The sequence below is a fragment of the Phaseolus vulgaris genome, chromosome 1, assembly GCF_051622355.1.
Source record: "Phaseolus vulgaris cultivar YP4 chromosome 1, ASM5162235v1, whole genome shotgun sequence".
Classification (NCBI taxonomy): Eukaryota; Viridiplantae; Streptophyta; class Magnoliopsida; order Fabales; family Fabaceae; genus Phaseolus; species Phaseolus vulgaris.
The window spans coordinates 45,950,435-46,065,855 of NC_143498.1; the positions used below are offsets into that span (position 1 = coordinate 45,950,435).

The following is a 115,421-nucleotide window of genomic DNA, read 5'->3' on the forward strand; positions in this document are numbered from 1 at the left end:
CCTCCATTCAACCGGACAAAATAACAAAACAAATAGAACTTTAAACCCTACTGTAGCCACCGCTAAAATCTTGTTACTGTTTCGCAGAAACAAAAAGCATTCTCAGTTTGTTTTGCCGATGTTTTCATGTGGTTGAAAGGATCCAATTATTTTCCCAGAATGGGACATGCAGGAAAAAGGAACTAAGAACATGCAGTTTTAGCAGAGTTAAATATGGTGGGAGGGTTTTGAAGTGGCAACATATGCATATCTGCGCACATAAGTGTAGCCACCACCTTCACCTGCTGAAGATGCAATAGTATGTTATTACTTTGCACGAGCCAAATATTGTATAAAAAAAAGGATTACCTGTGAGACATACGGGTAGTGGAAAGCCTATATTTTTGCTAGATATGTATCAAAATTGAGATGATTGACTTTTTTTTATTGAAGAGAAAGATTATATAAATAAAGAAGTATTTGAGGTGCTTCCCACTCATAAAGAAAGAAAGAAAAAATAGAATAAAGAATTGATTAGAAGTAGTGTGATCCCTACTCTCTCTTTTCCCATAAAACACTGCACTCAACACAGTACATGTCCCTTTCCATGAAAGCCCATGTTCAGATTAGTCTATATATTTTTAGTATATTTCTTGTTAACCTTACTTATCAATAAATATATTTTTATTTTTCAATTTGTAACGTAAGTAGTAGTATATTTTTTTTTTCTGTGCAAGAAAGACTGATTTTTTTTTATGGATGGACAACTGATACTTATCATATTTATGTTTAATAAATAGTATTTTTTATGGGCAGTAGAACCATACTTTTTCTTTTTATGTGAAAACTGATATGGCAGCAACAGCTTTTGGAGTGAGTAGTAAGAACTTTTGCCCTTCTCAGCTCTTGTGAATGGAACAAACACAGTTGGAAGGATATTTGGTCCTACACTTGATAGAGGACACTTACAAAAGAAAAAAAAATACACTACTCACAGATTTCGTTTTTCTAAAATCTTGGGATCACACTTCCGAATAATCAACTCTCAGCTCTTGGATTATTGTTTTTGTTCACTAAAATGGGTTGAGTTGTTTTGGAAATTAATAAAGTATTTTTCTTTCTAATATTTATTGAAATGGTGTTAGTAGGAGTGAAAGCCAACTTTTGTTTAATTTTCTACTTTTTTTATTTTACAACTTGTCAATTTTATTTTGGTTGAAATGAGTCAAATTTTGGTAAAAGAAGTTATGGATTGTTTAATGCTAGCTTAATCCACGCTCCTTGTCTAGTTTCTAGTTTCCAAATTTCAACCCATAATTTATTGTATTTCATTAAAGTATAAATGAAAATATAAATGCATTTTATGTCTTAAAACCATATAGCGGAAAACCTCTATTTTAGCTAGATATGTACCAAAATTGAGTTAACCTTACTTATTATAGATATATATTTATGTTTTTCAATTTGTAACCTAAAGATAGTTTTTTTTTCTGTGCAATAAAGGCTACATTTATGGATGGACCGCATAATTGCGTTAATTCTGCTGATAAAAAAAATGCTTCCAAGGGCATAATCAACTCTCAAGGGCATATTACTATATCTCAAGGGTACTGGAGAACAAGATTGCTACTAAGATTAATTTGACAAAACATGAGATTTTGGTGGATATTACTGTATGTTGCTTTTGTAAGGAGAAAGAGGAAACCACAAGTCATTTGTTCATTGAATGTAGAGTTGCTTGGTTAATATGGAATTTATGCTATGATTGGGTAGGGGTGAAGTTGGCTGATCCTCTTGAGCCCGCTTCACATTTCTTGCATTTTAACTTGATTGACGCTCCTGCTACTGTCAACTTAGCTTTTAGAAATATTTGGATTGCTTTTATTAGTGAAATTTGGAATCATAGGAATAAGCATATTTTCAAGGAAGGAGTGATTGATCATTCTGAAATCTTCTTTTTAGTTCAATTGAAGGTATATATGGTCTTGGGTTACTTCAAAAGTTCTTTTTGCTTGTTTTTCCTTTTCTTATTATTATCTTGATCCTCTAGTCTATATGTTTTCAATTAAAAACAAGTGATGACTGGTTGGTTGGGTTGGTTTTCCTTCTATAGTTTTGTGAGGGACAATTGTTCAGTTTTAGATTGATGTGGACTTTTGTCCAAAATGTATAAGGGTTGAACCACTCTTGAAGTGGTTCATATTTATTTATTTATTTATTTTTCTTGTTGATAAAAATAAACTAGATTCTACATATCATTTTTTATATGGGTTGGGGTCTTTTAACTATTATGCCATTTAATTTAATTATTATTTATTGATAAAAAAATATATTAAAGATGTATATTATGAAATTATTAAATAAAACTAATTTTAGAGAAAAAAAATAATTAGTCACGATATTGATTAAATTAGATAATTATTTGAGACAATAAATAATTAATATAAATTAATTTTTACTATTAATAAAATTTATAAACTAATTTCTAAATTGGTATTTAATTAGTTACTAAGGTTTTAACTATCAATTACTTTATATTTTAAAGTTGGTAGCTACTTAAATATCAATTTAGAAACTAATTCATAAATTTTATTAATAATAGAAACTATTTTAGATATCAATAATTTTTTATTTTAAAATAATATTTAATTTAGTCAATATAATGACTAATTATTTTTTGTCTCTAAAATTTGTTTATATTTCATGATTTTCTTGTAGTGATATATATAATTATTATTATTATTATATATATTTAATTTGGGGTGTAATCTTTATTTATTTATAGTTTTATAAAAAAACTTACAAAAGTTAGATGTAAGAGTAAAATTTATATTAAAATAAATTTTTATAGATTAAAATATGGATTACTTTTTTAATTTGTATTTCAGATTTTCTTAATTTATCATGAAGTTGTATAAATTAAAAAGTGTAAAGTAGTGTAGAAATAGTTGCACAATTAATTTTCATTAAATATGAAATATAGTTTTACCATAAAGTAAGAAAAAAATAAATAAATATGAACCACTTTACCCTTATACAAAGCACAATAAGTCTCTTCATCCCTTCTAAACAATCTAACCTTTTTAAACTTAGAACAACAAACAACCAAAAGAAGTAAACCTTACAAAAGTTTACTTAATTGAAAACATACAAGCCACAGGATCAATACAACACTCAGATTAAGTAAAACAAGCAGAAACCAAGGCCAAGCCTTTAATTGGGCCAAAAACACTTCCGAAAGATCGATCACCCTCCTTGGAAAATATGTTTATTATTGTGCTTCCATATTTCACTAACTACAATAATCCAAACACAATTCCAAACAACATTTACGTGGACAGGAGCATTTAACAAATTAAAATGCAAGAAGTGAGCAGTTTGATCAACATGATCAACCGACGCAATCCCTAACCATGCATAACACTTATTCCAGACTAACCAAGCAATCCTGCATTAAAAAAACATGTGTTTTGTCGACTCCACTGCCATCCTGTATTGTTTATCTCATGGTGTAAAAATGGGTTGAGTTGTTTTGGAAATTAATAAAGTATTTTTCTTTCTAATATTTATTGAAATTGTGTTAGTAGGAGTGAAAGCCAACTTTTGTTTAATTTTCTACTTTTCTGATTTTACAAATCAAAATTATTTTGGCTGAAATGAGACAAATTTTGGTAAGTTTTGGTAAAAGAAGTTATGGATTGTTTAATGCTGACTTAATCCACTCTCATTCTTATCTAGTTCCAAATTTCAATCCATAATTTATTGTATTTCATTAAAGTATAAATGAAAATATAAATGCATTTTATGCCTTAAAATATAGTGAAACCCTATATTTTAGTTAGATATATGTAACAAAATTGAGTTGACCTTACTTATTATAGATATATTTATGTTTTTCAATTTGTAACCTAAAGATAGTATTTTTTTTATTTTTTTTGCAAGAAAGGCTACATTTTTTATGGATGGAATGCAGATTTGCGTTTGCTGATAAAAAAACACTTGCAAGGCATAATCAACTCTCAACTCTTGGATTATTGTTTGTTTCACTAAATGGGTTGATTTGTTTGGGAAATTTATAAAAACACTTTTCTTTTCTAATGTCTATTGAAATGGTGTTATAGTGTAGGCCTGAAAAACAACTTTTCATATTTTTTTTATCAACAATGAATAACATGAATTGAAAGAAATATTTTAAGAATATTTCAATATGTATACAAAATTAAAAAAAAAAAGCTTAAAATACAACATAACACAATCTAGTAGTGCACGATCCAATACCAGCAAGAGTTGGATGTTCTACTTTGATTTAATGTTCTACTTTTCTGATTTTACAAAATCGTCAGTTTTATTTTGGCTGTTTTCTTCCATAAAATAGTTAAAATTTGGTAAGTTTTGGCAAAAGAAGTTATGGATTATTAATGCAAACCTAATTAATCCACACTCATTCTCAGTTCCCAAATTTCAACTCATAATTTATTTTATTTAATCAAATTATTAAATACAAATATAAATGCATTTTATATCTATAAATCACGTCCAATATTTACTATATTTATGGAGAACCCATAATATATATATATATATATAAAAGATGGAGATTCATGAATATTTTTTTTTTCATCAGAAATAGCAAATTAATATAATAAAAAATATTTCAACCTTTATAAAAGTACAAAAAGAAAAAAAAAACCACTGTCATCTACACCTAAACTACACAATCAAAAAACTCTGGCCTATACAAGCCTTCTGCTGCAGCATAGGAAAGTACCACTGCTCCACTACTCACAACTATATATAAATAGGATAACTATATATTGAGAATTCTATTTCTTTATACAAATATTATAACCTTCAATATTATTATTATAATATTTTTTTATAATATTTAATTATAAATTTACTTTTTATTATATATATTTATATTTAAATCAATCGTACCAAGAATTATATACAATATAAGAGTTGTCAAAGTAACGTATAAATAACACATGTTATCTATCAAAAACTAGAGAAAATATCCCAAAATTCAATGGATACATGCATTTCATAATCTCCAATCCTACACATTTATGACCTTACCCTAATGTTGCAAATAAATATAACCCAAAAAGTATATTTGTGACATAATACTTGGAATAATTCCCATCTTCGTAGATCGAATTCAAAGCAAGAAAACCTTATCCTTCCACTCTTCAACATCCTGTATCACCCCATCAAGTTTTTCCATACACTACAAAAAAAAAATCAGTATTATCTACGGATTTTTATCCATAAATCTGAGTCCGTAGGTAAATTCAGCATTACATACAGATATTACCTACGAACAATATTACCTACGAACATTACCCACAAATTCTGAATCCGTAGGTAAATTCAGCATTACCTACCAACTATTACCCACAGATCTTATTACCTACCAACTTTTACCTACAAATCTCTATTACCTACCAACTATTACCCACGAATCTCTATTACCTACTAATTATCACTCACGGATCTCTATTACTTACCAATTATTATCACAATAATTATATACATAATATTAATATAATATGAAGAATTATAAAATCATAATTCATAATATTAATAATATTAATAATATTTAATAATATTAATAATATTTAATAATATTAATAATATTTTATAATATTTAATAATATTAATAATATTAATACTATTTAATAATATTAATAATATTAATACTATTTAATAATATTAATAATATTTAATAATATTAATAATATTTAATAATATTAATAATATTTAATAATATTAATAATATTTTATAATATTAATAATATTTTATAATATTTTATAATATTAATACTATTTAATAATATTAATAATATTAATAATATTAATAATATTAATAATATTAATAATATTAATAATATTAATAATATTTAATAATATTAATAATATTTAATAATATTAATAATATTTAATAATATTAATAATATTTAATAATATTAATAATATTTAATAATATTAATAATATTTAATAATATTAATAATACGAAGAATTTTAATAATATTAAAAATATTTAACAATAATAATAATAATAATAATAATATTAAATATATGAAAAATATTATTAATTTTTATTTTATTAATTATATTAATATTGATAATTATATTCATAAGTATAATTGTTCTCGAACTAGGTTGGGGACTGGGAGAACTATTGCCTTCGAACGTCACTCGGTCGGTCGTGCTTCGCTTCCTCCTTCGGTCCTTCTTTCTGGATGACTCCTCAGGCGGGTGGTGTACCTGCAGATGGCACTCCAACGCTCAAGTCAGTGGGGTATCGTATTCGGCTGGCTGGAATACTGTAGATAATGACGTACCTGGTTCTTGGAATGCGTGATATTTATATTACCTTGATGGGCCCTCGCTGTTGGGCCGGATTAGGGGGTTGCTTAGCGATTAGGGTTGGATTAGGCCGTTTCCTAATCATAGGTTAACCTTCGTTAATTGGGTCAACCTTTGACTTAAGCTCTCTGTGTCGGTCGGCCACGTATGACACATGGTCGACCTCGTACCTTGGAGTATGATCTTGACAAATAAGTTGACCGGGTTTAGGGACCGGTCGGTCATCCCAGTACAGTTGCCTCCCAGGCTCGAGAGGTGGTACAGCCGAAGAGTCTGAAGAATGGGGCACGGGCGGATTGTGTAATGATGAATGAAGTGATGTTTGGGGGCGTCTGAGCGATTGACATGACGCGCATTAATGAGGGATTTTTCTGAGCGCGGAGCGATGCGAACCGTTGGATCAAACGAATCCAACGGTTGGGGTTATTGTGACGTTTGGAATTTCGAGGCCCTCCCGGGCTATAAATAGGGGCTGGGAATAGTAGCGTTTCACGCGTTATCTTTGCTTGAGCTCCGACACCTATTACCAATCCGACCGTCTTCTGTTGCTTTTCCTCGTCCGTCTTCAAGGTTAGTCATGTCTGTCCTTGCCGAGTCTCCCCCGGCTTGCTCGTCTTCTTCGTCTTCTTCCTCTTCTTCTTCTTCTTCTTCTTCTTCTTCTTCTTCTTCTTCTTCTTCTGGCCAGGCTTCCCCTGTCGGGGAAGTGGAGAGGGTTCCCTCTCCAGGCTTGGTGAGGGAGGACGCTGGTAATGCGTTCGACCGCTCGGCCCCTTTTGAGGGGCCGCGCCCCCATGTAGGGCCGGCCTGGGTAGATCCCCGGGTATGTGAGGTGTCGTCCTTCTTTCTTACCGACGCCTCTGTTGGCGCATTTTTGGATGAGGTTCCTGTTTTGAAGGCTTCGGCCGAGGAATCCTTGATGGCGTTCGGTCCTTGCTCTTTGGAGGACCGCGTGTATCGGGAGCGGTCATCTACCGAGCCTCCTTTTTTCTTCATGTATGCTTGTCTTTTTTCGGACTTGCACGTGTCTCTACCCTTCGATGCCTTCACGGCCGGGGTTCTGAAGGAGCTGAACGTGGCTCCGACTCAGCTCCACCCCAACTCGTGGGCGTCGATGCAAGCGTTCCGCATTGTTTGCCGGACGTTTGGGTTGCGCCCTCTTCCCTCCTGCTTTCTTCATTTCTATTCGTCACACCCGGCCAAGCTTGTCAGCTGGCAATCGCTGGTCAGCCGGGCGGGCAGTGTGTTGTTCAAGCCCTTCACGGCCTCTTATAAGAACTTCAAGGAGAAGTTTTTTAAAGTGTACGTGGAGCCGGCTGGGACACGTTATTTTTTTGATGAGGTTGGCCGGTCCCGCTTCCCTCTTTTTTGGTCGAGGAGTCCGACAAAGATAACGGATTGGCCAAGGCCGGCGCATCCGAGCGAGCATGAGCGGCTCGTTTTTTCTTTATTTGATAGTCTCCCCAGGAAGCTCCCCGCACGACCGCTCATGTCGTTGTACAATGCGACCGATCGCGCGGAGGCTTTCGAGGGTATGTTCTTTTTCATGCACTTGGCCTTGTTATATATATATATATATATATATATATATATATATATTTTTATTTTTATTTTTATTTTTATTTTTTATTTATTTATTTATTTATTTATTTTTTTTGCCATGTTCCGACTAACCGTTTCTCGTTTGGTTTGTAGAAATCACCAAGAGAGAAGTTCCCCAAGCCGTCGGGATGCTTCATTCTTTTAAAAACAAGTTGAACGAGAAGAGAGGGGCCACCAGTGCTAGGCCCCGGGCGGAGGAGGCTGGCCCCTCCAAGAAGCGTAACCGCGAGGGCGGCAACATTGCCCGGACAGTTAGGGCGGCGGGTCAGATGCCCACCCCCCCTCCCGCAAGGTCTGCTAGGCCGACTCCCCCTCCGACTGATGACTTTAACCGCCCCATTCCGACGGGGGTGGCGGTCCCCTTGGCCACCGCGGGCGGCTCGATGCTCGCGCTTGGGGATGACCGGTCCTTCTCCAGGGCCGTGAGCTTCAAACTGCCCTCCAACATTGAGGGTGAGATCCGGTCGGTCCCTAACGACGACCTCCTGGACGGCGGCATCGAGATGATCTGCCGGGGTCTATTCTTGGCACGCCGGGGCGCAGACGCTCGGAAGAGCCGGGTCGAGGACATATCGCGCCTCGAACACGAACTCCAGGAGGCCGGCCACAATCTGAAGCAGGCCATGGAGGCCAACACAACTTACGAAAAGAAGTTGTGTGCTCAGGGGGCCGAGCTGGAGCTGCGTCAGCAGAGGGTGGCCGAGCTGGAGAGGGCCGATGCCGAGAAGGCTGCGGAGGTTATTCTCCTTCGCAAGGCGTTGGAAGATGCCGACCGTAGGGCCCGCTTGAAGGAGGAGGAAACTGCGGCCGAAAGCGAGGCCAGGAGGGTGGCGGAGGCCGAAGTTCTGAAGACCATGGAGGACACCATGGTGCTCATTGGCCAGAGCTTCGATCTTGCCGTCCGACAGGCTGAGGTGCTGTATGGCGGTCCACCTCCATCTGGTCAATTTGACCAAGACATGGACGTTGTGGATGGCCGTATGGTCCCTGCAGCGGCCGGTCCTCCTCAAGTTGAAGAAGTTGAAGCTGACCCCTCTAATGAGGTGTTGAATATCGTAGACTAGGCGGTCAGCTTTACTTTTAGACCCCTGGGGCCGGGGTGTGGCCCCCACCTTTTTTCAATTTTAATATAAGTTCTTTTCTTTAATTGTTTCTTCATTTTCTGGACGATCGATCCTTTACTAGCCGATTGGACTTGAACCTGTAAACTTGACTCATAATATTAACGGAGTAAAAAGAACGGAGCAACCGGTCGGTGTGTGTAAGCAATTAACTTGAGAACTAAAATCAACCAAGTGATTGTAACGAAGTTCGGTAGGTGGACTTGTGTCGATCGTTGTGTATGTCCCGGGAGGGTATGCCGACTAAGGCTACATCCTGGCCGAGTGAGTTCGGGAGGGTATGCCGGTTAAGGCTACATCCTGGCCGAGTGGGTACGGGTTCGGGAGGGTATGCCGGTTAAGGCTTCGTCCTGGCCGAACCGTTATTGTCGTTCATTGTATACACTTATATATGAAACGCCTCGTTAAAACCTCTCCGACCGATAGACAGGCCGGGCGAGGAAAGAGTGCGTATATTTTATTCATGTTTAGCTGAAATAAAACTTTAGGTGCGTGGCATTCCACGTCCTAGGTACAATTTTTCCCGATAGGTGCTCTAAATGGTAAGCTCCCCCTTCTCCCACTTCCCGGATTCGGAATGGTCCCTCCCAATTTGATGAGAACTTGCCGTCCGACTTCCTAGCGTTGCTGCGCATTCTCCAGACGAGGTCACCTTGCTGAAAGCTTCTGGGCTGGACCTTCGAGTTGTATCTCCTTGCCGCTCGGAGCTTGCACGCCGCTTCTCGTATCTTGCTCTTATCTCGAAGCTCGTTCAAGAGGTCGAGGCCGACCGCCAGACTTTCCTTGTTGAGGGATAAGTCGAAGAGTTGGCGTCGGATGGATGGCTCCCCGACTTCTACTGGTATCATGGCCTCGGTGCCGTACGTGAGGCTGTAAGGGGTTTCTTGTGTGGTGGATTGTGGGGTGCAGCGGTATGCCCATAAGACCTCGGGCAGTTCCTCCGTCCATCTTCCCTTGGCCGTGCCGAGCCTCTTCCTTAGTTCGTTCAACAAGACCTTGTTGGCCGCTTCGGCTTGTTCGTTCGTCTGTGGGTGTTCGACTGAGCTTGTGAGGGATTTGATGCCGAGGTCGTCGTAGAAGGTCATGAGGCCTTGATCGATGAACTGCCGGCCGTTGTCGGAGACTATTGAGTGTGGTATGCCGAACCGGCATACTATGTTTTTCCATACGAAGTTTTGGACGTTTCGGGCGGTGATTGTGGCTAGTGGTTCGGCCTCTATCCACTTGGTGAAGTAATCCACCGCGACCAGCAGATGCTTTGTCTGGCCTTTGCCTGGGGAGAATGGGCCGATGATGTCCATTCCCCACATAGCGAACGGCCAGGGCGACGTCATACTATGCAGTTCCTCTGGTTTTCGGTGGTGGAGAGGGCCAAACTCTTGGCATTTTTGGCATTTCTTGACGTAGTCAGCACTATCTCCGTGGACGGTCGGCCAATAATACCCTGCGCGGATTATTTTGGCTGCCATCGTTCGGGCTCCGGAGTGGCTCCCGCATGCCCCTTCGTGGATCTCTTGCAGCACATACTGGGATTGCTCCTTGGTGAGGCACTTTAGGAGTGGCGTGGAGTACCCCCTTCGGTATAGATCCTGACCGATCATGGTGTACCGGGCGCACTGCCGTCTGATGTTCTTCTCTTCCCCCGGCTGGCATGTCCCATGCTCCAAGTACTGAGTGATTGGGGTCATCCATGTGTGGGTCTCGGTGACTGTCATGCACTCGGCGTCGCCCACACTCGGCTGTGCTAGTCGCACCTGGACGACCGATCGATGGTGGCTTTGTTTTTTCGTGGATGCCAGGCGAGAGAGTGCATCGGCGCGCTCGTTTTCCTCTCGTGGTATGTGTTGGACCGCCACCGCGTCGAATTTGGCCATGATGTTACGAACGGTGTGGTAATATCGTTGGAGGAGGGGCTCCTTGACTTCGAATTCTCCTTTGATTTGGCCGACGACCAGCTGGGAGTCGCTCTTGCATGCGACCTCTCGCGCGCCCAGGTCATTCGCCAAGTTGAGGCCGACCAGTATGGCCTCGTATTCCGCCTGGTTATTCGTTGCCTTGAAGGAGAACTGGAGGGCTTGCTCAATCAGTAAGTCCCCCGGCCCTTCGAGGATGACCCCGGCTCCGCAGGCTGTTTTATTGGAAGAGCCGTCCACGTAGAGGACCCATTTGGTTGAGACTTCTGTGTTCTTGGGGAGCTCGGCTGCGAAATCCGCTAGGCATTGGGATTTGATGGCGCCCCTCGGTTCGTACTTGATGTCGAACTCTGAAAGCTCGACCGACCACCCTATCATTCGTCCTGCAAGATCGGGTTTAGACAAAATTTTATATATGGGATAGTTGGTCTTTACCCTGATTTCGTGGTTCTGGAAGTATGGGCGCATTCTCCTTGCCGTCAGCACTAGGGCTAGTGCCACCTTCTCTATCATTTGGTACCTGGTCTCGGCTGCATGGAGCGTCCGGCTGACAAAGTATACAGGGTGTTCTTCGCGGTCTACCTCCTGGACAAGGGCGGCACTTACTGCCTCCTCCGATACCGCTAAGTAGACCACTATGGGTAGGTCTAGGCGGGGCTTCTGGATGACGGTCGGTAAGGACAGGAATTCTTTGAGCTGGCCGAAGATTTGCTCGCATTCCTCGTTCCAGCTGAATTTCGAAGTTTTGCGGAGCATAGCGGCTATCGGTCTGATCCGTTCGGCGAGGCGGGGTACGAATCTGGACAGTGCTGTCAGTCGGCCAAGCAGCTGTTGAATTTCCTTCAAGTTTTTTGGGCTCCTCATCTCCGTTATGGCCTTGCACTTGTCGGGGTTTGCTTCGATTCCTCTGTGGGTCAGCATAAAGCCGAGGAACTTGCCGCCTTCGACGCCGAACGCGCACTTCTCGGGGTTAAGGCGCATGTTGACCTTTCTTAAAGCGTCGAAGACTTCTTGTAGATCTTTGATGTGTTGGCCGCACGAGTCGGACTTCACCACGATGTCGTCCACGTAGACTTCTACGCTTCGGCCAATCATCCCCTTGAAAATTTTGTCCATGAGCCTCTGGTAGGTAGCTCCGACGTTTTTTAGGCCGAACGGCATCACCTTGTAGAAGTAGTTTGCACCGTCCGTCGTGAAGGCCGTTTTACTTCTATTGCTATGGTGCATGCTGATCTGGTTGTAGCCGGAGTAGTCGTCCAGGAAACTCAATATCTTGTGGCCGGCCGCTCCGTCTACGAGCCGGTCGATGTTAGGGAGGGGATATGAGTCCTTGGGGCACGCCTTGTTGAGGTCCTTGTAGTCTACGCACATCGCCATTTGTCGCTCGGCTTTTTAACCATCACGACGTTGGCTAGCCAAGTGGAGTATCGTGCCTCGGCTATGAAGCCGGCTTTCAAGAGCTTCTCGGCCAAACTTCTGGCTGCCAATCGCTTGTCTTCTCCATGGTTCCTCTTCTTTTGTGCGACCGGTCGGGCTTCTTTGTATACCACGAGGCGATGGGTGATGATGTCCGGGTGGACGCCTGGTACATCGGCCGTCGTCCACGCAAATAGGTCTACGTTCCTCTTGAGGGTTTGGTGAACGAATTCTGCATCGGCGGCGGCCATTGCCGTGCCTATGCTTATATACCGATCCTTCCCATCGAGTTCGGCTTGTCGCAGCTCGTCCTTGGCCTCAAGTCTCGGCTCAATCTCCCTGGGATCCAGGTCTGCCATGGTGATGCCCTTCTTGGGTTGGGGCGAGTGTCGGCGGGGGCTTCTACCACGGCCGGCTATCTTTCGCCTGGGCGAGCGGCTGTTGCTGGGCCCCTGTTGTGTGGGCTCGACCCGCAGGCTCTCGGCGTAACATTCTCGGGCGACCTTTTGATCTACATGTATGGTCAGGATGTCGCCCGAGAAGGAAGGGAACTTCATTGCCAGATGGGGTGTGGAGACGATCGCTCCAAGTCTGTTGAGGGATGACCTGCCGAGGAGGATGTTGTAAGACGTGTTGGCGTTTATGACCAGGTATCTAATTTTGAGGGTTTTGCTAGCCCCTTCCAGGCCGAACGTCGTGTACAACTCTATGTACCCCCTTGTCCCAACGCGCTCCCCTGAGAAGCCGACCACATGGTCGTTGTAGGGCATCATTTCCTCCTCTGGTATTCTCATGGCTTTGAAGGTCTTCCAGTATAGTATGTCGACCGAGCTCCCTTGGTCCACGAGGGTCTTTTTGATCGTGAAGTTATCGATGTCGACCGATATCACCATGGGGTCGTCCTGGGTTGGGTCTATCCCCTTGAAATCTTCATCTGTGAACGTGATTGGTGGCATCCTTGGTCGGACGAAGACAAGATTTACCTGGTGGACGGCGCGGAGGTGCTTCTTGCGTGCGCTGTTAGTACTGCCTCCGCCACCGAAGCCTCCGGCTATGGTGTTAATCACTTCTCGGCCTCTGCGGGTGTCGGTTTGTGGGGGGTCGTCTCTTCGTCCCCGTCGGTCTCCCCGCCTGTCGCCATCTCGTGGGCCTGGGGGGGTTCGGTCTCGTTGATAAGTGTCTAATTTCAGTAATATTTCATATTAAAATATAGGCACTTATGAGGATTTATTGCTAATTTACATATAAAATAATCCCTAATTTATGAATTTATACCTTTTTACATTTTTTATGATCTTTATTTGAATAAGAGTATTTTATTCCCAAATTTGGTGTTAATTGCAGATTTCTAAGGAAGATTGGAGATTTGGATTAAAGATTAATGATTTGAGCTAAAAAGATAAAGATAGAAGGTCCCAGAATGGAAAAGATGCAAAGAAAGATTGGGCCTTTTTTTTATGTTTTATCATTTAGCCCATTAGCGCGACACAATAAACAACCTAACCCTAGAAAACTAGGATAAATAGAGGGCTAGAGGCTCAAACTTAGTGTGCCAGATTGAGAGGAAAACACCATAGAGTGAATTGTAACCCAATTGGGAGAATGGAAGGTGATAGAAGTATGCGTGGCTAATTCTACCCTTTGGGATTAGGAGTAATCTGCTCAAACTCTTATGTATTGAGGTGATATTTTATATATTAATATTCAGTTCTTGATTGATTATTGGTATTGTTGTTTTACTTTTAATTCTCTGTGACAAATTGAGAATCTTAAATCTGACCGGGAGGTATTTTTAGGATTCGGACCTAAACAACAATACTTAACATATTTGAGTGCTAGGAATAGACTTGAAATGTTAATTGCTATTAAACGTCTGAGCTTCGTTCTAAGTTGTTCTTATAAGTATGCGAGGGATCGATAGTTGGGGAACATTCTTAAGGATTTTATATGCGAGGAATCGATATAAATGATTTTTATACGGGCATCAATTTCAATTAAAGAACTTAATATTAACATGCTAATCAAAATACATGAGAGTGAGAGAGATGAAACTTAATCCCAATTTTTCCAATTGAAGCAACTAATTCTTTGTTTGTTTTCTTATTGATCAGTGCCAACATAATCACTTCACACTCTTTTTTATTGTTCTGTTGTTATATTTAGCGAATATTGTACTCAATGATTCACTGTTCTTTGTGGGATCGATATCCGTCCTTAGGGACAATTATTACTTCTGACAAACGCGGTGCACTTGCCGTAAAAAGTCATCACTCGTCTCTTGACCGTTTGCTCCTTGCATGGGGAGCGGCGCGTTTCTCGGGTTCCGCGCACGAAACGCCTGAGGTGTCCGGCTTGGATAAGCTCCTCAATTTTGTCCTTCAGGGCTTGGCACTCCTCGGTAGAATGGCCAGTATTCTTATGGTATCGGCACCGTTTGTTGCGGTCGGCGTTTTCTGGGCTCAAGGCCCTTCGGGGCGGTGGTATTAACTCGGCGCTCAGGGCCTTTTGTAAAATGTTGCTCCTTTCGGCGTTCAAAGGTGTGTATCGGGAGAAACGGGGTCCCCGATTGTCCTTTTTCTGATCCCGACCGGTTCGGGATCTTCCTGACCGCTCTCTATCTTCTTTTTTTTCCCCGCTTGCCTCGGCTCGGGCGTTGTTTCTGAATTCACGAAGTTCCTCCAACTGCATGAACTTGGCCGCTCGACGTCTAAGGTCGTCCAGATTGGTAGCAGGCTGCATGCACAGGCTGTCAAAGAACGGGCCAGGTCTGAGGGCGGTCAGCATGTGGTGCATCGCCACCTCAGGGCTGAGGTTGCGAATGCTCATAGCGGTCTTGCTGAACCGGTCGATGAACGTTCGGAGGGATTCTCCCCTTTCTTGACGAATGCCAACCAGGGCTATGGACGTCAGATGGTGGGGGCGGCTGGTTGCGAACTGTATGTCGAACTTGGCTACCAGCGTTTCGAAGCAGTCTATTGAGTGTGCCGGGAGTATGGTGAACCAGCTCAGAGCGCTGCCCTTCAGTGAGGTTGGAAAGACCCGGCAGAATACTGCGTCGTCTGTGGTGTATAGGCTCATATGGGTCGTGTACGCGTCCACATGCTCATCTGGGTCGGTCGTCCCATCGTAACGGTCCCTGTTAAAGCCTTTCCACTTGTCTGGCAAGGGGGTTTCCATGACACGGTCGGTGAAGGGATGGCGTCGGTCCGGGCCCGCTGGAGCGGTGGTGTTGATGGTCTTGCTGGGGTGGGATTCCCCATCCATTTCCAGGGTGAAATCATTCTTGGTGTCTTTCTCGGCCTGGACGCCGGCCCCGGTGGCGTGGGACCTGCCGGCCTGATTAGTCATGGCGAGGGATGGCACCCCCTCGACCAATCTTTTCATCCGCTTGTTTTCTTCTTGGAGGTTTTTGATCTCCTCTTCATTCTTCTTAGCCGTCTCCTCATGTGCCTTCTTCATCTCTGCTAGCTCCTTCTGAAGGGCAATCATCATTGTTGTTTGGTTTGCTTCAGTCATGCTTGCCATGCTGCGGGTTGATACCATCTACTGCTGTGGTTGTTGCTGGCTCTCCTCGGCCCCACGGTGGGCGCCAATTGTTCTCGAACTAGGTTGGGGACTGGGAGAACTATTGCCTTCGAACGTCACTCGGTCGGTCGTGCTTCGCTTCCTCCTTCGGTCCTTCTTTCTGGATGACTCCTCAGGCGGGTGGTGTACCTGCAGATGGCACTCCAACGCTCAAGTCAGTGGGGTATCGTATTCGGCTGGCTGGAATACTGTAGATAATGACGTACCTTGTTCCTTGGAATGCGTGATATTTATATTACCTTGATGGGCCCTCGCTGTTGGGCCGGATTAGGGGGTTGCTTAGCGATTAGGGTTGGATTAGGCCGTTTCCTAATCATAGGTTAACCTTCGTTAATTGGGTCAACCTTTGACTTGAGCTCTCTGTGTCGGTCGGCCACGTATGACACATAGTCGACCTCGTACCTTGGAGTATGATCTTGACAAATAAGTTGACCGGGTTTAGGGACCGGTCGGTCATCGGTTTGAAAAATATTATTAATTTTTATTTTATTAATTATATTAATATTGATAATTATATTCATAAGTATAATAATAATCATAACATGACAACAAAACTTGATTGGTGTAATGGTTAAAGTTTCTATGGACATTCTTCAAGGGACTTGTAAACATTATCTATAAACGGGTTGGACTCTGAGCTAGATCTCTAATAAGATATCATTTACAAACTAAGTTTTTTTAGAAAGGGAAGAGGTGCCATATAGGTAGATATCATCCTCTTTATTTGTAAACATTATCTATAAACGGGTTGGACTCTGAGCTAGATCTCTAATGAGATACCATTTAGAAACTAAGTTCCCTTAGAAAGGGAAGAGGTGCCTTGGGATCCCTGTATAGTATCCATTTTAATTAATTTAATTCTTTGCTGATAAAAAAAAATTGATTTCTATTTGATGATTTTATTGTAGTGTAAGTTTCTACTTTCTTTTCTTTGTGTTTTGTGTTCTTTTTCAAAAAACAACAAGAAGAAAAAATGGAAAAGATAAGGCAAGGTTACACTGGTGCAATGGAAAAAAACAGAGAAAATTGTTTCAACATGGTTGGTGAGAGATGAATGGCACAACTTAGACCGAAAGAAAGGAAAGATGGATCATAACAACAACTTTACTGTGATATTAATGAAGTTTTTTTTTTCTTTTTCATTTTTGTTAGTATCATTTTAAGAGTGAGTTATCCTCTCTTTCGTCCTTTTCGGAATCAACTGTGATTTCTAGGAAACTATTTAAACTGTTTATGATACACTTAATTGATAAATAAAAAAATTACAGTAGTGAGCTATGAAGATATTTTCTTACAAATGTTACGATGAACATTTCTGTACGAAATACTTGAATGGTTTTCTAGCGCCGCTGGAAATTAAACATTTTCACTGATATAGCAAAGACCAATGCAAAAACTACTGTGAATGCAACCATCACAACTGCAACCACTCCAAGAAAATCATGCTTGAAACCAAAGTAACTTCTCACAAAGCCTTCCACTGTTGTTGTCCCATCACTGGATTCAAGGCTTTGCTTTATATCTCCATACTGTGAAGCCACCAATCCATACAAACTCCAAGAAACTGGATTTGCCCAACTGCACCACCTCCACCATACTGGGATCCTCTGGTAGACCATGCCAAAAAGGAATATGTTTAGAGAGTATGAATCTACTGAGCACTAAATATGAAAGGAAGACGAAACTTACTGGCCGTGGGACTATGAATCCTGAGAAGATATTCCACATTGCATAAAATCCTGAAGAAACTGTATTGGCGATGGGTAGGTTAGGGGTCACTGCCACTGCCATCATTCCATAGTAGGTGAAGTACAGGAAGGTAAAGTACATGAAGAATAGGCACCACAAAAATTTAGGCACAGTCCACTCATAACCAACCATTGCATAAATTATAATGCTATAGACTACAGCTTGTACAAGTACATATGGGAGCTCAATCAGAACCTGCAACAGCAATATAGATTAGAAAGAAGGAATGCAGAGGTAAATTATTCACTCTTAATGAAGTAAATAGAAGTAATAATTTCAAATCCTGATGATAATCACCTTAATTACTAAGACAGACAAGTTATCAATTAGCTTTGGATTTGACTCCTCTTAAGGAGTTACTTTCTTTAGAGTTTAGAGATTAACTAATCTTGGTTGTTGACGAAAAACTTAATGAATAAATTAATAACACATTCATGATTTTTATGCATGTATACATAATATTAACAGTTGGCTTTTCATCAGTGATTGAGATCTACATATTTTTCCTTCATTTTCTATATCAAGTGTTGTGAAGATTATGATTTAGGATCAAATAACACTCAAATAAAAGACATGTATTTAGAGAGTGGAATTGCTTACCTGGGCAAAAGCATATGGAAAAGCTGAATACATTCCAGCTGCTCTCTCCCTGTAAAAGACTGTCCGTTCAACAGTAACTACTGGCTGCACTGCACTAGAATTCTTCATACTAAGCAGGAGAACAGCAATATACATGGAGCCCGTGACATTGAAAAGATCTTGTTGCTTTTCACTGCAATAATTGATGGGGAAGTTTTATGTTTGATGAAATAGTCGCAACAAAACAAATGAGAATGTCAAAGTTTTTTGTTTGATCTTACATTTTGGAGCCAAGGTTCCAAAACATGCTTCCAAGAAAAACAGCTACGGTAGTGGAGAATAGAAATCTTAGAGCAGTGTATTGAGAATTGCGCCAATAAGACCAATGTTGTTTCCATAAGCAAGCCATGCATTGGGTGAAAAATGAAGTTGAGTACTGTGAAGGAAAATAAAGGTCTTTCGAACCAGAAGATGGAGTACTCAATTCTTTAACAAGTGCTTTAGTTCTTCTGAGGGAAATAACAAAGACCATATATCAGCAACCATTTTACTTCTGAACTGAAAATAATTCTAATAACAAACATAACATTATAGCACTTTTAGACCTTTTAAGTGCCTCTATCTGTTCGAGTCTGTAGTTATTATTACACTATACAACTGGAAATACCTGTATAACTCTGAATTTTTATACACCTCAGCAAAATCAATCCCCAATTCCATTTCTTTTGCTGAACTTGTGACTTCCAATATCCATGTTGCTGGATTATAGCCATCTTTAATCTTACCGATACCTTGGATTTCCTACAGAATAAAAGTGTGCATGAGTGAAACTTTAGCATGAAGATTGATTTGAAGCAAAACATGAGTTCAGAATTCCTAATTTTCATAGCATTTATATTTTCACCTCAAAGTAACTAATTAAATTGGAAGAACGACGTCCAAGTGGCCCCGCATATATCTCTTGTCCCCCTTGCTTCATTAGAAAAATCTGCATTTTGTCGTGACAAAAGGGTTAGAAACTTGGTACGGAAAGCAGAATAAAGTTGCTGTACTGATTTTGTTTCACCTCATCAAATGATTCAAATATGTCTATGCTAGGCTGATGGATGGTACAAACAACTGTTCTTCCAGTGTCTACCGTGTTCCTAACCGTTCTCATGACAATAGCAGCTGCTCTTGCATCTAGCCCAGAAGTTGGCTCATCCATGAATATTATGGAAGGATTTGCTACAAGTTCAACTGCAATTGTCAACCTTTTACGTTGCTCTATTGAGAGACCATTAACACCTGGCAACCCTACTAATGCATGCCTTAGTGGTTTCAGTTCCACAAGTTCCATGACTTCCTCAATGAACATCTGCAACCATTAATCAGCGTCAAACATCGAGGTATTTTTTTTGGTTTAAACACTTATAATTTTGTTTCCTTTGTTATTTAGGACTTAATAATTCCAATCATGAATGGTAATAGATTCTAATTTTGGTTTTGGCGGTTACAAATTACTGTGAAAATTTGCTTGCAAACTCTAAGCCACATTAGACAAGAATGCAGAATTACTGAAATGGTTACTTCATGGCAACCTCAAGTTTTCAAACTAGTTGGCAGCCTTTGTTAAACTACAATGAATTAGCATGAATGACTGTCAAAGACATAAAATTTAGATACCAACCTTTCTGGTTTCAGCATTGATGTCTGGGGACAATCTGAGCCATGCTGAATAAAGCAAGGATTCATACACAGTAACATGAGGAGAGTGGATGTCGTTTTGCTCACAGTATCCTGAAATTCTTGCAAATGTTTCTTGCTTTTTCTGATACCCAGAGATTGTGATATTCCCTACAACATATCCTGCGGTTTTTCTACCAGCAAGTACATCCATCAGAGTTGTTTTGCCTGCTCCGGTGACACCCATTAGAGCAGTGAGAACACCTGGCCTGAAGGATCCACTCACACCCTTCAAAAGAACCAAATTATTCTCAACAAGTCCTTGGTTCCTCATTTCCTGCAAGTATTTGATAATTTTTAATTCACAATATATGCATGTTTTTTCGAATGGTTTAATTTTGTTTCTACATTACCTGTGGCATGTCCACAGCATATGTTACGTCATCAAAGGTGATAGAATGTGGTTCAAAAGGAAGAACCATTCCTCTATAGCCAGACGGAAAAGCATGAGAAGATGTATTTCCACATATACTTTGTCTCACTATGAAGTAGTTCCAGCGTTATCAATTAAATGTAATGTGAATTGGTAATGAACTATTAGCAATATAGAGTTGACTATGTTATCTGTTGTTAAGAGAAGAAGTACCTTTATTACTACCACCATTTTTCTCATTGTTTTCAGGTTCTTCGGATATAAAAGCATGTCGCTTCCCAGGTGCTGCAAAATCAATTTTATCAAATTAATAGGTAGATTTACCTCATATGGTTTATTAAATATTTAAGCTGAAGACCCTCACTACTCAAATACATAAGAGCAAGGATGTAGCCAAAGTTGAAAAGTAATGTATATCCAATCAAAACCACAACGCCTATCCAAAACCAATATGATTGGATGAAGAATCCCCGTGATTTTAAAACTTCGACTCCAAGAGGCTCCGAAGAGTTAGTTAGAACCTATAATAAAAGATTATGTTCAGATATCATATTATTTATATAATAAAGAAGACATACAGGTATATATTATTTAAACTTACATGTCTCCATCTCTCCGCAAGGAACTCGTTATTTACCATAGCATTCTGTCCATACATCATAGGTGATGTCCAGAAGCTCCATAACCACCACTTTTTTATGTTGCCTGCAACCATAAAGAAGACAAAGGTGCATTGTTAGTGTAGAACATAATGGAAAGCATGGGGTTGGTCTATTTTGTATCTATGGTACCTTTTGATAGAATAAAACCACTCGTAGGAAAAAGGAAGGTCACTGTAAATGACCCAAGTGCTAAAGCTGCATTCAATTCCCTCCCTACTCCTGCAAGAAATCGGAATAATGCGGAAGCCATCTGGTTCACCACTAAAAGAACTAGGTATTGTCTAAAAAATCTGCATTAAGATAGAAAATGAGACTAGAAAGATCAACGAGCATGGTTGTTGAGTATGTGTCAACACAAAGTTGTTTTTACCTTCCAATATTTGTGTCAAATCCAATGACATAGTAGGTTGGGAATAGCCAAACGGCAACTTCTACAAAAGTCATAGGGATTTTTAGGATCCATGCAGGCAGAGCATATGCCCATGAAGGAAAAAACAGATTATCCCTTTGCTTGTAGAAAACAGGAAGTTTTAAAACAACCATGGGAATTTCAGCAAGTCCATTGAACATAATCACAATAAAGCCAAAGAACAATGCACCGACATATATCCCGCCATCAATCACTGAGTCTCTGCGCATCTCAGTCCGGAGGAAGATGGTCATGGTAATAAATGCCATTACAGCAACCTAAATGGAGGGAGAAGCTATGAGTAAAACAATAATAGCATTAGATGACACGACAATATAATGAACCGTTCTATTTTCCAATCCTACTTGGCTCAGCCTGAAGGTGTGAACAAATGAATTGCGCTTCATAAGTAAATATTCTCTAGATAAGCAAGCTTTTAACAGTTCCCATTTCCCCACTCCAAACTTTTTGGTTGTCAAAGCAGCTGGGTGACTCTTAGACTTGTCAAATTCACTATCAAGTTCTTCACGAAGGCTTCTCCCAACATGAAATGACTTTAGTGCCTCGGAGAATTCTTTCGCTCTGACAAATCTATAAGGTTGATCTTCGTGTGCCCAGTACTGTTCCTGGTCTTTCCTTGATGTTACCTATAGCATATTAATCAATGGTCACAACTAAATTTATAAAACTCTCTTATACCGGTGCAGACAGATTACATTGTTGAGACAATACTCAAGGACACTTACTTCTTGCAAAAAGTCTGCCACACCTTTCCTCTCGGGACATTGAAAACCCATTGATTCGAAAAATTGAAGCACATATTCGCGGGGACCCTGGTACACTATATGACTATCTGAGAGTAGAATAATGTCATCAAAAAGATTGTAAGTCTCGGGCGCTGGCTGCAGGAGTGAGATGACTGTGGTTCCTTTGAGAATGTGAACAAAATGCTTGAGTGAATTCACAATTTGGAAGGTTGTTGAGCTATCCAAACCAGTAGATATTTCATCCATGAATAGATCTTTAGCTGGTCCAACCAGCATCTCTCCTGCATTAATAAGTTTATAATGATTAAACTTCTCACATACATTCATTTAATTGAGTGATGTAAAGTTGTAGACTTCGTGATTGAAAGAAAAGAAGTTTTGGTTTACCTGCTGTAAGGCGTTTCTTTTGTCCACCAGAGATCCCTCTTAACATTGTATTTCCTACAACTGTATCAGCACATGTCTCCAGTCCTAAAATCTGCAAATACAAATTAGACATTAAAATAAAATATTGTAATGAGTGGATCACGATGATTGGAGAAGCTTTAGAAAGAATAGATTTTATACCCTTAGGACGTAATCTGTTATCAAATTTTCTTTCTGGCCTTCCGTTGCTACAGCCTGAGTATTAAGAGTCAAAAGGACAACCAGTTAATATCTGTAAGATTTGAATGGGAGATTCCTTTAGAAAATGAACTTGGTATAGTTATATCTAGTGCTTTTGTAAAAAGGGATAGAAAGGATGCCCGGGTGTGGAAAAGCGATGAATCGGAAGTTTTACGGTGAGGTCTGCATATGAATGCCTAGTTAAAGCTGATAGGAGCCCACAGATTGATGCTTTCAAGTATCTATGGAAGACTAAAACGTTCCCTAATGTGGTGATCACAGCATGGAGGGTGATGTTGGGTAGAGTACCCACTAGAGAGTGTTTGAGGAAAAGAGGGGTGATGCTGGACTCTATGGTATGCGCTATGTGTCAGTCCGAGGAAGAGTCGTGTCAACACCTCTTCCTGGACTGTAAACATGCCCAGAGTGTGTGGGCCTTGTGTTATAGATGGATTGGAATTTTTTCTGTCCAACACAATGACTGCTTAACCCACTTTGAGAGTTTCCACTTGATCCAAAGCAGTAATAAACAAAACCTGGTGTGGAAAGGGGTGTGGGCAAATATAGTCTGGTGTATATGGGAGCATAGGAACTCAGTTGTGTTCAACCAAGGTGTGGTAGATGCGGAAGAGGTGTTCCAGAACGCACAGCTTAAGTCGTGGTTATGGACGAAGCATAAAGCGCATAATGTTAATTACTGTTTTGCATATTGGGTTTTGAATCCAATGGTATGTATTACTAGTTTTAAATAAAAGGGTTGGTGTGCTGGTGCTGGGTGGGTTTCTGTTGTTATGTGGACTGGCTGCACGGGTGTTGGGTGGTTCTATGGGTGGGAGGTCATAGGTGGTGCAGTAGCTGGTGGGGTGGTTAAGTGTGATGGAGTGTAAAGGGTCTGTGTACCAACGGGGAGCAGGACTAAGGGGTCATTTGGGGTTCAGAATAGATGATCCCACGTTGTTGTCTTGGTCCAGGTAATTTTTGGAAGAAGAGGATGGAAAGTCAATCTCAAATTCTATCTTTAGGTAGTAAGTGATCTCCTTTCTATTGAGGAGTGCATCGGTGTTGTCCCTGGAGGAGCTGGCATGATCTTAGTACAAAGATTCAGGTACGAAAGCAATAAGTACAGATTGTGAGAGTTGAGAAATGTATTGAGGAAAGGTCCTTGTTATCAACACAATTCTCTATATCTGGGTCTGGTAGGCTGCGTTGTAATATATATGTTGAGTGGAGGCAGAGAGTGGTGAGTGGAATATGAGTCAAAAGAAGTAAAGATGATGAAAAGGAATCCTGAGTTTTGGAGGTCATCAAAAGAAGAGTGGCACCATAGATGACATGTGTTGTTGGGTTATTAACATGCTACTCATGGGTGGAATACCTGATAGCTCTGTAATTACAACTCTGTACTTAAATGAGGGATGTATGACTGGTGTTGTTATGCCCCACGAACGAGAGGTTGCTATGGCTGGAAGGTAAGAGAGAGCGGGTAGATAATGTGGACTTTGGATTGTATCAAGGCGAAGTTGAGGAGAAGGGCTTAGTAGTATGGAGAATCACAGTAGCTAAAATATCGTGGGAGTAGGTTCTGTTTGACGTGGACCGTGGTTTGAGGTAAGGTGAAGTGGAGTAGAAGGGGTAGACAGATGGAGGCTCCCAACATATCAACTTTGATGGTAATATGGAGCGGAGAGTAGATCTTTGCTGGGATATACGAAATCCTAGAGTTTCTTTGACGGGTCTTGCAAAGGAGTATCTTAGGAGTTGCTAATGTCAAACTGGAAAGTGCAGCTTGGACCAGTCTTGGGTGCAGGTTTTATGAGTCTCTTGCAGGTGCAGGTATAGGGGTGTCTCAGGGGCAAAATATAATTTAGATGGAATGTTGGGCTGATTCTTTGGAAGGTTCTGAGGCAACCATGGATCACAAATGTCAAGCTTATCCTGCCTAAATGAGTGTTATCAGGTGGTGGATGGTATGGAGGTAGGACTGATATAGGTGAAGCATAGGAGAGGTGATTGTGAAGTCTAGATGTCGGTAACAACCTTCTTGATGCAGCCATAATACCAACAGGTTATGCTGCTAGAATCTTGGATTGTGGGTGGTGAACTACTTTTATTTCATCCAGGTGTGGGGCAATCAGAATGTGACATACCGCTGGTTGTGGCCATGTTTTAGTTAATTGGCACTATATTGGAAAGTGCTCTTTTGCTTTTAATTTTGCTTCTACTAGCTTTTTTGGTTTGATTGTTTAGTAGATTCTGGGTGCTCTGAATGTGTTAGTTGAACTCAATTCATCCCGTTTAGGAGCACCTATCTGATGTATACGGGTTGGGACACCCCTGAAGTGTCCCATTTTACATTTATTCCTTCTTTGCTGATAAAAAAAAAGTTAATATCTGTATGGAAAAAAAGAAACTGATGATTCACCTATAACTAGTTGAGATGGCAACTTTTAGAGTTGGTGCCCTAATTTTTTTTGAGAACTTTTTTAGTATGCTCTTGTGCTAGGATCTTTATATGCAATAATATATTCAATTTTCAATATAATGAATTGTTTGTCCTCTGCCCGTGTTTTATTTCCTGTGAAGAGTTTTCTAAGTTAAATCTGTGATTATTCTTTCTACTTTCTTTATCTTCACATTATTTTTATTTAGTTACTTCTTTGTTTTGCTTTTCGTATATCTAATTTATCACTTATGTTTTTTTCAATAGTGTTGAATAAACTTTAAATGTTAGTTTGTGGGTTTTAAAATTAGATGTTATTAGAAAATAAAAGAATGGGAGTTTTGATATAAGAAAGGTCAAAAGTTGTGAGTGAGATTTTATTATGTTGTTAGTGGGGTTTTAAGGTCATAATGAAGATTTTTCTATAAGAGCTTCCTAAAGCCTATAAATAGGATGTCGTTGTAAGATATACCACAGAAAGAAAACAATACAAGAAGAAGAGTGTTTCTTTAGAGAAAATCCAAGTGAGTGGTTGTCTGTTTTTTTAATTTGGTATCAAAGCCAATGACAAATGTGACGGTCAAATATCGCTACCACGATTAACGAAGGTGACCAGATATGATAACTGGAGCATTCAAATGAAAGCTCTTCTCGGTTCTCAAGATGCATGGGAGGTGGTCGAAGAAGGTTTCGAAGAACCAACAGATACCACGAATTATACGGCGGCTCAAACCAAGATGTTGAAAGAGACGCGATCAAAGGATAAGGCGACATTTTACACGTTGTTTTGAGCCGTATGAGTCGGAAAGTGTATCTAATTGCATCACGCGTGTGCAAACTGTGGTGAATCAACTCAACCGAAATAGTGAAACGTTGACCGATGCACGAGTTATGGAGAAGATTTTGGAAATATTAACCGACAATTTTGAGAGTATTGTGTGCGCAATAGAAGAGTCAAAGGACCTAATGACGCTCACAATTGACGAGCTTGTCGGTTCTCTCGAGGCACACGAGCAACGAAAGAAGAAGAAGGAGGAGGAAACGCTCGAGAAAGCACTTCAAACCAAGGCGTCGATAAAAGACGAAAAGGTACTCTGTCATCAAAATTCTCAAAGTAGAGGGCGTGGCCATGGAAATCGTGAAAATGGTCGCGATGGTAAAGGAAATAGTCATGAAGGGTACTATAAGGAGAAAGAACAGTCGAGCCAACCAAATTGGCGTGGAAGAGGACGTGGTCGAGGAAGAGGCGGTCGATCAAATTACTCCAACATCAAGTGCTACAAATGTTACAAATATGGTCACTATGCAAAGGATTGCAACTCCGACAAATGTTATAATTGTGGTAAAGTGGGGCATTTTGCAAAAGACTATCGATACGATATAAAGATACAAGAGACAACGAACTTAGCCTTGGAAGACGAAATGAATGAAGGTATTCCCTTGATGGCTCAAAATGAAGTCAGCGTTAACAATGACACTCTGTGGTACCTCGACTCGGAAGCAAGCAACCATATGTGTGGTCACGAGTACCTATTCAAAGAGATGCAAAAGATTGAAGATGGTCATGTGTCATTTGGAGATGCATCAAAGTGAGGTCAAGGCCGAGGTACGGTTTGCTACTTACAAAAAGATAGCTTAATTGGGTCACTCCAAGATGTTTATTACGTACCAGACCTCAAGACCAACATTTTGAGTATGGGGCAACTCACGGAGAAAGGTTACTCAATATTTTTAAAAGATCGGCTACTACACTTGAAGAACAAGCAAGGGCGTTTGGTTGCTTGAATCGATATGGCAAGAAATCGAATGTACAAGCTGAATTTGAGAAGCATACGAGAAAAATGTTTGCAAGTCAACATAGAAGATAAGGCATCGTTGTGGCATCTCCATTTTGGTCACCTACATCATGGTGGCCTAAAAGAGTTAGCGAAGAAGAATATGGTGCACGGGCTACCCACATGGTATGAGGGAAAATTTTGTGAAGAATGTGTGCTCAACAAGCATGTGAGAACCTCATTTCCAAAGAAGGCTGAGTATTGGACTAAGCAACCTCTCGAATTGATTCATACTGATATATATGGACCAATTACTCTAGAATCCTTCAGCGGTAAAAGGTATTTCATTGCCTTTATCGATGATTTCCCACAAAAAACTTGGGTTTATTTTTTGAAAGAAAAATTTGAGGCATTCGATGTGTTCAAAAAGTTCAAAGTGATGGTCGAGAAGGCAAATGATAGATAGATAAAAGTTGTACGATCCGATAGAGATGGCAAGTATACTTCGACGACTTTCATGGAGTATTGCAAGGAGCAAGGCATAAGGCAATTTCTAATCGCGTCGTACACTCCTCAACAAAATGGTGTGGTGAGAGGAAGAACCGGACCATTCTCGACATGGTTCGATCAATACTTAAGAGCAAAAAGATGCCAAAGGAATTTTGGGCAGAAGCTATGCAATGCGCCATCTATGTGCAAAACTGATGTCCACATGTGAAGTTAGATGATCAAACACCTCAAGAAGCATGGAGCGGACAAAAGCCGACAATTTCTCATCTCAAAGTGTTTGGTACTGTGGCTTATGCACACATACCAAATCAACAAAGATTGAAGCTCGAAGACTAAAGCAAAAGGTATATTTTTATTGGGTATGATGAGAAGACAAAAGGATACAAGCTCATTGACCCGATAAGCAAGAAGGTGATGGTGAGTCATGACGTGCGAATAAATGAAGCAAGCAAGTGGGATTGGAACAATTCTTCAGAGGTTATGATTGAAGTTGGAGAATCATTCGTCGTTGCACCGACAAATAAAAATTCCAAAACTACCGATGATGAAGATGAACCACACGACAACCTAAAATGCGAAGTTTGCAAGATTTGTATGATTCGACAAATGAGGTACACCTTGTATGTCTTTTGGCAGATGCAGAAAACATCAGCTTTGAAGAGGCGGTGCGAGACAAAAAGTGGCAAACTGCCATGGATGAGGAGATTAAAGTGATTGACCGCAACAACACATGGGAGTTAACAAAATTTCCAGAGGGAAGTCAGCCCATTGGTGTGAAGTGGGTATTCAAGAAAAAGATGAATGCTCAAGGCGAGATAGAGAGGTACAAGGTGCGACTTGTTGTGAATGGATACATATAAAAGGAGAGAATCGACTACGATGAGGTGTTTGCTCCCGTTGTAAGAACGGAGACTATTTGATTGCTCATTTCCCAAGAAGCTCAATTTAAATGACCGATATTTTAAAAGGATGTCAAGTCGTCATTCTTGAATGGTGTGCTTGGAGAAGAAGCCTACATCGAACAACCACCCGAGTACATGAAAATCGGAGAAGAGAAGAAGGTGCTAAAATTGAAGAAGGAACTTTACGGGTTAAAGTAAGCACCGTGGGCATTGAATACTCGTATCTATACATACTTCAAAGAGAACGGGTTCAAGCAATGTCCTTACAAGCATGCTCTTTACGCAAAGAACAGTGGAGGTAACATGATATTTGTTGCTCTTTATGTTGATGATCTTATTTTTATGGGTAACAATAATGAGATGATAGAAGAGTTTAAGGGCACAATGAGACGAGAATTTGAGATGACAGATTTGGGATTGATGAAGTTTTTCCTTGGTTTGGAGGTTAGACAAGAAAAGATGAGTACTTTTGTATCACAAGAGACATATGCAAAAGAGATTTTGAAGAAGTACAAGATGGAAAATTGCAACCCAATATCAATACCAATGAAACCAGGTGCAAAACTCTCAAAGTTCGATGGAGGAGAATGTGTCGATGCAAGTAGATACCGGAGTTTGGTAGGAAGCCTTCGTTATCTCACATGCACGAGGTTGGATCTTTCATTAAGTGTCGGCATCATAAGTCGATTCATGGAGGAACCGATTTACTCACATTGGAAGGCGTTGAAGCGAGTTCTACGGTACATCCATGGTACTGTATCACTCGGATTGTTCTACTCAAAAGCAGAAGATTACAAGTTGGTGGGTTACTCTAAGAGCGATTGGTATGGAGACATAGATGATCGAAAAAGTACATCGGGATATGTATTCTTTATGGGCAACACAACATTTTCTTGGCTTTCAAAGAAGCAACCGATCGTGACGTTATCGACGGGTGAAGCTGAATATGTGACAGCATCTTGGTGTGTATGTCATGTGATATGGCTTAGAAACTTGTTGAGCAAGATGGGGCTAAAGCAACTAGATGCAACCGTGATTCAAGTTGACAACAAATCAGCAATTGAGTTGGCAAAGAACCCAGTGAACCATAAAATAAGCAAATACATTGATGTACGTTTTCACTTTATTTGTGATCATGTGAAGAAAGGAAGTGTGGAATTGGTGCATGTGGCAAGTCAGGATGAAGTTGCGGATATCTTCACAAAACCGCTACCGAAAGTACTTTTCGACAAATACAAGAAGAGGATTGGCATGATGGATGGTAGAAACATTTAAGTTTATGGGGGAGTTTTGTTGAATAAACTTTAAATGTTAGTTTATGGATTTTAAAATTAGAAGTTACTAGAAAATAAAAGAATGGGAGTTTTGATAGATGAAAAGTCAAAAGTTGTGAGTGAAATTTTATTATGTTGTTAGTGGGGCTTTAAGGCCATAATGAAGATTTTTCTAGAAAAGATTCCTAAACCTTAGGACTCTATCAGTTGTAAGATATACCACAAAAGAAATACAAGAAGTGTTTCTTTAGAGAGTTTGTTTTTATTTTTTCAATATGGTGAATTGTTTGTCCTCTTCCCGTATTTTATTTCCAGCGAAGAGTTTTCTAAGTTAAATCTGAGATTATTCTTTTCTACTTTCTTTATCTTCACATTATTTCTATTTCTTCTAATTTGTCACTTATGTTTTCTTCAAAAGAACCCTTCTGGAAGAAAAATTTTGCAATTAATAGCAAGAAGTTGAAGAGGAGAGGAATGTCCAAAATTGAACAGGGCATTATAGTAACATTGCTAAGCTGTCATACTTCTGTCTTTGGCTTGAATGGCTATCAGTAAACAACAATATAAAAAAGGCTTAGGGATGAAAGTCAAATGGGAAAAACACATTCCTTACAAGTGATGTACTCTTTGTTACCTTCATGTAGACATCAATATCTGGATCAGGCATGATATTTGCCTCTTTTTCTCTTCTCGACAATTCTGCAAGCAAATCTGCATAAAGCCAAAATGTATACACATAATCAAAACACGTATAATGTTAGCATGTGTTTTGAACATTGAACATGAACAAAAAATAATTATTCATGCTGCAGATTAACCATAACGAGGTCCAACTCCTTGCACTCTTGCTGAGAAGGCCAAGGTTTCTCTGACCGTCAACTCTGCAATATGAAGATCATTTTGATTGACATACGCTGCTGTTCTTTGGGGTACAAACTCATCCATCGCATGACCATTATAAGTCACCTTTCCAGAAAACTGATCAGGAAACCACACTAAATCACCTAGAGATCCAAGATTAAAAAAAATAGAGAAAAAACAAGAAATATTTTTCGAAAAAAAAAATTATTTTCTTTGATGCCCCAACCTTTAACTTTGGATCAAGTCTTGCTGCCAAGGCCAACAATAGTGTGGTTTTTCCAGAACTTGGAGGGCCCAAAAGTAATGTCATTCTGAACAGTAGGAAATGGAAACATTATATTGGTTCCGAAGGTGCTGGTTAATTACCACTTTATATATATAGAACACCACTTTCATTACCTGCCAGGCTTTATTATTCCACTGACATCCTGGAGAATATGTATATGTTGTTTTCTACTTTGTAGAATATGAAGAGAGTTCAACATACCCTTTTAACGAAAATAAGTGAAACCAAATATTCAACATGTTAGAACTCCTTCTGTAAGGTCAAGGTGCATGTTCTACTAAATATGAAAGCTGGTACCAATACTCACCTCCACAATATTCACCATGAAGTTAGCGAAGGTAGGCAAAGCTCTAGTTCCTACACTAGCTTCTGCTTCCACATTCAAGTCCTCAAACCGAACCTCTATTGTCGGAAGATCAATTCCAACTCTGATATCATCCAATCCAAGGAAGCAAAATAGGAGGAGGAGAAGCCACCATGAGTGCATTTCTATCAAACACAACTTCATTAGAATCAGGAACAAAAGAGAATGGGAGTCTTACCTATCAATTCGTTCCCTTAGCTTGAGCAAAAACTTCTCATTGTCCTCTTCAGCAGTTCTGATCAGTCTTTCAAGTAAAACTCTTCTTTCTTGCAACCCAAGTTTGTGCACATCAATCTCATTCACTTCCCCTTCGGATGAAGTGAACAAAGCTTTCCTCATACGCGAAACGGTGGGAAGTTTCTGAATGGCAGCCCATTTGAGAGCCTCTTCATCATCCTCTTTGTGCAATGAGTTTGAGAAGATATCTGCATTGTCCCTCGAAATGGATGAACTACCATTTCTGAAACTATCCCCACCCTCCATTCAACCGGACCCAATAACAAAACAAATAGAACTTTTAACCCTACTGCAGCCACCGCTAGAACCTAGTAACTATTTTCCAGAAACAAAAGCATTTTCAGTTTGTTTTGCCGATGTTTTCATGTGGTTGAAAAGATCCAATTATTTTCCCTGAATATGGGACACAAGATATATATGGAAATTGAGGAAGGAATTAAGAACATGCAGTTTTAGCAGAGTTAAATATGGTGGGAGGGTTTTTGAAGTGGCAACATATGCATATCTGCGCACATATTTGTAGCCACCACCTTTACGTGGTGAAGATGCAACAGTATTTTATTACTTCGCCCGAGCCAAATCTATGTATACTTAATAAACATAATTAGAAACTTTTGCCATGTGTCATCACCACAGTTTTTAAATAAATAAATTAAAATAATTATTTACTAAAAGAAGAAACCTAAAACGTGGCACACAAAGAAGACTATTTCGTGAATGATTGATTGTCTGCAAGACACGTGTACAAATGCATAAAGTGCTTTGAAGAAAGTGTTTTGAATACATCTGGCGCACTCAGAGACAATTGGCAAAGTCAGAAGGGGATTAACGTTTTCCTTTTTCTCTCAAGAAACCCTCAAGGTGTTCTGAACAAAGGAATTAGGGTTTCATATTGATGTTGATCTCTTTAAATTTTTTGCTGCTGTTATGTGCAATATTTTTCACTAAAAAAAATAGTATTATTTATGAATTTGTATCTAAATTTAACATTATTTACATATATTATCTTAATTCTCAATTTACTTGACTTTAATAAAAATATCCAACATAAGAATTAAATTAAATATTGATGCTAAATGTAAGAATGAAAAAACATTATCTATATATATTATTTTAATTCCGAATTTACTTGACACGTGCGACTTAATAAAAATATCCGACATAAAGACTAAATTAAATATTGATGCTAAAGGTAGGAATGAAAAAGGTAATTATATATATTATTTATGTTTATACATGGTTTATACTAGTTTTATAATGTTTAGTTTTTTATTTATTTTTTATATTTATTTCTTATATATTAATATTTTCTTTGTTATTTATTTATTTATTTTCTTCTTTACATATTATATATATTTAATTATATAAATTATAGTTTTATACAAAATAGTAAAAAAAAACATGTCTAATAAATCAACAAAACTTAGGAAGGGATGAAAACAAAATTATATGTTAAGGGACTTAAAAGGAGACAATAAAATTGTTTTTTTAAGTAGAAGCTAACCTACCAAATAATGAAATTCGAGTTATTCGTCTGGATAAAAAAAAATTTACATAAATTACTTTTTTTTTTATACTTGAACGATTTATTTATTTATGTATATATTATACTATGTTTTTATTAATTTTAATATGTTTAGTTTTTTTATTTATTCGTATATGTGATGTTTATTTCTTAAATATTAATATTTATTTTGTCATTTTTTATTTATTTCTTATTTACATTTATATATATCATTACAAGAAAATTATTAAATAGTAATCAAATTTATAGACAAAAAATAATTAGTCACTATATTGACTAAATTAGATATTAATTTAGAGACTAACAAAATATTGATACCTAATGTGGTTTCTATTATTAATAAAATAATTCAAAATAATTTTTAAATTGGTATCTAAATTAACTATCAAATTTTTTCTACTAGTATTTTAAATTCTAAATTAGTCTCTAAAAGATTAATAGTGACTAACATAATCCTCGCTCATTCTTATTCAGTTTCCGAATTCAACCCATAATTTATTTCATTTAATTAAGTATTAAATAAAATTATTATTTAATGCTAGTTTAAATGCTAGTTTAATGCTAGTTTAATCCACGCTCATTCTTATTCAGTTTCCGAATTCAACCCATAATTTATTTCATTTAATTAAGTATTAAATAAAATTATTAATGCACGTTATCTCTATAAATTCAATATTTACTATATATTTATAACAATATAAGATGGAGATTCGTGAATATCCTACACGTCATATTCCTATCTTACTGTTAATTATATTTTGTATGCAACACAACAATAATGAAAAAGAAAAAAGAATATTAGATATATAAATTATCCGTCAACTAAAAATAACTACAGATATTTCAACTACTTCAAAATATAATTATACTTATTTTTTTATTTATAACTAGTATTACTCTTCTATCATTATTTGTATTCAAATTATAAACTACACATCAAATGTAAAAAAATAATAACATACAAACATCGTGGATATTAATTTAATTAAAACAAGATATATGGAAAAAAAAATCGTGGATACACTAGTGTAGAAAAATTATTTACCGACAGTTTATACACACAAGATTCAATGTCAATGCAAAACCACTGATTAATTGCTAAAAAAGTCACTATTATTAACCTTTTTTCAAAAGTGATATATGGTGTATTCTAATACTCCAGAAATAGATCTAAATATTATAATATAAATCCTATATGTTTATATATAAACTTAAAGTTTTTTCAAAACATTCTTAATACATGATTAAAACTTATAAAATACAAATATTTACAATATAAGATTCAAACCAACATCTTAAGTCCTCCAAAACATTTGTCACCTGTATGATCATCATCTGCTCGTGTACATAGTCCTACCAGAGACTAACATCTGATCCAATACCCAAGACTTAGATTACCAGCTAATCCAATAGAAATGATTTCAATAGAACTCAAGTCGTGCATCTCATATGTGACGGTGTGCATGAATTTTCCCATCAGCTTCTCACCACCTGATACCTTAGTTTATGTGACTTAAATCATCTGTGAAACTCGGAGATCTCCGTTACCACATAGGCATCCATCAATACTTAATACACAAACAACATCAAAGATCTTCTACTCTAGGGTGCTATTAAAAATTAAAGTTAGTTTGTCTTACCTGAAATTCCTTATTTTGATGGAAATTCTACCTCAAATAAAGGAATCACTCCAAAATTTAGGAACCTAGAATAAGTTATAGAAACATTGCCAAAATTTAGTATGAACTTAATTAAATTGAAAGAAACACTTTTCTCAATTGCCTCCAGTAAGATTGATGACTAAATCATAAAGAAAAACAGATAATAAAATATCTTTAGAACAAATATGAATTTACTCGGTTTAAGAATATGTTCGAGTAAAAATGTAGTATGACTCCTCACCTATTGCATGGTGTTATTAGATCTAAAAATAGATTAATTATGGAAGAGAAATTGGAGAGAGAAGAAAGAGTGAAAGAGAGAAAAAAAAAATAAAAGAAAAGAAAGAAATGGGGAGGTGGGGAGGGGGGTAGAAATAAGGATTATTGAATGAGGTAGTGGGTGCCTATTTTCTTATGAATAGTGGGGAGAAAAAAGTTAGTTATAAAAAACAATGAGTTTGGACCCCCTTGGTTTCCTTTCTAGATCTCTTATCTGTCTTCTCATTTCTCTGTTTGCTGCTGTTGAGATAATAACTACTTCTCACTTTTTCCATAATACTAGTAGGATTACTTTAACATTTTAGTGTAACTTGTTGTTTAACATTCTTGTTACTTAGTTGATTTAGAAGAAAAAAAATGAAGTATAGTTCCATAAACTTAGAAAAGAGAAGAAAACAATATAGGGTTAATTTTAACGGAAATATGAAGTTATTACTTAAATCAAAATTGTAATTAATCTACTCTTTACTCTAAGATGAAACCTAATCTAAAAAGAATGACCGATGAATCGTAAATCTTAAAGAATGTGTAGAGAATTTAGAAGTTTAGGTAAATTAAATAAAATTTTAGAATAACTGAAGAATAAAATTATATATTATCATCATTTATATTTTTTATCCTTAATAAAATAAAGTTCAACCTAAATTGTTAATGTAAGGTTGGATATTTTTCATAGTGTGTGCCCACATGGGTGTGTTTTGTAACCCCTACTACTAGGATTCTACATGTCTTTTTTATGGGTTCGAGTCTCTGCACTATTTAATTTAATTATTTATTTATTGATATATATTATGATATTATTAAATAAAAATTAATTTTAAAATAATAATAATTAATCATTATATTAATTAAATTAAATATTTTTTAAGATAAATAATTATTGATATTTAAAATATTTTTTATTATTAATAAAATATATAAACTAATTTTTAGATCGATATATAATTAGTTAATTTTAACTATCAATTATTTTTTATTAAGTTGGTAGTTAATTAAATATCAATTTAAAAAATAATTTATAAATTTCATTAATAATAAAAATTACAATAAATATCAATAATTTTTTATTTTTAAAATAATATTTAATTTATTTAATAGTGATTAATTATTTTTTATCTTTAAAATATATTTTTATTTAATAATTTTATTGTACTGATATATATAAAATATTATTATTATTATTATGCATATTTAATTTGAGGTGTAATTTTATCTTTATTAATTTATAATATTATAAAAAACTTACAAAAGTTAGATATAGAGTAAAATTTATATTAAAATAATTTTTTATAGATTAAAATATAGATTACTTTTTTAATTTGTATTTCAGACTTTCTTAATTTATCATGAAGTTTATATAAATTAAAAAGTATAAAGTAGTGTAGAAATAGTTGCACAATTTCAATTTCATTAATATATTAAGTATAATTTGACCATAATAAAAAAGGATTGTGTCAAATTTGAATTTCTTGAACTTTAAGATTTTTCTTTATCAGAAAAAACAAATTAATAAAGTAGAGAGATTTTAAAGATACCTCAACCCTTATGCAAACATTTTATGTCTTAGCTCCAAGTCCAAACAAAAACATACAACCCAGACAAACAAAATTGACCCCCTAACAAATCCCCTACAAACTCCACCCCGCAAAAAATCACTTGACAATTTTTAATGGATTCATCTCATGCAGATCAGAGGCCCAAGACACCAATCGGAATACAAAAAACCTACACCACGGATTTTGGATAGCACCCATGATCATACCTTAAGCTACACCATTGTAAAAATTTCAATATGGTCTATCATGCTGCTTTTAAAGATCTTCTTGTTCCTGTGATTCTACAACTCAACTACCACGGCTACCCACACACAAACCCCACATCTGGTTAACACTTTTATCGTCCCACTAATCTTGAAAAATCTTGAAATTAAAAAAAAAAATGCGTTTTTGACTCCCAATGATCCGTCGAAGTCTGCACGTGCAAAAGAGGTGAGATGTGGTTTCCTCTTCCTCCCCACACAACAACAAATGCAACTATCTATCCTGATTCCTCTTCTTGCCAAATTCGCACTAGTTGAAATCTTGTCTTCTAAAATCTTCCAAACTGTAACAAGAGTTTACGATTGAGCCTTAATCTTCCAAAAACCCACATATAAATCCCTCTCTTCCTCCCTCCTGGACATCTTCTTTAAAGATTTTATATGCAGATTTGACTATGAACACCATTGCACTGCAAGAAATTTGCTATTTACATACTGATTATTACATACGGATTCAAATTCGTATGTAAAGTAAGCATTACATACGAATTTGAATCCGTATGTAAAGTGAAAGTTACATACGAATTTTGACATACAGATCTGCATTCATATGTAAAGTGAGCATTACATATGGATTTGGATCTGTATGTAAAGTCAGCGTTACATACGAATTTTTACATAAGGAACTGAATCCGTATGTAAAGTGAGCATTATATATGGATTTTTACATACGAATTTTGATCTGTATGTACAGTAAGCGTTACATACGGATTTTTACATACGGATCCAGATTTGTATGTAAAGTAAGCATTACATACAGATTTTTACATTCAGATTTGGATCTATATGTAAAGTGAGTGTTACATACATAGTTTTACATACGGATTTTTTCATACGAATCCAAATTCGTATGTAAAGTAAGTGTTACATATCAATTTTTACGTACGGATCCAAATCCTTATATAAAGTGAGCGTTACATACGGATTTGGATTCGTATAATTCTTGATGGGAATTAAAAACAATGAACAAACTAAAATAAATAAATAAATAAAATATAAAAAAAAGTTATAGAAAATTGAAATAATTTTAAGATTTATTACGTTGTTATAACTAAATTAGAAAAATAATTTGAGTTTAATTATTTCTTTTAATTTAATGAAAGAAAAAAATTATAATATAAAAATTATATAAAAAAATTTACATACAGATTGTATCCGTACATAAAGTATTACATACAAAATATTTTTAATAATTGTAATAATAATAATATTAATATTAGTGATAATATTTATATTAATATTTTTATTATTAATAATATTAATAATATAAATGATATTAATAATAAAAATGATATTAATAATATAAATGATATTAATAATATAAATGATATTAATAATATAAATTATATTAATATTATTAATATTTATGTTATTTATAATATTAACAATATTTATAATATTAACAATATTTATAATATTAACAATAATATTAAAAATATTTATAATATTAAAATATTAATAATATTTAATAATATTAAAAATATTTAATAATATTATTGATATTAATAATTTATATATTTTAATAATATTAATAATATAAATGATATTAATAATATTAATAATATAAATGATATTAATACTATTAATAATATAAATGATATTAATACTATTAATAATATTTATATTATGAATAACATTAATAATATAAATAATATTAATAATATAAATGATATTAATAATATTAATAATATAAATTATATAAATTATATTAATATTATTAATAATAATAATTATTATAATAAAAATCATGATAAAAGAATCTGTCGAGTCCTGTGTATTAGAATAAAAATAAAATATGCCGTATTATATACGGATTTATATTGTATTAAATTTTCACGTTCTTCCCTCCCAAAAATGCATCAATTCTCTCCTTTTATTTCTCTAAAACACTAAAACTCGATCTTCATAACTTACATATGATATTTGGAAATGTCAAATTTAATTTTTTCTACATAGACAGAATAACTAACTGTGTGATTTTTGGAATAGTTAAAATAAAGTTTGATAAATTTATTATACATGATATTTTATGATTTACTGAAAGTGTAAAATCATTTTTTTTCTTTAAACATATATTATATTACCATTTTAGCTTATCTTTTTTTTTTAAACCTGATTGGAAAATTATTTTTCAAGAAACAATTTGATATTTTATTGAGCTTTTAATTTATAGAGGTTCATAGTTTGACAGTAATACAATACTTAATAACTTAATTGATAATAATATTTAAATAATTACTACGTTTACTGCAAAATCCGGACATCTTATATATAGCGATTATTTTTAATTCAATCTAAAATATTTTTATATAAATAAAAGTATATATTAGATATTTCACATAAAGTACCAATTATTTTGTAAACTATTACTACTATTATTATTTTTTTATTTTGTAAACCATTAAATTTTTCTAAGCACATTGGTAAAATAATAATGTCCAATATTTAATTGAATTGAAATTAAAAAGAAATTTATAAGGTCAAAATAGATTCTATTTCATCTATGGTGGCTTTAAGCTTGAGTGGATTTTATGATGTAGAAACTTCTTTCCAAATAACAGTGGCATTTATTTTCTGAGAAAAGTGTTGACTAATTTTTTTAGTAAATTGATAATACACAAAAATAGATATGACAAAGCAAGTTAACCCCATCAAACACACCCAAATTTTTTGGAATTGTGAAGGGATTAAAAAAAGTATTATAAGACAAATGTATAATTAAAAACTAAAAGTGATACATGATGGTAATGATACAATTTTAAATTCCAAGACAAGATAACACAGAAAGACATGTTTTTTTCCTGCACAAATCACTATTATCCTAACCAAAATATGAATGCCTCATTCTTAACGTCTTTGGAAATTAAACAACTTTAGGGCAATGGCATAGATGCATGCAAAAGTTACTGCATATACTATAAGTACAGCTGAAACCACTCCCAAAAAATCATGCTTAAAACCAAAGTAGTTTCTCAAAAAGTCTTCCACTGTTGTACTTTTACCATTAAACTCAATAAGGTCTTGAACATCTCCATATTGTGATGTCACCAACCCATACAAAGTCCAAGCCACTGGATTTCCCCAATAGTACCATCTCCACCAGACAGGAATCCTCTGTTCACCCATGCCCCAAAGGATACAAATAAAGTTAATCATGTTTAGGAAACTTAGTAACAACTCAGAGACATAAAAACAACAAGACAAAGACATATAAGTATGACCCTTTTTTTTAAATCATAGGACATGAGACAAATCACTAGAGACAATTTTTGTCTCTGGTAAGAATTTTAAAAAATCTAAGATAGATACAAAAAGATTCATCTAGAACTAATTGAAGTGTTATGCAATGTCCTGACATGAATACATAATTGATACATCACAAAATGAGAAATATCAGTGATATCTCAAAGAACACTTTCTATCATAGTTGAGACTCACACTCTTTATTTAATGCGCAAAGTGATTTTTGTGATTTCAATCCGTAGTGTAGAGTGTGCTAGAAAGAGTATTAGAAAGTGTTTATTAGCACTCTTCATGTCTTAAGGTTATAAAGTAAATATAAAAAACTGCATCAGACATCAAAGGAAGTGAAAGCTTACTGGCCGTGGGATAATGAATCCTGCGAAGAGATTCCATACTTCATAGATTCCAGAAGAAAATATAACCGCAATGATGGGGTTTGGGGTCATGGCAGCAGACATCATGCCATAATAGGTAAAGTAGAGGAAGGTGAGGTACATGAAGAAAAGGTACCAGAAAAATTTAGCTATAGTCCACTCAAAACCGATCATTGCGTACACTATACTGCTATAAACCACACTTTGTAAAAGAACATGAGGTAGTTCGATCACAACCTGCTAGGAAATATAAGATCAGAATAGTTAGACCCTGAAATAAATTTGTACATCATTACATGCAAGGAAGTTAAAAAGTTAAATCTCTAAACAGCAAGTGTTTGCCTGAGCAAAAGCATATGCCAAAGCTGAATACATTCCAGCAGCTTTTTCCCTGTAAAACACTGTTCTTTCAACAGCCACCAACGGTTGTGCTGAATAAGCATTCTTAATACCAAGAAGGAGAACAGCAACATACATGGATCCCATGGCATTGAAAAGATCTTGTGGCTTTTTGCTGCAAAAGATATGGAAATACAACTTTAGAAAGAGATAGAGATATCTAACATGAGTTTGAGGCAAAAAAATATCCTGTTTTTCAGTTTGATGACTTCATCTCACATTTTGGAGCCAAGGTCCCAATACATGCTCCCAAACAACAAGGCCAAAGCAATTGTGAAGAGAAACCTTTGGGCAGTATATTGATTATTGCGCCAGTAAGACAAATGTTGTTTCCATAAGCAAGCCATGTATTGAGTAATGAAGGACCTTGAGTACTTTCTAGGAAAATGAAGGTCCTTTGAACCAGTGGCTGGAGTACACAATTCTTTGATAGTTTCCTTGTTTTTCCTGAAATATATGCCACATGACAGTTTACCTAAGTAACATTTCCATACTTTGAACAACTTAGACTTCAACGAATTGAATATACCTGTATAACTCTGAATTTTTGTACACTTCAGCAAAATCAATCCCCAATTCCATTTCTTTTGCTGAAGTTGTGACTTCCAACATCCACGTTGCTGGATTGTAGCCATCCTCAACCGTATTGACCCCTTTAATTTCCTTCATGAGAAATGTGTCCACCAAGTGAAATTTTTACTCAGTCAGGTCTGAAGCAAAACATGCAGTTTAATTTTCTTAACGTTTTACCTCAAAATAACTGATTAAATGAGAAGAATGATGCCCAAGTGGTCCCACATATATCTCTTGCCCTCCTCGTTTCATAAGAAAAAGCTGCATTTAGTTGGCAAAGAGTTAGAAACTTCTTAATAGAATAAATCAGTCAAATTGTTACTCTGCTTATTTTACCTCATCAAAAGATTCAAATATATCAATGCTAGGCTGATGGATTGTGCAGACAACTGTTCTTCCAGTGTCCACTATGTTTCTAACTGCTCTTATGACAATAGCAGCAGCTCTTGCATCTAGCCCAGAAGTTGGCTCATCCATGAATATGAGAGAGGGATTAGCCACTAGCTCAACAGCTATAGTCAATCTTTTGCGTTGCTCTGTTGATAGACCGTTAACACCTGGCAATCCAACAATTGAATGCTTTAGAGGGTTCAGCTCCACAAGTTCAATCACTTCCTCAATGAACATCTGCCACCAACCGTTAGTCATTTCAAACTTAGTAAACTCATAAGACATTTAAATGATGTTTTTATAACACTCCAAGTGACACAGTATGTGAAATGTACAAGAAATAGCTGAGAGGGAGACCGTGCATGGAATCAAGTAACTTATACTGGAATTTGAGTTCTAAAGTACCTTATACCTAAAGTTATAACTATTAATTGGTAAGTCAAATGTAGATGTCGTGATAATAAATTACTTGTCCTCGTTAGATGAACTAAAAAACAGTAAAATCTATTCTGTTGTAAAAAATTATAGTTTCATACTATATTTTTTAAGTAAATTTCTTACTGGAGAGAAGTCAAATCACTAATTCTGTAGAAGAAAATTGTGTAACAATGTAAGAAGTAATTTAACTAGGATATTTATACTCAACATGGGATTAAGGTACTAACCTTCCTGGTTTCAGAATTGATTTCTGCTGATAATCGAAGCCATGCTGAATAGAGCAAAGATTCATATACTGTGACATGGGGAGAGTGGATATCATTTTGTTCACAGTATCCAGAAATTCTTGCAAAGGTTTCTTGCTTCTTTGGATAGCCAGAAATTGTGATGTTCCCACCAATATACCCCCCGGTCTTTCTTCCAGCTAGTACATCCATCAGAGTTGTTTTGCCAGCACCAGTGGAACCCATTAAAGCAGTGAGAACTCCTGGTCTGAAAGTGCCACTGACACCCTTCAAAAGGTCCAACCTATCCTCAATAACACCCTGATTCTTCATTTCCTGCAAATTTAGTGCATGGACTCAGAAATCTTAATAATTCTCAGAAATCTTAATAATGCTCAGAAAGTTTGATACAAGTGTTCTTTTTTTTTTTCGTTTACTTATTTATCCCCTTTACCAGTGGCATGTCAACAGAATATGTTACATCTTCAAAGGTGATGGAATGTGATTCAAACGGAAGAACCATTCCTCTTCTCTCAGTTTCTTTTCTTCTGGATGAAGACCTAGTAGAACTGCTTCCACCATCCTGTGCATTGCTTTGAGATTGCTCTGATTTAACAGCTTGATGCTGCACTAATGCTGATAACCAATTTGTGATGGTATTAGTACACAAATTAAGCTCTCTTTTTTGGTTACAAAACATTTTTTAGGTGAAGAAGCTCACGGTTCAAGTAAGTGAGAGCGAGGATGTAAAAGATATTGAACACTATCGTATATCCAATCAGTGCCCCAACACCAATCCAATACCACTTTGACTGAGTGAAGAACCCGCGAGATTTCAGAACTTCAACTCCTAATGGTGTAGTTGAGTTGGGTAGAACCTTTCATATGAAATATGTCCATACATTAGATTATCTATACAAGGCAAGCACAAAATGTCTACAAAGATTAATATGGAAAAGCTTACATGTCTCCATCTCTTCCCTAGGAACTCATTATTTACTAGGGCATTTTGTCCATACATCATAGGTGATGACCAAAAGCCCCACAGCCACCATTTTTTCACATTGTCTATCGGCATGAAGCAAAGACAATTAAGTAGTAGTGTTATTGTAATGAAAGAAAGACTTCTTTTGTATTGATATTATGCTACCTTTTGACAAGACGAAACCACTCATAGCAATGAGGATGGACAATGTAAATGACCCAATTGTGAAACCAACTGTCAGTTCCCTACCAAGTGCTCCAATAAACCGGAATAAGGATGAAGCCATCTGGTTAACAAATAACAGAAGAAGGAATTGCCTGAATAATCTGCGATAAGTAGAGATATAGATACATGTCACTTCTCACCTCAGTAGTATTTTAACATGAGAAAGGGTGGGGGGGAGGTGGAGGGAAATAGTACATAAACAGCTCTTTTACCTTCCAACATATGGATCAAAACCAATAACATAGTAGGTGAGGAACACCCAGATTCCCACTAGCGCAAAAGTCATGGGGAGTTTCAGGATCCATCCAGGAAGAACATATATCCATGAAGGGAAGAAGAGAAAGTCCCTTTGCTTGTAAAAAACAGGAAGCTTAGAAATTGTCACGGTAAGATCAGCAAATCCATCCAAAAAAATTACAAGAAGGCCATAGAACAATGCCCCCACATATATACCACCATCAATCACTGAATCTCGGTGAATCTCGGTCCGAAAAAGAACAGTCATTGCAATAAAGGCCACTGTAGCAAGCTAAAAGATGTAGCAAAAGGCATTAGTAATGGAAATTATTAAATAATGTCCATGTACATGAAACATTGACATGAAAAGTTACAAAGATCAAACCTACCTGGCAAAGTTGGAAGATGTGAAGAAATGAATTACGCTTCATGAGTAAATATTCTCTTGCGAAGCAAGCTTTAAACAGTTCCCACTTTCCTAATCCATACATTTGGGTTGCCAAAGCTGCAGGGTGGCTTTTAGACTTGTCAAATTGAGTCTCAAGTTCATTATCAAGGCTTCGCCCAACATGGAATGATTGAAATGCCTCTACAAACTCTTTGGTTGTGACGAATCTGTAAGGCTGATCTCTGAGTACCCAATATTGCTCCTGATCTTTCCTTGATGTCACCTTTATTAACATAATAAATTTGTACATGTGATGATAAAATAAAATTGCTATTAGTCTATAACATTTAACATGTACTTTTATTTTTTACAGCGTAGAAAGAAGTTAAACCACACTTACTTCTTGCAAAAAGTCTGCAACACCTTTCCTCTCAGGACATTTGAAACCCACAGAAGCGAAAAATTCAAGAACATGTTCACGCGGACCCTCATACACAATTTGCCCATCAGAGAGTAGAATAATATCATCAAAAAGATTGTAAGTCTCTGGTGCTGGTTGTAAGAGTGAAACAACAGCAGTTCCTTTGAGAGAATGGATATAGTGCTTGAGTGAATTCACAACTTGAAAAGTTGTTGAACTATCCAAACCAGTAGATATTTCATCCATGAATAGAGCTTTAGGTCGTCCAACCAGAATCTCCCCTGTATTTACAGATATATATTTCGTGAAGACTTTTGCACCATGAATTGCTTGAGTTAATTAGATATGATACACTTCAAAATTTGAAGTCAATAGTTTTACCTGTTGTAACACGTTTTCTTTGTCCACCAGATATCCCTCTTAACATTTCATTTCCCACAACAGTATCAGCACAGACCTCCAGTCCAAGAATCTGCAAATATAAAGCAAATCAAACTGGAATTTAACAAAAAATGGCTTTAGAATTATTTTAGAACGCTTGAGTACAGAAATTTTACCCTTAGAATATAATCTGTAATAAAATTTGCTTTCTGACCTTCGGTTGCGACAGCCTGAGCATTACAAGTCAGAAGTTCAACCACTTAATTATCAAATCATTCTATTTAATTTTAAGAGATAGACATAAATAGATGGTTCACTCAAGTTCAACACAAATAAGAAAGAAAAGCAGATGTAACAGATTTGTTCATAGTATCTGTCTCCCCGAAAAGAAAATCCATTGCTTAATGTGTAGAAATAGAATTCCAAAGTTTTAATAGATATGTTATTACTATTAAAAACCACACATTGTTCTTCCATTGGTTTGAAAGCTTATCATTCCGTCTTTCAAAAAGTTTGCAAGGAAGTTCAAGGGAATCAAGCCAAATGGGTAAAACATATCTTTAATAGACAATTATCTGTGTGTTACCTTCATATAGACATCTATATCATGATCAGGTGTAATATTTGCTTCTTTTTCTCTTCTGGACACCTCTCTTAGCAAATCTGTATAAATGGGAAATAATTTTGGTTAAAACTTGATCTTCATATGAAATTTTTGCATATGACTTCCCGAAATTGCAATGTGGACTAACCATAACTAGGTCCAACTCCTTGGACTCTTGCTGAAAAGGCCATGGTTTCTCTGACTGTCATTTCTCCAATATGAAGATCATTTTGACTGACATAAGCAGCAGTTCGTTGGGGTACAAACTCGTTCATCTCATGGCCATTATAAGTCACTTTTCCATTGAACTGATCAAGAAGTTATAACTTATTAGCTACAAATGAAAAATGGAAAATACGAGCACAAGCATGACACCATCAATTAACAATTAAATACATGCTCAACCTTAAGTTTTGAATCAAGTCTTCCAGCCAAGGCCAACAGGAGAGTAGTCTTCCCAGAACTTGGAGGGCCCAAAAGCAATGTCATTCTGGAGAAAACCAAACAGTGACATGTTGTTTAAGATTGTTTGTTCCAAATGGTTAGAGAGATTTAGAAATATGCTTCGATACATTAAATAGAAAGACACGATATAGATTTGTTACAAATATATTTTTCATCATTAGATATCAACTTTTGTTTCTTATCATTGTATTTTTTTTCTTCATTACAAAAAAATGTCTATGAGTGTATACAATACACCGAATTTAGCAAATATTATATTGGTTTTCTTTTTATAAATAAAAGTATTCATTTGTATTAACAACATACAGAACTTATAATCCTTTTCCAATTATCTCTTCTAAATATGGTACCAGGACAGTACTATCCCTTGTGACCTGTTTTTGTCAGTGATCAATTCAACCCAAATGAAATATAATATAAGTACTTTCTGGGTTAACTGTTACCTGGCAGGCCTTATTATTCCACTAGCATCCTGGAGAATATTTATATGCTGTTTTCTACTTGGGAGTAGATGTAGGAAGTTCAATAGCCCCTTTAAAAGCCAGCAAAAGTAAAAGACATATCAAAATCTACTTCAAAGAGGTAAATATTATTTCTTAAGGTTGGTATTGGTACACTCACCTCAACTTTATTAACCATGTAGTTAGTGAAAGTAGGCAGAGCTCTACTTCCAACATGAACTTCTGCTCCAACGCTCATGTGCTCAAATCGAACCTCTATTGTAGGAATGGCAATTCCAACTCTGACACCATCCATTCCAAAAATGAAGTCATGAACAGTGCATTGTAAAAGCATTCAGCTAAACTTTTTTCATTGTATAATGATGACAATGAGATTTGAACTAAGACCTGATGCAACAATCCAATACAGACTCTAGTGTGTTTCATGCAGCTTACTTAAAAGGAAGAGAAATGACACTAAGACATGCACTCACCTATCAATGCGGTCCCTGAGCTTGAGCATGAACTTCTCATTGTCCTCTTCAACAACTCTGACAAGTCTCTCAAGCAAACCTCTCCTTTCTTGCAACCCCAGTTGATGAACATCAATCTCATTGGCAACCCCTTCAGGTGAAGTCAGCAAACCTGTCCTCAAACGTGCCATCGTAGGAAGTTTCTGAATGGAAGCCCATTTCAGAGCCTCTTCATCATCTTCCTGGTGGAAAGAGTTGGCAAAGATTTCCACACCACTGTTCCTCCAAACTGATACACTCCCAATCCTCAAACTACTCATAGTACTGCCTGCTCGGAGACTACTTCCTGCTTTGACACTACCCTCCTCCTCCATTTTCAAGAAACAATCAAAAAGTTTTCAAGAATCAAAGAGTAGAGAAAAAAGTTCTATCAAAGTTGAACTTATGGTAACTGGACAAGATGCTGATAAAAAAAAAAAGAATGTAAGACAAGAGAGGACGAAGATGATGATGTGATATTTATAGATATATATGAAGGATGGTGAACGACCACATGGGCGGCTTATGAGCAAAGTTGTCACCCATGACGGGCATAGAGGAATTTCAAGTTCGCCATTATATCATTTGCTTCCTGTAACTCGGCATTTCAATAACACTTCGAATAAACAAAACAATGTATCATATCAAAACGTTAAACAAATCAGCACAGGTGATATCATCAAGTACGAGTCTCTTTCGCAAAATATATATTTTTTGTAGCCTATGTTGTATAACTAGAGAAAAGGAACCAAAATTAACATAAAGAAAGAAGAAACTTATTGTCTTCAATTTTTTTTTGGATTAGAGATAATATATTATAATCTCTTATATCTGGTTTCTGTTGATCATGCACTAAGAAAAATAGGTACTACGTTATAAAATAGTTACCATTACGTCATCACTTTAAAAATAAAATTTTATGTAAATTATGTACGTAAAAAATAATTATCAAAAGTTGTATTTTCTTTATAATATGAATTACAACCTTCCATCGTCAAGTTCTTTGAATTTGTTGTGTTCTTTGATATATTACAATTTCATCATCCGAATCCTGCAAAACCAACACTACTCAAGTTAACTTAAGTTAAAGAAAGCAAGCAATTCAAAGGATATAAAACCCAGTGAGAAAAAGATAAACTAAAGTTTATTATTTTCCTCTTCATCAAATAACATGCCTGTAGTTGTATAATTCATAAACAATGATAATTAAATCGGTAGGTAATTAAAATAATATGTTATTTAGTGATCTTACATACGAATTATAATAATATTAATATTAGTATTAATATTAATATTAATAACAATATTAATAATATTAATATGAATAATAATATTAATAATGCTAATATGAATATTATTAAAAGTAATATTAATACTATTAATCATGATAAAAAAATTATTTAATGTAGTGGTCAAAAGTTTTATCTATATCCATGAAATTGGATTCTCTCTTCAAAAAAATATTAATAAAATCCCTAACTTCATTGATGCGTAATTGGGGATTGGAGAAGGGTACTTTAGCTAGGAAATGATGTCAGGTTTGAAGACTAAAATCCCCCAACACTTTCATGATTCATCTGCTTAAATCTTACTGTTATTTTTGTGATAATTGGTCGATTAACTAGGTATGCTCACGTTTTACCTTTGTCTCATCCTTTTGGAGCTGCAAAAGCTGTACAACTCTTGATGGATAATGTCGTCAAACTGCATGGATGACCAACAAAGATAATTTCATCTCACCACTCAATCTTCCTGACTCAACTTTGGACTGAACTGATGCAAAGGCATGAAATAAAGTTGCTGTGGTCTACGGTTTTTCATCCTCAAACCAATGGCCAAATTGTGACCTTAAACAAGTCTGTAAAAGGCCATCTTATATGTATTTTAGGCGATATGCCTAAAAAAGGTTAATTATTTGCCATTAGCAGAATTATGATAGAATACCAAGTTTCACACAACCACTCAATTAACTCCATTTGAAGTTTTATATGATTACCCACCTTCACCCCCAACTATGATAATGATTGTAGATTCTATGGTGGAAGCAGTAAATTACACAGCGAGGACTAGGAAAGAAATCCCTCAACTACTACAAGCTAATTTAGTCAATGCTCAAACAAGGATGAAGTGCTATGCTAAATATAAAGAGAGTGAATAAACAACATCATTTGTTCATATTCAGTGTTGGGAGTACGAATAGTATCGTTTGCAAATTGTTTTTGATCGATATTATTTTTTTTGGATAAAATTGTCAACGTTCGTAATTAGAAAAAAACATTGATAATAATTCCAAAAGTAAGAACATAAATGAATCCAATATTATTGAAGCCATGCGTCAACCTTTGGTAAATTAAAATTGGAATATTATAAAAGAAGTTGCACTTAAGTACAAGAGTAAAACATGGTTGTTGAATTGTACGAATGGATGGTGGTCTTGTCATTATGCCTAGGTTTTACTCTTTTTCAGTGTATGCATTTTTCTTCCCCACTTACAACCTCCCTCAATCGCCATCAATTCTCCATTAAACAAATGGCCAAGGTGACTTCATTGCTTAGCCTTACTCCCACCAAAAAAATTTGATATCAGATACGCAGCCACCAAATTACTATTTTTTGTTTCAGTACTACATTCAAATTTCAAGAATCAAATACTATAACTTTCTTATACCTTCTACGCACCTTTCCTTTGTTACTGGGGGAAAAGACAAAAACAAAAACATGATCATATCTTTATTACTAATATCTAATTTGAGTCTATATATAGAATGCTAAATTTTATACAAGTTTAATAAGAATTAACGTCGTTACCCAATTCAAAATTTAATTTTATCCTATTGAGATCCATTATCTTCTTTCTTCAATACAGGAAAAAAATAATTCAAACTGATTAAAGAAGTTAGTTAGTTAATAATACTTAATTATAATAACTTTTTTAAGAAATAAATATTTTTCCGAATTATTATTTTTGAAAATTAAAAATGTTGTGAACTGGATATAGGCTTGATTCTCAAATAAGAATTGGGCTGAGAGGTACTGGGCCGAAGAAGACAAATTCGGCCCGATTGAGAAATAGAAGGAAGAATAATAAAATAGATATAAAAAAAGAGAATGAAATAGTAGAATTTTGTGTTGCGTTTTGTAGTGTGGAGAAAATGGAGGAGGAGGGTGACATATACGACGGTGCTAGAGCTCAGTTTCCTCTGTCGTTCGGGAAGCAATCGAAACCTCAAACGCCTCTTGAAGCCATCCACAATGCGACACGTCGTTCCACTTCCACTTCCAATCCCAATCCCAATTCCTCCAACCCACTTCCTTCTCTCTCCTCCTCTTCCAGGGAATGGCTCAATGCCCTCCGTCCTTCCAAAAACCCGATTCCACCGCCGCCTCCCGATCACGACGATGCCCCCATCGTCGGACCTCCTCCGCCTCCGCCCTCAGCTTCTGATGACGAGGCCGAGGACGGCGACATGATTGGCCCGCCCCCGCCGCCACCGAACGCGTCGGAGTCCGAAGATGAATCGGATGAAGACGAGGTAGGGACCCGCTTCCGGATTCCTCTTACCAACGAGATTGTTCTCAAGGGCCACACCAAGGTATTCCTTCCTGAAATTAATGAAAAATAATATATATTTTTAATTCTGATCACCACACTCTAGGGTTTTGAATTCTAGCTTTATTAGTCTCTAGAATTTCAATTGGTGGGGGGTTTACACTTTTTTTAAGTCTTACGGTAATCCATTGATCCCCCAAGGGTGCGCGAATATCGTAAATTACTTCAGCTTAGGTATAAGTTCTGGGCTGTCTGCAATTAATTATTCTATTTTTAATGAGTGGGGTCATGATGTGAAGTAAAAAAGCTACAGCTACTGTAAACTATAAAGATTCTATGAAGAAAATCAAATTGCTACTAGAAATAATTCACATTTTTTCATTGGTTCATTACACATCGTAGAACCCTAAATTAAATAGCCAGGGATTGGATGGCAACCCTGTCCGTGTCATTATCTACTTTTTAGGGATTTATAATTAAAATTTAAATACATAATACCCTAAGCCCATCCAATTTAATTTTTTAACCATTGAGGTTTATCGGCAGGTTTGCGCCTTCCTAGACCAATCTTATCAGGTTACAATACAACAACTAAGTACTTACTGAACTAGAACTAAGGTTTTAAATCACGGTTTGCACTGTGTTTGACGTATGTGGCCAATGTGGCCTTAATTGCAATCATAGAGACTTGAAAAACCCTTAACCTTCACTATGCAACTGAAATTCTAGTCGTGTATCATTTTTCACAATTTTGACTAAAACACAACAAGACAGGTCCCAGCTACTTTAATGAGCACCTGCTGTCAAAATCTGAAAGTAATAGGAAAGGAAACCAGTTATATTTGGGGCAATTTGTTAATGACCTGGGAAACTTTTAACAGGTTGTGTCAGCTCTTGCTGTGGATCATACGGGATCAAGAGTGCTTTCTGGAAGCTATGACTATACGGTACGAATGTATGACTTCCAAGGAATGAATGCTCGATTGGAATCGTTTCGGCAGCTGGAGCCATTTGAAGGTCATCAAGTTCGCAATTTAAGCTGGAGTCCAACTGCAGATCGCTTTTTGTGCGTGACTGGATCAGCTCAAGCAAAGGTAGTGCAAGGCATCATTTTCTGCTAGTTTTTTTTCTGCTAATGTGTGATTTTTGCGTTAACTGTGTTTTTCATCCTTCTACCACAGATTTATGATCGAGACGGGCTTACTTTGGGAGAGTTTGTAAAGGGAGACATGTATATTCGTGATCTAAAGAATACCAAGGGCCATATATCTGGGCTGACATGTGGAGAGTGGCATCCAAAAACTAAAGAGACCATTTTAACATCATCAGAAGATGGCTCGCTACGCATATGGGATGTTAATGACTTCAAAAGTCAGAAGCAGGTTTGGAAAATTTATCTTAGTCTTCCGTTGTAAAGGTTTTTTCATTGGAGTAGTTCCATCCACAGTGATTTTGTTTGTACTTTTAATCTCTTTATGGGATAAAGATTTCAAACAGATATGGAGGAGGGTACTTGGATTTTCTTAAAATAAAACTTTAGCCTTCATACAGAAAAGTGGCTGAAAGAATATCTTGTTTGTGGCATTACTTTTACTATTATTGGCTGCTATTTTGCTTTTAGGTTATGAGGAAATCATCAGCATTGTCTTTTTAAAATCCTTTCTTCTGCTCTGTTTTTGGTACAGATGGGAAAATATTATTGAAAATTTTGATAAACTTGTGGTCATTTCTTTTTTACAATTTTCTAATGTTATTTAAGTTATGGTTATGATTCAATGGTTAGGTCATTAAACCAAAGCTTGCAAGACCTGGAAGAGTTCCTGTCACCACATGTGCATGGGATCGTGATGGTAAGTGCATTGCTGGTGGTATAGGAGATGGTTCGATCCAGGTATCTTTCTATTGCTCTGATATTACCAAGCAATAAAGTCAATAGAGAGTGATTGTAAGCATAGGCTGAAACAGTGGTAGCTTTTAGCTTTCTCCTTATATTTATTGGAACTGTCATTAATTTTAACAGATTTGGAACATTAAGCCTGGTTGGGGGAGTAGACCAGATCTACACATTGAAAAAGGTCATGAAGATGATATTAGTGGTCTTAAATTTTCTAGTGATGGGAGAATCTTATTGTCAAGGAGTTTTGATGGTTCACTGAAGGTAAATAAATGTTCACATATCTGAAATCTTCTTATAGCTTGTTGCTATTTTCTGTTAGACGTGCATTATGTCTATCAAACCTTCCTGACTGTTGATTGACCAATGAATTATGCCTCAGGTTTGGGATCTACGCAAAATAAAAGAACCATTGAAGGTATTTGAGGATCTGCCAAATCACTATGGACAAACAAATATCGCCTTCAGTCCCGATGAGCAACTCTTTTTGACTGGAACATCTGTGGAAAGGGAGAGCACGACAGGAGGTTTATTGTGCTTCTTCGATAGAGTAAACCTTGAGCTTGTTTCAAGAGTTGGCATATCATCCACTTGCAGTGTTGTTCAGTGTCATTGGCATCCTAAACTGAATCAGGTAATAACTCAATATCATAGTTATTTTACCAATTTTCTGGTATGATCTTGCATTCTCTGTACTATATTTTTTGTCGTGCTTATAATTCTTTCTGAACTTGCTTTTATTTGTATAGATTCTTGCAACTACTGGTGATAAAAGCCAAGGAGGGACTCACATACTATATGATCCAACCCTAAGTGAGAGAGGAGCTCTAGTATGTGTTGCACGTGCACCAAGGAAAAAATCAATTGATGACTTTGAGGCAAAACCTGTCATTCACAATCCTCACGCATTACCATTATTTAGAGATCAACCAAGCCGAAAGCGTCAGCGAGAGAAAGTACTAAAGGATCCATTTAAGTCCCATAAACCTGAATTACCAATTACAGGTCCTGGATTTGGTGGACGAGTTGGTACTAGTCAAGGAAGCTTACTGACCCAGTATCTTCTAAAGGTTTGTCTGTTTTTTGAACATTTTTGTCTAATTTTTCTTGACTTCCCAGTTTTTTCATGGTTTAGATGAGAAAGTGGAAGATACTTACATTTAGGGTAATTGCAGAAAGGGGGCCTGATCAAGGAGACATGGATGGAGGAAGATCCAAGGGAAGCTATTCTGAAATATGCTGATGTTGCAGAAAAGGAACCAAAATTTATTGCTCCAGCATATGCAGAAACCCAACCTAAGCCAGTTTTTGCAAAGTCAGATTCTGAGGATGAAGAGAAATGATTAGTTATGTAGTTATTGTATCAGAAGAAGACGGTAGGCAAGAGTGTACTTTATTTCGTGAAGTGGAGAGCCATCATCTCAACGTGCAACTGCCTACCCTTCTCGGATAGTTTCATTAAAGCGCCTAGAATGATTCTGCTGAAATCGTTAGCTCTCCAATGTTTTTAGTAATCTTATTGGGGAAATGGGTTTTCATGTTTGTACATTAGTCATATGTAAAATTCAATTTTGCTAACTATTAATATGCTGCACTTACAAAATATAGATAATGAGTTTTGTCTTCGCGTGATACATCAGAAACAATCTTTAATCGGGAGGTTATATTGGTGTGACCAATTCGATTTATTGACCAGCTTGTTAACTCTAAAATGTGAGATGATTGATTTTATAATTGGTCCAAAATTTATGGGAAATAAGTAATAAGAAAAAAAAATGCAGCAGACTAACTAATAAATTATGTACCGACACTCTAAAACAGGTGTAAACTGTTATGTAAAAAACTGTTTTAGACCATTAAATTTGTGTATTAACACTACAAGAAAAACCTGTTTTACCCATGGATTATTACCTATGGATTTTTTTCCATGGATTATTACCTATGGATTTTTTTCCGTATGTAAATTGGATTTATTTACCGAAAAGTTGGTAGGTAATGTACTACCGTTAAAAAAGCAAGAAAGGAGAGAAGCAATAAGCATTGGCCAACCTTATGGAGGTAGGTATTGCAACAAGTGAAGTTAAGGAGGGGGAAGGATTATGTGGTTTGTGGTGCAGGTAGGAAGGAGGAAGAAAATGAGGTGTAGGAATCTAGAATCTCCTATGTAGACAATGTAGTTTTTATATAGCTTTGTTTAGAGCACTAGCAGCAGAGTAGGCTATGCTAATACACTATGAATCAATGCCAAGATGTTAAGAAGGGCAAACTGCAAAAATTATGCAAGTGAAGGAGCTGTTCATTGGATTTGCTAGGTATGATATGCCAGTTTCTTTGTAGTGTATCTGCTGTAGAATTCTCCAGCACCTACATCTGCCAAATGTGCCAAGGTTGTGGAGTGCTACACTATTTGCAACACCTCAGTTTTGCTCTGATAGTTCGTGTCAATGTTGGTGGGTTTTGAGTTTTTTTTTTACGGTTAAAAAGCAGCTATAGTAGGTTGCATTTTTGTGAAGACTACACAGTTGTTTAGGCAGTCAAGACTACAAAAAAAATGCCTAATTTAAATTTAAAGTATCATACATTTATATAATAATACCTCAAAAATTCTTTATTGTTGTATTTGTTTCAATGCAATAATGTTTTGCTATAGATATTAAATTGACTATCTCCTTATACTAGTACTTCTTATTATAGTTGTCATTGTTTTTTATAACATAAGATTGTGTTCTAAGAATACTGATATTGGGGTTTCTAAAGTCCCTTTGCCTCACAAAGTTGTCATATTGATTATGGTGCAAACAAAAAGTTGAAGTTAATATTTTGAATGATGTTTACAGGTAGCTTAAGTATGAGCAGAAAGTGGTAAAGGATAATCCTCATCCAAAGTTATCGCAAGTATGAGCAGAAAGTGGTAAACCTCATCCAAGGTGATCTATCAATCTATTTTTCTAAAGTATTGTGTGAATTTTTATAAAAAAGTTTCATATATTTCTGATACACTGAAAGATAAGTATGCTTATTAAAGGCCATCATTTTCATTTGTTGGACCTAGACATTCCTTACGTTTAGGGACCCTTTGTATCATTGTTTTGATGCATTATTTATTCTCTCCAACCCATGCCCACCCCCTAACCCTCCTCTTTCATCTAAATGTGGTAATGTATTTCTTCCCTCCCTTTCTTAAACATATTAGACTAGTTATATCATCTTATTAAATCTTCTTTAACAAGTATTTTAAGAAGTTTTTAATTGTAAAAGTTATAAGTTTAAAATCTTCTTTAACAAGTATTTTAAGAAGTTTTTAATTGTAGAAGTTATAAGTTTAAGCTTTAACTTTTATATATTCTTGGTAAGGTTAGATTGTTTGCAAGTATTTACTATTAATAAAAAAAAACATTTTAATCCTAAAAAAGTCTTACAAAAAACTTTCATTAAAGATAGTGTAAATTTATATTATAAGTCAAATTAATTAATCACGTTACATGTTGATTATGTCGAACTTGGTCTTTTATCTGATAGTGTTTACTTTATATGGAACCTTGAAGGTTATTATTGGAGAAAGCAGGTAACAAGTCCAAGTACAACTATCCAACCAACAACAAGCATCGATATCAAGACATTGATTATGTACATTATTAGGAGTTTTAAGTTTTTTATTTTGGATTATGTTTTGAATTAGGATTATAAGTTGACTTACTTTTTTATTTATATTATCTTTGACTTATTTTATATGATGAGACTACATAAGTGGATTTGAAATTAATTGTATTTTATTTTATGTTAGATGTATTGGAAGATGATTAATTGTTGTATTGAATATTATAGGTTCAATACAATTGGTAATAGATGGTTTAATTTGGAAAATTTTGATATGTTGGATGTTTTGGATAGTTGAATGTTTCATTATGCAGGAGTAAACGATTTAAAAAAACAATTCAATTAATGCTTGAATAAACATTTTGATGCATGCAGATTTACCTATGGGTTTACCCACTGAATGTAGGTGTGAATTACCTACGGACTGTTGTCTTAGGTATTACCTACGGACGGCTGCTCCTGGGTATTACCTACGGATTGTTGCTCCTGGGTATTACCTACGGATTGCTGTTTGTAGGTATTACCTACGGACTGCTGTTACCTACGGACTCATATTTCATAGATAAATTACCGACGCCAACATTACATACGAATTTTTTTTCGTGGGAAATCCGTAGATAATGCTGATTTACCTACGGATTTCTGCTGTTACATACGGATTTGGTTCGTAGATAAATCAGTTTTTTTTGTAGTGTAATTTATTATATTCATTTTTATTCTATATGTAAATTTGTTATTGTTGAAAAGAATGTTGAAGACGTAATGGCTGGACAAAACGAATCAAATCCTTTTTAATTGTCTAATTTTGTAACCACTATTATTTGTTACTTTAAATGCTTAAAATACATTCAAAATGGATTGATAGTGATTAGGCACACTGATAAAACAAATGTCCAATAAATCCGGCATGTATTCATTTTATTTTTACTAAATGTGCAGCACAATCTCTCTTCTCTTCTTTTTATCTCTAGTCTATTGAAGATAGTAAAATGCATGTAGCTAAAAGTTTGTTCAGCAAAACTAAATATGCTTATACCATTTTTTCTTAACAATATATTGATTTATAATAATAATAATAATTATTATTATTATTATTATAATTAAATAAATGTGTTCACCCTTATATAATAAAATAAAATTACAATGAAGCACGTCTAATAGGTATATACATTAATTAAATAATGCTCTTATGTATTTAAAAACAAAAACAAAAGTTAACTTATCAATAAAAAAATTAAGGTTAATGCATGACATCATTATCAACTTATGCTCAAAATCTTCCGTAGTTAATATTATTTATTAATAATAATAATTAACTATAATATTTTATCCATTGTAAAATTCTTTGATGATAAGAGCATTTTAGAAGGTTATTTAAAAATAAGAATATCCAATGTTATCAAACTAAAAATCCAACTTTAGATAGCTATTTTATATTAAAATAATTTAAATGGTTTCCATATTGTCACATCGTATTTAAAGTAATTGGATTTTTTTAATAGTGAAAAAATTAAGCAAATCGTATTTTTATATTTTCCAATTTAATTTGTTTTTTCTTCCAATAAAATATTCCTTTAATTTTTAACTATAAATAATAAAAAGAAGATCTCAGTTGTAAACAATTGTAGTTTATAGAACTTGTTTTTAAGAAATCTTCCATGTCATATATATATCTTCCAATGAAAAAAATAATTAAGACCTTAGTATCTTAAAATAAGGTACCTATAAATGACTTTTCCATTAAAGATGTTGTAACAATATAATTCATATAAAATATAAAGTGATAAAAGTGCAGATGAATAATAAGTAATTATTCAGTCAAGATGTCAGTTTGTAAAAAATTAAGAAGGGGAAAAGGGGAACATGTGCAACTAAGAATAAATAAGGGTAGTTTAAGAAAAAAGAAGATAAATAAAAAAAACAGTCATTAAAAAATACCAAAAGAAAAATTTATGAATACAAATATATTTGGTGTTGTTTTGACATGTTAAGTTCTTTCACCTATATTCTGTCCCTTCATTTAGAGGACATGTTGTTCTCCCTTATTTAGTTAGGCACACACCACTCAGTTTGAGAATCTATCATTATCAAGCCTTCATTGAACTTAGTCTCTCTCTATAATATCAAATACGATTAATTTTTACTACATATTTATCTTTAAGGACCGAATATAAGTATATACTTGTAATTCTGAAAAATAAATCAAATAATTATTGAATAGTTGCATTCTTATGAAACTTTAACTAACAAACGAAAAGTAAATGTTTTCAGTTACGATTAGATTATACAAAAGGTTGAGAAGTTAATATTTCACTAATTAGTTTATCTATACAATTTTATTGTTTTCCATTTCATAAATACTTACAGAAAAAAAAATCATCTTAAATAAAGATCAAAGAACTGGTGCAAGTTGACGATTTTGATTAAAGAATAAAATATGATTTTGAACTTTTCTCCATATCTATAAATATAATATTTGAAATAGCACGAATCGAATTTAATGTGTGTCATTACCATAACATTTCTCAACAAATACAAAACAAAATTTACCAATAACTAAGGAAATAAGACATGGCAATCATTTAATAAAGACACGTGGTTGGTTCTATTTATGCATGTGATGACAAGTTTCTTTCTCTCATAAGTTCCCTGCGTATATCTGGCTCATACCTTGCACTTCTTTTGTCTCATTTATTAGGATTCTAACATTAGAAACCTTCTAACACAACACTTTCATGTTTTTTAGGACTTCAACAATCACCAAAGAAAACAACATCTGCACTTTGACCAAGAGAGTTTATAGGATCTCACCACACATTCATTCCAATTTCAAAATTTAAAATTTAAAATTTCAATTTTAAAATCAATTTTTAATCATATTTTACTATTTATGTATCTTTATTGATATATTCATTATTCTATTTTGTTTATAAAGACTAGTTGAAATTTGTCTGACTCGACAAGTCAACTTAGAGCATGAAAAGGCATTACCCAAAATGTGATAACGACAAAAGCAATCATTAACTGTTTTGAGGTAGTATCTGGGTTGAAAATTAAATACTCAAAAAATAAGATTGGAGAGTGGGGAATCGATCAAAGGTTGTTATAGCTACGTCTCAATTCTTAATTGTGATATGATTAAGGTCTCGTTCGTTTATCTAGAAATGCCTATTGGAGTAATCACAAAATAAGTAATTTTTAGAAAGGTGTGGTAGATAAGATAAGGAAAAGATTGGCTAGATAGAAAGGTAAATTCTTGCCCATGGCAGGGAGGATCTATATTATAAAGTGTTGAACTTAAAGTTAGATTTCTAAGATTATTTTCTTTATCTCTATCTAAAAGTAACACGGTGAACCAGTCAGTTGAGTGGGTCAACAATAGGTGGATTTGGAAGATGGGTTGGAGAAGGAACTTATTCGTGTGGGAGGAGAATCAAGTAGCCCATTTATTACGTCTCTTGGAGAAGAAATCTTTCGTTGAAGATGTTGAGGATATAGGTGGCTTTGGGGGGAAGATGACCCTATGATATATACAATTAAGTCAGCATATGAGATACTAAGAAAAGAGTTAGTTGATAAGGACAAAATTATGTTTAAATACTTTTGAAAGGTTAAGACCCTCCCCTCGACACAGGTGACGGTTTGGAGGGTGCTACAAAATAAGCTAGCCACGAAGGAAAATATTAAGAGAAGAGATATATCTTTAGATAATGATTTTATGCGTAATGTGTGGGGAGATTGAGGAAACAACAAATCACCTTTTTTCCAGTTGTAAGATTGCTTGGCTGGTGTGGTGTTTACGTTTCTCATTGCTAGGAAATTATCATTGTTTGGCATTATGAACCCGAATCTCATTTCCTTCATTTTAGGTCTTTTAATGTATCTGAATCTAATAGTAAATTAAGGGAAAGTATGAGAAATTTGGAAACATAGGAACAATGTCATTTTCAAAAATGGTCGAGATCTTTACTCTAGCATAATTAAAGACGTGATCTTGAATTTCGTACAAAGAAAGACATGTTGATTTTCAATATTTTGAATGGTGTATAAATTTCATTACTTGCTTGGATTTTGTAAAAAGTGTGATATGTTTGATTAGTGTGATATGTTTGATTAGTGGATCTTGTTGGTGATATATATACTAATTAGATAACTTCTCGTATGATATGAATTTTAGGTGATATAGTTAAAGATGTTACAAATACTCTTTAGATAAACTAATTTAGATTAAATTACTTGCAAATGTATTTCTTAATCTGAATATTTATGAACCTTAAATCGAAACAATTTTAATAAATTCAAAATCTCAACTACTTTGTTTAATATCTATTTGGAACAAAATGATCTTATATTTATATTTTGATTTGTTTCCACTAATTCATGTTGCAATTTATGTTTTTATTTATATTTATTCGATGTAGAATTTTCAACACTCTCACGCCGAGACCCTCCAACCTGTGCGTAGAACTATATATTTATGGATGGTCTGATAAGTCCAACAAATTTCATTAGGATAAACTATAAATGGCTTGATACCATATTAAAAAATGGAATTTAAGCATAACTTAACCTTACAAAATTGTAAGATTTATACTCACTTATATAATATAAAATGTGTTTATCCACTTACATCGTCTAATGTTTTTCGTAGCAACTACTAGTTACATAATCTCTACCATCCAAACAACTTCTAACACTATGCGTCTATAGCACTCATTTGTCTCATTATCATACAAGTTTATTTTCCTGGTAACAAAATTAATATATTCAATTTTATGATGTCCTTTTTATTAATTACTTTATGGTTTTATTATTATTGTAATTCAAATATAATAGGTGAAATTAGTCATTTTTCCTATAATATAACTTTTTTAATTAATAAATATAAAACTGGCTATCTAAATAAAACTAGTTTTTTTTACATATGTATGTCCATTCTATTGCCTAACATGGTAAACTGGTACTGCATCCATGCATATGGTTGGATTTTCATGACTTGATCTTATCAAGAATTGCTTTGAGCGTATCAACCGTCAAGGGCTTTGTGTAGTAGTCATCTAGTCCTGCTTCCATGAATGCTTCTACATTCTCTGCACCATGTGATGATGACACACCAACAATCATGTCACGAATGCCCATTGAACGAAGTTGCTTTGTTGCCTGAATAAGAACATGCAACAACAAAATCTCAGTATAACTTACACATGCATGCATGCACGTGCTTTGAATTTCCTAGCACCAACGTTATGAAATTAATTAATTGCGTACCTCAATTCCATTCATGACAGGCATGTCTTTATCCATGAGAATTAGGTCAAAACTTTCACCATTGCAATGAAGGTCCACGGCTTTTTTGCCATTTTCCACCGAAGCAAGATTTTCCACCCCAACTTTTTTCAACAGCGCTTGATGAGTCATTCGATTTACTCTATCATCATCTACAACAAGTGCTTTCAATTGGGAACTTGAGTTCTTTGGTTTCATTATATATGTCTTGCCTTTGTTTTTGCAGATGTCACTCTCTCCCTGAACAACAAATAACAGCTAAATATGCATTTCAATTCAAATTATTCATTGTCCATAAAAAAAATTGTTCTTCACCTTATGAAAACAGTTGTCCTTTTTGTCAGCAAAGAATGTGGTTAACATTAAAGGAGGTACAAAGTACAAACCAATAAAAATACCTTAAAGCTAGTACTACAGAATACCCTATGCAGCACACGTAACCCGCAGACTAAACACCAGAAGAATGTAAGAACCCTTTGGTGAAACATAGAACTATGTCAATCATCCCAACATGTTACTAATATCCCACCTGATGTATACCAGTGATTTGGTTTCAGATTATAAATATTTCAAGTATCATATATGAAAACTGCGAAATATATTTGTGTATGAATGAAAGATGCATCTGCTAAATACGTATTATGAAGATATCATGATGATGTGGGTGTAAATTCACCTGCACCAGAAGTATCTTCTCAAGATCTTGGTACTAGAGCAACAATGAGTAGAAGAGGAAGAATGACGAATAACTTGGAGCAAAGATATGAGTTTCAAGGAAGATATGGCAGAGCAAGAATGAGGGCGAAGAAACTATCGATGTGTGAATATAAAGGAAGTTTGTTTAAGTGCTATGCCTATTTATGTCTTTCCCATGTAGTTAATATTCACACGTACACAAGATTCGGATTTTGTTCAGATTCTGAAAATCTGAGGATGTTTTAAGAAATAAAAGGAGACAATAAGTGAAATATACACAACAAGGTTTAAACAAAGACAATTTTCACTAATAGAACCAAGTTGTTTGAAACATATGCTTGACTAAATTGATTAAACATGCATTCAGCAGGAAGATTTGTTTTAGTCGGCAATTAGTAAAGAGACATTAATGCAAACACCAATCATGGAAATTGAAATACCTTTTCAACAGAATAGGATTTTCAAACTGACAAAAAGAAGAGTTGTCGATTGGAGTTTGATGATGAAGGAAACAAGAATAATAATGACATGTTTAGACTGCATCACTACTACACGTATATGAATCAGTCAGGCTCATCTTATTCCATGCTCCCAAATACGGTCCAAGAGAAACCCTCTGTAAGACACAAATACAAGGTCCATTGTACCGAATATAGACCTTTTCATACACTCTATGAGGAATAATCTAAATCTTCGTACGTCATCGACAAAGAGGATATTCTCCAAAGTGTGCACGACCCATTTTTTCTTTTGGGGATGTCCAACTACCACTTTCATAGGGTGCACCTCATGCTTTTTCAGCATATCCTGTCACTTAGCCAGGGACTAATCTCTTCATCATGTCACAAAAAGAGGTTTATCTTTTTCGAGAAGCACAAATTAACACTTTGATTTTATAGGTTGCACCTAAAGCTATCAAATTCGGACACTGACTTGTTCAAATACTTGGTAAAATAATTGTGTTTAGACTGCGACACCATGAATAGGATTTCAGGATGACTGGTTTCTAAAATTATAATTTTAAAATAGAACTTGTATATAAAAAGTTGATACTGATCTTATTTATTTATTTATTTTTAAAATTTTAGAATTATTTTTTGAAGTAGGTCATTGGTCAAACTAAGCTTAAAAATTGCATTATGCATTGGAAACATGGACCCTACTGGTCCCTAACATCTAGCATATCAGTACAACTTTGAGGGTGCTATTTACAGCTCACAAAGGATGTATCACATTGAGTGAAAAATCATATATTAGATTATTTAATGTGCAGATATATGGAATGGGTCAACTACAATTATAAGTAACATGTGCAAAGGTGTTTAGTTAGGCGCATATTGACCCAGTTTTAGAATCTATATCATTATCGAACCTGCATTGAACTTAGACCCTCTACATACAGAATAATTAGGTTATACCCTTGAAATCTTATCCATGTAAAAAGGGGAAAAGAACCTATCATATTAACTTTGATACTATACTTATGTTTAAGGACCGTATAGCTGTGTGATTATTAAATTATCACCGTATTATTATGGAAATTGTGAAACTTGAGCCAATACGCTAGATCAAACATAAAAAAACTGTACAAACATAAAAAAATCAGTTACATCTCGATCTAAAAGTTAGTTGGAAATTAACTTCGAAACAGAAATCAGAATTGAATAAGGACCCTTTGCAAGATTCACAATAACAAGTCATTTTGGAATTTTCTGCTTATTTTGTAACAGTACCTAAAAGAGAGTAGAACAGTTCTCCGTTGTTCACATACTAACTAAAACTGACCATTTTTACTTGCACTGCATCCATTTTTTTCATGACTTGATCTTCTCAAGAATTTCACCAAGCATTTTAACAGTCAAGGGTTTTGTGTAGAAGCCATTTAGCCCTGCTTCAACAAATTCTTGTACATATAGCTGATTGCAGGTTGATGACGACACACCAATGATCTTGCAACTGATACCCATTGAACGAAGTGTCCTTGTTGCCTGTGGAAAAGTTTCATTACACACACATGCACGTGCATCTTACTAAATAAATGTTCTTTACCACACAACAAACATTGAAAAACCAAAACCTAATCATGATAGTGTTTTGAATTCCCTACCCAGCAAGCTGTTATTAAATTAGTGTTTACGTACCTCAATTCCATTCATGACAGGCATGTCCTTATCCATGAGAATCAGATCAAAACTTTGACCATTGTTATGAAGTTCAACTGCTTCTTTGCCATTTTCCACAGCAACGTGATCTTTTACCCCAACTCTGTCCAACAGCATTTTATGAGTCATTCGAATAACCCTAACGTCATCCACAATAAGTACTTTCAATTGGGTCCTCGAGTAGTCAGAGTTTGTTACGTGTTTCTCTTTGTCTTTGCGTTCATCTTCCATAACTTGCACGTCCTTTTCACCTCTTGATATCCACAAAAATATTTCTTCAAAAAGAAAAGAAGAAAAAGACAAGTATTTTAGTCTCTCACTCGAACAAGAAAGATTCATTACAACTGCTAATTAAACATGTGAACATTTGAGTTCATGATTAAGTATCAGAAACACTAGTCAGATGGAAACTCTATTAATTCTAAACATTTGCAATGGATGAAAGATTTGTGATGACATTGGAGTAACACTGACCTGCACCTTAGATCTTGATCGAGATCTTGAGACTAGAGCAACACTTGGTAGGAGAAGAAAAATGATGAATTACATGAAGTGCTAAGACACATTTTCAGGATAAATGGGACATATATAACAAGAATGAGTTCTAATTAAACTGTATATGTAAAGGTCTATTAAAAGCTACCAGAAATGATAAATCAACGGATATAACCTTATTCTTACAATATATAACTAATGTAACCTTATTAAATCCAAATATTTAAAATGCATTTTAAGTCTTTACAAAGAGACTTATAAGATATATTAAAAACAAGTGTTACAAAGAGACTCACTAAAAAATATTAACCTCTAATAAGATAGATATAACTTTTTTTTTATCAACAAAAAATAAATCAATAAATAAGAGGTATTTCAGGGATCCCACAACTCTTATACATCAAACCGTAACAATTCATCTACTCATCAACTATACCTCCTAATAATTCCTAACAGACTTCATAGAGTCTAGACTCAAAACATCAATCAAAATAGGAAAAACACACCTCCGAGCTTTGGACTTAAACCAAGACCAAACTTTCATCTGCACTATAAAAAAGATTTCAATATGAACTATCCTACCACCATTAAAAATCCTCTTATTTTTGTACTTACACAACTCTCCTACAACTGCTATCCACACCAAACCCCAGATTTGATTCACTCTTTTATTGTCACCGCTCATCCTAAAGCTTAAAAAATGTTGTTTTGGTTCCCGGTAATCCGTCGATGTCAACCTCATCCACTCATAACACTTAGACCACACAAGCCAAGTAACTCTACACGACTCTACACGTACAGAAAATGTGAGACGAAGTTTCATCTTCCTCTCCGCACATACGGTAAATATTGTTAATCATAACCAGATTGGTTTTAGAAATTTTTTTGTCTTTTAAGACCTTCCAAAATCGATATAATTGTGAATAACTTGTGAATAACCTACTTAATGATATTAAAATTGTCGAGAAACGTTAAATATAATTTTAATTCAAAATATCTTTTTTTTAGTAAATATAGAATATGCAAATTAAGTTTTACAATATATTATATAAGATTAAATAAATATGACTAAATCAAGAAGTACAATGTTTTTAGAACGTGTTTGAATAAGTTAAGTTAATTATTATTTAAATAACTTCAGCTAATTTGATCAATATAAAATTATTTTATAACATACGTAGCACAGACACGGACACTGATACGACACAGACACGAAGATACGTATAATCTCTAAAATGTAGGACACGGGAACACTGATCTATATATTATATAATTATGAATTATATAAATTGACAATAAAGATTTATATACACAAGTATGTTCCAGATTATTTTTTAGAGAAAACGATGTTTTTCATAACTGGTTTAAAAGAATTTGTTTCTTATTTTTATAATCATAATAAAAATTCATATAATAAGTTTGAGTTTTTAAAAAATTAATGTATTTTTTCTTTATAAAATTATGTTGGAACTGTACTAAAATTGTCAAAAATCAAACAAATACTTTTTTAATTAGACACTTCACGGATACGTGTCCTACAAGTATCATACGAGTGTCGGTATCCGATACGAGTATCCAACACCGACACGCCATTTAAGAGAAGTATGTGAGCTTCATAGTTTATAACGCTCATTAAAGTAGTTTACTTTAGAAATTTTTAACTTAATTCACCTTGTTTCAAGTTGTAACTAGTAGTATATTTAATTTTCTTTCATTATTATATCTAATATTTTATACATTTCCTTATTATTCTTAATTTAGTTTTACCTATTATTTATTATCTATCTCAATTTTATAGAGAGAATTTATTATTACACTATTTTTTTATTAGTTGGGTTACTTTTTAAATTTCTATGCAGTTCAAACTAAAAAAATTAGCATTACAAATTTAAGTAATATATAATTCATTAGATGAGGTTATGTGAAAATTACACAGTAGAAATTAAAAAGAAAAAAAGAAACTCGGTGCAACAGTAGTTTAAATTGAGAAATCAAAACTTTTAAACTTCTAAAAAATAAATTTAATTAATATTTATTAGTTAAAATCATTTAAATTAAATAACTTTGTTCAAATAATAAAAACATATATATACAACTCTTAAAAATAAATAGAAGTGCTAAAAAGTTTAATAAGAATTTCATTTTTTAAAAATCAAAAATTATAATTACATAATAATAATCTTTGTTTATAAACACAAATTTTATTTATATAATAAAACTTATATAGTTATATGCTTTTATCTCATTCTACATTTATCAAGTAGTTTATCACTTATTAAATATTTCTAATTCAACAATCTAGTCAGTTAGAATGATAAACAAGGGTGTGCAAAATGGAACTGCAGGATTACTTTTTTTTCAATAGGTAAAGAAAAAAAAAAAAATATATATATATATATATATATATATGTGTGTGTGGAGTACTTGAGAAACTCTAGTCCGTATACATGTTTATAATAAAAATGTTGATGAAGAAAATGAGTGAGAGAACTTGAATGTGAATGAAAGATATGAAATAAAAGTATAAAAAAATCTACCCTTCTTATTCCTTGTCACATATAGGCTTTAGTATAAAAAAAATCTACCCTTCTTATTCCTTGTCACATATGTACGAATCCATCGTAAATAAATTAGTGTCAACTTGTAAAAACTACAAGAAAATCATGAAATAAAAATCAATTTTAAACATAAAAAATAATTAGTTGCAATAGTGACTAAATTAGAGACTATTTTAGAAACTAAAAAAAACTTTTAGTTTCTAAATTAGTTTCTATTGTTAAATAGTTTCTAAATTGGTATCTAAATAGTGACTAAATTAGAGACTATTTTAGAAACTAAAAAAACTTTTAGTTTCTAAATTAGTTTCTATTGTTAAATAGTTTCTAAATTGGTATCTAATTAGGTACCAAGGGTTTTTGCTACCAAATTTAAAATCTAAATAATTGGTAGTTAAAATCTTGGTAGCTAATTAAATATCAATTTAGAAACTATTTAAAAATAATAAAAACTAATTTAGAAATAAAAAAAAAATTTAGTCTCTAAAATTATCTTTAATTTAATCATTATAGCAACTAATTATTTTTTATCTCTAAAATGGATTTCTATTTCATGTTTTTCTTGTAGTAAAATACAAAAAAAATAAAGATATTTAGCATCACCATAGTTGGCTAAACCGGCTCTACTAGCATCCAACATTAGATGGACTCTAACACAAATATTTATTTTAAAATTTATTTAATTTAACATCGATTTGATTCGTGTTAATGATTTTTATTTTAAAATTTATTTAATTTACATTTTCTTATAGTCTTTGCTAATATTCTTTTATTTTAAAATTTATTTAATTTTTCATTTATATTGATATTCTTTTATTTTAAAATTTATTTAATTTTAATGTCAGTTTAATTCATTTTAATATTTATTATTTCAAAATTTATTTAATTTACTATTATAAAACATTTTGTGTCGTATTAGGGCAGGATTAATATGAGATAAACCAACGTTAACACAAATATTTATTTAATTAAAAAGATAAAAATAATTTATTTATTTATTGTGTATAAGTTAATAACGTCGTAATTTGATCAATACTAACATTTGAAAATTAAATTAATATTATTTTTTTTATTTTGTGAATCCAGGCATTGTTTTGATGCCAATCCATGATTTTGTAGGCATTTGCATATGCATCAAAAGAATTTATTTATTTTTCTTAAGTTACCATGTTCTGACAAATATAAACAATAATTATGCGCTTAATGATGCAAACCTCTATACAACACAAACATATGTACCCGAAACTATATATCATTGTCTTCGACAAGGGTATCTCTGATTCAGATAGTAGCTATGTAGCACTAGTATTTTTACAGTTTGTATAGTTAGCAAGCAAATAAGGTGTTTCTTAGGCACTCACTAAAGAGAATATTGTTCTTTACTATTTACAAACAGATCAAACAAGTTAGGTGTGAGGAGGAAGAGAATCTGCAGAACTGCATTTCTACCAGAGTTGGTCTGTGTGATGGCAGTAATCATGATTCAATGCAATGCTATTAACTACGTCTGTGTTGTCTGGTTTTTTCTGGGTTTTTTCTGAAACAGAGTTGACAATGGCCTAGCTAAAGGCTAGGGAGGTTGTTTTTTTTATGTCACAGGTTGTGAAGGCTCTGGATGAGGTTAATATGAAGAATCCTCTATAAAACATGAGGTAATTATAGGCAAGGGTTGATGAGCAGAAGTACAGCAGGTTTAAGAGGAAGGAACTCCAGAAAGTCTCTGGAAAAGTTAAAGGTGAAGACTAGAACATGGTTTTTGGGGAGAAGGCTTGGACAGGAGTGTAGATGGCACGGCTGGTCAATGTTCTTTTCTGCAATGAAGAGGTTTCTAAAAGGATTGGAGTAAGTGATTTGGTGACTAGTAGTAGTTTTAATCTTGAATAAAAGGTATGTCTGCTGCAGCAAAAGGCAATCTTTAGGAAGCTCTAAGCATAGCAGGTTTTGTGGTGCTGCAACTCTTTAAGCACTTTTATCTCTAAGTGTAATCTGTTTATATGTTTAGAAAGAGATATTTCTATGTGTTTGTAATCTCCATGACAGTACTTGGTGTGTAAGGTTTCAAATCGTGTAAGAGTTGGAGTGTCTCTGAGAGACTCCACTTTAATTTATTTTATTCTGATAAAAAAACAAACAGATCAAACAGTTACTTCAAATACCGGTTTCCTTTCATCCTTTTCGTGATACTCATATGCCATTCCTCCATGGCTGGTTAAATCCAACCCCGCCATCTCCTCATCGTGTGATGTCCTCAGCAATTCCAGTTTAAACAGCATAAAGAACACTGCTCCTATTGTGACGCTCACCCAACCAATGATGGACAAAATCTGAACAACATGTGCAGCCAACAACCTTCCACCCCCTCCCATGAACAACCCATAAGGCCTATTTGCTAGCCCTGGATAAACCTCATTTACATACTCCTTCTTAGCAAACAAAGCAGTGAAGATAATCCCCCATGTGCCACACCCACCATGAAGTTGCGCAGCCTCAAGAGGATCATCATACTTCAACTTCTCAGCAAGCAAGTTGAAACCAATGAGCACCCAAGCAGCCACAAACCCACATATGATTGCAGCCCAAGGATCCACCACTGCACACCCTCCAGTAATAGCAGCAAACCCTCCAAGCAAACCATTGCACACATCAGTGACATTCCAATGCCCCGTTTGAAGACGTTTCGCAAAGAGTGTTGTCAGTGCTGCTGAACATCCAGCAAGAGTTGTGGTCACTGCAGTCCTCCCAACAGCACTCCATTGCCCATAATAAGAACCACTCTCTCCATAAGCCTTCAAAATATTCAGAAACGAACCAGGGTTGAAACCATACCAACCAAACCACAACAAAAACGTCCCCAAAACAACCAACGTTCCACTGTGTCCTTTCATTGGCACAGCCTTCCCATTATGATCAAACCTTCCAATTCTAGGGCCTTCAATCAAAGCACCCCAAAAGCCAGCAACAGCACCAACCAAATGAACGACACCAGAGCCAGCAAAATCAATAACCCCAGATCCAAACAACAAACCCTCCCCTCTAGCAGCACTGCCCCACCCATCAGAACACCAAAACCAATGCGCCACAACAGGGTACACCAAACCAGTCAGAACCGACGAGTAAATCAAATAAGCCACAAACTGTGTTCTCTCCGCGATGGAACCACTTGTAATCCCCGCAGCAGCAATGGCAAAAGCCCATTGAAAGAGAAAGTAACCATAGTCAAAACTCGACGACGGAAACTTCTCAAGGCCAAAGAAGTGTTTCCCAATGAAGCCATTGGAAGGGGTGCCAAAAGCAAAGGCAAAGCCAAACACGTAGAAGAAGATGCCACCGGTGGCGGCATCCAGGACATTCGTCAGCATGATGTTCATGGTGTTCTTGGCACGTACAGAACCAGCACAAAGCATGGCAAAGCCAAGTTGCATGGCGAATACAAGATAAGCAGAGAAGAGAAGAAAAGTGCTGTCAACAGCATAAGTGGTGTCCACAAGCTTGTTTGAAATAGCCTCAAAACGGCCGCAGATGTATTCTGCGGCGGCGGTGGCGTTGGCGCCGCCGCCAAGAAGAGGGTGGAGCTCGGTGGCAGAACAAGTGTAAGCAGCCATGATGGTGGTGACGGCGATGTTGGAAACTCACTCCGATGTAATAATGAAAAGAACAATAGGGTTTGTTGATGAGGTGGTTGTTTTACGTGGAGCGAGTCGTAGGTGATGTTGTTTTGTGGTTTTACAAGAAACGTCGTTATATTGTGGCCTTAATTTCTCTTGCGCATTAGGGTTACCATTTCACACGTGTAGATTTCAACTGCTCAAGTTTATTTTCGGGTTCCCTTACCTGGGAAATGGTATCTTTTTCTCACAACATTCCTTCTTCGTAACAACAATTCCTATATAAATCTTTAGTATGTTGTTTTAAGTTTCAAGTTTTAAATATTTTCAAAACTAATTTCTGTTTTCTGTTTGAGTTCAGTTTTTTCTTTGTTTTTAAAGAATGGTTGTGACAAAATTTAATAAAATGAGTTAACCACCCAACAAAAATTAATTCAGTTTTCATATTCTAACTTTTAGTTTCAAAATAAACTTCTTCAAGAAGAATCTATCATATTAAAATTAGTTTAGAGATATATTTATATGGTAGTGATTAGTTATAATACAAGTCTAAACTCTATATTTCAATATTTTTTAAGTGATCAATATTAAAGGTTTTCTAAATTCAAAAATGTTTTTAAGACTATATAATTTGAATATATTTTTGGATTACATAATCTAAAATACATCTTCATCAAAATTTATTATAAATTATGTAATTTGTAATATATTTTCAAATTATGCAATTCTTCTTAATTATTATCAATTTAGACTTTTCCAACATTTTATGGAGGTGTGTGAATAAACCATCGGGGTGTAGGAAAAAAAGAACCTTAAAAAATAGGTTGGGATGAGTACACTTGTTACATTGAGTTGAAAATTTTAAGCTAATTTCAAGTTGGATTGGATTCAATAGGCTAATGTAATCCATTACAAAATAAATAAATAAATAAAAAGATCTTAAAAAATTAATAATTCTTTTTATCTCCGGAAGATACAATTAAAAAATATACTATATAAAACCAGTAATAAAAAATATACTTAATTGTTATTTTTATCTTTTGTTGCATTGGAAGGTAAAAAAAACTTATATTTGAAGCACATGCAGTGGCCACAAAACTTGGTCCGATGAATTAATTAAAGTTGGCTTGCGTGCTTGGAATCAAATGGAACAGTGTCCGATCATGCATCGTCAATGCAAGTTGAGGACCATGTTTGTAAATATATTCTCCTATGTTGTTGTGTTATGTGTTTTTATGACATGACACGAATAGTAGTGTTTTAGTTTCCATTCTCTCTTTTTTGTTTGTTCAAACTCCAAACAAAGGTTCATCCTCCACTCACTTAACCATCTCCTTCCTTTCTCTTCCATTTCTATATTTGGCAACTCTTCTCTCTCTCCCCTCTCTCTCGCTTTGTTCCGTCAAGGACAAGGACACCGAGCCTCAGGAGCCACGAAAACACAGGTACATCATCATCTGTCTTTGCCACACCAAAACAATCTGCAATCTTTTGAATTTCCCTGCATTTACTCACTCTTGTTTCCGTTACAACTAATATATGCCTTGGAGGGTTATTCCTTCTGATTTCCCTCTTTCCTTCTCCGCATTCTCTTGCCATTAATGAGAATATTGTTAATTCGCTCATTAATGAGAATATTGTTCTTTGGCTTAGAACCAGGTTGGTGCCCATTATTATTCGGGTGGAAAACTTTGAAACTTTGAGATTTTGAAAAGGAAAAAAAGGTGGAATCTACCTGCCCAGAAGAATTATATGATCTTTGATCATTAAATGCGTAAAAAGACGTTTTTTTTTGGAGAAAGGAGGATCCCTGGAGTAGTTTTGGTGATAATTTCCATCTGGGATCTTCACATCGGAATGAATATGTGGTAGAATCGTCAAATTCGGTGGAATGATTCAAAAGGGTGGAGGTAGAGCAATGGAGTGGAGGGTGCAATTGATTGGTGAACTGAAAATTGAGATCATGAGGTAGGTGGATATGAAGATGGACTCAAAAGGAGAGGCTGAACCTCAGGAGGAGAGGCCTTCATCACCAATGCGGGTCCTGCAGCATTTTTCGGGGGGCGCATTCAGAGTTGCTGGGGAAGCATTTCAGAATATGTATTCTAGTGGTGGGTCAAGCATGCCACAAACGGGGCTTGGTGGGCATAGACGTTGTCAAAGTGAGCTTGTTAGTAGAGGAGTTCAGCGTACTAATAGCTTACAGAAATTAAGATCTCACGTGCACAGGGCATGGCGCTGGGGTGGCAAATCCCGTGAAGAAGATTCCCTGACCAATTTCAACCCTGAGGTCATGGCAAACCAGAAACGGCAGTGGTATCGGCTTCATCCTAAAAGTCTGGTATTCATTTTTTAGAATCCCTTCATGTGCTATATTTATTTTTCAAAGTAATCCTTGCTTGACTCATCTGTAAATGGTATGGAATTTAATATACTTATGCTCTACATCGTATACAGTACAGTACTACATTTGCCTCAGTAGAAATCATTTTCCTCCTTCAATTACTTGTTCTTTATTGTTTTATCAACAAAATTTACTATATTTAGATCACTTCTTTGTCATCTATGAAGTTTAACAATTCTTTTAATTCTCTAGTCAGTTTTCAAAATTTTAATTTTTCTGCATGCAATAATGTATCGTTGGTAGCAGTTGTTTCTGTATCTTAGTCTCGGAAGGAACTTAGAGCATTAGTGTTGAGGTTTTTGATATTTCTTATATATGTATAATTACTCATGCCTATACTGGTATTTGAGTAATCGGTATACTACTCTAAAAGTTATTTTGAAGGCTCTTCATGTAGACTCGGAACATTAACAATGATACATTATTGCACTAACTTTTAGGAGGTGACTTTTGTGTACCATGCACATATTTATCAGAAATGTAAGCTTATCATTTTGTTGAAGTAAGTCAATGTGAATATTACTGTAGGACTGTGTACATAATAAGGAGCCGACATCGCTCTTTGAACATTTTATGATTGTGGGGCTGCATCCAGATTCTAATTTGGAAGCCGTGGAGCACTCGTTTGCAAGAAAGAAGAAGTGGGAAAAGGAGAAGGGGAAACCTGAATTTCGAGATTGCAGAAAGCCTGAGCAACAAAAACTACCAGAACCAACTTTGGAACCTCAGGTTTGGTAGACATCAGTATTTTTTTAATACATTATTTGATACAGCATTAACAATATTAGCTTTTTATCCTCCTAGATGGGATCAACTACATGGGTCACTCAATGGCATTAAGCTTGATAAAAAAACCTACGAGTATTATTTATCATGAGATCCCTTTTAACAAGTACATTTGATTGAAAAGGAAGTTTTATCAGAGGGAAAAAGAAAGAAAGTAAAAAGTAAGGGAGGATAAGTTATCTTCCAAAACAGAGAAAATTTAAGGAAACATAAAATAAAAGAGATAATTGGCTGTCCAGTCTCTGCTTATAAGAAACAGAATATTTCAATCGCAATTTCTCTGTTTTTCTCCTTTGATAAATTTTAAAAGTTAAATTCTTGAATGTTATAGGCTAATACACCTTGGGAATATCTGGTGTCTAGATCTCCTAGGAATATAAAAGGAACTTCACAACATTTATGAAAGATGTCAATATTATATCTGTATTTTGACAGTGAATGAGAATTGCTTGAGTCTACAATGTGTTGCTACCATACAAATAATTGATCATAAAACTTCCCAACAAGCAAGCTTCTGCCGATTCATCCTGATTTATATTTGCAATTGAGTCTATTGTTATGGACCTATGCTTTCGTTGTAGCTCTGATACCTTTTTGCAAACATGCAGTTACTGTTCAAATATCCTCCTGCAAAGAAGCTAGCAATGCGTATGAAGGATTTAGCTCCCTTTTGCTTTCCTGAAGGTGTTAAGGTCTGTTTGATGCTATATTACGTACTCAGAGTTATCAAATTCTTTTTTCATTTTAACTGCTACCTTACCAATTGTTTGCATTTGGAGCCATAGAATTGGTTCTACCATCATTGCATGTTGCTCTTTCCCTTTCCTTGATGTGTAAATTATTTGATTTTTTTCTCAATGAATAAATATTTTGATTTATCTTAGAGTAAGAAATTTCTGTTATCTTCTTTATCATTACATTGCAGAATATATGAACATAGTTTTTATCACTCTGGCAGCTGACACAGTAAGAGCAACTTAAACAGTAGTTGCTTATCCAATGTTATGATAATATGACAAGAGACAAGAATTTTTTAGATGCAGTTGCCTTCACAATCAACATTAACCAACGAGTTAAACGTTGAAAAGTGAGGTTAGCAGGAGACAGAAACTAAGAAACAGTATGTGCAATAAAGTTGCAAGTTTATGGAATCTCGAGAAATCTTACTATACATTTTAGCTTATTCAGATTAACTGATATTCTTGCCTTTAATTTTTTGGATTTCTTAATTACAAATTATAATTTTTCCACCCTTTATTATTGGTAGAATTTGACACTTTGTTACGAGGATAAAAGTAACAGTTTTTTATAAACAATAGGTCTAGTTAAGTAATAAAATCTGCTTTTCGGCAAAACTGTTTCATTTGTGAAGTGTTGATTTACAGGCAAGGTTGTTGGAGAGGACTCCATCTCTTAGTGAACTAAATGAACTTGTCTATGGACAGGTACGAATGCCACATCAATCTTGTAGTTCTTTTTTCTTGAAAAAACATGTTTTTCCTTTCTTGACAAGCTAGTTAAATTAATATATCATCTAGTGTGTTAGATAATATAATTCATTCTAAGCATAACTTAATACTTGGTATATTTGACATGCATGTGTAGAGTAATATCGGGAAGGTCTACATTTCATTATCTTTCCATTTTGTTGCAAAGAAGCATGGTCTCAATCCAATTTTCATTGTATTATTAACCTTCCACTGAGCCCTTATCACCTCTGCAACCAAAGATAATATAATTTTCCTTTTGCTTTTATTCTCTACAGGAACATTTAGGAAAAGATGATCTTTCATTTGTCTTTACAGTAAAGGTAATTTTTGTATTGATATCTATGGTTAATGATTGTTCTATTGAACTCTTATTTGACTTACCTGTACCCTGGCTAACTTGTGCTAGATGAGATTATGCAAGATTCTGTGTATGTACAGTTTCAGCATATTATTATTTTCAATTTCTTTTTTGAGAATTGTTGAGTGAGACACAAGGGGAGGGGGTAAAATATCTTACAGTATATATTTTTTCTTAGCTACTCAGTATTTCCTTCTTTAGAAAAAAACTTCAGATGTGTCTATCAATTATCTCAACTCGACAGTTCAAAACATTTGTTGTTAAAGGGCATCCTAATGTTATAGCGCAAGATGCAAGTGAGAACAGTATAACCAAAAATAAACTTTTAATTTGTAGCCTGGTCCCTTATGAACAAACAAATAGAGCTTAAAGCCTGGATTATACATAAACATACTGCATACCTTACGCTACAGTACGATATAATTATGAAGATAGGGACATTCAATGTGTGTGTGTGTGTTTGGTTTAATTTTATTTATTTGCTTCTCATTTATTTCTTACTGTAATGATTTCTGAAAGCACGTTTTGTGTACCTTGATCTATTGATCAGGCAGCAGACAATACAACACTTTATGGAGTTTGCTTACATGTGCCCGAAATTGTTCAAAGCCCCCCTGGTATCTTAGGCATATCATCGCCTTTTTCTCATTCCTCTGGGGCACTCAGCCGTTTTCTGGTTTCTGCACCCCGCTGCTATTGTCTTCTGACTAGAGTTCCCTTCTTTGAGTTACACTTTGAGATGTTAAACAGGTTAGGATTATGTGGCTTATTGGCATATACTAACATACTTTTCCGGGCAAATATGTTCATTTTTCCTAGACCCTGTAGAATTTATTACGCCTTACTTGGATGCAGTCTCATTGCACAGGAGCGCCTGAATCGGATAACACAGTTTATAAATGAGGTGACTCTCACTGGCAGCGGTCCATCATCGCCCAAACAAGATTATCAAATAAGGTCCAAGGCTGCAAACTCTCCAGAGATGGAGTCATCTAGTGAATGGATGGATTCTGCAATTCCTCTTGATGGTGCAACTGTTATTACTGCTGCAGCTGCTGGGATTATATCAGATGATGAAAGCCAACAGTTATCACCTAAATTACGGGATTGTCGCTGTCAATCTCCTGTAAGTGGGACTAGTAGTGATGCTTCAGATTTTGTTCATGTCAGGGATATAGATAAGGAGGACAAGAAGAATCTTCAAGTTCTTGATAATTGTGCGTTTAAGGCACCAGAAACTCTTGCTTCTATACAAAGAATGCATGGAAATTGTGAAAATGACCATGTTTCTCCGAAAGCTGGAACACCTTTGTCTCCTCGAAATCGTGGTTTGGAGCGTCTTGGAAGTTTTGAATCACTTTTCAGGTAATAAATTTATAATTATAATATTTATTTCAGTTTTACTTTTGGGTGGACTATCATTGTTTCCCTTGTATTTCCAGTGTTACATTTCTAGCAATCATGGTGCATAACTTATGGTGTGTTTGTGTGTCTATTTTTGACATTTATTGTCTACTTCCAATTCAATTTCAATCCATATTGTTTTCATTGGCAGTCCAGTTAGAAGCATGACATCAGAAGATGAGGACGATTTTTTCTCAAACACCGAAAGAGATTATGGGGATGAATTGTTAATGGAATGGGCCATGGTCAGTGTAAAATGGTTTTCCATTTGTTTTTCATTGATTAAACTGAAGTCATATTTGATTGCCAATTTACATATTTTTTTGTGAATGCATTTGATAGGAGAATAAGAATGATTTGCTACAAATAGTGTGTAGATACCATGCTCAACCTATTCCACCTCGAGGAAGTGATTTTGTCTTCCACCCTCTCGAACATCTACAAGCTATTCAATACATACGACACTCAGTTGCTGCTCTTGGCTTCGATGATTGTCCAAACTGTTCTGAACCAGCTCAGGTAATTCTTAAGTGATTTTTAACACAATACTTATCCAAAAGTATGTATACTCCTTACACATATACTTGGTAAAAGGACAATATGAAGCTGGCAGCGGCTGAGGAAGCCCTATCATTATCAGTATGGACAATGGCGACTACATGTCGAGTTCTGTCCCTTGATAGTGTAAGCACATATTCCAGTTGACATACAACAATGCTAATGTCTGTCTAACTCAGAAGTTCTCTACAGAAACTATTCTAAGAATCCATTACTTGTATTGTATGCATAAAATCTTTTTAAACTGTACTTTTTCGTGTAATTTAATTTTTTATATGCAGCAAAATATTTTCAGTTTGATTTTTGTCCTCAATCATGTTTCCTGTTCCAGTTGCTCTGTTTTTCAGTTTAATTATTCTAGTTCTTAATCTAGATAACATTATTTATTAACTATTATAGTTTAGGAGTGTACTTTAGTTTAACCAAACCCAACCCAGCTACTATTTTATATCCTTTAACCAAAATGAGCTTAAATATTTCGTGAGAAAAGATTAAAAACATAAGGTTAGAAGAATATATCACATGTATCCCCCCTAACATCTTCATTTTCCTATGTTTTTATTTACATAAATAAGCAGAGTCTTTGTGATTCTATAATGTCACTACAATTTAGCTTGTCAAAGAATGATTTATTATGCCTTAATTGCATCATCTGGAGTGCACTGCCTCTCCAATACCTATTGAAGATTTTGACTCATTCCATTTATTTACTAAATTGGATGCTAATATCTCGCTAATTCCTTCATTGACTAAAAGAAATTATTTTTTATCCACAATGTTACTGGCAGGTGATGACATTGATTACAGGAGTGTTGTTGGAAAAACAGGTGGTAATAGTGTGCCCAAATCTGGTAAGTCTTTAAAACCAACATACTAATTGATGGTCATTGACTTTCCTTACAGTATTGTACGGTTAGAACCTAGTTGCTGCTGCTGATTAATTTGGATTGATGTAGAGTGGAATTGTAACCTGCCTTTGATTTTGGCATTTTTTGACACAATGTAGGGTGTTCTATCTGCCACAGTGCTTTCTCTTATTCCCATGATTCGTCCTTTTCAGTGGCAGAGTTTATTGCTCCCAGTAAGTCTGTGGATTCAACAAGCCCTGGTTTCAGATTTCCATGTGAGATTGTCACAAAGATCTAACAATATATTAGCCTTGCTTTTCAGGTTTTACCTGGGAAAATGATTGATTTTCTTGATGCCCCAGTTCCATATATTGTGAGTATCATTTTCTTGAATGTTTATAAAATATGTTGTTTCATATTATATTTGTTTAGTTGACTAGTACTTTAGCATTCATTGTTGCTTAGCATTATAGAAGAAGAAATTAGTTTATGCATAAGTTAAAATTAATTTTAACTTGCACAGAAACCAATTTTAATGTATGGCAAAAACCTTTATTTTATTTTTTTTAATATCAATATCTTTGTTGCCTTTTAGGGTATGTACTATACTTCCAATTTCATTTTGGATCGATAAAGCCTGTGTGTTTCATTGAGGATTAGCATGTTCATTTAAAATGCTACTGTTCTTTCATTGTATGAGAATGATACCCTATTCTGATATACAGTTTATGCATAAGTTAAAATTAATTTTAACTTGCACAGAAACCAATTTTAATGTATGGCAAAAACCTTTATTTTATTTTTTTTAATATCAATATCTTTGTTGCCTTTTAGGGTATGTACTATACTTCCAATTTCATTTTGGATCGATAAAGCCTGTGTGTTTCATTGAGGATTAGCATGTTCATTTAAAATGCTACTGTTCTTTCATTGTATGAGAATGATACCCTATTCTGATATACAGTTTTATTTCATGTTAAAACTAGGCTTCCTCTTTTTCCATTTTCCATATCTTTTCTGAAACTTAAAAGAAAAAAATGAGACCAAAAATAGGATGGTAAAGAGAACAAACAGATTAGAATTTTTGTTCTTTTTCTAAATGTTCATACATGGATTACAAGTAACTTCAAAATCAAATTTATATTCCAACATGGTTATCAATCTAATGAGAATTTATTTATCTTTTTCTTTATAAGCATTTGAATTTTAAAGAATGGTTCATCTCAATTGTTCATCCAATTATCTATTATTCATGCAGGTTGGCATACAACATAAACCAGTTGACTTGAATATGAGAACTACTAATCTTGTTCTTGTTAATATACTGAAGGACCAGGTTTGTAATGACATTTTAAAGATACTCACATGATATTCCGCAAGAAATGTGGGAGTCTGTTGGAAACTTGTTACTCTTAATTTACAGTCGTCATGTTTCTTGACTATTTCCAAATTTTGGGCTTGTATTTATGTGTGTGTGACAATTATTTGGCTATTTTTGCTATTCCAAGCAGAATTTTTCTCGTGTTTCTCTCCCATTTAATATTTCTTTTGTAGGTTGCAATGTGTCCATTACCAAAACTTCCACAGCATAAAGAGCTTCTCTCTCGGTTGAGTCCAATTCATGCTAGACTTTCAAATGAACGATCAATTGCTAGAAAGCATCCTGTACATAGGTGCAACGAAGTCCAGGTTTTCTTAGTTCCCATACTAAAAGATCTCTCTCCACACACACGTTATTTTGGAAAAATAAATTTTAGTATTTTTTATGTATAAAGAATTCATGCTTCACAAAGCAGCAGTTTTTCAGCTTCTAGCTGATGCTCTAACCATTATTAGCATCTGCTAATTTTGACTTGTTTACAGGCCGAAGCTTCAACTCAGTTTTTGAATATAATGTGGCACTATTTGGAGTCTCTTTGTTCGGATCTGAAATCCCACACGATAACTAGTGTACAATCAAATAACGATAGGGTAAGATAACTAAGTTAATGTGATACTTATTTCTGGAAGTTCTTGCAATACTAAGAATGAGTTATCTGCCCTAGCTCATCCTGGATTACTTTTTCAGGTTTCTTTACTTCTTAAAGATAGCTTCATTGATTCCTTTCCTGCTAGGGATCAACCATTCATTAAGGTAGCAGCATCCTATCATTTCAACAAAAAACGTAGGCATTTGAAAATTTGATTGGTGTCATCCTAGTTTAGAACAAAATTTGAGGGTTTTTGACGAAACTGGAATAATTTTGCCCCTTATTATCAAAATGGGTTCACTTTTTTTTAAGTTTGGAAAGTTGTGCCAAAAAGTGGCCCACTACTTCTAGCATGACTTTAGGTACCTCCCCAAAGTTAAAAAGCTATCCCATTCTAGTAACAAGGGGAAAAAATTGCTCCACTTTTTTTCAAAAACCCAAAATTTGATTGTTTTATATATTACATTTGGCTTAAGCTACAGAAAAATAGTTGGAATTAACATCACTGAGGTAGGGTGGAACATTAAATATTACTTCATGAATAGGCCTAGTGGGATTTTGTTTTATTTATTTTCATTTATTTTATGAAGCAACATAGATCCTGGAGTGACTGTTGTTTGAATAAACTTTTCAGGAGAGAAAAAATAGGAAGGTAAATTAATTTAATTTCTCATTAGTCAAAATCAATTTGTGCACATAACGTTAATAAAAGTTCTCTGATTTAACTTGTTCAGTGACTGAAAGGCACAAGTTAATTTTAATTAATGAAAGAATCTCAATTCATTTTATTCTCATATTTTCTTCTCTTACAGACGTTTATGGAAAAAATTATCTATAGGAGGCCAATCTCTTCACTAATTACTGTTTCAAACCTATTGATCTTGAATCCTTGGCTATGCAGCTTTTTGTAGATACACAGCTCTTCACTGTTTTATCCGACACTCGTTTGTCAAGCTTTGAGAGTGGCGAATCATAGTCCCGTGCCACACTATTTTTAGACCAAATGGTGTTATACATGTATTAGACATGTTTGATGGCACTGTTGAAGATATAGCTCTGGATTTCATAGGGGGAACACCTCCAGTTCAGTCCAGGTTTGGAAAGACACAGAAAGTTATGTGGGTCAAAAAATTTTGTATAATGTTCATAGTAATAGACTACAAATGTCATGTACTAAATCATTGTGCTAACCCAGGGGAAAGAATCTGTCCCTATTTTTTATTGAGGGGTGTGTTCTTGGGTTCAGCAGTTCATGTTTTGTAATTGAGTAACTGTGAGTACTATGTCCACTCTCCCTGTAGCATATATGTCATAATTTTCTTATTGAGTAAAGGACAGTTTTGGCTCCTAAAAGTGTAATGTAATGTCATATTAAAATCAAGAAAATTCTAAATAAGTTAATGAATTTTTTTATTATTTGGTCCAAACCTTTAAAGTGAACTAGTTGGTATCATTTTGGTATTTAAAGATATGATAATATCATCATTGAAGTTACATTTGTTCGAATTTTGAACTGATATAACAGATGAAATACATATTCAAAGACCTATTTAATAGTGTTTTTAGTTTCAAGGACTATTATAATCAATATCATCCTTTCCTCTAGTTAAACAAAGTTTATCATAATTATATATGTTGTGGGAGAAAACTACACACAAGAGTTGTCAATTTTAATGTTTGGAAGTTTGGTAATAGGCTGTTATTGCTGGGAGATGAATGGATATGGGAAATTTGTGGCAGATGTGGGTGATTGAGTTGCATTTGTTGGTTTCGATGTGCTCGAATTAAGAAGTAATATCATGGTATGTAGGTGATTGAGAAAGAAAGCTGCAACTTTGTTAAAGTTCACTGTAGAAAGATTAAAAAGGTATGACACATTTTACAAACATGGTTAATTGATACATTAAGTGGTAGTGATAAAATATTTTTAGATTAAAAGTAATAGTTAGGCTGCAATCAATCATTAAAAACAAGTTAAATGATAAATAAAGCAATTTCGAGACTATGTTCAAGACCATATTTAAAGGGGTCTAACATAAAAAAAAAAACACTCTGCATAAGTTCTTCCATCTAGCTTTTTCTAAATGTTCCTTAATTTTATTATATATATTCTAAAAAAGATACTTATTTTCTTAGAGCAGAATTCAAACTCACTAACTATCACTTTTTTTCCATGTTATATCTCCTTAACTTTACTAAAGGTGTTAAGAATGATTAAGAATAGAAAGATTAATTCATTTGATCACAGTTTTCTGTAGATTCCAAAGCCATAAATTCTAACAGCCAAAAAACTGTAAATTGCTCAGGACATTTCAATGTACAAGGCCAACTTCTTGTTTTTCATTTTGTCCCCATTGTTCTTTTTATTGGTTTGTGTACTCTGCTTTGGTGTGTACAGATATTACTGCAGAGGTTTTTTTGTATAAAGTTAAAATGAAAAAACATGTTCTGAACAAAAATTTAAAAACAAATGCAAAGCTTTCTTACACGTTAGAAGGGGCATCAGAAGTAAATGTCCACGTCAAAATTCATCCTACGAACGTTACAACGTGAAATACAGCAACCATCATTGGAAGTGTTTTTCTTGATAGATGTCTATGAAAAAAAGTCATACAAAACTATCAAATAAAAATCTCAAAGGTATTTAAACCTTGAAAACAGTATTTAACGAAAATAAATTGAAAAGATTTAAACGAATTATTATATAAGCACAAAGGTACTACAATTGGTTTGATCAACCCATGCCCCAGCCAAAGAATCAATAATTAAATCCACAGTTTTACTCTGTCGAGAAAAGAAAAATAAAGTTTTCCACTTTATTTATCCAAGTGGATGTCAATGTACTACACAATCAGCGACACTTAGCCACATCTAATCTGAAAAAAAGTGTATTGTTTGAATAAAAGTAAGAAGAGAAATTGAAAAAAAAATGTTTGAAAAAAAAATTAAACCATTTACCATATTATGTTTTACATATAATTATTTGGATGTTGCAAGGGAAATTATTTATTTTTTTATAAAGTAACATAAAAATCAGATGTAATAAACATGTCGTCCAAATAACTTTCTGCTTATTTATCTTTTCAAATAAATAGGAAAAAATGGAGATTTTCATCCTGTCTCACTTCTCTCTGTTTCTTCTTTCTATTTGATTGGCGGAATGTTATTTGATTAGCATTGTCATTTTCAAAAACAACTTTATTTGAGACAGGTACCTAAAAAATCCTTCTGCAGAATAGAAAGTTAAAGCATCTTATCCCCTTTGATAATTATCTGCAAGCAAACATGATTAAAAATATCAGTTTCTAGCCACATATATGTATTTGTTATACTTTTTTAAAGTTAATACACAAATAATAATAATAATTACAATGGTTATCATTAAATTGTAGTTACTACAAGTTACCTTTTGTGCAGAAACATTAATTTTGACTTCTTTTTATTCATTTATTTCGTGTGTAAATGTTTAGTTGGTCTCTTGAGCATTTGTTCCAGACTGGCTAGACGTGTCCAACTTTGTTCAAATTCTTAAAAGGATTTTCCGATTCTAACGTTCAGGTTCGACATAAGTGCCTACGAAATAAATTATTAGTGAAAGATAAAAACTTTTAGTAGTTTTCGAAATGAAGTATATTACTTGAAACAAGGTAACATGACAGATTTGTTGAAAATTTTAACTTCTTGACGCCTCACAATAATATAGCAGAAGTAAAACACTTTGGTGTCTGCCACCCAGAGGATGGAGAGGTAAAAGAGAGATTATTCTTGACAGGTAAAATAGGATAATACCATAGCCATAACTCAAAAAGGATTGTCAAGTATTCGCTGTAAAGCCCTTCTCGCCACAAATTTGACTAACATGATCTTACTCAAAAGCTATAGCCACTCCAGATTTATTTGAAGTTTAAACTACAAGCACAACGACAAAGAAATGCAACCCAACACATCCATTCCTCACGAAACTAGCCCGGCTGACATATATCACCTCATTCTTGAGTTGAAAGCACACAACGAAGGCATCCCCCGTCATGCAAAAGATCAAAAGCCTTGTTGATCTCAGAGAGAGTCAAAGTATGGGTAATGTATTCATCAACCTTGATTTCCTGCAAAACAAGTAGAGCAGACAAGGACACAATGTAGCCTCGAAACTATCCATGCTTTACAAAAATATTGAATTAATGAACAAAACACTCTGAAAAACATTTTTACCTTCTTCAGGTACTTGTCTACGAGCCAAGGAACCTGTGACCTGCTCTTGAAGCCACCGAAAGCAGTTCCTTTCCAGACACGTCCACTCACCAACTGGAAAGGTCGGGTTGATATTTCCTGACCTGATGCTGCAACACCAACGATAACTGATGTCCCCCAGCCCTGGGAATTTTCAAAGAATATTTCATGTGTACAACCATCACAGTGTAATATTTGAAAATGGAGTCAATGTGACAGCAGAAGCATATTCACCTTGTGGCAGCATTCCAAAGCAGCTCTCATCACAGAAACATTTCCAATACACTCAAAGCTATAATCAACTCCACCATCTGTACGATCAATTATGACCTGCTGAATTGGTTTATCAAGTTCATTTGGATTTATGAACTCGGTGACTCCAAAGTTCTTCGCTGCAAGGAAAAAAAAAACAAAAGAAGACAAATCAATAAATGAAAAGGTAATTATTATTATTATTGTAGTGAAGAATGTCTTCTGTGGTGTACTAATGCTACACCAGCACTATAAAACCAAAACTCAAAAAACCACAAACAGAAAATAGCTCATGTAGTAAGTAAGACACAACGCATGGACCTATATTATACATAGGTCACAGCATTTAAGGCACAACAAAAACGATGGAGCAAGAAATGAAATAAATACAAATATATACCACAAGAACATACATATTAAGATCCCATTAAAACAGTATCATTCTTCCACTAGTATAATTCTTTAAAAGGATGATACTCAATACCTAGAGAAATTAGTTCTACAACACCAAAAAATGAGAAACATGGCAACGAATCACTTCACAATATTAAAGACATTCTGGTTGGTTTAGGAAAACCCAGTTCATTTCGTACCAGTATCAAACTTCTTGCTGTCAATATCTATGCCAATAATCCGGGATGCACCAGCAGTTTTTGCACCCTCTGCAACCTGTGAAGTACAAATTACAAATCAAAATGTCAAACCCAAAAGGGAAAAAACATAAACACCTACAATTGTAACTTCATAAACTTACAGCAAGCCCAACAGTCCCAAGGCCAAAAATAGCAACAATTGTCCCTGGCTCAACCTTTGCAGTGTTCCACACAGCTCCAAGGCCTAAAAAGAGGGGAAAGATAGATATCACAATTTAATAATAATAACTGAACTAGGTACGGAAGGACACAAGACCGCACATTTCATAGCATTAAGAAAGAAAGAATGAAAGAAGGAAAACATTTTCATTTTTCACAAAGCATGTTCATTTTTAGACTATCAACACAAGAGCGGGAATTTGTAACTGTGATCAGAAACAGTCTAATATGATATACATTGGTAAGGCAAAGGCAGCAATAATATACATCTCCATAGGCAAATGTAAGCATGTAACATTATTGTCCAACTCCAAACACATTTCATGAATCACAAGACCCATACCATACAACTTGAAAAATCTCAATATAGTTTTTGTAAATGAGAATATTTACCAGTTGAAACACCACATCCGAGAAGACAAACTTTGTCCAGAGGAGCTATGGGGTCAATCTTAGCTACACTAACATCATGGACAACAGTGTATTGACTAAAAGTGGAAGTTCCCATGAAATGATAAATGGGCTTTCCATTAATCGAGAACCGACTCTTGCCATCATTGAGCATGACCCCAACTCCAGTGGCAGAGCGAACCTTGGCGCAAAGGTTGGTCTTCCCTGATTTGCAAGTCTTGCACTCCCCACACTCAGCCTGGTAACAGGGAATGACATGATCCCCAGGCTTAACATCAGTAACACCTTCTCCAACACTCTCCACGATCCTGCAACAAAAATGAACAAACCCCTAAAACCCCGATCCATGCCAGTAAATGCATATGCTCACATCAAATAGCACATGCAGCAGCAATCGTATCTTAAAAATGAACCTTTTAACATTCAAATTCACATTCGCATTCATATACTATACATGCATACATACCCAGCAGCTTCATGACCGAGAATACAGGGGAAGAGGCCTTCAGGATCCTGCAACATTAACAATTTTCTCACAATGCAAATCCAAACAAGGGAAACACAAATTAATGGATTCGGAAACAGTTAACAAATAGAAAGAGAAGAAAATAGAAACCTTGCCGCCCCAAGTGTAAGCATCGGTGTGACAGAGAGCGGTGTAGAGGATTTGAACTCGAACCTCGCCGGCCTGAGGCGGAGCCACCTGGACGTCTTCAATTGTCAAGGGCTTATTGGGTTCCCAGGCCACCGCAGCTACATCAAAACGACGTCACATCACAGTTAGATTATTGGGATTTGTTTAATGTTAATTAGATCTGAAAGAAAGAAGAATGAAGAAGAGATTGGGTACCTTTGCAGGTGATGACTTGACCTTGAGTTGCCATTGAAAGGAATGAGATGAGACCCACACAAACCAATACCTGTTTATCTCAAAACTCTACCTTCTACTTATTTATAGACCAAGACATTCACACTCTTAACATGCTCATATTAAATTACAAAAACTAATAATCTCTCAATTACTCTCAAATTCACATTCATTGAGTTATAAAACTTCAAACATCTTTTGAAAATTATACATGTCAATACAAACTAACAAAAAATTAATATTTGTTTTTCTTTGTCTTGATTCTAAGAGAAAGTTTCTTTTTTCATTTTTGTCTTTTTTTTCAATTTCAATAACATATTTTTATTTGTTTTTTATTGTATACTTAGTCCTTGTAATAATTTTAAAATATTTTACACATGCATTTTCGGCTTTATAACTAAAATAAAAAAATTATATAATTATTTACTATATTGTTTGTTATATTTGCTAGTTCATGTAAAATAATATTAGAATAAAAAGGAAATTATTAAGTATTATAAAACATTTCATCCATTTCTTTCTAGGCAAAAAATATTTTTATTTAACTATTATCTTCAAATTTTAAGTTAATATTTTTTTCATTTATTCACTTGACTATTACTTAATTTTTAATTAATTTATATATTAATATATATATATATATATATATATTGTAATATAGAAATAAAATAAAAAAATCAATTTATAAATATTTTATTGAAATTAATAAAATTCATTTCATTGTTTTTTCGAAAAATAAACATTGAAGTGTACTTAAAAAAAGGAGAAAGTATATTAAATTAAACTTAATAATTTAACACAACTTTAAATTTACAAAAATGCAAGGCAACGTGTATTTTGATTAGTACCAATAATAGTAGTAAAAGAAACATCACTTTATGTATTTAATAATGATAATGATAAAATTCTGTTTCAAATTGGGAAATAAAATAACTTTTTATTTTAATAAAATATTAATAATATTTTTAGTTTACCCTTTTTTTTCTAGATCAGAGAAAATATATCTATACGTCTAAATAAAATATAAAAAATGTATGATAATTAAAAATAGATTTAAATAAATAAAATTCTAATATATCGTACTTGGAAAAAAGAAAAAAGAGGGAATACATTTTATTGCGACCTAATAAAGGTAATTCCAATAAACTCTTTATTGTCTCTTTCTTCGGCATTTTACAATTTCTTAGTGTACTTTTGGAAAAGTTCTAATTCTTTGGTTAGGAATAGATTTTAGTCCATAGCATTTGATCCCTCAGGATTAAAAAAAAGAGTCAAAGGACTAAAAAAAAAATTTAAATAGCAACAAAAGCCTTACTAGTTAGGTTAAATCCATGGATATTTTTAAAAGTAAGAAAATGAAAAAAAAAATTAAAAATTGTTGAACGTACACAAACCTACATTGTCTTAAGTTGCTCAATATGGACCCTAAGTCAGGTTGAGTCTGGGTGAGTTAGGTCTCATCTAAGTCGTGTTGAGTCAAATTAGATACAAGTTAGGATAAGTTAGGTTGAATTAAGTTCACGTGAAGTCGAGTTTAGTTTTTGGATAAATCGAATTAGGCTAAGATGGCTCATGTCGAGCTAATTTAGGCTAGATTTATATTAGCCGAGTTGAGTCATGATTAGGTTAAATCGAGTTGGGAAGAGATCAGTATGTCCAAGTTGATATCAGGTTAAGATGGACAGGGTTGGGTCAGGCTTAAGTAAAATAGGCCGATTGAGTTGGTCCCAACTCTAGTTGGATTCAAGTTAAGTTAAGGTTGATGTTTCTATTCGTGTTGAATTCAATCGAGCCCACATTACATAAGGTTGAGTCGGTCCCACATCAGGCCAAGTTGAGTCTGACCAATGTCAAGTCGAGTCAAGTCAAGCGCACCTTAGGTTGAGTTGAGTAGGGCTCACATCGAATCAAGTCAAGTCGGACTCATGTCGAGCCAAGGCAAGTCATGCGCACGTTAAGTTGAGTCAAGTCAAGCCCACATTAGTTGAGTCAAGTCGGACCCACATCAAGCTCAGTCAAATTGGGCCCATATTTAGCCAAGTTGAGTTGGGTTTATGTCAAGTCAAGTATAGTCAAACTCACATTGGATCGAGTTGAGTTAGACCCACATTGGGTCCATGTCAAGTTGAGTAAGTCTAACCCACCTCAAGTCAAGTCATTTCATACTTATCTCTGATTGAGTTGAGTTGGGTGCACCTCGAATTGAGTCAATTCGACCCCACTTCCAACTCAATCGAGTCAGGCCAAATCGAGTTGAGTACACCTCGACTTGAGTCAAGTTAGATCCACATTAGGCCGAGTCGAGTCGAACCTGGGTTAGGCCGAGTTAGACCAACATCAATCCAAGTCAGTCAAATCTTGGGTCGAGTCATACCAATCATGTTGGGCTCACACCAGGCCAACTAAAGTCAACTCCACATCGTGTTAAGTAGAGTTGAACTCATGTCATTCCGAGTAGAGTTGTGTCCATGTTAAGTCAAGAAGACTTTGTCTACGTTGGATTGTGTCAAGTCAAACCAATATTGGACAGAGTAGAGTCGAATCCACCTTAAAAGAATGAAGTTGGAGTCACCTTAGACAAAGTTAAATCAATTCACCTCAGATCGAGATCAGACCCACTTTAAATTAATATAAATTAGACTGATCTCCAACAAAATAAAATTACTTAAAATCTAATTAAATTAAATGATAGTGAAATCAAATTGTATAAAATTTGCTTTGATATCAATAGGTCTATCTTGTAAAAGTAAAATCAAGCAATATATCGATAAATTGAAAAAAAAGTGTTATTTTGTTTGTGTTCTTTTACTTTAATATAAATATGAAGTAAAATTATAAACACTTTAACTTATTTGTCATGATAATTATCAGCACCTCTCTCAAAATATGAACATATTAAAATGATGAAAAGTTTATATGAGAGAGGATTTACCGTTTAATAAAACTACTTATTTTTAAATAATTAAATTTTTATTTATATTATTATATCTCTAAACATTAATAAAAGAGAATAAATAATAGTTTATTTTAAAATATTTGAAGGCAAAAATCTCTTTATGTAAAATTACTAAAGTAAATTGTGTCTCTCTCTCATGCTACCAATTAAAAGTTTGTAATTTGTAAATATATCTAAAATATAATATTAAAAATTCACCTATGATATAATTTTGGGAGAGTGTAATTTTAGTTCCGTAAAAGCTCAATTAGACATTTGTTTATATCTTTTCAATTAAATTACTATGGTTATCAGTAATATATTTTCCAAATTCTAATATTTGTATCAATATTAATAATTAATAATTATAGTTAATTATTTAAGCCGAATATGAACTATATTTAATAATAATTTGTTAAATAAGAAATAATTTTAAGTGTTAAATTTAAGAATTAAATTTTGTAAAAAAATCTATTAAAACATCATCATGATGATAATCTTAAATTGTGAATTGTGAAAAATATAGAATGCACGAAAATGAAAAGAAGTGAAACGTTGAAAGCCGAAAGCCGGAAGATATAAAAGGCGGGAGCACAAGTGAAAGACTGAGTTACTAGCTTCTTCAATACTGTCTGTGGTGCTGCGTTTGGTTTTGGTTTAGGGTTGCAGCTCTCTCAATACACTTCATTCTCCACTTTCTCTCTCACGACGCCGTATCATCCAAACATACTCTGCAATTTTCCTTTTCTTTCACTGTAAGTTCTCTCTTATCCCTCTCCCAATTCAATCCCTGGTTTTATGAACAATAATTTTGTCACATTGCTTCGCTTTTTTCTTTTTATTCTTTGTTCGAATCATTACTACGGATGACCCTGTTCTCCAGTGTTCTTTGACTTTCGTTGTTGAATTTCAATGTTTTATTTCCAGATGATTAGAGGTTGCATGCTGAGTTGTTCACTGAATGATAGTTACTGACTCAGTGTAGATACCTCACACAGCGTATAAGGTTTCGTAAAGTGGTCGATTCTAGTTACGATGTTAATTAGGTCACCATGACGGCAATGCAATGTAACTCTGGTTGCATCAACTTTGTTTATCTTTAATTTTCTGCTGTGTCAGGAATTTTGGTGAAACTGTAATCACCAATGCGGCCGGCCGCAGTTTAAAAGCTTGATTGTGGGAAATTGAGGATAAATGTGTTGCTCTGTGGTCCTAAACATCCCAAAAATCATTATGTTTTGGACTGGTTGTTTTAGAACCTTGGTGAATGGTTATTTGCTTGCCAACTTTATGGTTTCAAATTTCGATTTGGAGATGATGTGCATGAACACTTTAAATCTGTATACATTAGATGTTTTTGTGTTAAGGTTGATGCTTTCATCAACTTTTGTTGTATGGATTGGATTGTTGATTGTGTATTTGTTGTGTTATGTGAGCAGGATATATTTGGATTCAAGGCTGAAGTGAAACGGAGTTATGGCGGATTTAGAAAATTTGCTCTTGGAGGCAGCAGGTAGAACCCGACACTCTCGTCCAACATCAAGAAGAGGACATGGTGATGGTGAGAGTGTCTTCAGTTCGGATGATGAACATGAGTATCCAGGTCCAAATCACCCTGGCTCACGTGTTATCCTAAAGAAGAGATTTGATCCAAAGGAAAGAGATGATGGCAAGGGAAGTCAGGAAGAAGGGGATGACGATGTTGGTGGCCGATCTGATCACAAGGGTGATAGCAGCGATGACTATGATTTTGGTGATGATCTTTATAAGAATGAAGATGACAGGCGTAAGCTTTCTGAGATGACTGAACTTCAGAGAGAGATGATATTATCTGATAGGGCTACCAAGAAGTATGATAAAGATTTATTGGGGAAGATATCGTCAAAGCGGGAGAAGGGAAAGACAACTATACCTGGGACACATAGTTCACCTCTTCCACCATCTCGTGTGCGGTCATCAGTCAGATCAGTTGACAGGTCAGCTGCCAAGGATGGTGCTTTAAATGAATTGCGTGCGAAAAGATTAAAGCAGCAAGATTCAGAAGCAAACCGCAAAGTAAGTGAGGCATCTAAAAGTTCAGGGCCTGAACATGTTTCACCAAAGCACAAACCTTTCTCTTCAACAAGTCTCACAAGCTCAAGTGATAGTGAAAGTGAAAACAGGTCCCTGAGTTATGATGCAGGGTTGAGTGATGATGAAATGATCATTGACAGTGATGATGACCGGATAATTTTAGGATCTGAAGGACTTTTATTTGAGGATATAAAAGAAATCACCGTTTGCAGATCGAAACTAACAAAATGGTTTATGGAGCCCTTTTTTGAGGAATTAATTGCTGGTTGCTTTGTAAGAGTTGGTATTGGTAGATCAAAGGCAGGACCTATCTACAGGCTCTGCATGGTAAAAAATGTTGATGCCACAGACTGTGATCGGGAGTATAAATTAGAAAATAAAATCACACACAAGTACTTAAATCTTGTCTGGGGAAATGAAACTTCTGCTGCGAGGTGGCAAATGACTATGGTTAGCGACTCTCTTCCCCTTGAGGAGGAGTTCATCCAGTGGAATAAGGAAGTAGAGCGAAGAGGCGGTCGGAGGCCAACAAAGCAAGAAGTGGAAGAAAAAAAACAAGCTATACAAAATATCAACTTGTTTGTTTACTCAGCTGCTACGGTGAAGCAGATGTTACAAGAGAAAAAAACTGCCAAAATAAGACCACTAAATATTGCAGCTGAGAAGGATCGGTTAAGAACGCAATTAGAAATAGCACACAGTAAGCAAAATAATACTGAAGTGAACAAGATCATGACAAGGTTGCAAGAATTGGAGGAATCTCAGCACTCTAAGGAGAAGGATGTCAGAGCTTTGAAGCTTTCTGAGATGAATAAAAAGAACAGGTTTGAGAACTTCAAAAATGCTTCTGAATTGAAGCCAAGAAATACAGATTTGAAAGCAGGGGAGGCGGGTTATGATCCATTTTCAAGGAGATGGACTCGATCAAGAAATTACTATGCCGCAAAACCAGCTGAAGAGGTTGCAGCTGAAAATAATAGTTCCATTGATATGGTGGCCGATGAAGGCAGCTATCAGACGACAACAGCTGTGACAGGGGTGGCTGGCATGGCGGCTACGGCTGCAGCATTGAAAGCTGCTGCCGGTGCTGGGAAGTTAGTTGATACAAGTGCTCCGGTGGATCAAGGGACAGTGTCAAATGTGCTGCACGATTTTGAGCTGCCAATATCATTATCCATACTCCAAAACTTTGGTGAAGGCCAAGGAATTCAGGCAGGGTTTATGGCAAGAAAACAGAGAATAGAAGCAACTGTTGGATTTCAAGTCCCGGAGGAAAAAGGTAAGAGGGATGCGCGGACATTAACAGTTAGTGATTACAAGAGAAGAATAGGGCTTTTCTGAATTCTGTTGAAGTAGCAACTTTCATCAGGTATACACTTTTACACGATGAAGTTGGTTTGCATTATCTATAGTACTGTTTTGGCCGTTAATAACTATATATATCAACTTTTCAGGTGATCATGGAGTTTTCATTTTCTTTTACCTTCTCTTAAAAAAGAAAATTGTTGGATAGTCGGGTGCCGGGACAAAGAATTGTTAAAAGTATGTTGTTTGTTTAAATCTTCTTTACTTTTTTAAATACACTTGATATGCATTGTCGTAAGGATGATATCGAAGGTGCTCATTGGCTTTGATGTTTATTTGTTTTTTCATAAAAGATATTATTATCATCTAAATATGTGTTGCCCCTTTACTATGTTGTGAATGTGATCATTAGACATTTATCATTGTTGGTAACATTAAAGTTTACAACAACACGTCGATTATTATTTCGAAATATTGGAATTTTTAGTTCAAATTGTATGCAATTCACTAAAGCGCACTACTTAATCGTACAGGAAATCAAATAGTAGAGTTTGTGTCATTTTGCACTACTGTTGATAAAATTGATTTTGATGTAATATGAATCAAGATATAATATTTTTTAATAAACCTAGAATCTTAGGTTATCTATAGTTATTTATGCTCCTGGTCGATTTTTAATATAATATCAGTTTTACAATGTTGAACCAATAATGTAAAATCATCTTAATTGGTATTTCAAAGTGATATGAAGAATCCAATATAAATCATATGGCTTAGTGCTTGTTTTACAAATGCTCAATTTTTCTCTCACTCTATTACACGTTAGAAAGTATAATTAAATTTAAGTTAAGGATAAATTTGAATTGTGAATTGTATCCAACTTTCTGACCAAGCTTCTCTTATTGGCACCAAAACTTAGTAATTGCTGCACATCATGTGATAATTTGAAACCCATGCTACTCACATTTCACCTGTTTTTTTACTCATTATTAACACTCCTTACTTTTTTTTATATTTTCAAAATACTCCTTATCTTTCTCATTTTCACACATCTTTCATAAACTAATTTCTATTGCATAATTTGTGTATACAGTACGGAAATTAGTTTCTATAATGTGTTAGAGTATATCTACTTGCGAAAAAATTCCAATCAAATATTTTTTGCCAAAAGAATTTTAAAAATAGAAAGGTGGTGCAAATAGTAAAATGGGGTATAATAGCTTGCACCTATAGAAAATGTCAACTATAGTTTGGCAAATTCTTCCTACACCCAATATTTTTCAACTACACCCAACACAATTTTAAAATTCCAAAAATACCCTTTATTTTCGAAATGAAAATCTGAAATTAAATTAATACATTATGAAAAAATAGATCCACAAGAACTTTTTGGGTTCCAGAAATAAAAATCTGGAAACAAAAATCAAAAGCCTATTATGGATAAGAAAATCCAAATGTGAAAAATTTGTTCCCAAAAAAAAAATCCAGAAACATATTTCAGAAAAAGGGATCCAAAATGTATTTTTATATGTACCCAATTTCTTTAAAGGCATTTTTGTCTTTTTCACTGGAATTGGGTGCAGTTATATAGTGTAGAAAGCAATTGCCCTATAGTTTCTGAGCTAGGATTGGGAAATCACGGTTGGATTGGACCGAAATTTGTACGAATCAGTACATGAATTTAAGCAAATGCTTCTTACACCCAATCATTTTTAACCTGCACCCAACATATTTTTTTAATTTCCAAAAATGCCCTTAATTTCAGAAATAAAAATCTGGAATTGAAAATAATATATTCTGGAAAAATAAATCCGGAAGTGATTATTGAGTTCTGGAAATAAAAATTCAAAAACAAAAATTAAAATTCTATTTCGGAAAAAAAATCCAGAACACATATTTTGGAAATTTATTTTTAAGGACAGTTTCGTCTTTTCCGTGAGATCGGGTGCAGTGATATGTTTCAGGAAGCAATTGCCATGAATTTATAATATAATACTTATTGAATTCAAAGATTAAATTGTTTGTGAATGTTATTCTTAACGAGTAACCCCCATGTTCGGTTTCGCAATATATGTGGAAGCAATGAGAATATTGCTTTTACGTTCTTTACATGAATTTTAATCTAAATGTTAATAATGCATCTAAACACTGAGTAACTACTTTTTTTCATTATTCATTTCTATTTGAATTTAACTTAATCAATATGCATTTTCAATATAAAAATAGTATGTTATTTAACAACAAGTAAGTAGTATTAATATAATTTTGAAATAAATTATCATATATAATCATTTATGGTTATAGTGGTACAAATAAATACATAGTTCATTTTCTTTATATGTAATCAAAAAATTGAAAATAACACGATTTGACTTCTTAAACCATAAAATAAAACATTTTTTTATTTTCAAAACGCGATTTAGCTTGCTATAATTTATAACAGTCTGTAAATTGCTAATGAATGCTAATATTAAATCTGGTGTAGAATTGTACTTTAGCATCTATTGCATGATACAGTGTATTTTTAATATAAAAAAAAACCACGATTATTCTTAGGTAAAGAAAGAAAAAACAATTAACTTTAGCTTTCTCCTTTAAATATTATGAATAGTTATTATGTGATATTTTAAATATTTTTTATAATATTATTTAAACAATCTACAAACATTAATATTTAGTTAAAAAGTTTATAATATATTTATTGTATACTAGCGGTAAAAATAACATCGATAACAAATATAGACAATACTAATAAATTAAAAGTATACTGTTAATAAAAATAAAAAATTATTTTGACTGAAAAATAAAATATTACATAATATATATATATATAACCTCAGTAATAATATAATTGTATAAAATAAAATAAAAAAGTACAAAACATTATAAAAATATATCTACTTTGCTGAATAATACTTGAAAAATTACATTTAAGAAATTAAATTTAAATGAAGAAAAATAATGATCTCTTAATAATAAAAGAATGAAATATAATACAAATACTACAAAAATATCATAAAAACTAAAGTTTAAGATATACTATCAAAATAAATACTATAAAATATTTCATATAATATTTTTTTATTATAAGTATGAAAAATAATATTAGGAAATAAAACCTTAAAAATATTATAAAATATAAAAGTTATTGTACCAGATCAGAACAGGCCTGGTTTTTCTTTAAAACGAATTGCATAAGAAAGAAAAAGAAAAGGTAAATGGGATTATATGATGTATTTTTTTTAGGATTTAAGAATCTAATGTAACATAACTTTGATGTATTTGAAATCTTTTTTTTATTTCCTTTCAAGTTTTAAAGTGTGTAAATTGTATGTTTTTGGTGTACAATATAGAGTACAAAAGGTTTGAATCTTATGTATTACAATTACAATTGATGTAAAGGAAGAAAAATATAGTGAAGGGTACATAGTTTAATTTTTTAAATCTTTTAATAAAAATTATTTTGTAGGTGTTAACAAATCAAAATGACTTGGTTACTATAGTATCATTCTCATTAAATATTTGAAGAGAATTTTATTGTTTTCGAAAAAACTTACATTTAAATATGAATCTTTATAAAAAAAATAAGAAAACTTTTAGTTTTAGTTTTATTAAAAAAAAAGTCATTGTATCTCTCTAAATTATAGTATAATTCTTTTAGTCCTTTAAAATAAGTTTTAGTTTTAGTTTTAAAATAAATATTTTTCATTTATTTATACATACACTTTTTTTTCTAAAGATGTTAGGTATCCACATAGTAAAACAAATATTAATGGATGACATTCAAAATAATCATTTGACATTCTCATAATCCATTAACAAAAAATTAATAACACTACGAATAAAAAATTAATAATTTCAAAATTTTAAAAAATTTTAACTGTTTTTTTTTTTACAATTACTAGTAAAGTCCCTTCTTTTACATACACTAAAAAATATAAAAAAAAAATTTAATATGATTATATTTGAAGTTTTTTTCAAAAGTTATTTTTAGATTTTAAAACAAAAAAAACCACTAAAATTAATTAGAGATAAAGACATTTTATCGTATATAAATAAGTTCAAACCTCACTTTATAAAACAGTTATTGTAAGATTAAGTTAAACTTAAAAATTCACTTATTAATATGATATAAGAACAATTTAGATATATTCTAATAAAAGTTTGTTGGTCTTATTAGGTTATCTATTATCAGATGGATCTCACGTACGAGTTGATAGGTCTCAGTGTGAGGAAGTATGTTAGAATCACACATCGACTAACGATTAAAGAGAATAACATTTGATAGTATATAAATAGGAGTGCAAACCTCTCTCAATAATAACAAATTTTGTAAGGTTGAATTAGACTTAAAAATTACATTTTAATAATATCTCTAAATCATTTTGATTTTCCAACCTTTTACATCTTCACATATAGAAAATCATTTTTAAAAAATATGATTTATAAAATACTACCTCTGATATTTTATATAATTACTTAAAAAATTCTGGAGGTGTGGGGCTCTTTTATTGGTATTACACATATTTTTTTTATTATTTCAATGAAGATAAACAATTTTTAACGCGTAAGATTACCTTTGAATAATTATATAATAGTCATATAATTTGTATTAGTTTTATATCAACTTTGAATGATCAAACTTTAAAAATATTGTTATTACGGGTAAAATTGCCCCACTTATTTTAATTAAATAACAATCAAATTTCTTTAATAACTTAATTACTCATTCTTAATTTTTTTCTGAAAAGGTTATATTGACCATCTGTTAAATACATAACCATATTGTTTAATAGCTGTCAAAATATTATTTAACAGTAATATATATTCGTATACAATTAATGACTTCTTTAAAAAGAAACTAAAAGAAAGTATCTATATTTGACTGTTGACTTGATTTGATAAGTTAAGTATGTTTTACTTAATGGTAATTACCTTTTCTAAAAAAACATAATAATAAAAATTGAAATTTTAATATCTCTAATAAATTTAACAAGGAAATAGTTATTTTAGATATTTTGCCTAATTTATTTGTAGAATCATTCAAAAATTCAATCTTAATAATGTGATTAATTTATTTTGAAAAAAAAAAAACATGTTTTCAGCAACTTAGGGAGAGAATAAAGAAAACCAGCAGTAACATATTTCCAACATTAATTTGAATTGTCACATTCATCATTTGAGTCAAAATTCTCATACAAATTCAGAACACTTTTCCTTTTGTCATTTTCAAATTACTTTATCCTGAAAAGGATATTACGTAGTTCTTTAACGTATAAATTTGCGTAATTATACCACTTTAAATTTTGAAGAAGATATTTTTCAAAAAAGGTATTTCTAATTCAAATTAGGAACTAATTTGAAAAGTTCCTTCCATATTAATGCATGTAGAATTATCTCCATAGAAAATTAAAATAAAACAAAGTAAATTAGCAAATTCAGTAGTTAGAGAATTAAAGTGTTACTGTTTTTCTTTGAGGCAGTGAAGTAATTAGAAAACCCTCTTAATTACTATATATATTACGTGAATTAATTATGTTTGACTAAGTAATCACTCGTTCTTAGTTTTAATCTCTATTTATGGTTATAATAATGGTAACGTATTATAACATTAGTAATTTTAATAGTAACACTGCACATGCCACGTGTCAAACGTGTTAGCGTAGTCTAAATAAATTGAACAACATTTATTTAATTATTTTATGAGAAGGTAGAAATATTTTGTTATAGTTCTAAAAACTAAAAAAAGAATCTAAAAACCTTATATAAATATAAATAATAATAATATAATGTGACAGAAAAGAAATATGACACGAGGTGTAGCGGCATTAATGAGTAGGTTTACGTGGCATGATGTGATAGGTAAAAATAACTTTTTGAAATTACAAGTACGAACCATAAATCGTGATTATTATTTATTGTGAAAAAGTCTTATATAAATATAAAGTCTTCTTATTATCCTCTTATAAAACACTGCTATGTTCCCTTCCCTTTCATTCTCTCCAAAGCCACACAAGAGTGCATGTACCAACTTCTGACACTTTCTTCACATTCATCTCAGTTCTCATCCATGGCTGCAGAATCCAACTCAAACCTCAGAATCACCATTGAAAGAAACCCTCCCCAGCCACGCCTAGCTGAGTTGAACATCAAGTGCTGGCCCAAGTACATGCCCTTCCTTCTCTGCTTCTCTTTTGCTATGTATTGTGAAAAAGAATAAGCTTGTGTGTGAGTGTTATTCTCTAATCAGAATTGAGTTTCAGTGTAAAACATTTACTGTAGTGATGTCAAGGCACTATAAATATATTGCATCTGTGTTTTTGGCTTATGAAAAATTAGAATGATGATGGAATGCAGTGACACTGTGTAATCTGTGAATTAACTTTTGTTTTGATGGGGTGAAAAAATGAAAGGTGGGGTTGTTCTCCAGGGAAGTACCAGTTGAAATTTGATGCAGAAGAGACGTGCTACTTGGTGAAAGGGAAGGTGAAGGCATACCTAAAAGGGTCATCAGAGTTTGTGGAGTTTGGAGCTGGGGACCTTGTGACAATTCCAAAAGGACTGAGTTGCACTTGGGATGTGTCTGTTGCAGTGGATAAGTACTACAAATTTGAATCAAATTCTTCTTCTACATCATCATCATCATCTTGTTAACTATTGGTGTGGTGTGGACCTATGATTATGATTAATTAGCTTAATTTTAGCCTGTATGATTCATCAAGTTGTTATTATTCATTGAAAAAAGAAGATGGAAAATGGTTGTCTGATTGCTGTTGTTTGATTGTGGGGGGAATTGAATTGAGATGATATGGCTGACAGAAAGAGAGAGAAATGAATGATAATAATTATTTTGAGTCAAAGAAGGAGAAAACATATCAGTCAATGCATGCTATGTTCAAAGCAACCCCTGCATCTACGTGTAAAAATATAAAAGACAGCTTTTATTGTTCCTTTGACTGGTCAATGATTTTGGACGGTGTTTTAATTGAATAATAAGAAGAAGAATAATAATGAAAGAGAGTAAGATGAAGGGAAAATGTTGAATTTGGTAAAGAAAAGAAGGTATAAGAATGATTTGGACACGACCATCGATACACTTTCTCATCTGATGACTACGACCGATTCCACTTTCTTCTTTTTCTCTTCATTTCACTTCTCTTCTCATATCTAATTATCTCCACCCATGCTCATACTTTCTTCTTTCTTCTTTCATTTTTTATTTTATCTGTTATCTGTTGGGCTGGCTAAACCTCCATTTTCCATGCATCCACCATTCATCATTTTAGTCTCATCAACTTATTGCCTTTCTGCTGTCACTGTTCTAAAAATGTGTGTACGTTTGAATTAGTTTTTTTATTCAAAAAATATTAATATAATATATCAAGGATCCATTTACGTTACAGTTGAAGATTAAGTTTTGTTAATCTTATTTTCGCTAAATTTTTATGAATGTTGATTTTTCAATACTTAAGATAATATTTTTCAAACATTACTTAGTTTATTAACTGACCGTTGCGAAAAATAAATCTTATTATCACTTAATGTCACACTATAATTCCTATTCTGTAAAATATAATTTTTTTTCATTAAAGCTTAAAAAACTAAAAAGTGACAATCAACAGGGTAAAAGACAAGCATCTCACTAATTTGTTGAAAAATAATTGAAACTAAGCATGAGCTAATTTTTCCCTTTAAATTGTTAAATAATATATCATGTAGAATAATTACATGAAATATTTCAAATAAACCGAGGAATAAAAATAAAATGTTTTAAAATGTAATGATGGTTACTGTTTAATTAAATGTTTTTAAATAATATTTATCATTATTGATGCCTGGTTTATAACTTGTCTAGTTTGGAAATAATTTGTTTAACATAATTTCCTTCTTTGAAGTGGAATATAGCAGGAGTGGACGACATGCAGATAAGTACACGGTTTTTAGATATTGTATTTACAGAAAAAGACTTGCACATGGCCCTTTATAATGGCTACATTCTTTTTTTCTTTGGAATTTATCGTGTTCATCCTTTTCCTCCAATTCTTTCTTGTTTTTTTAAAGGGTGAGTATCTTTTGTTTCAGCAGTTTAGCAACCATCTATTTGGATTCTTGCATTTATACGTTCTATCTTGTTTTACTCCCCAAAGCAGGGACCAAATTTATATTTGATACGAGTTGAAATTTGAAAAGATGTTACAACTCATGAATAAGAAAATGAAATTTAACCAAAACCCAACCACAAGAAAGAGGCAAAAACCAATTCAAACTTTTCTCACTAAGGAGGGAAGACCAACGACAACTTGTGCCGTGCCCTACAATTACCACACCATTGCGTGTCCCATGACATATACCTATCCACTCATTTCCACTTCCTATTGTTTCTATTCTATTTTGTTTTTACACTTTTAAAGAACAGTTTTATAAACATACTTTCTTCATGGAATATTAAAATATGTCCAAACATATAACATTTCCTTTTCTACATTCAGCAAAACTTAGAACGTTCACTGGCAGTGCTCTTATTTTCAAAATTGATGATCTTGTACGATCCCTTCCACTAGTATGTAATCGGGTTTCCAAACCAGGAATGTACTTAGATACAGCGATATTTAAAATTAATATACTACTTAGGAGGGTAAAATAACTTATGACCTCGATAGTATTGTTTCTGTTTACATAGACAGGTTTCAATAAATTCCATAAGAAAAACTTAGTGGCTTGGTAATATTCCAAAAAGCTTAAACGTGAAAATATTTGGGTTCCATACTCGCAGGACAGGACCTACATAACATGGATATATTAAATATTTGGCGTCCGCATGGTGTAATTTAGTGCCATGTCGTGTAGCTAGAGACTTTCCAGGGGAAGAAAAAAGAAAAAAAAAAAAAAACATTTTCTTTGACTACTAACGTTACACAGGTAGAAACGGAGATGCCCGCTTATGGGTTGAAGGGAGAGGGAGGGGGTTGGAGGGAAGAACAAGAAATACAAACATGTTAACAAAGGAAAATGTTAGTACATATTCATACATGGATAATACAAAAATATACATTTTCTAATGCAGTGAGTGAAGTTCCACCAGCGGTTGCATGGGCTCAGCACTGGATATGGTGATGTTTGGGCAGATCATCGGCAGAGAGAGCTGCATGGGGATAAGAAATACATTTTAAAACCTCATGCACGTTAAAAGAAGGACAATTTCTATCAGAGTTTGTACCTCCCAAGAGTTGAGCTTTAAGTGGTTGAATTGTTTTTTCAATAACTTCAATGATTGAGTTGTTGATTAAAAATCAAGGTGAGAGAATCTCTACTCTGACTAAATAGTACATCTTATGGTGAGAAAGCTCAACTGCTTGAGAGGTCCACCTCTCCCTATAATTATCCTGAAACAAAAAATATTTCGTATCCACTACTTGCATAAAAAAGTTTATCTTGTATGGGTTTTATATATTTCACATTACCACAAACGCAAGCATTTGAAAGGACTGGGGCTGGTGTAAAATGCTTACCATGTATGTTGCACTGTAATGTGAATCAAATCTTTGAATTCCATGTCCAATCATTTATGTAAACCTAAAACAGGCAGTACATTTGTAAGGATAAATAAACATACCAATAATTATGATCCAAATGCACATTAACGTAAAGGAATGCCATTGTAAAAACAAAAGCTAGTATGTTCCTTAATTTCACTCTTCGGAAGAGGGATAAGGAGAAGTAATTCCTACAAGCGAATACTACAAAAAGTCAAAATGATTATTCTTTGAAACAATCAAACAAATTTTCATTCGACTCTTCGGAAACCATTCTGACATTTACTCGAACCAAATAAGAGACCACACGTCACAAACCCCGTCTCCTTTTCGCATTTAACACAGGTCAATCCTCCAACATTCATAGGCAACACGGTTTTCATACGAAGGCAATGAATCACGCAAAATCCAATATGTAATTTTCTAACCTCTAAAACCCCCATCGAATGAAAATCAAATATCGTATAGCTGCAGAAAAAGGATTGGTTTGTAGTTATTATGAAATACTGATCCAAAAGCAGAAGCGAGAGACTCAAACTTTGACAACTACCTTTGCAAAATATAATTTAAAATCAATTTGGCTTAGACTCCCCTAATTTATCCTTAAAATAAAAGTGTAACTGTCATGGCTGTTTCACCCCACCAAAAAAAAGGATGTCGTTTTGGCATGATCATCACATCAGAGTTTAGGTGATTGCATCATCAGCATAGCCTACCCTTAATCCTCCTTTGACATTGATGATTTTACTCATCAAAATATTATCTAAAAGAAAATCAAAACCACCCGTTTCTTCCCAGTTGTCAAATAAACTATAAATTCTAGAAGAATCAATATATAACCTTGCTCACTGACTGACTCCAATTATGGTCTCCTCAGGAAAGTAACTTGGTCCGTTGCCATTCACTGCATGAGCACCGTCGTACTGGAGAACCCTAAGCTTTCCTTCCTACAACCACAGGCAAAAGATTACCACTTATATAATATAAGCTAAAGCATACATCATTGGTTCCCCCCGGCAAAACCATACCTTTGTTCCATAAACTAGTCCTCCCCCAGCAAAAGGATGAAAGCATGCCACATTGACCTCGTCTTCTGCACTAGGAAGCACCCTAACAAGTTCCATATCTGACACCCTGTATACCTACAAAATAAAGCAAATTCAGACATGAAATTCAGATTAAAACCATTTGAAAACAATAAGGGAATAGATGATATGAACGACAACAATTGGTGTCAGCCCATAGATTAAGCACAAATAGTTGAACAGTTGTCTAGACAACAGTTTAAGCATAAATGTCATGATCCAAAACCAGCAAATGGCACTTTATACTAAAGATTATACAGACTACAAAGGGTGGGTACAAATGAGAGCAATTCACATCAGAAAAATTTAAATTCAGAGAGAGCATCTTACCTCTAGCACTGTATATATAGGTAATGTTGTTTCTCCATCAATGACAATACTTTTAAGAAGAGAACCATGGCGTCGACCATAGGCAAGTAGTATGTGCTCAGATGTAGGAGAGAACTACACATCAAACAGCAGTTGCACAAAAGTTATTATAAGAATAAATTTAATAACATGTATCATTCAAAAGGGAGCACATATCTCTAAGGCTGTGTCGAGAGAGAAGAAACAATTTATAAAACATGAATATCAAAATAGTGGTACAGATATGTGCAGAAAAGGAAAAAGATAGTAAAAGAGTATGTAAGAAAATATTGATCATATCTAGAATATCCGTCAGGATCGGTTTTCCTATTTCATCATCTCATAGGACTGATTACCATATTTTCTTATATCATCGTTTGTTTCCTAGTTAGTTAATAGTTAGGAAAATTATTAGTCTAAATAAGGGTTAAAGCTCTAGCTTTTATGAACACATCAATACATTGTAATTATATCACAATTAATTTCAATTTGTGTTTCATTCTCATATATATATATATATATATATATATATATATATATATATATATATATATATATATATATATATATATATATATATATATATATATATATATATATATATATCTTCCTTCCTTTACACCTAAACCTCTTAATTTCAACAAATAAAACTATGAATGGGAAAGCACTCTGTCTAGAGTTAATAAAGGTTGGCCAAAAATGTGTCAAGTTGTCAACAAGATTGCCCTACGTACCAATAATAGTCAATTTGGAAAGAAATAAATCCACAACGGACTAATTTCAATAGATGAAACTTTGAGAGACTAAAGCAATACAAGTTGTTCATTCAGGGACCAAATTGTGTGTATGTATGTGTGTGAGACAAAGTGTGCGTGTGTGAGTTTCATAAAAGTAAGGGCACACAAACCTGAATTGAAGTCAGACAATGAGCTGCTCTAATTGCCCGTGATGCAAGCACCAACCCAAATCTGTTCAACATAAAAACAATTTTAATCTCTAATGGACTCACTTAAGTTTATGAATGAAGTTCCAATTGGAAGCAATAAGTTGGGTAAAGAAGCCTTACGTGGCCTCCTCAAGGGAGTATATCCGTAGCTCATACATAACTTGGTGTCCAGAGATTGGATGTCTGGTTGGTGATGTTGCAACACCAGGCTCGTGGTGTACTGGAGTTTGTAAGCCTGGATCAGCCTCTATATGAGGAAGCATACATGCAACGCAGGCAGCTAAAAATCTACCACATGGTGAAAAATGAGCACCCATTTCGCTGCAAAGGGAAAAAAACCAACTTTGTGAGATGAAAAAAAAAAATAAGCACAATAAACTATTAGAATATAATTTGACTCTAATACAAAAAATGCATATTACATGTGAGGTAAGAACACCAAATGAACATAATTATGACTGAATTATGTATAACACCATTACTATTAAGTGACAAATAGTAAGTTCATAAATCATTCACAGGGAAAAATGAAAAAAAAAATGTTCAACTCAAATTATGCACAGAAACTATATTTTCTAAATTTTATATGAAAAAATTACACCATGTCAACCACATGATATAACATCAGAAGGTACCTGCAGAGAACAGCATGTGGTATGGTTAGACGACATCTGTCGGCATTAAGTGGGACACATGGATTTTTTATGTCATGCGACCACACTCTTAACTTCACAGTGCAAGGCAAGTCTGCAGCTGCTGCAGTAGCCACTGATGTAGCAGCAAGTTCTGATTGAATTCGATTCATGATTGTTTGGATATCGGATCCATCGTGTGGATTATTAATAGAAGAAGCAAGATTGCCTGATTCATATACAGGTTGACGGGATTGTGAAAAATGATTCCGTAAACCTGATCTCAATGAAGAACCTGGTATGCTGATGCTGCCAGTTATTGCTGAAGATGACATTGCTGCATCATTATTAGAACTGGAAAAATTAGATGGCATTGTGGAAGAACCAATCTGTTGGGCTAGAATGTCACGACTAGCACCCATGTGAGGAAGCATTGAAGGAACACTAACTTGGACTTGACCCATTAACCATCCTTGGAGAAAAGGAAACTCCCATGCAATTGGATCTCTTGAACTAGAAGGAAAAAACTGGTTAAATTGACCCAACTCAGAGGGAACCCCATGGTTGGCAGTTTGCCTAGACAGTCCATGTAGCACACCATTAAGAGAATAGGTATTAGTAGAGTTTCCATGTTGGCTTCCTTCAGCATGTCTGGTTTCATCAGTCTCCATACCATCCATTGTGAGATTACTGAGGCCAATTCCCATTCCATTAGAGAATGCAGCATGAGCGGGATATTCTGTACCAGATTGAGAACTAGTGGGCATCTCAGAGAATGTATCCATGGGAGACACTGTAGCCCCATATTGTTCTGTTGCACTTGTGTCTGCCTGTAACTGTACCATGGCAGAAGACTCACTTTGCATGCTACCTGAGCCCACATCAAGACTAGAATGATGTAGTTCTGTTCTTGACTCGTCAAGAGTATATGAGGGCATAAAAAAGAAAGGTACATAAGGTAGTTCGCTGGAACAACTAATATGTTGTGTAGGATGAATATTTGTGACAAAAACAGCAGGCGGAGGATATTGTAAATAGCCAAGAGATGTTGCCTCTGTCATTGAGGAATCTGAAGAGTCAAGATCATTGACCTACACATCAATACAAAGTATGTTAACCAAAAGGAAAATCCAAAAAATAGCATTCTGAATGAATAGCATGGATATATGCTACCAAAAACATTATAATGCATTCACCTCTGCAGTTAAAAGATATGGTGCGGCATGTGGGTGAAAATGCACAGCCCGGAGTGAGCGCTTTGTCTTCAACACAAATATAGGTGAGGATGCTTCACCTTTCTTGTTGTGGTGCCATATGTACAACTGAGACAGTATTTCACAATGCAGAGTAAAAAACAGGCGCCAAAATGTGTGAACAAAACACAACAATTCATCTAAGATTTAAAAAACATGGGAGAAAAAATACTACCTTGTGGCCAGATGCAACAGCAATTATTTCACCTTTGGCATGAAAAGCAATAGATGCAATAGGCCGGTCTGTGAGAAAAAAACAGCCACTGAATTCATCAGAGAGAAACCGATATACAAAAGAAAGGAACAAAGAACATATTTAGTAACAGTTAAACAGTAATTTAGAAAGGTAAAAGAGAGATTGCAAATGAGTAAACATACAGAAATGATGAGATATTATGCACTCTGATGTGTTGGCATCCCATAGACGAACTTCTTGATCCAAGCTCCCACTAGCAAGTATATGTGGATGCAATGGATGAAACCTAACCTGTACCATCAGCACAAAGTTCAAATTTAGGGTATGATTAGCACATAGTTAAAAAAATTTGGGGCGGGGGACTGCATCATGAAACACAGGAATATTTCCAACAGGAGAGATGGAGGATTGCAATAGTTACATCTGGTTTGGGTTACACAAACTACAATTTTAGACACTTCCACCATTTATTGGCAAATAAACTGGATGGGTATCCCAGTCTCATTCTTTTTTATAATTAAAATTTGCTAATTGAAAATGAGAAGCCCGTAATTTATTATAGAAATTGTTAAATCCCTGACACCAGTTAATGATATTTTCAACCCACTGCATGTGGCAAAAGTTCACATATTATTAAGCTTCAAGCAAAGATCATGGGTCTTGTTGAATGGATTCAGGAGGAAAGAGAGGATTTTGTGGCACAAACCAAAGTGGCAAATAGTAAAAAAGGGAATGAACGGCACATGTTCAACTTCTGCTGTACCCATTGATTTTAGGAGAGAGTTTTTTAGCCGTGAGTTTATGAAAAAGATAAAGTATTTGAGAAATAAAGACAATTATATACATTGTTGCCTGGTGTCAATTATTTTATGTTCAAATAATGCAACAATAATTAATATTTTCTTTATGTAGTAGTATACTACGAGACCTGTTTTGGACAATGTTGTGGCTAGGAAAGAATTTTCTTCCCCGGTTGCAAGTTCCCTTCTCTCTCAATTAGAACATGCCCACTCAAGTAGAAATAACAGTTCATCCTTCCCCCCACCTAAAGACCCCTTGTACACATATTTTCCTAACAAATAAATAGCTACATAAATTGAATGGCAGGATATCACCTAATTGAATAACATTGAGAATTTCATCAACTCAATTTCATTAAATTGTCACTTCTTCAGAGCAAACTACCTCTCATCAATCTTCATGCAAAAATATTCCTTCCATAAACCACAATCATTACCAAAAGATACTAAAAAAGAAAGATAAAACAAAAACACAAGAAATCAAGGCAAATGGCAAGCAGACAGATTTGAAACTTACCACCCAAGGCGTTCTCCTATGACCAATTAACACCTTTAAGCAACTTCCCGTTTCACAATCAATTATCTTCACTGTATGGTCACCACTGCACATAACAAGATCAGATTCAATCATAAAAGTTCTTAAATTAAAATTAGCAAAGAGGAGATCAGCCAGTTAAAACTTACTGTGTAGAGGCAAGAACTTTCCCATCTGAACTAAATGCTGCTGCAATAGTAGACCGAGGAGGAGGCAATAAAGGACAATACTTAGCTGACAAATGCCGCAGTGACTCAGCCTCAACCCTGATAATCATTGTCAGTGATGTTAGTCCCCAAAATAGACTCTTCTTGAAAACAAAATTTCACATTCTCAAGAGGCTTCTTTTTGCCAATACAACTTATGGACTAAAGTAGTGTAAATACCACGAGAGGAGACCACGTCTTGCATCTCTCACAACCTCATTCTTGGGACGAGAATAAGGACTAGACTTTGACTTAGAAGCTTCTCTCCAGTGCCATTTGGCCACGTATTTTGTTCGGGGCGAGATCTCTCTCCTTGCGAGCAAATTGAATACATTGCTACCACTGGCCAAATTCAACACATCAGGTTAGAGAAATATTGTACAGTAAAACATGTAACTTCAAATTCAACTTGAAAGACGGAAAGTGCATTTCTGTAATTCGGCCTCAGTTGACGAAAACAAACTTGAAAATCCAAGTATTGACAAACGAATGGATTCTCAATTTATAGTAGCATGACAGATCACCATGCTAATCTCACGCATAGTCTAAACACGTACAATATTCAAGGTCAGAAAGAACAAAATTTCGACAAGAAACTCCCATTCTCCATGATCATCCATTAAAATCATGCACAAATTTTCCAACAAGTACCACCACCAAACATCTATAATCAACAAAAACCCAACCACTATGTCCCATATTGACCATAACCTCACAATACCACGATCTCATCGAAAACCCTAGCTAACTTCACAAGACTCAAACAGACGTCCGGGACAAAACAAAAGAAAACTCAAGACAGTTTTCCAAGCCAGCAACTGCGAATTGATGTTAACCAACACCTAAAACCACTCCACAGAAAAACAGGATCCAACCTAAAAACCATGCAGCAGCACCGGAAATCGAGCCTCGGGAACAGCAATCGCATGCATCAAGCTCAATTCCAGCTGCCTCCATCAAGAACAACACCATTATTTAACTATCCTAATCAGAAAGCAACCCGAACACGCCGCCACATCAACAGGTCAAAGAAACAAAAGCGAATTAGGCGAAATTGAAAAGTCCGGCAAAATCAGAAAAGAAAGAATCCGATACTGACATCCGTTCCGCGGATTCGGCGAGAAATTGAAAGAAAGGTTGCGAACAGGCGTAAGATCAAAACGAATTTCCGTTAGAAAAGGGAATCGAGTTAGAGAAAATGGACCTGCTGTTGGAATTGTGCGAAGAGGAAGAAGCGCGATCGCGCGAGCGAGAAAATCCCGTCATTTTGGGGGAGGAGGCGAAATTGGGAGAAGAGAAGAGAGGATCGAATCTGATAAGAGTTATAGGGAAGAGAGGAGATTCATGGTTTCGAAGGAAGACAGAGACAGAGACAGAGACAAACACACACTACCCTCTTCTTTCTTCTTCGTCTTCTTCTCTCTCTTTCTCTTTCTCTCTTTCTCTCTTTCTCTCGAATGGGATGCCTTTATTTCAGAGCCTCCGTCTTTGTTTCATTTCGAAGACAGACCTAGCCCGACCACACCACGCTAAAAGGAATTCCCATCTTTTGGGCCTTCCCCTGCAATTTCCAACACTTTCGGGGAGGAAACTCTCATTAAGGGAAATGCGTGGGTTTTCTTTTTTCTCCCCTCTCATGCCTTCAGATCTCTCCACCTACACCGTTGGATCCCACAGCCCTAAGGATTTGTGAAACCAACCTAGGTTTAGGACCAAAATGGACTCTCTCAAACCAAGGAAAACGATACCAAGTCAAATTTATGAAACATGGATAATAATATTAATTAACTCATTACGATTTTATTATGTCATATTTTTACATTTTTTATTATGTCTAAAACTATGTTCTTTTAATTTATTAATTGTTAAAAAATATGGAAATGGTTAAAAATTAAGAATATTATAGATATTAATTAATGTGGATAGAAAATGTAAAACATAAGTCAATTTTAATTTTTAAAGTCGTTGAAAATATCTATTACATCTTGGCGTAAGTTTCATACATAGATGTTACTAAACACGCAAGAAAAAACATTGCTTTTTATTTTAATTAGTAACGTGTTAAATACCCTAAATGGAATGACTATTGACTTCGTTTAAAAAAATGCTAAAAAAATGCTTTAGTATTTTTTTTAACTTGCAAAACTTATTTTTTTATATTTTTTAAATTAAACGAATGAAGTAAAATATGTTTGTCCTAAAATTTTATTCATAAAACTAATACTTTAACCCTCACAAAAACACTCGTGGATTCATATTTATTTGTGAGCTTGAAGTGCACAATTAGATCATGAACAACATATGGACCTCCAATGCCAATCATAATAAATTCATTTTCTATTTTCTTGTTGATAATGATTTATTTCTATTTTCTACAAATTCGACTTATAATCTCCATAATTTTAAGAATGAGAAAAGTTATAACCTTATATTTTTAGTTATGAATTTCATCTTCATGTCTATTCAAATAAGATTTGGTTTGAATGTGTGGAGATTATTTTTCCTCAGTTATATTTGCATATCCTCATTTATAAACTTTAATATTATATATTTTGTTCTGTCATATGATATTCTTGGAGTATATTGACATATTCAAATAACATGTTAGAATCTATAGAAAAAAAAATCACTTTTTTTTCTAAAATATTTTAAAAAAACATGTTTTAAACACAAGATTAAAAGTCATCACAGAAATATATTGCTACAAAGTCACATTATTACAATACTACCAGTGCAAAATATTACAAGAAATAAAACAAACTAGAATACTGTTATTGAAAAATATTGTAAGCAAAGGTTGAATGTAGTTTTAATACTTTTTTCACAAATATCAAACTGAGTTGGCATATTTTGTCACATAATTAAGAAACTTCATTACTTTGTGTGATACATTATCTTTAATGTGTGGTATCTTTTTTTATTACATGATTCAAATTGTAAGAATTATCCTTTTTTAACAAATTTTTTTCTTATTTCTTTCCACAATTAACCAAATTTTCATGAAATAAGATCTTGGCAATTGAATCTTTATCATTGTGATCTTTATTATTAATTGTCATGTCTCATTCATAATATTATTATTTTATTAACCCTAAAATATTTAGTCCCTTTTACTTAATGTTGTATCATCCTTCCTTAAAATAAATTATCAACCATCAAAATATCAAGTGAATCTTGACCCAAACTTTAAGAAATCTTTCTCTCACCATGGATTTTCATATCAATTTTTAGGTAGTTTACTAATAGTAATAACCACTCAAATAATACACTTTTTTTTGTAGTAAAACATGCTCGAATTCAAAACTAAAGTAAGAATATAAGAGTAAACATAAAATTTCAAGTGGTTATCCTTTCATATCATCTCACAAATGAGGGTGACAATGCCCCTCAAATTCATTGTTGCAAATTAGTGCATTTGAATGGAAACAAATAAATGAGATTCATGTCTTTCATTCTTTTTTCTCAACACTCACACAAAATCAAACAGACCCTTAGAGAGCAACAAGAAATTATTGAATTGCTTTTTATTTATACGTTGCTCATGACTTGATATTTGATATTTCAATGTATATTGAATAGACTTAAACTATAGATACAAAAATTATGATCCTTTTCGTACAATCAAGATAAATAACTCTATAAATATGATATTTTATTTTTTTTCAGTGAAATGTGTTTAGTGTTATTCTTCGCAAACCAAAATTACACTTTATAATATTAGTTATTGCAATTAACTAAAAAGGAAATTTGATAAACTAAAATGTCATTGATTTCAAATTAATAAAGCAGTTCAACTTTTGATTAGTTGTGATAAATAAGCGTTTAATAACACATAAATGGGAGCTTTGAGAAAGACATCATGAAATATATGTATAGGAGTTTTTTTTTCTCTATATGTAGGTGAGAAATTCAACTTTGAGCATACATGGTAGTTGCTTCGAGATGAAAGGACATTATAATTACATTCTCAATCCATCTATTTGTAATAATCACAACTCTTCAAAAGGAAATAAAATTTGTTAAAATGAATGTGTAGATTCTAGGGTTTTCATAGTTACTATAGTTACTATAGAGATATTAAGATATTTTTATCTTAATAATCCCTTATTTACAATGTTTTCCCTCAAGTTGGTAAGTGAATATTGATCTTTCTCAATTTGCCTACAATAACGTGGAATATGCCCTAATGAAGTCCCTTAATGAAGATGTCTACTAATTGAAGTCCTATAAGGACATGGGACCATAACTTTGTTAAGACTATCTTTGATGAAATGTTTGCCAATTTTAATATGTTTGTCCTACCATGTTGCATTGCATTATGAGTAAAAACGTTTGCACTTGATCGAGATACTATATCTTGTGTTTTGCTTCTAGATGACCAAACTTTCTCTTAAGAATATACAATACCTAGAGGTAGATCTTCTATCAGTAAAAAAACCTGCATAGCTAGCAAAAATATATATCTTCACCGTTAAAATGTATTTTTTTTCTACATACTAGCCCCATTTTTAATCTTAAAATCAAGTACTAAAGCTTTGACTCTGTTTTTCAACCACTTATTCATGTCTTTCAAGCAGTTGTTCAAAAGGATCAGCCTATTAACTTCTTCATGAGTTTCTTTAAAAGTATCAAGAAGTTGACTGTAATTTTCAAAATTAATTGAGGTGCTAGAACTTACACTGCTTGCATCTAATTCTCCCTTTGCCATCAAACACATATTTTCCTTTTCATCTCCATTTGATGTTGAGCTAGAGGAAGAAACATCATTGTCTTGTCAAGCAATGTAGGCTCTTTTAGTTTTTCCCTTCTTCTCAAATTTCTTGTTTGGTCCTCTCTCATTGCTTTCAATGTTGGGGAAATCAACTTTGATATGGCCATGTTTACCACATCCAAAACAGGTATAATTGTTAGCATTAAAATCATTGAGTTTCTTGTTGTTATACCTATTTGAGGATTGGTTGTTTTTTTTTTCTTCAAGAACTTGCTGAATTTCCTGGTTAGCAAGTTAAGGGTTTTCTCATCACTGTCCTCACTTGATTCTTGTCCATCTTTCTGACCAACAACTTTCAAAGCAATGCTTCTCACATGCTTCTCTTCATGTTCTTAATCATTCAGCCTATCCATCTCCAACTCTTGTTCCCTAAGCTTTCCAAACAAGGAGGTTGTTGTCAAGGTAGTCAAATCCTTGGATTCAGAGATGGTTGTGACTTCAGGCTACCAAGATCTATCCAAGCACTTGAGGATCTTGATGTTGAGTTCCTCCCTTTCAAAGATTTTTCCAAGGCTGATGAGATGGTTAACAATGTGAGTGAATCTCTTTTGTACATCATCAATGGTCTCCCCTTTTGCATTCTGAACATCTCACACTTCTGAATCAGGGCATGCTTTCTTGCTCTTTTTACATCATTGGTTCCTTCCTGAGTAACTTCAAGAATATCCCACATTTCTTTTGCTGAAGTACGTTGTGAGACCCTGAAAAACTCATTAGAATTTAGAGCAAATGTAATGATGTTTTTAGCAATACAATCAAACTAAGCTTTTTTGTTTTTAGACTCTGTCCATTGGGACCAAGGTTTTTCTATAGAAACATCATCTTTTTCAGCTTTAAGAATAAAAGGGCCATTTAGATGGCATCCCAGATTCCTCTATGAATTGATTCCACAAAGATCTTCATTCTTACATTCCATAACTGATAATTCAAACCACAAAACATAGGTGGTCTGTTAATTGAAGCACCCTCCTCAAAGGGTAGTTTTTCAGCCATGAAAAATATTTTAAGGATCGAAAACTTGAATGACTTTCAAGAACTTAGCTTCTGATGTCAATTGTTAGAAATGTAGGCCATAAACAAGATGAGGGTGAATTTTTTATGAAAGATTTTTGCAAGTATTGAAGGTATAGTGAAAGACAATGAATGAGAAATCAATCAATTAGAAATCTAATCAGCCAAGTTCAAAACTATTTTTAATGTGCTTGCAGAAAATCAACTGGTTGTTTTTTTCGAAATAATCGGTTGTTTATATCAGCAGTGTTAAAAACAAAGCAAAAACAGTTTTAAAATAGAGAAATGATTGAGAGATTAACACATAGAATTTACACTAGTTCACTTTTTACCAAGAGCTACATCCAGTCCTCAACAATCATTGAGATTTCACTAAGTAATCAAAAACCTTGATTACACACAACACATCAAAGTGGTGATCTTGAACCCTTCAAGAACACACACCACCTTTGACAAATACACCACAGATTTCAGAA

General features: G+C 34.3%; 13 protein-coding genes and 2 long non-coding RNA genes across 24 annotated transcripts in view; 5 read left to right on the forward strand and 10 right to left on the reverse strand.

Moving 5' to 3' along the window:
* LOC137814341 (pleiotropic drug resistance protein 1) overlaps window positions 1-420 on the reverse strand; it is an 8,068-nt gene extending 7,648 nt beyond the window's left edge. Inside the window, exons 1-2 of the mRNA XM_068617028.2 lie at window positions 349-420; window positions 1-281 (exon numbers count right to left, since the gene is read on the reverse strand). The exon at window positions 1-281 is cut by the window's left edge and continues 301 nt beyond it. Coding sequence (XP_068473129.1) covers window positions 1-7 — 7 coding nt within the window. The 5' untranslated portion in view covers window positions 8-281; window positions 349-420. The remainder of the gene's footprint in view (window positions 282-348) is intronic.
* Window positions 421-12,346: 11,926 nt separating this feature from the next.
* On the reverse strand, window positions 12,347-15,633 carry LOC150029663 (uncharacterized). Its single transcript, XM_090296869.1, has 2 exons — window positions 14,653-15,633; window positions 12,347-13,532 (listed from the first exon to the last, which is right to left on the reverse strand). Exons 1-2 carry the CDS (start codon window positions 15,576-15,578, stop codon window positions 12,347-12,349), a joined length of 2,112 nt encoding a protein of 703 aa, XP_090152995.1. The 5' UTR covers window positions 15,579-15,633.
* Window positions 15,634-17,174: 1,541 nt separating this feature from the next.
* Window positions 17,175-32,006, reverse strand: LOC137814342 (pleiotropic drug resistance protein 1). Of its 2 annotated transcripts, none has more exons than XR_011081633.2 (24): window positions 31,447-32,006; window positions 31,212-31,332; window positions 31,018-31,106; window positions 30,845-30,929; window positions 30,576-30,735; window positions 30,392-30,468; window positions 22,818-22,871; window positions 22,638-22,728; window positions 22,230-22,531; window positions 21,849-22,130; window positions 21,445-21,761; window positions 21,204-21,364; window positions 21,014-21,117; window positions 20,777-20,933; window positions 20,626-20,697; window positions 20,393-20,520; window positions 19,984-20,316; window positions 19,381-19,671; window positions 19,219-19,302; window positions 18,982-19,115; window positions 18,596-18,823; window positions 18,336-18,507; window positions 17,676-17,770; window positions 17,175-17,593 (listed from the first exon to the last, which is right to left on the reverse strand). XR_011081633.2 is itself a non-coding variant. In XM_068617030.2 (24 exons), exons 1-24 carry the CDS (start codon window positions 31,749-31,751, stop codon window positions 17,327-17,329), a joined length of 4,269 nt encoding a protein of 1,422 aa, XP_068473131.1. In that variant the 5' UTR covers window positions 31,752-32,005; the 3' UTR covers window positions 17,175-17,326. The 2 variants fall into 2 exon arrangements, 1 of the variants encoding a protein (XP_068473131.1); XM_068617030.2 differs by having other exon boundaries at window positions 17,676-17,930; window positions 31,447-32,005.
* A 7,402-nt stretch (window positions 32,007-39,408) lies between these two features.
* LOC137814344 (pleiotropic drug resistance protein 1) lies at window positions 39,409-47,684 on the reverse strand. The gene is made up of 23 exons (XM_068617031.2): window positions 47,071-47,684; window positions 46,758-46,878; window positions 46,580-46,668; window positions 46,077-46,161; window positions 45,820-45,979; window positions 45,654-45,730; window positions 45,244-45,297; window positions 45,068-45,158; window positions 44,666-44,967; window positions 44,267-44,548; window positions 43,853-44,169; window positions 43,581-43,741; window positions 43,395-43,498; window positions 43,152-43,308; window positions 42,885-43,066; window positions 42,434-42,766; window positions 41,715-42,005; window positions 41,556-41,639; window positions 41,335-41,468; window positions 41,025-41,252; window positions 40,749-40,920; window positions 40,389-40,643; window positions 39,409-39,903 (listed from the first exon to the last, which is right to left on the reverse strand). Exons 1-23 carry the CDS (start codon window positions 47,421-47,423, stop codon window positions 39,637-39,639), a joined length of 4,299 nt encoding a protein of 1,432 aa, XP_068473132.2. The 5' UTR covers window positions 47,424-47,684; the 3' UTR covers window positions 39,409-39,636.
* A 2,365-nt stretch (window positions 47,685-50,049) lies between these two features.
* LOC137814345 (Transducin/WD40 repeat-like superfamily protein) lies at window positions 50,050-54,166 on the forward strand. The gene is made up of 8 exons (XM_068617032.2): window positions 50,050-50,681; window positions 51,520-51,732; window positions 51,820-52,020; window positions 52,422-52,529; window positions 52,659-52,796; window positions 52,915-53,166; window positions 53,282-53,602; window positions 53,708-54,166. Exons 1-8 carry the CDS (start codon window positions 50,241-50,243, stop codon window positions 53,873-53,875), a joined length of 1,842 nt encoding a protein of 613 aa, XP_068473133.1. The 5' UTR covers window positions 50,050-50,240; the 3' UTR covers window positions 53,876-54,166.
* A 1,094-nt stretch (window positions 54,167-55,260) lies between these two features.
* Window positions 55,261-56,295, forward strand: LOC137816197 (uncharacterized). The gene is made up of 2 exons (XR_011081780.2): window positions 55,261-55,459; window positions 56,078-56,295. It is a non-coding gene; the product is annotated as an uncharacterized LOC137816197 (long non-coding RNA).
* A 4,568-nt stretch (window positions 56,296-60,863) lies between these two features.
* LOC137816198 (two-component response regulator 24) lies at window positions 60,864-62,233 on the reverse strand. The gene is made up of 3 exons (XM_068619278.1): window positions 62,092-62,233; window positions 61,398-61,655; window positions 60,864-61,289 (listed from the first exon to the last, which is right to left on the reverse strand). Exons 2-3 carry the CDS (start codon window positions 61,611-61,613, stop codon window positions 61,119-61,121), a joined length of 387 nt encoding a protein of 128 aa, XP_068475379.1. The 5' UTR covers window positions 61,614-61,655; window positions 62,092-62,233; the 3' UTR covers window positions 60,864-61,118.
* A 1,692-nt stretch (window positions 62,234-63,925) lies between these two features.
* LOC137816064 (two-component response regulator 24) lies at window positions 63,926-64,504 on the reverse strand. The gene is made up of 2 exons (XM_068619163.1): window positions 64,253-64,504; window positions 63,926-64,099 (listed from the first exon to the last, which is right to left on the reverse strand). Exons 1-2 carry the CDS (start codon window positions 64,502-64,504, stop codon window positions 63,926-63,928), a joined length of 426 nt encoding a protein of 141 aa, XP_068475264.1.
* Window positions 64,505-68,778: 4,274 nt separating this feature from the next.
* LOC137816199 (ammonium transporter 1 member 2) lies at window positions 68,779-71,201 on the reverse strand. Its single transcript, XM_068619280.2, has one exon. The coding sequence runs from the start codon at window positions 70,923-70,925 to the stop codon at window positions 69,459-69,461; it is 1,467 nt and encodes a 488-aa protein (XP_068475381.1). The 5' UTR covers window positions 70,926-71,201; the 3' UTR covers window positions 68,779-69,458.
* Window positions 71,202-72,219: 1,018 nt separating this feature from the next.
* Window positions 72,220-82,161, forward strand: LOC137814346 (DENN (AEX-3) domain-containing protein). Of its 2 annotated transcripts, XM_068617033.2 has the most exons (19): window positions 72,220-72,373; window positions 72,582-73,269; window positions 73,861-74,061; window positions 74,727-74,810; window positions 75,504-75,563; window positions 75,884-75,928; window positions 76,517-76,716; window positions 76,822-77,331; window positions 77,522-77,615; window positions 77,713-77,889; window positions 77,965-78,054; window positions 78,717-78,779; window positions 78,935-79,009; window positions 79,099-79,149; window positions 80,035-80,112; window positions 80,331-80,465; window positions 80,640-80,747; window positions 80,845-80,910; window positions 81,648-82,161. In XM_068617033.2, the coding sequence occupies exons 2-19, from the start codon at window positions 72,907-72,909 to the stop codon at window positions 81,720-81,722; spliced, it is 2,475 nt and encodes an 824-aa protein (XP_068473134.1). In that variant the 5' UTR covers window positions 72,220-72,373; window positions 72,582-72,906; the 3' UTR covers window positions 81,723-82,161. The 2 variants fall into 2 exon arrangements, with proteins under 2 accessions (XP_068473134.1, XP_090159966.1); XM_090303840.1 differs by having other exon boundaries at window positions 72,248-73,269.
* Window positions 82,162-83,914: 1,753 nt separating this feature from the next.
* Window positions 83,915-84,319, reverse strand: LOC150029664 (uncharacterized). Its single transcript, XR_016521739.1, has 2 exons — window positions 84,153-84,319; window positions 83,915-84,019 (listed from the first exon to the last, which is right to left on the reverse strand). It is a non-coding gene; the product is annotated as an uncharacterized LOC150029664 (long non-coding RNA).
* Window positions 84,320-84,511: 192 nt separating this feature from the next.
* On the reverse strand, window positions 84,512-87,508 carry HOT5 (GroES-like zinc-binding dehydrogenase family protein). The gene is made up of 9 exons (XM_068617035.2): window positions 87,299-87,508; window positions 87,065-87,201; window positions 86,915-86,961; window positions 86,431-86,756; window positions 85,980-86,062; window positions 85,819-85,894; window positions 85,208-85,365; window positions 84,956-85,117; window positions 84,512-84,849 (listed from the first exon to the last, which is right to left on the reverse strand). The coding sequence occupies exons 1-9, from the start codon at window positions 87,330-87,332 to the stop codon at window positions 84,733-84,735; spliced, it is 1,140 nt and encodes a 379-aa protein (XP_068473136.1). The 5' UTR covers window positions 87,333-87,508; the 3' UTR covers window positions 84,512-84,732.
* A 3,350-nt stretch (window positions 87,509-90,858) lies between these two features.
* On the forward strand, window positions 90,859-94,017 carry LOC137814348 (protein RTF1 homolog). The gene is made up of 3 exons (XM_068617036.2): window positions 90,859-91,006; window positions 91,691-93,693; window positions 93,779-94,017. Exon 2 carries the CDS (start codon window positions 91,728-91,730, stop codon window positions 93,663-93,665), a length of 1,938 nt encoding a protein of 645 aa, XP_068473137.1. The 5' UTR covers window positions 90,859-91,006; window positions 91,691-91,727; the 3' UTR covers window positions 93,666-93,693; window positions 93,779-94,017.
* Window positions 94,018-99,592: 5,575 nt separating this feature from the next.
* On the forward strand, window positions 99,593-100,396 carry LOC137814349 (uncharacterized). Its single transcript, XM_068617037.2, has 2 exons — window positions 99,593-99,794; window positions 100,043-100,396. The coding sequence occupies exons 1-2, from the start codon at window positions 99,652-99,654 to the stop codon at window positions 100,281-100,283; spliced, it is 384 nt and encodes a 127-aa protein (XP_068473138.1). The 5' UTR covers window positions 99,593-99,651; the 3' UTR covers window positions 100,284-100,396.
* Window positions 100,397-102,406: 2,010 nt separating this feature from the next.
* Window positions 102,407-110,844, reverse strand: LOC137814350 (uncharacterized). 8 transcript variants are annotated; one of them, XR_016521743.1, is made up of 17 exons: window positions 110,368-110,762; window positions 109,344-109,505; window positions 109,107-109,223; window positions 108,940-109,024; window positions 107,805-107,913; window positions 107,602-107,669; window positions 107,370-107,495; window positions 106,177-107,264; window positions 105,662-105,862; window positions 105,503-105,563; window positions 104,578-104,691; window positions 104,191-104,304; window positions 104,003-104,109; window positions 103,591-103,630; window positions 103,139-103,202; window positions 102,847-103,012; window positions 102,407-102,771 (listed from the first exon to the last, which is right to left on the reverse strand). XR_016521743.1 is itself a non-coding variant. In XM_090303858.1 (13 exons), exons 1-13 carry the CDS (start codon window positions 110,427-110,429, stop codon window positions 104,008-104,010), a joined length of 2,409 nt encoding a protein of 802 aa, XP_090159984.1. In that variant the 5' UTR covers window positions 110,430-110,762; the 3' UTR covers window positions 103,999-104,007. The 8 variants fall into 8 exon arrangements, 1 of the variants encoding a protein (XP_090159984.1); XR_016521741.1 differs by lacking the exon at window positions 103,591-103,630; XR_016521742.1 differs by lacking the exon at window positions 102,847-103,012.
* Between the last annotated feature and the right edge of the window lie 4,577 nt (window positions 110,845-115,421).

Coding starts and splice junctions, on each gene's coding strand:
- LOC137814348 (XM_068617036.2), top strand. CDS start 91,728: ATGGCGGATTTAGAAAATTTGCTCTTGGAGGCAGCAGGTAGAACCCGA.
- LOC150029663 (XM_090296869.1), bottom strand. CDS start 15,578: ATGGAAACCCCCTTGCCAGACAAGTGGAAAGGCTTTAACAGGGACCGT. Junction 13,533..14,652: donor GTGATGACTTTTTACGGCAA/GTGCACCGCGTT, acceptor AGATGGCGACAG/GCGGGGAGACCGACGGGGAC.
- LOC137814342 (XM_068617030.2), bottom strand. CDS start 31,751: ATGGAGGGTGGGGATAGTTTCAGAAATGGTAGTTCATCCATTTCGAGG. Junction 20,317..20,392: donor ATGCTGTGGACATGCCACAG/GTAATGTAGAAA, acceptor AAATACTTGCAG/GAAATGAGGAACCAAGGACT. Junction 18,824..18,981: donor AAAAATTCAGAGTTATACAG/GTATTTCCAGTT, acceptor TATTTCCCTCAG/AAGAACTAAAGCACTTGTTA.
- LOC137816199 (XM_068619280.2), bottom strand. CDS start 70,925: ATGGCTGCTTACACTTGTTCTGCCACCGAGCTCCACCCTCTTCTTGGC.
- LOC137814345 (XM_068617032.2), top strand. CDS start 50,241: ATGGAGGAGGAGGGTGACATATACGACGGTGCTAGAGCTCAGTTTCCT. Junction 51,733..51,819: donor CTGGATCAGCTCAAGCAAAG/GTAGTGCAAGGC, acceptor CTTCTACCACAG/ATTTATGATCGAGACGGGCT. Junction 53,167..53,281: donor GGCATCCTAAACTGAATCAG/GTAATAACTCAA, acceptor TTATTTGTATAG/ATTCTTGCAACTACTGGTGA.
- HOT5 (XM_068617035.2), bottom strand. CDS start 87,332: ATGGCAACTCAAGGTCAAGTCATCACCTGCAAAG. Junction 85,895..85,979: donor TTGGGACTGTTGGGCTTGCT/GTAAGTTTATGA, acceptor TGTACTTCACAG/GTTGCAGAGGGTGCAAAAAC. Junction 85,366..85,818: donor CAGCAAGAAGTTTGATACTG/GTACGAAATGAA, acceptor TTTTCCTTGCAG/CGAAGAACTTTGGAGTCACC.
- LOC137814350 (XM_090303858.1), bottom strand. CDS start 110,429: ATGACGGGATTTTCTCGCTCGCGCGATCGCGCTTCTTCCTCTTCGCAC. Junction 107,914..108,939: donor ATAGGAGAACGCCTTGGGTG/GTAAGTTTCAAA, acceptor CTGATGGTACAG/GTTAGGTTTCATCCATTGCA. Junction 107,496..107,601: donor CTGTTGCATCTGGCCACAAG/GTAGTATTTTTT, acceptor ATACTGTCTCAG/TTGTACATATGGCACCACAA.
- LOC137814344 (XM_068617031.2), bottom strand. CDS start 47,423: ATGGAGGAGGAGGGTAGTGTCAAAGCAGGAAGTAGTCTCCGAGCAGGC. Junction 41,469..41,555: donor ATTTAATCAGTTATTTTGAG/GTAAAACGTTAA, acceptor TTTCTCATGAAG/GAAATTAAAGGGGTCAATAC. Junction 41,253..41,334: donor AAAAATTCAGAGTTATACAG/GTATATTCAATT, acceptor CATATATTTCAG/GAAAAACAAGGAAACTATCA.
- LOC137816064 (XM_068619163.1), bottom strand. CDS start 64,504: ATGGAAGATGAACGCAAAGACAAAGAGAAACACGTAACAAACTCTGAC. Junction 64,100..64,252: donor CTGTCATGAATGGAATTGAG/GTACGTAAACAC, acceptor ACTTTTCCACAG/GCAACAAGGACACTTCGTTC.
- LOC137816198 (XM_068619278.1), bottom strand. CDS start 61,613: ATGAAACCAAAGAACTCAAGTTCCCAATTGAAAGCACTTGTTGTAGAT. Junction 61,290..61,397: donor CTGTCATGAATGGAATTGAG/GTACGCAATTAA, acceptor GTTCTTATTCAG/GCAACAAAGCAACTTCGTTC.
- LOC137814349 (XM_068617037.2), top strand. CDS start 99,652: ATGTACCAACTTCTGACACTTTCTTCACATTCATCTCAGTTCTCATCC. Junction 99,795..100,042: donor AACATCAAGTGCTGGCCCAA/GTACATGCCCTT, acceptor AAAAAATGAAAG/GTGGGGTTGTTCTCCAGGGA.
- LOC137814346 (XM_068617033.2), top strand. CDS start 72,907: ATGAAGATGGACTCAAAAGGAGAGGCTGAACCTCAGGAGGAGAGGCCT. Junction 75,564..75,883: donor ATGAACTTGTCTATGGACAG/GTACGAATGCCA, acceptor TATTCTCTACAG/GAACATTTAGGAAAAGATGA. Junction 80,466..80,639: donor ATAGGTGCAACGAAGTCCAG/GTTTTCTTAGTT, acceptor ACTTGTTTACAG/GCCGAAGCTTCAACTCAGTT.